We start from the raw sequence: 144,179 nt of genomic DNA, 5'->3' as shown, positions 1-144,179 counted from the left end.
GGAAACCATGCCCCCTGGGAACCCCCCACCCCAACAGCCTACAAGTTTTCTATGTGTACAATTCTTTTTTGGTAATAGTCTGCAAGAATATCAGGTGAGCACAAGACCCAGCACTGGGTCTCTTGCTATTTTTGTTCAGTTTTAAACAACAATTTACAATTCCATTCATAGCTGCTTCACTGAGTGTATCCTGTTATCTGCAAAAATGGTAAAAAGCTGATTATCTGTAAAATAATGGAAATTTGGCTTTGCTGTGCATGATACAGAATTTCATGGTTTAGCCTGACCCAGTTAGATAGGCCAGCTCACAGTTCCACTTTGCGCATGAGCAGCAAAAGGTAATTCGTACCAACAGGCACATTGGTTTTTGATTTCGCTGAGATTTACAAGCATTTGTGATGGAATGATTATTCATGCAATCCTTGTGGTGCTTGCCAGCACATCCACAGCTGCCAGAAAAATTGGTATTTGGCAAATCAATAGAAAGAGATTGTCAGTACATTCAGTGTAAAGTAATGAAATGGATGCTTTTCCAAATGTTATTTGACTGATCATTCTGGCCATTTGGTCTACACAAGATCATTCTTTGTTTAAACAGGATTTATGAATCCCATAAATTGTTACATGTATATTTTAAAGCTCATGCACTGATAATGAGTAAAGTACCCCTTTCCGATTGAGAAAAAAAAGAAAGGTCATTCGCACCAATGTGCCCATGAGCTGACTCTGAACGGGCTTATTGAACCCTCCACATTTTACTGCTATCTTTAAAAGATACAATGTGTCTTCTCTTCCATTGTTGTTTTCTTGGAGCCTCATCTCTGCATATATCTAGACTGTCAATAATGTAAACTTGCTGTTGTATAAATTATAATCAAGAAAAAACTTCAGTGTTGCTTGAGTTGAAATTTTCTCATTCAGGGGGAAAAGCTTGGAACATTTACATATATTCATGTGCCATGCTGGTATTTAGATACAAAAGGTTTTGTTGTATTGCATTGGTATTGCAACGGAAGTCTGCTGTAAAAAACAACAACAACAAATTGATGGAGAGTCTAGTAATCAAGTACAGTTGAAGTGAATCATCTCAACAAAGCAGTCTTACAGTGTAGTCATACTGGATATTAACCTATTTGTAACAATCACTATCAATTATTTAGTCATTGAGAAACGGTAGAAAAAGATTCTGACAATGTCCATGTATTGGATAGTGTAATAATCTACTGATCCAGATTAATGCCATATAAATTTTTTGAACAGTGCATTAGTTCGTGAACTGCATTCAAAGTGGGTCCCGTCATGCTGTCAACGAGTGAACATTCTCAAGGCATACCATACCAGTACATCTATGTCATTTTCCGTGATATTGTATCCCTGATGATATTACAGGATGCTGTCTATAAAAATTAAAACAAACGGTATATAAAGAGATGTACTCTATCAACACAACAGACAGTTTTATGCCATACATTATAGATTATGATTTCATGGGATTTATTACTAGCAGTCAACGACGTGCAAGAAGCCTGACAGGCTGGGGGGGGGGGGGGGGGCAGGGAGGGATTTGTTGTTTGTTGTTTCATTTCAGTCTCAAACAATCATGACTTTCATTCATGTTCAGACATTGCCTGGTAGTAAAAATTTCATGAATATCGTCATTACAAAGACATGCCCTACTTAGTAGTTCACCCCAATGTCGTCCTTGTCCTCTAGTTTTTGTTGGGCTCGAGGAAATATTGTCCTGTGTGACCAGCTTTCATTGCCAGCAACATTTTCATTCCATGCAGTCTCTCATTGGCAAGAGAGAGAAAGAAAGGGAACTGGGATACATACAGGGTTCATGAAAAGTCGCGGTCATTGAAATTGTGATTTATCTGATAAACGTGATTTCTCTGTACTCGAGTGGGAGAAAGACAGGGAATGTTAGGTCCTTTTTACTTTTGAAAGGAAATTTTGCAGCCGTTGAATTTATGACATCTGATTGAATAGTTTTCACTCAGAGAGGGATATGTAAGTCTGCCCTCTCTTATCCATTCTCCCTTGATCAGCATCTCTCCCTCATCCGAGTTTCCCTGATTGTTAAAGAGGTTTCCTGAAGATTTGAATATCTCTTCATGTAGTAACAAGAGACAATTTAATCTACCCCATTTTTCTTTTAGATGATTTTATTTCATCATAGATTGAAGCATGTAAACATACAGTCCTAGGTTACTAAATGTCGGCAGGTATAAGGACATGGAGATACAATACACAAATAACAAAAACGCAAGAATGCACAAATGTTTCTAGTGAGCTTGTAGAGAAAACAAGTAAGGTATATTTCAAAAGCCTCTTAATTGCTGCAATATAGATGTTCTATCTGATTCTTAACTTGGCATCGCATTTTCTCACAATGGAAAATGTTTGTAAATTTGTGATTTTGTTCAGCTTTGCTTTATAGGTTAATCAGTTTCCATTTAATCTCACTCCAATACAAGACATGCAATTGTATTTAAGCCTGCCAATTCTATAATGACAGGATGGTGATTTCTACAATGTTTGGTTAGGGAAGCCCAAAAATATTACTTTAACAGGATTTACATTTGTATGTGCATGTTGCCTCTTAAATTGACTTTCATGTCTGTTTACTGAATACATATAGATATGTGTATGTCGTAAAGTTTGAACGCAGAAGCATCTACAATGTATTGTAGGTGAGACTGCATAGATTGATAGCAGGATGTTGTCAACTGTCGTTTTTCTATTACTATGTGGCCTTCCTGTAAAGGAGACAACAGATTGTTGTTGTTGTTTTTTGCTGCTCTTGTGCAACACTGTATTGAAAAAAGATAATTTGTCATGATCGTAAGATTACATTTAAAGAGATATGCCAATGATTAGGGCAGGGACCATCCAGGTTCTAAGAGCTGGATTGTGAATATAAGTGAAAGTGATAAGACTTCACTTCTTATTTGAGTATTTTTATTTAAAACCCTGATCTCTTTAAAAGAAAAAGAGAAAAAAAGAGTCCATGCAGTATTTTAGGAATTGACTCAAGTTGTTTTAACTGCCTGATTTCTAGTCCCCTACAGCTGATGATCATCATTAGGTAGCCGCTAGTGGAGCCATGCCTGGTGCGGGGAAGGATACTACAAATGGCTCGCCTCCGAGCTGGGCTCCACTGGGAGGAGCCGATGTGAGCGGACTGCCAGAGTGGGAGATGGGCGATGGGGATGAAGCTGGTGGGAGAGGAGACGGGAGGACCGGAAGCAAGTACCGGAAGAGTCTCAAGTTGCTCATCCCTTTTCGGCTCAAGCCCACGTGAGTATCGATCCATTTCATGAATACTACATTTAAGTGGATATTTTCATGTGAGTAATTTTTCGCGCTGGGCCGAGTAAGATGAGTTTTGTATGCTTTTCATTCTGCGAAATCAAGATACTAGTACAGAAACATGGCAAGCGAAAATATTTGCCTGTTTTTATTTTCGCACTAGTTCCTGGTTGTGGGAAATGCATGAAAATTTTAACCCATGGAAATTTTCTACTTTAACAGTATGCACTTCATCTCATACCTGCTCAACTTATTTGTTTTTGCTAGGTTTCTTAGTAAGACAAAGTTTGTGGGGGGTACATTTGATTCAGTCATGTTATGGTGCCACATCATTACATTTCTTAGGTCAGATGTGATAATGTCTAAATTCTCTATGAGTAAAATGACTATCATAGTATTAAGAAAAAAAGAGACTGTTGGGTTTTTGAGGTCAGAAAAGATACCACCAGATTCTGCCTTTACAGCTTGTATGGATTCTATGACACAGTGAATACAATCTTGTGAAACCAGGAACATCTGTGACACAAAACTTGAATTGGAACTGACAGCCTTTTTTACGGCATGAAACTTTCAGAACTTGCCACTGGTATCCAATGTTATAAAGTATATACATGTACAAGACCTTTCAATTTTTCATGTGCATTTTGCTTTCACGAATTCGACTCACGAAATTCACAAAAGTTTTATGCATGCAAAAATGTCTGGTTTTATAATATAAGTAAGAAAGGTCAGATTATTGGAAGAACTGAATCCTTTATCACCAGTTTCTACAAAATAAGAGAACAAATTTTATCTAGCACATCTGCTGTAATGACCATCATATGACATACAGCTGTAAATGTGGTGGTGTAGAATACCAGATTGCTAGCAAAGTATGGAAATATCTTATATCTGTCGAAATTCACCCAGAACTAGTTTTATGATCAAATTGCTCAGCTAATCTTGTGCTCAGGGAGGCGTGGTTCCTTCATTCTTTCTGGTTGACTGACTCATGATGTACGAAATGTAATTTTAGTATCTGCTAGGTTTTCAAAGAGCAATGAAACACTGTCAAATAAGGGCAGTCAGAGTCTGGCAGTGAGACTAGGTGGAGGGGTGAGAAGAAGTGGGGCAGGCCCCGGATGAGGGTAGTTGTACCTACACGTAAATGTAGATGCTGCCTGAAATAAAATCATTAATGTTATAAAAGTTTGTTGGTCATACAATTCTGTGGTGTTGATATCCGACCCGTGTCTAGGATGTCATTGATGATCAAGGGGGTCTATTCAAAGGGGGGGGGGGGGGGGGGATGATGGGAGGCAAGGGAAACGTTTGGGTTCAGTGGGGAGATTGCCAAGTTGACCTTCATGTTTTTCAACCTGTAGTCACATTCGTACTGCTTCTTCAGTTCTGACAATTTTTCTGTGCAATTCTGAAAATTTGTCGTACATTTTTTGTTTTATAATTTTGCTGTGCAGTATGAACTCAGGGTTCAACATCAGCAGTGGCTCGACAGCCCTGATTGATCGATGTCCTGCCACCAAATTTCACGTTCAAAGATTTTAGTTGCCCAAATGGCCTACCAAAGAAAAAAGTTAGTGCCGTTAATTGATGTACAGCTACTTTAATACCACAAGTATGTTATTGGGAAGGGATACAAAATTCAAGAGTAGTCTACATTCAGACTAGACGCTGTATGAAAAGAAGATTGGTCTAATAATAAGACACTTTAAAAGCTAACGTAATTAGCAAAGAGATTGACATTGCAAATTGCAAAAAGATATCTCTGCTTGCTGTTTGGTCATGAGATGTGCATCATGTTTTGTTGTCTGTGTTTGGCTGTTTTGGTCTGAATTTGTCTGATTGTAAAAATTTGTTGTGTTAAAGTTTGGATTCTGCTCATCAAATTATGATTGAGTCTTTTCCCTATTTGCCAATTATAAATTTATGCAGATTGTCATGTGTACATTGTACATGTATGCCTCGAATAGGACTAGTGCCTTCAAAATGCTCTGCACTTTTATGGTCCCTGCTTCCATGGAATAAATGGTGACATAACAGTGTATGATCAGTCGATAAAATCCATTGATGAAGCATGCTTATAGTGCGTAGGCCAGACAAATACTGATAGTAAGTGAGGTACAGATTCCGGTTGTGTTTGTTTGTTTGTTTGTTTGTTTGTTTGTTTGTTTGTTTTATTTAAACACAGGCTAAAAATACTTGCACTCAGCCGTTAGGCTGTTTTTCAGCAAGTCCGTATGATACAGAAAAACATCATGTGGTACAATCAACGTATTATACAAATGATTGTTGTGCATGTTTCACAATTGTAAATACCCCCGAGTGTGCTACATCTCCACTAACGCCACGGAATAATCCTGTGCATCCTTTGTTTTATAAAATGGGTCGAAAACTAACAGTATTTTTCACGTACCTTTGTAAGATGTCGGAAGATGTTCGTCCCAAACATTTACACACGTCGCACTCGGAAATCCCGCACATATAAGTAGTACGCATAAGAGTACACGTACGCCACACGTGTTATGTACACAAGAAAGGCCGGCCGGCAGCCCAAACTAGAAGTTGTTTACAGGATTGACAGCGCGTATAGTAGCGCGCGACGCACTTGTAACAACTGATTGAGTGCGCACTGCTAGTGTAAACATGTGACGTCAGGCCGTGGATGTTAGTGAGAAATTAATGCTCGCACACGTGACTCATTTCAGCGCTTCCAATTAGCTACATTCTTGAACCCATTTTATAAAAGATAATACATGCGCAATAATTATTACAGCAAAACAAGAAGACGAGAGAAAAATTTTTTAAAATGCATAATATACACAACACTCATTGGCAGAATCAAATACAAAAACAGTAAATCACAGAAAGAACAGATGTACGAACATGTCATGAAATGCATACTTGCACATAGAGAAGTGAGGTGTAAAATACAGTGCAGCAGTACAGACTTAAAGGACAAGTTTACCTTCACAGACATGTGGGTTGAGTGGATGCAGCAATTTAGAACACATCATTGAGAGTTTAAGGAAAATCGGACAATCCATTCAAAAGTTATGAATTTTTGAAGTTTCTGCTCACTCAAGGCTGGATGAGAAGACTACTGTACTATAGCTTGTGATGTCACATGAGTACAACGATATAATAAAAGAATTAAGAAAATTCAACATATTTTCACTTTTCTCACATAACAAAAGAACACATGACTTCTCTCTTTCAGAAGGCAGGGGGAATAATATTACCCTTAACTCTTTATGTGCCACGTTCGCACGTCCGGCTCAGTCGACGGCGTGCCAACTTCGCATATTCTGCTCAACAAACAAAGCCGATCAAAGCTGATCATTGACACTTGTTGTGTGGGGCAAAAGGGTTGAGAGCATTTGCATGTGTCGGTCAGATAGGATCTACATTAACTCGTTCCCAAGGGGAACCTGGTGACCTGTATTGGGATTCCAGAATTCAGTATGGAACGGGTTAATGATGAAGGGCCACTGCCTCACTCATGTTGTGATGCATCTGTGTCAGATCAAAACATCTTCTGGTTGTCTGCTTTGGTGTGACCTGTGCATGGGAATCGATGTTGAATAGATATAATAATCTTAATGAGGTAATCTGTCATGTGAGGGGCATCTACAATGTATATAGTGCTTTTAACATACTGCTTTGCTGTATGTTTATCTGGTGCTTTGTTACATCTGAACTGGCCCTGATTCAACAGATGCCAGCTTCAAAATTATATGCAGGGTGTGATGTGTGCAAGTGTGGTGACTGGCAAAATGAAGTACCGGTACCTTCGTCAAGTGGCAGTTTTGGCTTCATATCGGTGGAGTCTATGTTTTCCGCAGAGCTGATAAGGACTCTGCTAATGATGCAAGCTCACCTCTAGCCCTTGTACCGAAGGATTTTTGTTGTTGTTTTTGGTTCTTTTTTATTTAGATTGAGTTTGTGGTATTTTTATTTTCTGTGTGTGTGTTTTGTAGTCGATATCATAGAGAAGTATGTGTGGTTGGGTTGTCTACTATCTTTGTCATGAAAAAAACATTGTTTATGTGTGTATTTTGTGGAGGCATCATACCTCATACCTTTGGGAGAACCTATTTAAGCAGAAAAATCAGTCTTGCATTCTTTGTTGTTTTTCCATTGGTCCCTAATCATCCAAAGCTTTGCCGTCTCTTGAGTACCGGTACAGATGTAGGTTCAAATCAAAGTGAAGCGAAGAAAACAATTTTAAATGTAATTTTTTTTTTTACTGGTTCTCTACCTATTTTTGTATTTTACAGTAGAAGTTCTGCTTCATTGATTTTTTCCTATTAAATTAACCACAGCATTGATGTTTGGATTGCAGTGAATTGTGCAGTGGAAGTGCACCAAGGCACCCAGTTTCAACTGATGAGAAATAATGCGACAGAGGCTGCATTTATGAACTTTCTCGTGTTTGGAACACTTTTTCATTACCTACTCTCACAACGCATTTGCAAAGGCATTTCGTATGGCCCTTCTGAATTTGTTGCATTTATCCATCCTGTCGTGAGTCAATTTGGAGGCCCTGTCACTGTGCAGCTCGCTCCATTGCGCATTTTGACCTGAGGAGCGGAGATGTGTAGTTGGCAGTGGTTGGGCACGGGCAGGTCCAAGAAATGTGTTTTAAAACGACTTTACTTTTATCGACTCACAGAAACACATTTCTGGTTCTAACGGGTTTGTGATGCCACTTTTTTCTGCGTTTCAAAAACCTGCATTTAACCCCATAATCAAATCAACTTTGCAACCGCCAAAAACTCTCTGAAAGTTGTTTGCAAACCTTAATTCTGCACCAGAAGTGAGTTGATAAATGCACCCATAAAGAGACAAACTAGGGATATGTTTTTATGCACATTGATGACCAAAGGTTGCTACAATGTACGTAAGAACTTGCCCAATTGCCCAAGGCAAGTGAAAACTAAAATCGGGCAAGTGTTTTGGAACATTGAGAAAAAGAAATGCTTGCCCAAATTGGACCAGCAAAAAGTTTTAAAGCAACCTCTTTTTACTTTTCCCCCTACAAACCCAGGAAGGTAACCACACTGGGACACAAAGATAATAAACTGTTTTGATGCAATGCTCTTTAAATTCATTTTATAGTGCTCAACTTTCCAACACTTACGTAAAGAAGCCCCAATGCAATACGACACTAACATTTGATCAAACGTAGCTTGTTACTCTATTAAATGCGTTTAAGTGTGCGAAATATTGTGTGCTGTTTATTCAAATGATTATGATTTTCTTTCTGAGGATAGTCATGGACTTTCTTTTCAGGCAACTAAAATTCATGTGGGGGCAAGTGTTCTGCAACAGTATGAAAATCTTCTTGCCAGACCGGGCAAGTGGTGTTTTTTTTTTTTGTTTTTTTTTTTTAAAGTTATGTAGAACCCTGCCATGTGACTAAAGATCACCAGAATATTATGCAGGCAGGGTGATGTAATGCATCTCTGTAGACATGCTGTTTCATGTCTTCATAATGTTCACTCTATCATGAGACTGCCAACCAACCATACACGTAACCAATGACAGTCCTCAGATGTGCTAGGTTGAAAACTTTCACCGACATTTTCATCTGTTTTCTGAGAAATTCTGAAGTCTGTATATTGGACTTTTCACAGGATCCATCAAATTTGTGTAGGAAGTCACTGAAATACCCCTTTGTGTGCTGTAACTGCTGATTGGTGCAGCAAATCCCAAAGCATTGTACACATACTGTAAAAGTGGATATTTTCGCCCAACTAATTTTTCGCGCTCGGCGGGGTAAAAAGAGTTTCGCATCTCTTTAATTCCGCGAAATCAAGGCATCAACCACTGGAACATAATGGGAAATAAAAATATTCGCGTGCTTTTATTTTCGCGCTAGTTTCAGGTTGCGCGAAATGCGCGAAAATTTCAACACCACGAAAATTCCACTTTTACAGGAGTTCAAAGTCCCTGGCACTGGAAGGGTTAATGAGGGTGGAAGAGTGTCACATCGGTATTCAAGAAAGAATAGACATGTCAAGCTGAAATGATGAGGATTTGAATTCTCCTATAATTCATGTGAAAGAAACAATCATTGTTTGTTTGTTTTTATTTCCGTCTTCAGATAAAAAAGAAATCACACACATAAAGTTGCATGTATACATTGCATATATATTGTACGTACAGAAGAAACGGGGGATTGCCCGTTCAGTCATATTTGCAAAATATGACTGTTCTTCCACAGGGTCCCGAAAAATCATTCTTGTTACTGTTCTTCGTGTTAACCCATTCCTTACGGGAACCTGGTTTACCAGGTTCCCGTGGGAGCAACTGATATACGGGAACCTGGTTTACCAGGTTCCCAAAATGAAGACTAGGGTGCCTGCTTCAGTGGCCTAAATTCATGTTTCTTTGTGTTAAAATGCTCAGAAAAGTGGGTTTGATAAAAAGATCAACAGAGTGTGGTTGGAAATGACAAATTCAAGCATTGTCAAGTTTTTCAGAAAACCCTCTGAAATCAAGCTGTTTCACAAATACTTATGACCTTTCATTATAAACCTTTCCAAGACATGAAAATCACTGTTATTGCAGCAAAACTGAAGAAGATATCCAGTTTCCTTCTCACACATTTTATTGCCACTTAAAATTACCTATATATTTTTTTTTTGGCTGTAATTTTAGCAAGTTTATTCTTGGGTTATGGCCACATTACCTCCGAAGCAAAGAGCTTTTGCTGTAATTACAGCCAGAGCTGGCAAACCTTTGGAGCATGAAGAATGTGTGGTGAAGTTGATGTCCATTCCCTGCTTATTTGCAGGTACCAAGGTTTCGCTGTAATTCCAGCTAAATTTTTGGACCACTGCAATTTCACTCAGGGCATATCGTTACGTGTTCATTTACCAACACAGTTTGAACACCTGCATTCTTCCAGTTTGTGATTTGTGTAATGTAATAGTATATCATGTTAAAGTAAACTAAAGGTTTCCCAATTGTAATTTATAAAAAGATTGTCATTCGGCAAAGGTAATCATACATGTATTCCCTTTGCCTCAGCTCTTTCTCTCTCTCACACACTCAAACATGATATTCACACATTATTTTTTGTAATAATATTCCCTAGTGCATTAAAATCAATGGAATTGAATTTAATTTTTTTTCTGTTAATTCACACAGTTTCAATGTGACATGTTTTAAGATGAGAGTTGTTATGGTATTCATAATACACCAATCTGTATAATGTATCTAAGTGTTGGAACATCTACTTGTCACTTTGATAGGCTATGCAAATACTGTAAGTATATAACAAATGAAGAAATGAATATCATTCATCTGTTATCTTTTAATTCTAATAATGAGGACAGTATTTCATGCACTATAAATCAAACATAGCAATCGAAGAGTTGATGATTAAAAACACATTCTGCTCTAACTTTTTCTTCCTTGCTTACCAGCTCTCTGAAATTGAAAAAACAAACAACTTTGTTGTATAATGTGACATAAAATAACAACTTTATTACTGTAACACACTCTGAAACATCACAAATGAACTGAAGGACTGAACCATGATCCATTCTTCACGAATCACCCGTTTGTATCCCAGATGTGTTCAAAGTCACATCTGAACATTAATTCAAAAGGTAAAGGAAGGAATCATAAATGAGAGTATGAAAGACAAAGAATATACACTTCGCAATAATGATGTAAAGATTCTTTCATTTTTGTTACCACGGCACACATACAAAAAGATATGGAAAATCAATGTCATAAAAACATATAAAAAATTTTGACGAAGCTCCACAAATGTACTTTGAAAGAAAAAAAAAATCAGTTATGATACAACAATCTTTCACTATCTCAGCAGGATAACTACAAGCTTGAATTGCGCTTCATAAGAATATATTTCCAACAGTGTTAACCACTGTAAGCCATCACTTGAATTATGTGAATTGAGACACTTATCTGATTATATACATAGTTTAACTGTGTACACTTCAGCCAGAAGTCAAGGCATACAAGTGAATACAAAGCATTGCAACAAAGACCCATGAAATATTCTGGTAAAGCACGCAACAAAATATCATTACTCAGTACTATGGTGTCACTATATGGGCCATACATCACAGACAATTACCAACATTAATAAAAATGGTCATCCAGTTATTATGGGTTGCTAGTGAATAGAAGACTGGCTACCAAATATACAATGACATGGTGCTTACTGTAAGAAACACACTCATAGTTGATTTGCAGTTAATAACGATGTGTCTGCCAGGGGTACATTTCTATGATAGTGGATAACTTGCTACTTACAATACATCCATTTGAAGGAATTTTATTGCCTGTGTCATTGTCACACAGACATATACAACAAGGTAAAATATGATAAGAACACTGATGCAGAAATCTAATACAAGGGATAATATTTGCGGTGTTGGCATATATGCGTAATCTAAGCATTAGAATAGAAGCATTTTAACATGACCTTTCCCCTCATGTTCTGAGAATTCCTAAAAGAAATCAGTCAGTACATGCATACATTCTAAGCATCGTGATGATACCTAGAGCTATTTCCACGATATGGAGAAACTAGAAATGTCGCTATGGCGACTGGTGTATGCCTCCGCAATAATGCATGGTTCTCCTAATAGGTCTATAGTACAATGTCTTGACAATGTGTGATGACAGTTTCACACAATTGCAAAATATTAAAATGACAGGTTTGCCACAAATGTGCTGAATGTTCACTTTCCTAGAACTAGGTTCAATTGGATGAATAAAAACGTCAGAGTGCAGGTATTTGGGGGGACTGATGATTTTTACTTGACTTTTGACCCTTCTATAAGTTTATGCATTGAGTAATTTTCAAGGTATTGAGAAAAAGTATAATTTCAGTATCAAATGGTAAAATAGTATTATCTAAACCTGGCCTTTGATCTTTGACTTCACCGTTCCAAAGAGAATCACTGTTAGGTAGAACATGCATAAATATGTAAGTTTCATGATAATACCTTGAGTTACTTTTGAGATATGGAGGAAGAAGTGCAATTTAGCACTTTCATTGATAAATTGATGAATAGATAACGGACAGAAGAACGGACAGATGGAATGATGGACGGAAGGAGAGACAACCCTAAAACATCCCTCTGGTGACACCTTGTGATGGAGGCATAAAAAAGGCACCACAGTCTGCTACTTATCAAGTCGCATTATCAACCCCTCAACAAGAGCCTTTGGCATGACTTTAGTTACATCCCATCTAATAGTGAACAGGATTTGGTTCTTGTAAACAGAGTCTCTGCCATTTTTGAAAATGCCCAGCCTCCACAAGGAAGTATATGAGCCATGAAAAAATTCGAATTTCACTTTGCGTTTTGAAACACTGAAAACCTGCCCAAGCCAAGGCTCTCCTGACTTATATTGTCTGGATGGCGGTTGAATTACAATGATGTCACCAACATGAATGTCCTCAATGTTTTCATTGATCGAGAAGTCATCTTTGGCTGTAAGAGGGGAGAGAGGAAAAAAAACACCTTACAATATGTTGTGAATTTCTATGATCATTTATGAGATCCTTGAGACAGAGAAGACTATCCTCATACAAAAATTTAATTGGGTGTTTTAATCTACCAGGACAAAGGTTGCAGAAATTTCAATAGAGTGAGTATATCTTAAAGCTGTCTTAAGCATTATCAAGACAATGATGCAAAAAGAGTATTATCTATGATATGAAAAAGATGCAGGAATGTGCATTTTACCACTTTCACAAAAGTAATATGATAGGGGAGATGTCTGAATAACAATGAATTTTATAAGTGGAACATCTTAATTTCTCTTTAAAAATGGCACCACACAGGTGCACACTTACCATCATCATCTTGAAAGTCATATGGGTCACTTGTCATCTCCTTCGCTTTGCCTGTGCATAATACAAAGGTGACAGGTTTCAGAAGACATTTTAAAGTTTATTTTCTAAGACAAAACAATGACCAATTCTCTGCTTATACCTGCCTTCATCACAAAAGTTGAAAACATACATTCATGTTACATATATGCACATAGAATCTGTTTACCCAAAAATGTCCTCTCTTGTATTACACTATACTTGTAATTGTTATCTCCACAAGAGTCAGGAAATATCCCATCATGGAAACTGATTCACTGAGCAAAATAGTTGACTGCTGTGCTTGTACACACTTAATACTGGGAAAAATGGAATAAAACTAAAAATAAATAATGGAAATATACCTTCATCTTCAGCCAATACAGGGGAATCCATGCAGTCCATTTCATCATCACTGACAAGTTGAACAGGGGATATGTCTAGGCTGGCATCTTCTTGTCCATTCATAACATGACCTTGATCACAGAGAAAAGGTAGTCAGTAGGGTGTACATGTATATCATCAAGATGGGTTAAACTTGCGGTATTGATTTTATGACAACAGAAACTAAGCAATAAGTACACATTAGAATATGTAACTTGTCAATCATTTCACATAATTTTAGCAATGGCAAATTGTGGAGGGGTTAAAAAAAAAGTAATGCCATTAAAATGAAAACATAGGCGTGCATGAATTATGATATGCCAGCAGAACTGTCAAATCATTATTGCTCTAAAATGTACACACAAGCATAAGAGTTGTGTGAAATAATACTATAATAACACAATTTCAGTTCGACGGTGACGAAAATGTGAATATTATCCAAAAAGGTTCGTCTTAAGTTCACAATCTCAGAGCTTACCACAACATAATTTTCTTTTTAAAAATTGATAATCAGTATTTGACAATTCGAGCCACAGTAATATGGTGTACATCAACCTTCTGAAATATACAGAGTGAATCACATGTAGCTTGTTTGGAAGACATAATAGCAAGTGCACGATCAATCATCACATTACATTCTACCTTCCCACAATGCTGAGCATTTGGTTAAAGTGGAGAGCTCTTCTGGAATGAAAGTCATGTACTATATGTTATCGCAATTATGTTACACTTTTGATCTCATAACACGCCAAAACCACTCATCATCCTGGTAAATCACTTACAGCCAGCAAAGTTTCTTGCTAGATTCTTTTAGTGTATCGGAAGTAAATTCCAAGTGATGAAAAATTGAATTTTGCCTTTGTTTTTGCTGTCATCATAGAAATGCGTAGAACAGACAAGTACACATTGGTCTTCATACCTGATTTGCTCAGCTCATGAGGATGAATGTCATCATCATCATCATCATCACCTTCTGAACTAACTATAGAAGACTCAAAGCTGGTGTGTATTTCTCCACCGGTGTGGTAGTCTGAAAAGAAAGGAGGAAGATGAATCAACTACATTACTAAAGATAATGATAATTCATTGAATACTGTTGTACAAATACTTTCATAAAAAGAAGTCAGCATTATTTACATTACATATATACAGAAAATGGATACCCACAGATTGTTATATTACTCACTGTGCAGAGCAGTATAGAGTTCCTCTGAAGTCCAGCTGCGTGGATGACCATCTATGCATATGATCATTTCCTGGAGGGTTATGTGGTCTCGTCCAATCCTGACTTCAGCTGTGGTTGGAGTCACCTCGAGGTGCATTGGCTGAGGATCATAGCAATTTAGAAGGGCTACAAAATTAGTTTACAAAACTCTTGCCACTCAGTTGTTTGATATCGGAAAAAATAAATTTTGGATATTCATTGTCAAGATCATACTTCGGTGAAATTGTACGTGAAACTTCGTCATATTTACTTGGAATATTGATCTGATTCAAAAACTTTTTACATAATGTGCACATAAAACAAAATCAAACTACAGAATATTCTTGAAATGTATTCATAGTTAGAAAATTATTAACCTTTTGAAGTTGTGCAGATTTCTCTGAAGACCCTTTGGCTATCTGGCACTCTTCTTCAAATCTGCCATGTCCCTCTGTGGTGAATACTTCAAGACACCTGAAGATTTCCTCTTCTTCTTTAATGCCTTGAAGCTTGTTGAATTTGAAGGCCTTCAGACTGGGAAGGTCCAGCATAAGGGTCTCCACAAGCTGAAAGCATCTGCGCGACAGAGAGGCTAGTTTGATTGCCATACGCTTCGCATCTATTTGACTTTTCTGCATTGATCAAAAATAGAAGTGAATGATAAGACAGTAACTTAAGAAAACTGTTCTATATTAAATTATCTTCTTCTTTTTTTCGGGGGGGGGGTCACAATTAATGGTAGTGAACACTAGTTACTTAAAGCTCTTACTAGTGTAAGCATGATTTAGCAGTCCAAATCAGTTAAGACCACTGTGCTGTAAAACATTTGACATTTAATACATACATGTAGTTTACTGACATTCCTTTGAAAATCACTCTCTTAAGATGCAATGGTAACAATTGCCAAACATCAGTTAATCACCCTGCAGCACTGCCTCTGTGTTGTTAGTTCAAAAACTATGGTAATACACACATACTGTAAACAAACTAAGTCCTGAAGATATTGATTGATACTATTTTTTTCCTTTACTGCACATGGCATTAGTGTACATCATTTGTAAGAATAAATTAGTTGTTCTTTAAGTACTACATTAATAATGAAAATACAGGTCCTGATCATTTTTACCCCTCCTCAAAAGTAGACACCTACATGTAAGTTCTTAATTTGTTCTTTCATCCTTTATGAAGTTTTAAGTCCGATATATTCTAACTGATTTTGCTAGGTAGTTACTGCACATACTGTACTTTAAATGTGATAACAAAAATCATGATCAGTGTCGTACGTGGCAAAGCAATATATCCAAAATACTTTTTGTACAAATTGATTGCCATTGCAACTGAATTTGCTATTATGGTAGGAACTATCTACTTGTGAAAGCGTCTTTACTGACCTTGAAGATTCCAAGGATATTCTTCATCCTGTTGATGTAAGGCGATGTAACAGCTGGAGGCTCATCAGAGAGAGGAGTGTTATTGTAGGAGTACAGTTCTCTCCTGAACAACATGATTTCCTGGAGGCTTGTCATTTTAAGTACGTTACACGTATCAGCATTTCTGGATATCCCCACTGACAAAGCTTGCTCATCACTTAAGCCTGCATACAAAGCTACTAGTCTCTTCTGGAAAACTTCATCCTGTGTCTTCTGTAGAGCAGCCTTTTGTGCCAATACTGAGTGATTCCCATCCAAGATTTCAATGACAGAGTCAGTAAGCATCTCTTCTTTGAAATCGCTGACACTTGGACAAAGCTTTGAATCAATGAGGCCAACTACTGGAGGTGCCGTGTCCATGCACAAGTTGCGCTTCTCCAACATCTTGATGCACAATTTCTGTACGAAATTGTCATCAGGAGTACGTACCATCCTGGGCATGTCCGCTGCAATCATTTGATCAACATGTATCGCAAAGACACCAACAAATCTCTTCTTTATGTTCAGTCGATGGCTATTTAGCATGGCACAATCACCACTGTGCTTTGAGTAGCTGCCTCTCATTTTGGGTCCAGGCTCCCTTCCATTGTTTTGGTTTGCAAGCCACTTTTTTACAAGTTCACCGACAGAAGAGACATTACCAAACACACGACTCGTGAAGGCAGTATATGCCCTAAATTTTGCAAATGGAGCTCGCAGTAACACACCGTCAGAGAGCAAAATCTGAGAGAAAAAAATGAGCAAACAAACAAGCATGCTAAATAGTCATTTGATGATGGTCATATATATGAGGCTCGGTAATTTAGATCCACAGTAACAACAAAGAAAAAAGGTGAAAACACAAACAAAACAAAAAACACTGAAAGCACTATACTGCAGCTCACAGCTATTGGGAAGTATTATGTCTGATATACTATGTAGGCCTACAAGATGTTCATTTACTTTCAAAATTAGGCCCGACCTTTTACCCCTGCACACCAAGGAACTCTTTTCTAATCAATTTCTATTATCTCAGGATTTGTGAGTCGGTAAATTGCTTTTCCTCATCTCGCAGATTCAGCAACCTTTAAGACCGTGCCCTTTGATCATTTATGCATGATTTCATGAAACAAGGCATTGACATTGTAAATTAACAATGAATATGTGGAATAATAAACTAGAAATATCCCTATGGCAGTGCATAAATATGAGGAAAATAGTGAAATTTTTAGGAGCTGACCTTGACCTTTGACCCATGACCCTAAATCCCCTAGATATCTGCCAGTCAGTACATGCATATGTACCAAGTTCCATGAAGATACCTTGAACCATTTGCAAGATATGGAGAAAAAAGTGAAATTTTAACATTTTCACTTGACCTTTGACCTTTGACCTCATGACCTGAAACTCTCTGGAGATTCTTTATTTGGTAGTAGGGCCTACATGTATATACAACGTTTCAAGAAAATACCTATGGGCATTGCATAGATATGGTGGGAAACATGCAGTGAAGTTTTGAGCATTTGACCTTGACATTTGACCTTTGACCTCTTGCCACATTTACTCAAAAAAACTACGTAATCAATTGCCCCATCATACGTCATCCTTGGATCAAGTTTCGTGAAATTTGCCTCATCCAGTCTTGAGTTATCGCGTAAACAGATAGATTTTAGGATTTAACCTTGACCTTTGACCTTTGACCTCTGACCGATTTCACCCCACATTTAATCAAGTAATTATCCTGTCATACTTGATATTCTAGAACCAAGATGGCTAAAATTCCACTCAATATTACTCAGGTTATCGCGTAAGCAAATGTGGACTTACGTACGTACGTACGTACATACGGACATGCGGACAACCCGAAAACATAATGCTCCGGCCCCGGAGGCATAAAAAAGACTGATGGCAAGCACCGTCTCAGCTGCAATTAATATTATTGCAATTTATGAGTATAGCGTTTGTCTATGACGACGTTCGACGGAAATGACACTTGCATGTCTCGTTTCTCCAACAAAGTCACAACAATCTAGAATTAGTTTCCATTGGGATGTGGATTTTCACGGTGTTAGCTTGTTTGGTTGTTTGTTTTTTTTTTCCGGCATACATATTACCGCGGTTCGTAGGGTGGGATTTCACGGAGCACGCGAACGATTTGCGAAGGACGCGAATGGCAAAATCCAGCATTCGTATTTTAGTCGGCAAAACATCGCTAAACGAACGTGAGGGTTCGGAAGCGTCGTCAATTGTTCGCGAATGTCGTTTTTACTTCGGCGAGAATTTCAAAAAAGTTTGAAATTTTTTGCGAACCTTTTCCACACACTTGGTCGTGATTTGCTCGTGAATTGTTCTCGAAAGTGTCTCTAAAGCCTCGTCATATGCGCAAGACCTTCGCAAGACACGCGCGATGTTCGCAAAATGTTCGTGAAACCCCAAACAGACTCCGAAACTTTGGAGAATGTCTCGCGTATGTTACCCGAAATCTGCGAAGTTTTTCCCATCATTTTACGACGTAATCACAAACTGTTAGCGTATATACCTTTTGAGACATTCTCGCGAACGTTTAGCGCACGTTTGGGGAATGTATGACCTACACGTTTTCTACAAATAAAAATCGTAGCACACATCTAAACATCAAACAATTATTAACAACTATAGTAACAAAAGAAATTAAAGACTAGCAAAGAGAAAGAAATGTTTGATATATAAAAAAAATCGCAGAATACACTAAAAATTAATCTAAAGTATGTAAAATTTCACTTGAACTATAGAGATTATGTGTTGGAGGAACTGAAAAAAAAAGGTCAAATGCTTTACTAGTGGAGATAAGTTCTGGGAAAAAAATGTAGGCAAGCACACGATAGAGAAATGAGAGAAAAAGAAAGGAGAAATAGAGGAAAGGAAAAAAAAATCAACTCAAGACAGTTTCCACCTCTCCTTGGGTACATTTTCTCCCATGATTATTGAACATTTTTTGTTTTTCGCATTTCCGTCGCGTGTTCTTCGTGTACGTAACGTGCTGTACTTTAGCAATGATACACACGACATTCGCACATACGTCGTGGAAACTTCGCACAAATTGCGCAAGAATAATTTTCGGCTTCATTGTCGGAAAACATTCGGAGAAAAACTTTTCCGAATGTTGGATTTTTTCATTCGCGTCCTTCGCAAATCGTTCGCGTGCTCCGTGAAATCCCACCCTAAAGCGTTCTTTAAACAACTTGATAAATATGGTAATGAATATCATAAAGCGTAATGCTGTCTCTTCATAAATGACACGGTAAATGGTATAGACAGCTGTCATGCATGTTTGTTTTGTTTTGTTTTTTATTTGAAATGGAGCATGTGTTACCTTCGTACGGCAACACTGTCCGAGGCATAATGCGCTTCTCAACCCATTAATAACGCGAGACACACCTTGTCTCCTACGTGGTTTTTTTTTTTTTCGTGTTCCTGTTTGTTTGTCTGTTTGTTTTTTCCAAGGCCAAATTCGATATAGACAGCAAAAATTCTTATCTACTTTTTGACCGACATCGCGGCCCGCCTGAGAGAGCTTCGCGGCCTGCCGGTTGAGAATCGGAGGTCCGAGGCACTATTATACATGAAACTTTAGAATGAAATGCTATATCATTCCTTGTCTTAGACCAATGAGCTATGACGCTTGGGGATATTTACCTTTACTTGATTATCCTCTGTCGCTGCGATGTCCGTAACTCTGTCACACGAGACACCTGGTATATCAATGAAATATACGGGGGGGGGGGCGGTGAGCATTTTCCGTAAAACACATCAAACGATTTACTTGACATTAATGACCGTCCTGCGATGGGTCCCATTTCATAAAACTTGCTATCATCACACAAGTTAACGATAGTTGTTACATGGTACTGTAGTACTTACATCTGATTAGCTGCGAGACATATTGTCATATAAATATGGCAATTGTTGCTGACAAGTTTTTATGAAGCTGGACCCTGGTCTCGCAGCACTAAACTGTTGCATGCGTTCTCGTTTGAATGAAGTAGGCCTACGCTATTTAAGATAATTACAAGTAACTTTTATATTTGAAGTATATACAGTATAATAACGTTATAGTCATTACATTTGAATCTCATTGTACACAACTATACACGCTATAAACTTTGTATCATTTCATTTAGTTATTCAAGTCAAATTCACTCGCTTGGTGTTCAAGGAACATTTTATCCTCACTCCACTTTTCTTGTCAATAACCACATTCGACGGCCCCGATTCATCTGTGTCCCCCAGCATATTTTATGTGGCCACGAACTGAATTCAAGAAAGCACCAGCTAAGTCTTGATATTTCCAATATTTTGAAAAGAAAGTCTGAATGTTATCATCGTATCGGGCCGCGAAAGTCATCTAAACGGAGCAACGTGGAATTGAGAATTTAATCTTCACGCTCCAGACGCTAGAAAGGACAGACTCGCAACAGAAAAGTTCTGTATACTAAAATACATAACTACGCGGCGATGGTCTATATAATTATGATGACTAGAAAAAAAAAGTAAATTTAAATATATATTTGTTTCACATCTCCTCCTTTTCACTGAATTTGCATATAGTCATAACATTCAAATCCACATCTTCTCTAGAATGTTCTACCGTTCAGGCATATGCGATCAGAGCTAAAGTGGACACAAATGAATTCATCATTGTTATGAAACCTCACAATGCGCTGCATAGATTATTCATTGGTAGAGAATAAGAACGCACACGACAAACATGACGCGAAAATGATATCACAATGAGCAGCGTTAATACTGGAATATCAACACCGCTGATTTGAGGGAAAATTTCCCTCATATTCATACCTATAGGTATAACAACATTATGTCTTCCCTTGTAGCTATAAATAGGCTTATATCAGCTGAAGTATTTCTCCCACTGATACCATCAAGTGCTGCTGGTATTTACAAACATCACTTGCATCAATGCATATAATTTTAGATCAGGAATACATGTAATGTAGACAAATAGATACTTACCACAGTCATATTGTGTCAAGAAATGGGAGATGTCGTTGACAATGATCCGCGGTTTTTCGAAATCATCTGCTTTCATGCTCCACCAGATGACGGCATCTGCCAGAACTAATTTCCGAGTTGTCATCTTGAAGGGAAAGATGCTTCTCACGGAAAAATATAGCGCAATGATAATATCTAATGACTGTGATAAACTTTGTTCATCTGAATTGTGAGTTAACATAGAGTCGAGCGTTCTATAAATCAGAATAGGCCCCTATTCGGTTTTCGTTAGATTTCACATCGAGTGGATAAGAGGAAGTCATGACCGCGGCTAAGTAATGCTAATAACTGAACTGGCCTTTATGAAGGCGTTTTTATGTTATCCACGATTTTGACAAAGTTGCCACCCTATTAAAGTGTTTAAGTAAACAATCTGCCTACGAAATAGTTGTTTGTACAATGAAAAAGAAAGAAAGAGTTCACTGTTTCCGTATTACAAAACGCTCCTGATAAAACGAACTGGACATTCTGCAGAATGTACTCCCCAGCCTTGCCGACAATATTGTCTTCCTAGAAAGGATTACTGCATTGGACTTCAGTCCCGGCGTTGTAATGTTCGTGTTGTTTGGAAACAAAGGGATAATACGTCCTGAGAACGTGAGGTGTTTAATGACAACAAATAAACTGCCCTATAGAGCCTGCAGCAAATCCAGCATCCTTATAGCGTGTAACCTTTTGAACGTGTTTTGCTCCTGGATCTCACAGACCATTTTCCCATTCAAAGGAAGACAAAGTGCTGGAAGAACCCCTTTTGTCGCACCTCATGTTGATATTTTGTGGTTCAAGTAATGCCCCTTGCTTTGCAAGACGCAAGTAGAATAATGTAAAAAACAAAACAAAACAAAACAAAAAAGACTGTGCTTTCGGTTAATGAACGTGCCGCGTCGCTTCTCGCCGAACCATTCATTTATCTTTTTAACGTATATAGCATTGTTAGAAACTTTCCGATAACTCTCAGAATTTACACGCAGCGCACTGATATACCTTTAGTGATACAACGATTCTTATAGTCGTAGTTTGCATCGCTGGATAGGTGAAGAAAAGGTGGAAAGTGAGACATTGTCGTTTCAATGGGAATGTCAGTTGCAGGTCTACTTTTGTCATGGCGCCATTACCAGGTTGAATTATGTGCGTCTTCCGAACTCGCCGGGAAAAGAAAGACAAGCTGTCACAGAATTCTCTAATACCTGCTTTCATTGTATAGCTCATGAAGAACATAGTTTGATACATCTTCTCAGGTATCTGCACAAACACTGACACAGCGGCTGCTCATGCACAAGCCATGCACTATACATGTCCATCCATCCACCCCCCCCCCCCCTCTCTCTCTCTCTACGGCTCTCCAGTCATGTTTCTATTCATAATCATATCATTCGAGTGAGTGGCAATTTTTACTAAATACTCTGGTATGTTGTACTTTTTTTAATTCCCCGTATGCATTGTGTACCTCTACACTCTCACTCATTCTCAGTCACACTACAGATAAATCAAAGGTTGAGATTTATAACCAATATACTTGTTATATTTGGATACAATAATGATAGCGGGTCGTATTTTTAACTTCAGTTTTAAGTTACGCTATGTCTAAAATGTTTCACGTATTACCTCACGGCTAAATGGATATCTCGTGAATGAGATTGAATTCATACTTAAGATAGGGCCTATATATACTTATGCTTTCATTTGGCTAAATTTGCTCAAAATTCCACTTTCTGTGTAGACTATCACTATAAATTTCACATTTTGTTCATTATACCGATAGTGTAGACGGACCAATAAACGCACAAAACGGACAAGCCAGAATTTGTGCATAACATTTGTTTTGCCGTTGGATAATAATATGATTTGATACATTCTGTCTATAATAATTGTACAGTGAAATAATCATGTGGCATGGACTGCTGAGCGAACAAACCGTAGTTGCATAGGAGCTGTATAAAAGGGCAGCTAATACGCGTGGTGCTGCTGCAACCACAACGACGAGCCAAGACCCTTGTGAATAGAACAAACATTGCAAATCCATTAATCTCCCCCCCCCCCCCCCATGATCCAATGCAGTACGTGAATCTCGCCACATACGGGGCCGCCAAACGTTTTTTTCGGGGGTGGGGGAGGAGGTCAAGATCAATGGGCGGAAGCTTTGGGAATTGAAATTCATAGATGCTGTGATTTTTGTTATCGATTTTTTTCCTTTATAACGACCCCCCCCCCCCCAAGAAACCCCCCAAAAAACCCAACAACAACAACAACAAAACAAAAACAAACTGGGGGTGGAGTTGGCTCCTGCAGTCCCAGTGATTGTGTGCGTTTGTATTAAGATAATGCTCCAATGCTCTCAGCGTTTGGAATAACGCAGTTTTTTCCCTCTTCTTCTTCACATCGCGATTGTATGGGATCGAGTTTGGTTTTTGTTTGTTTTTTGTTTTTGTTTTTCAGGTGGCGAATAGGATCGCGATACAAATTTGCCACTTTTCACCCACATGCCTCATCACTTCACCAGCCATCTGTGGGTAGGCTTTCAAATAAACATGGCCTATAATGAACAAAGACAAGCATGCAGTGAGCTATTTAATATAATTCAGGAGGTTTTCGAACTCGAAGTGTGATTTTGCTGTATCTTCTAGGGAACCGTATACATGTATATGCCATTATGTACGAAATCTTCAGTTGCTAAAGGAAAAGCAATCTTGTTTTGCGGTTGTGTATTTCATGTTTTTGTGTGTTTTATGTTTTATTTGATGTGTGTGTGAGAGAGTGAGTGACTGCTTTTTCTTTGGACGATGGGTGCTAAAGCAAATGCCAACCTCCGGGCTCATTGTCACTGTGCATATACGCATACAAAAGTATACAGTATACTGCATGTAAATTGGTGATGTGTATTGCCTATAATTAATACGGGATCAGTTTCAGAGAAAAAAGTCACACTGATGAAGGGAAAATCATTAAAATGGGTTATCAAAATAAGCTGAAAGTGGTATAATAATAGGTGAGGAAGTGGCATTAGAAAAGAAGTAAAGTCGATCTCACGTCGGATGAACTGAACATGCAATCGCTTTTTATATACTGACGTTACATTAAGAGCATATGAGTAGGTCATGGGCGATCTTTTTTTTTTCACATTTACAATTCATAAAGAAATTAAAGGCGTAGGTAGGCGGTTAAAGAGTTACATATAGAAATAAGCTTTATACATGAACTATTTGTGCTCTCAATGAAGTAAATAGTTTTCAGTCGCACTGTTTCACAAACATCATACCACATACATTTTACAAGAAACACCCGCATGTGTCATTCAATGTATTTGTTCATATTTTAAATACAGTAACGCAACCGAGCCTCTTTAACTTCATTGTTGGTCATGGGATGGTATGTCAAATACTGGTAATCGATGGAATTTTTTCATCTCTTTCTACTTTGGAATTTCCATTAGTCACTCTTCGTTACGAGAAGTAACTAAATAGGCTTGAAAAGATCACTCCTTTCTTTGATGGTGCTGTTTTTACTTTAATTTAAAAAATAAGTGCAAGTACATTGAAGGTTCCAGAATTAAAACATTTACATTTTTGCCATTATTTTGAAGCATCGTCATTCCGAAAATGAAATATTTATATTCTCATTATTCCTTATTCCAAAACACACAAATTCCGGAAACGAAGAGGTTCATTAATCACAAATTGAAAAAAAAAAGTTCACTCTTACTCCGAGCATTTGATTTTACTTTTCCCATATTGATATGTGTCCTAAGGTTTTTATTTCCGAAAATAAAATAAGGTTCCTTATACCCACGGTATTTTAAAACGAAATGGAAATAATATACTTTATTCCGAAGGTTCGTTATTCTATAACACACGAACTCAGTAGATTTTGCATGTAGAGGTTCATTAATCTGGAAATGAAAAAGAATTCGTGAATCCGAACATTCATTCCATTATTCTCAAGATATGTCATTATAAAGGCTCGTTAATGTATAGAAGGTGCGTACCCACGAACCTCAGTCGGAATGACGAACCTTCTATTTCATTTTCTTATTTAATGATGAACACTGGAAATAAATTGTTTTCATTTTCGGATTAACGCACCTTCGGAATATCAAATCTTATTTTCTTCTTTTTTTTTCACATGAACCTTTGGAATAATTAACCATCAGAATAACCAACTGTAACCGTTTTCTCTTAAATATTAAATTCGCTAGATCTTGTTTAATCTGATTTGATTTCTCCACTTTTACGAAGTAAATGGCTGAACAATTTTCCGAAGTAATCATACACCTCACTAACAAAGAATGAATGTGTCACCTATTATTCATGTCCCAATCATAATATAGTTGAATTGTAGTCTTACACACAAACAAATTGAAAACGTTCGTTATTCCTTATCTCGTCCTGCAGTGGTGTCAAATCGATTATTCACTCTCCGTCACTGAAGATAATAACTGAAATGAAAATTCAAATATTCGACGCGGTTCTTAGTCCTTTCAAAGATTGTACATCAGAAGTTTTGTGATTTCCTTTATTTTTTTTTGTCAGCAAATGTAGTTTGGTCTTATCAGTTAACGGTATGTTGTAGACATCTGAATGCACAACCGTAATATTATTCAGGGTTTGATCAGCAGACAAGCAAAAAAAAAAATGTTATTAAATAATGATAGCAGTAATAATGATAAACGGCTCCCGTGTATTTTTTCCCGCCACGTCCGGATTTTGTCGGCTGACAATTAGAATATATAATAGGGCTATATAATATATGCTATTAATGGACATAATCCTACGCGTAAATGAAAATACGGCTTGCATCACAGTTTTTTAGTGCCGCTACAATCAAAATTAAAGGGGAGCAGGCGCCCTCTCTCATTTTTTTTTCCATTTTATTTCTTTAATTTTAAGAAAAATCAATTGGAAATCACATGCCCGGTGCGTCCTCCGCCGGATCCGCCACTGACAAAACAATGACGAAACGTCAATGTTTCTGATGTCAAAGTGTAAAATATGTTATTTCCTGGTTAAATAATTCAGAAAGGCCTATAGTTATCAGTTATCTGGTTTGACACTGACGGGGTGTAACTTCATTTGAATGAGCAAAACGGAACAGATATAAATGGCATTTTAATGGTAATGACGATGTGAGCAACCTGGGAGGCATGCAATAAAGATAATATGTTTCCATATCATACCTGCACGCACATTCTTGAATAGGGATAATTCATCACGTAGTCTAACATCTGCATGAAATAATGATAGAATGTAGTGACAGAACGGTGTCGGGTACGTTACTTCACCTGAAGAAATCTCCGTGATACACGGTGTTATGAATTGACAAGAAGTCATAAGGGAGGTAAATAATGATGATAATAATAATGATCTAATAAAGAAGACGGATAAAACAAAAGTACAACACTCGAACATAATATAAACAAGAAGCACTGCAAGTTCATGAACTCTCTAAGGGACGTGAGAACAGCAACGAAACAAGGGGCCATTACGTTTATAAGCCTCCGCTAGGCCTAAAAGTATGACTATCACGTAAACGCTTGTACAGTATTAATTCCATTTTGTCTTTTTCCTACACGAAAAAAAAAAAACCAACCACGGTCTATTTTTTTTTTTTTTTTTGTATTCGAAACTATCTTGTCTATTAATCATGAGAACTGCGTTTCGCAAGTGAACGAAAATGCTTTGTGGTGAAATTTTAATTATTATTTAACTCGATTTGCAGGGATGCCAAGTTCAAAAAATTTTTATGAGTGAGATTTTCATGACTCTGCATCGCTCGGCATCTCGACGCGCGAATGTGCGCGCAAGCGAGGATGTAGGGACCTACTGAGGGGTTTTTCCCCCTGTGGACTCCCTGCCACGGTAGGGAGCTTTTTCAATTTTTAGCCCTTAATGGTGCGATCAGGTGCATAAAATTAACGTAAGTGATCAATTTTTACTTATTTTGAAAGACGTAAGGGAAATATATACCGGCCGGTATACCTTCACTTGCAACTATCACTTTAATCTTTTGAGCTATGCTCCATATTATAGGCTCAAGTTGCAGACTTCGCCAAATGCGTGAGAAAAATGGGTGTCATGCGTGAGATAGTGAGACAGACCCTAAATGCTAGAGTCTCACGCAGAATGCGTCAGACTTGGTAGATCTGGATTTGTGACATTATTCTCGTTACTAGTGTCTTGTTCCTCGACTTTTCTTTTCGTCGATCTCTTTCACTGGCCGTAGGCTCGTAGCATTCACGCGTCAAATGCTGCGCGCGACACATTCATGATACAATCATCAGCCATACACAAGGCCGTTTTGAAAACTTGTTGGGAGTATGCAGCACACAGCAACCTGGCAACGGTGCGATGGGCAGAAAGCACATGGCGCTGCGAAGCACAAGGCGCGGTCCAAGCACTTTGCGCTCACAACTGCCAAGTAGGCCTGTACGTGATTGTACAATACAAATTTGTAGCCATTTTAATTGCATAGTTTAAGAAGAGGGATATGGAATTGTATATCCATGATGGAAAACAATTTGAGATCACACCCATGCGCATTATATAATGAGTCTACATTAAAATGAAGATGTAGCAATATTGGAAGAACACATCAGTGACACTACAGTTAAGGAAAATAGGACAATCCGTTCACACAATATGAATATTAGTTTCTGTTCAGTCATTGCTGGATGATAAGACTACTACAGCCTGTGATGTCACACAGTAGAAGATAAAGGAAATAATTATAAAGAAAATTAAACATTCACTTTTCTAACATAATAAAAGAACATTTTCCTTCTTTCAGAAGGCAGGTGGAAATACGTCAGTGACAAGTCGAGGAAATATGCACTTTAAGAAGTGTGAAATTATCTTAATTTCTTCTTAATAGCCCCTACCGTTCTTCCAAGTTTAGTACACTGTAGTCTATAGTAGTATTCTCAATCAACAATGACGGCGCAAATACTTAAAAAATTCATAACTTTTGAACGGATTGTATGATTATCCCAAAACTTTTGCTGATGTCCTATAGTATACTAATTATTGCTTTCACTCAATCCACATGTATACGAAGACAAAAGGAATGTTTGCACCTTTGATGGATCGAAATTGTAATAACGAAAGATACATGAGACTCATGTCTTCATTGCTCTTGTGCCTGTGTGTTCCAATGCATTTTACTGCAGCGTACTGAATAAGCTCATATACTCTAGTTACTCTACTTGTTCATGAAAGTTACTTCATGGGAGAATTGCTGCAGCGATGACTGCATGTCTACAAGAATTGTTTGTTTTAAAGATTGACCACTCAGCTTTCTTTGCAGTGCAAGGGCGAACGGAAGCAGTTTGTTTACGCCGACAAATTTTAGAGGATTACGTTTTATAGTGTATTTCTGGAGAACCGAAGGTGTAAGGTGACCGAGAAGTGTATAGTAGGATCAGGAAGGTGGGAATCTTCCCAACCTCCCTGGTAGGATAGCCCCTCTATAATACGTAGTCCGTGTACGTCCTAGATTAGGATTTTCATGAATTCCTTTTTCCGGAATGATTCATGTCAACAACGGTACAACAGTAAGGTGTTAGTGCACCACTGACCGTATAACAGTTTTGCCGCAAAGAGGGAGTTTTCGTTCCATAAGGTTTCTGGAGGGATGGAATCGGCAGCATCCAAAAAGCCAGCAAAACATGGTAAGTTGACTCGATGGGTTTTGTTTGTTTTGTTTTTTTAATTTTACCCTGTCTGTATACTTTATATACGTGGTTATATATAATTCACGATTTAGAGCTACCAATGGCGTCATATCACATCAGACTATTATACAAGTTGTAGAGTGGTAGCCATCATTGTAGGATGGTCGCAAGAAATTGCGACCTTTAAATTCATGAGTAATAATAATTCAAGACAACAGACGTGAGCAAAGATGTAGCAGTTTGTGCATCTTAAAATGTGCAATTCGTGTGTAAAGTACGTAGAGCTTGTATTCAGAATGCACTGTAAATACTAAGGAATGTTACTAATGTCATGCGGAATATAGCTTCGTATTACTGTATTTGCAATGACCGTCGTGAAAAAAAAAAAAACAAAAAACGCGACGCCTCGGTGTATATATAGGCCTAGCTTCTGAGAGGCAGGGCGTCGGGACAGGGGTAGCTAGGTGGCCAGTGATCAATGGTTTCACCCCTATCCATCACGCTAAGACGGGAAGAACCTTTATAAATCAAGTAATGGGTGTTTTCCGAATTATCCCTATCCCCTGACTCTTTCCAGATATTTCTTTTGCTTCCGCTACGACTTATTGCCATAAGCATTTTCGGGTTTTCCATCCGTCCATCCGACCGTAATCGATTTCGTAGACCACGCTTTAAACTTAAAAGCGTTTGAGGTTTATAACCCAATGAAACTTGACATTCATTGTGTGTGTACGAAATTGTGCCTGCCAAATTTTGGGTGCACTCGCACAATGACTTTGTAAAGTTTGCAAGATTTGGGCCAAGAGATCAAAAGGTTTGACGATGTTAAAATACCACCATTTTTTTTAGATAAATATGAAATGGAAGAAACATATCAGTCGCTAAAGCGATATTTTCATATTTTTCTATGGAATGTGTTTATATACTGATGTTATTCAATAATCTATTTACCTATTTATTTACTTATTCCTTTTCATTGGCCAAAGAGGTGTGAGGGCTTAGTCCGCCACGGTTCTGCGATCCTTCTGATTGTTATAGGAGATAGAGGATCATTTCGATTCGACTCGCTCCAGTCACAACACATGAAATGTAATTACGTAAAAAAGTATGTTTTAGTGTGTTGATTTTTCTTTCCTTTTGTTTGTTGAAAGCGACGCCTATGACTGAAGCTCACTAACTTGTTTGTTTAACAGGATCCACCACACGCAGGCTTTCATACCTGGAAAGGACGGACGTGCAGAATGATATCCTTACACAGTGTCGGTGTGGTAACAACTGTTTGTCAAACATTGATATAGACCTTGCTCTGCTGTGGCGAACACGTGTTCACAAGTACAAGGAAGGGAGCATCCGACATATGAAAATTATAGAACTGATGCAAAGCATGGCCGCGTCATCAGACTTCAAGAAGTTCATTGTGGATGGGGATCTGATCTGCAGGTGAGCCATGAAAATGACAACGGATTTAGATACATGATTTCATCAAAATACCAATGTTCATTGATACGATTTTGTACCATCGGAAAAAGAAGAATAGTTTCCGGGAAATTGTTTATACCTTCACATATTTATTTTATAATCGTACGGAGCCAAATGTTACTGCTGTCCACTTCTGAAAGAGAAATGAATCATCTGACAATTTTTTTTAGCATCGTATACGGAGCCGAATGTTACTGTTTTTCATTTTAAAACGTCAAGGCAGACATCAGACTTTTACCGTACCATCAAACGCAGCTGAATGTTACTGCTATTCATTTCGAAGTGTAATAGCAAATATCCGACTTTTATTTAATTATCGTACGGAGTTGAATATAATTGTTATTCATTTCCGAACGCCAAAGCAAACATTCGACATTTATTTTAACATCTTCCGGAGGTGAATATTATTGCTACTTACTTCCGAACATAAAAGCAAACATCAGACATTTATTTTATCATCGTTGGGAGTTGAATATTATTGTTATTCATTACCGAACGTCAAAGGGATCATTCGACATTTTTAGCATTTTCCGGAGCTGAATGTTATTGCTATTTACATTCGAACATAAAAGCAAACATCAGACATTTATCGTACGGAGTTCTATATTATTGTTATTCATTTCCGAACGCCAAAACAAACATACGACATTCATTTTAGCATCTTCCGGAGCTGAATACTAATTGCTAGTTACTTTCGAACATATAGTCAAACATCAGACATTTATTTTATCATCGGACGGAGTTGAATATTATTGTTATTCATTTCCAAACGTCAAAGGTGTCATTCGACATTATTTTAGCATCTTCCCCTTCGGCGACTGCCCCCCCCCCCCCCCCCAAAAAAAAAAAAACAAAACAAAAAAAAAAAAAACAAAACTAACTAGTACAGTGAACCTTGCCTAAATCGAACTTGCATAAGTCGAATAATCGCCTAAGTCAAAACTCTTCTCTTTATATTCTATTGTTTTAAAGACAAAATTTCTTTGAATCTACGCTGTTTCTTCAGCCCTATAACAGATTCGGCTTTAATAGGCAAGGTTGAATGTAGTTTTTACAACAGCTCTAAGATGTGTAAATTCCATCGTCAAATGCCAGGAAATCCCGTATGAAGACTCTTTATTTTATTTTTTTAACCTGATAACTCAATGATAAACCTGCATTTGATTGAACTAAAGTTAGCATAGTGATGGTTCCTGTGTAATAATAATAAACAGTCAACATACTACACCAAAATCAAGACTGTGTACAGCTTCATTTCAGGCAGCCAGCAGGAGGCTAGGCTACTGTAACCCTATTGCTCCGTAGATCCTTATTTACCTGTCCCGCTGGCCCCGGGTATACTCTTTGCTAGAAACCCATAGCACTGCTGTTTAGTGCTTAGTAGACAGTTACAACTGCTGCACTGAATGTGCAGTGTTCATCTATTCTACAAATCATTTATGAGGCCGATATTACTGGAACTATACCCCTTCACAGAATTTAAAGATGTTGAAACTCCTATCCTGCATGTTTTCACTTCATATTTTATTATTTTGACTTGGATAAGATTGATGCAAATTGACCCATGTGTACGATCTTTTCATCGCACACGGCTATCTCTATGCAGTCCCACATATACAGATTCGTGTAAGTTCTCCACACAAGAAACCTATGGCAAAAATGTACACAATACATTGCAGTCTGAATGCAAATACTCAGTACACTGTAAATCTTGATAGAGTACGCGTCCGTGTTGGAGGAAACGGACGACGTGCGTACTGGGGGCATTTCATGAAGCATTTTGTCCGATAACTTTATTGGACAAATTTGCTATTAGCCAATCAGATGCAAGGATTTCGGTAGCTTTTAACAATTTGTCAGACAAAATATCTGACAAAACGCTTCATGAAATGCCCTAAATGCCTGTTTGTCCATGTTTGTCCTGTTAAATGTACTGGTACAATATGTTTTTCAAATCATGTCTATGGTCTTTGTCATGAGCCAATGCAAACAATATCTCTTTATTCTGTCACATGAGCCCTGGAATTCGTTTTTTCCGCATAAAATTTAACATATATTTCTCCTCATCTACAGACATGCCTGGTTGCTGATGCTGAAACTCTCAGAGAAAACATTTTACAGGGCCTGGAATTTACTTAAATTCGGACATGTTCATGATCCTTGTGCTGTGGGAAACAATGGAAAGGGCCAGAAAGGTAAGCAGTGTGACCAATTTCTTAAAGTCATACTTAAATGTAACTTAAATCAACTCTATAAGCACAATCGCTATGGACTGGATCAATGTTTTTTAATCTGTATGCCCCTATAACTCACACAAACTGTTTAAACCCATAAAATGCTCAGGATACTTTTAGTATTTCTAGTTTTGGGCAACACAAATATTTTGACAATTATTTAAAAGTACATGTACTATATTTCGAGTGCCTATGTCATGTTACACCTTCTTTTGGAGAGGATAGATTTATCCTTTCGATAAATTTCAAAAATAATTTTCATATTTTATGCCAAAAGTAAATTATCATATTGATAAGTACCATAATTGTAGTTGGAAAAAAATTTCACAATATAGGCCTATTTCAAACTTTCCTGGATTGTGTTCCAAATTTATTACGATAATTATTTTGTACATTGAATATGACTGAGGGAAAAAATAAGGTATTTATCCCTTTTTGCTGCTGAGATATTTGCATCAATTGTGTCATGTCATCAGTGTCTGTGAAGTCCCATATTATGAACCTGGTACTTTCTGCAAAACATATGGCATTCACTTGGTTTTATTTATATTAAACCTTCTTTTCTGCTTTAGCTTGATAAATTAAATGTGTTTGAATGAAATATTATAGATTTTCTCAAAGGTGCTTGTTCTTAATAACAAAAAGATACAAAATGTTTAGATTAGGCCCACTAGTGGCCTTCAGCAGTTTACACATTAAAACTTAAATAGGGCAATTCTCAAGATGAGCGAAACAGTGTACTGTTTAAAGGATGTTATAAAGACTACAGCTGCATGCAAAGCAGGTAGGAACTCCTTATTAAAAATAAGTACACTGTATGATCATATAGATAACATTCTACAATTTATGAAGCTGACACTGGAAGACACAAACTTTAAGCAGAAAAGCACACATTTATCTAGATCAGATTTCTTTTTTTTTTTTTACATCTACAATATTTGTGGTTATATGCCTATTAGTCAGCTGTTGTTAATCTCATTATGTTCATTCCTTATATCTTCTTCATGTGTGCAATCATGTATATTCAGTAGTAAGCTTTTACTTTTACACCAAAGCAAACAAATGAAGGATTAACACCTTTGATGACACCTGTATTAATAGATGTATCTTTGTTTTTTGTTTCTTTGCAGGGCATGGTGCTGTTGGTTACATGGAAACATTTATCCTGAAGATGGGAGATACATGTCCTGAGAGTGGTCGAGTTTATTTACCGTGCTGCACAAGCATCAAAGGCATTTACGAAGAGTATTTGACCTGTCTTACGAAAGAGCATGAACAAATCTCCAAGACTCAATTTTATCAACTGTGGAGAAAACACTTCAGCCATGTATCATTTCCAAAGGTAAGTTTGTCTTTGTGAACCTTTCTATATCAAAAAAGAAAGAGATGTGGTTACACCTAAATAAACACCGAATGTAGCTGAAGAAGTCACGTCTATGCTTAATAGAATTTATACCAGCAAATTAGTTAGCAAGTATGAATTAAGAAAGCCGTTGTTTGCTTGTAATCAGTACATTAATTCTCTTTTCCTGAGATATTTTAAGCAATTCCAATATTGACCTTTTTGGAATGAGACATAGAAATGCACGGTGGCTGATTTCCGCGAAAAGAAAAACACTTGTTGAATTACGGCGTTATAACGCCCTAATATACGGCGTCGATACGCCCTAATTTACGGCGTAATAACGCCCTAATTTACGGCGTTATTACGCCCTGTTATGCCCTAATTACGGCGTTATAACGCCGTAAATAAGGGTGTAATAACGCCGTAAATTAGGGCGTAATTACGCCGTAAATTAGGGCGTAATAACGCCGTAAATTAGGGCGTTATAACGCCGTCATTAGGGCGTTATTACGGCGTTATAACGCCCTATTAATATTAGGGCGTATTTAACGCCGTAATTAGGGCGTTATAACGCCCTAATTAGGGCATTACAACGTCGTAAAATAGGGCGTAATAACGCCGTAAATTGGGGCGTTATAATGCCGTAAATTAGGGAGTAATAACGCCGTAATAGGGCGTTATTACGCCGAAATTATGCGTTATAACGCCGTATATTAGGGGATTATAACGCCGTAATTAGGGCGTTATTACGGCGTTATAACGCCCTATTAATATTAGGGCGTATTTAACGCCGTAATTAGGGCGTTATAACGCCGTAATTAGGGCATTGTAAAGCCGTAAAATAGGGCGTAATAACGCCGTAAATTAGGGCGTTATTACGCCGTAATAAGGCGTTATTACGCCGAAATTATGCGTTATAACGCCGTATATTAGGAGGTTATAACGCCGAAAGTTAGGACGTTTTCTCAATCCTTATGTTTATGAAGGTGAACTTGTCCTTTAACGCCGTAATTAGGGCGTTATAACGCCGTAAAATAGGGCGTAATAACCCCGTAAATTAGTGCGTTGTAACGCCGTATATTAGGGGGTTATAACGCCGAAAATTAGGACGTTATTACGCCGTAATAGGGCGTTATAACGCCCTAATTAATGTTAGGGCGTTATAACGCCGTAATTTAATGGGGCGCAATAACCCCGTAAATTAGGGCGTTATAACGCCGTAAATTAGGGCGTAATAACGCCCTAAATTACGGCGTTATAACGCTGTAAATTAGGGCGTTATTACGCCGAAATTATGCGTTATAACGCCGTATATTAGGGGGTTATAACGCCGTAAATTAGGGCGTTATTACGCCGTATTACGGCGTTACAATGCCCTATTAATATTAGGGCCTAATAACGCCGTAATTAAGGCGTTATAACGCCGTAAACTAGGGCGTTATAACGCCGTAATTAGGGCGTTTTTACGGCGTTATAACGCCCTTTTAATATTAGGGCGTATTTAACGCCGTAATTAGGGCGTTATAACGCCGTAAATTAGGGCGTTATAACGCCGTAAATTAGGGCGTTATAATAACGCCGTAAATTAGGGCGTTATAATAACGCCGTAAATTAGGGCGTTATTACGCCGATATTATGCGTTATAACGCCGTATATTAGGGGGTTATAACGCCGTTAATCAGGGCGTTATTACGTTATAACGCCCTATTAATATTAGGGTGTTATAACGCCGTAAATTAGGGCGTTAAATACGCCGTAATAGGGCATTATTACGCCGTATTATAGGCGTTATAACGCCGTAATTTAAAAAAAAAAAAATGTTTTTCTTTTGGCGGAAATCAGCCAGCGTAGAAATGATAAACATTTCTTTTCATCTTTATTCCAGGTGACGCGAATGACCAAATGCAATTTTTGTGTTCTAGTGAAGGACATCATTCCAAAGACCTCTGACCCCATCACACGAATGAATCTGAAGAAGGAAAGAGATGAGCACTTAAATCGTCAATGGTAAGTTAATTGTAATGATTTTACAATGAATATCTTCAGTATGTACTTTGTGCAGTTTACAGCTTCCCATTTCATTGAGTAATTAACTTTAAGCTGATTCTCCTAATAAGAGTATTTGTGCAAAATGACTTTCATCATCGACACCGAACAAGGTGTGACAACTTTTCTTTCTGAAGGTAGGAGTACGGTTTGTCTTCGTGGTATAGGATGATCTTGTGAATATGATGCCCCCAGCCAGTTTGTGGATGGGACATTCAGTGATAATTATGCACTTTAATTATGCACCTTTTGCATTCTGTGATTGCCAGGCAAGAGAGGAGACACTACTACAAGAGAAAGGCTGAGGCACTCAGTGACAGCAAGGCCAAGATGAGCATTATCCTTGATGGCATGGATCAAGCTAAAACATATCTTCCTCACTTCAGAGGCTGGTCAACTCCCAAGGTAAAACTGCAGTTTATCTGTAATTTCCATCAATGCAGAACACATGCTGTATTAGCATTTTAAATTCCTTGATTTGTTGCTTTTGTTCCACAGAAATGGTACACAACTGTTTTCTCCAATCCTTATAGTCTCATCTAAAAGCCTATTTTTCAGAAAAACTTGATGGGTCCGCTGCAGACTCAATACAGATTCAAGAGTCTCATAGAAATTATAATATTATGTAGGCTTTAAAACACACACACACACACACACAGATGATAGTGTAGGCTGCAGATGCATCAACCTACCTTTGAGTCCAGATAAGGAGTGAACTACCCATCATTGCCTTCTGGTGAAAATCAATAAAACAAAATATACAATTACGTTTATTGAACCTCTGCATACTATTGCAATTTGTATTGAAACAGGACTGTGACAGGTACAGGCTGCAGCCACACATCGAGGGATGCCTTGTGCATGGAAGGACATTCTATACTTTTGTATCACTGGAGGATGGCCAAGACACTAACATGGTGCTAAATTGCTTATTGGATGCTCTCTGCCAGGAGAGTAATGGCAGCATTCTTCCCCCAACACTCTACATCCAGCTCGACAATTGCTACAGGGAGAATAAGAACAGATACTTCATAGGATTCATGGGCTATCTCGTGGCAACGCATATCTTCGATGAGGTATGCTGTTTGTGGCTTTATGAAGTATTACATGATTCTTCAGAGATGCAGTTATGTGGCATTTTAATAGTTTCCTACAATGATAGCTTGAGCAAAATACAATCATGGCCAAAATTTGCTTAGTTCCTTGTGGCTTACATACATTTTGTAACTACTAAAAAAAAAATACAAGTAACTGTGTGCATTAAAATACACCAAACTCATTCCTGCCACCTAAATGATTATCTTCTCCTTTTGTGTGATTGTGTTTGTGTGTGTGTCTAGGTATACTATTATGTTATTTGCCCCAACATTCTTCTGCACACAGATCCTATGAAAAGCTCTATAGTTTGATTAGTTGAATAATTTTGTGCACTCATGCACATTTATCACATTATAAATATTTCAGATTTACATTGGAAAACTGTGTTTATTTCAGGAATTTCTGTTCCTCATTCCTCAGGTTCAGTTGTCTTTCCTGATGGTTGGCCACACTCATGAGGACATAGATCAGCGCTTCAGTTGTGTGTCACGTGCCCTCAAACAAAAATCTGCAAAGACTGTACCTGAGCTGTTGCAAGTGATTGAAGAGTCGATGATGAATCATGTAGTGAAGGCTTCAAGGATGCGAAGAGTCTTTGATATTAAATCCTGGATTGAACCATTCCTTACCACAATAAGTCAACATTCAGCTCAGCATGCTTTCAGGTATGTCTATGCTGTTATGTATGTTTAATGTGGTACACGCCTTATTATACATTTCAGTGAATTATCAGCATTTACCATGTCTTGTTTTCATTGCAATGCATATCCATTTAATCATGGCTTATCATAGGGGAAGTCAATTGTGATAATTGATTTTGCTCATCCTGCACAATATTCAAAATGCTTAATCTGCTTTAGTACAATCAAATTATACTATATGTAGTTAAAGAGAAACAATGATAAATAAAAATAAAGGTGAAGAAATACGAAACAATTTATAACCAAAGATATGAACGAGTTTTCAAAACAATAAGATACATAAGAAACTCAATTTGATGCTGCAATTTTCTCACATTAATTTGTTAGTAATACTGAAGAAAATATTCAGAAAGAATTTATCTCATTTGAAGTTTTATTTATAGGGATTTAGAGATTAAAATTTGATGAAAAAAATGCATGAATTATAATTAGCATGATTAAAAAAAAAATGTTTAAAAAAATCAAATCAATTACTTCTTTCCTGGAAATTAAGAGGGTCCCCCCCCCCCCCCAGTTTTTTAAATTACCCTGGCTATATAGGGTTTATCAAGATCTTTATAAAATAGTGTTGTAATAAATGTAAAGATGCTAGCTAAATGCTCTGACAGTGTCTGAAATTCAAACTTCATACGTATTTTCCTTAATCAACTTCTTCAAAGGTTGACACGGTCTCAAGATGGTCACGTTGTGCTGCACTACAAACAGTGGAGCCAGGATGAGGAGTGGCTGCCCAGGTCCTATGAAGACCCTATCCAAGTCTTTACGCAGAGTGCCAGGCAAGAAATTAATTTGCCTGAAGGATCTCCACACTTGAGAGATGCAACATATGACAGGCAGAATTTGGACATGGTCAAGCGCACCATTTCAGCAGCAGAGCATCATCTCAGTAGTGCAGAGCAGAGGGATTGGTGGGAAAGCTTCTTTGAGAATCCACAACATGACATGCCTCCAGTACATTGGTATCTCCAATCTCTGAAACAGCAGCCAATTGCACCCCAAACTGTTCAGACAAGAAGCGGTGAAGCTCAACCAACTCTCCTTACTCCCTTACTCCACAAAGAGCGTCAGGCTCCGCGGGTAATTCAATTTTCTTATGTCCCTCAGGCACAATTTCTAACCCCATTACACACAATTCCTTACCTCGTATTATGTCCTATACTGGATTTTGAAAGTTACTGGTTTTCAGCCTTCTTACTGTAGTAAACTGCATTACAAATTTGACAATGTACGGAAATGTCACCATGCACTAGGTAATAGTGCACTAACAATATCCGCAGTGTCAATTCACGTACACAACATCTCACAAAAATGTCCATGATATCCTCATTCAGGAAAATATCTGAAAGCAAAAATAACTTACAGTGAACTCTCGCTATAACGAAATCCTTAGGAACTGCAATTTTCTTTCATTGTACTGAAATTTTTGTCATAACCATACAATTACAAAAAAAAAAAACATACAACAGATGACGCCACAGCGTGAATTTTTAAGCTGTTACTGGAATTTTATTATAGTCATGTTCGTTGAAAAGAGAGTGCTTACTGCCATGCTTTTATAATTCTTGTGACATATGTGCTACACTTATTCAAGTCTTGTTGCATACTACGTAGATAATGAGTAATGTAAGAAGTTCTTTTTACATTTATCAATTTTCAGATATCATTGAAAGGAAGAAGACCGAAGGACCACATAGTTGCAGGGAAAATGGTCTTGCTGAGAGACAGCTTGGAGGTTGGGCTCATCAATTCTGTTGACCAGGAAATGCTGAATATTTCTCTCTTCAGTGGGAAAAAAGCAACGATATGGAAGCCACTCCTGCGCCCAAATGGCCAACCAAGGACCAAAGTTGTGCCAAAAACTGAAGTACTACAGGTCTTTGACCTTACTGCAGGGATGAGACTTCCAGGATTTATTCATAATTTTCTGTAGGTAATGTGTTGCAGATGATGTATCACAAGTAGTCCATACAAAGGTGAATATAGTGGAAATAATACAACTTAAAAAGTGATATGTCAGGATGGAAACCAAGGATTTGGTCAACTGTTTGTAAGCTACTGTGGTGGCATATTTCTTACCACATAATTATTCAAAGGTCATTGTGTTTCTTTTTCGGTATATGACGGCATTCCTCAAAACATGGAAGAGAAGATAATAATAATAATAATAATAACTAGAAAAGCACTCTGAGAGCACAGACCTCCGCCAAGCATGCAGCTCATTTCCACCACTGATCATGTTCTTCCACAGAGATCATTGATTTCCACCCATATGTAATTTACTGCATTGTGTGCTGAAAGTCGCCCAATTTTTCAATATAGAAGCCTTTGTCACGTCATAAACCCTCAGCTGCACGGCGCGCCTAGCCCTAGCAGAAACTAGAGCACACACTTGGGTGCATGCATGCAAACCTAAACTAGCGCAGCCTGAACTCCTATTGTAAGTACATTGACCCTACCTGCCAAATTATCAAAAATCCTTTCTAAATTCCCCCAAAATTCTCGGATCACTACCAAAAGTTAATCGTTTGTTACTTGTGTCATTCTCAACCTCTCCTGCAAGTTTCATCCAAATCCGTTCCCTACTTTTCGCGTTATTTTGCACACGGACAAACAAACGAACGAACAAACAAACAAACGGTAACGAAAACATAACCTCCTCCCTTGGTGGAGGTAATAATACTTTACATTTATTAGGCACTTAATACAGATGTTTCTAGTTAAAGGCCCTATGGGAAAAACAGAGACGGCGTGAACGAGTTTTATTTTTTAATTTGCTTTCTGATAATCACACATCGAGTGCAAAGTACTCTCGAAGAGTAAATGACTGGAGAGGCAACTTTTCACAAGCAACTAGGCAATTCACCAAGTTTGGAGAGCATGCATTGGTTCAAAGTCAATTTATATTGTCTACCTATGAATATGGTGAGTTTTTGGAAGAGTATGTGCATAAAGTGATAAATGTCCAGATTTTGAAAGTTGTATATAACATGACATGGTAAATTTTGATTAGTCTCTGATCTCAATATAAAAATTTCTTCATCTAAAGGTTTCCTTTCATCATAATCAAACCATCTTGCACTTTGCCAAAATAGAAACGTTATTGTATGTGCTGAAAGTATAATCACCATCCTTAAGAAAGCAATTGAAATTAGATCTCTCACAACAGAGAAAATTTGATGTTGTGTACTCTTAAATGCTGCATACGTTATTTTTGCAAGGTTTCAATTTTTGCAAATGTGTGTACTGTGAATATAACATGCAAGAATGTCGCCATGCAGTAGAGTAAGTGCAAAAACGATAGCCACCGTGTCAATTCACAAAAACATCTCGCGAAATTGTCTGTGACAATTTGCAGAGTCATTATTAATCATGTGAACTTTGATATTTTTGAATCCCCTATATACCATGTACAATTGAATATACCAATATGAGGAAACTGTGCTCACAATAAATATTATAATCCATAAACTGAACAAAAGTTTAAAAGTGTGGTTTGTATATGTTCTCTCTTTTTTTTTTTTTGAAGCAGGTAAAAAAAACTTTTTTTCCCCTAAAGGAATGCAAGAATGTGTAGTACTCAAAATGGGGACTAAACAGTGTGTCATAATTCATGTTAGCTTGCTCTGTGTTAATGATGGCTTGTTGACTGCGACTACAGTGGACTCCCATAATAAAGAAGTCCTCAGGACTGGCAGGTCTCTTTCGTTATATCAAAATTTTGTTATAACCGATTAAATAAACAATAAAGATACGTAAATGGATAACATTACGGCCCAAATGTTTACTTTGTTAAAACCAGAATAACGGGAGTGCACTGTGGTACTGCACATGCATAGAAAAGCTAATAACGGTGTTTGAGAGAACAAAGGATACAAGACATGTGTTTCGTCATGTGAGGGGCCTCTTTGCTGGTTTTGCTGTAATTACAGCAAAGTGTTGCCTTTAGTAGACGTGTTTGAAGTTCAGTGCAGCATGCAATCACAAAGCTTTACCATGTTAAAAAAAGGGAACCTACATGTATATAACACTCCCTAGGTTCTGCTGTAATTACAGCAACAATTGACCCATAGGTTTGATATGCAAAAGGTTGACAATGAATATTAAATTAATGCCTGCAACTGTCCTCACAAATGCATATTTTGCATAGGACTTTAGGAATATAGATCGAGCTGCAATAGTGTATCTAAGTCTTCTGTCATATTTCGATGAAACAGGGCCTTTTTGGCTGTCTTTTCAAAAAACTTGACAATGCTTGAATTTGTCATTTCCAACCACACTCTGTTGATCAGAGTTTATTCTATCAGGATTTGTTCTCCTGCTGTTTAAAAAAAAGGGGGGGTTTACAGTATTATGTACCTTTTCCTGATTTAGTTTTTTGCTTGTTCTGCTGTAAACTCGTACGAACATGTACATAATGATCAAGGCTGAGATCAGTTAGAAATGCGGGTTCACTGACCCCAGTCACCTCATTCAGGTACCTGGTTTTGTGTAGAACAAAAGATTCTGAGAGCTCATCAGCGCACGCTCTATTCATACCTCGCACCCGATCGATATTTCCATTGTTCACAGGCACAGTCATGTATAGTCCAGGCTAGAAGGCACCCAACCTTGTTTTTTGATATATACAATGTTTTTTGATGGTTTCTTGTCAATTCGAGGGTGCTGATTCCAAATCCGATTGATGCCACTCGCGTAACCTTGAGCATTTTCGGCAAAATGCAAAAATCCAAAATGGCCGCCAGATATGCTAATTCGGCCGTGATAAACACAATAATGTGCATTATATGACCAATTATTCCACCAAACTTTGTACATTTCTGTTCCTAGAGTTACTCCATCTGCATTTGCAATCGAATTTTCATTTCATATAGGTTCATTTAGCATTCAAAGCTCTTTTTTTTAATTCAAAATGGTCGCCATTCCTATGCTTATGTACTATATGAATGGCAAAACATATGCATGGAAATATAGAAGTAATTTACTGTATTTCCAGTCCCGTGCCTACGCTGTCATAAAGTGTTGCATGTGCAATATGTTGGGTGTCACTTACAATATATAGGGGCCTACATAATTAATATGAGCATTTAATATTCATAAACCTTACGATGTTGAACACAATTTCTTATATATTTCATTTTGTCTCAACAAAAGTCTCACAATATAAGTTCACTAAACGTCTTGCAAGGAATCAATATACCATCATATTCTACATGCAGGTTGAATATAAAAAATATAATACTAACACAATATATTAAGGAGCCTAGATACATGGTATTTATCAAATAATGTTGAAAATGGAGGGGAAGCTAGAAAGCAAAGCTTGTAATATGCATTCCCCTAAAACCATATTAACAAAGTACAAAAAAATCCTATACAGTAAGTGCACAGATACATGGTTGCAGACAAAAACACAACTAAAAACCCTTTACATTGTAGATTTTTTTCCAGCAATATGAGTTGGGGGGGGGGGGGGAGGAGGGAGCAGTCCTGAGGGGAGTTCTAAATGGATCATAACCTCCATCACTTTGACATGATTTAATTTAGAAGTGCTGCCTTGATATTATCGAGCAAACCTGATTTTCTTCTAGAGTTAAAACAACAACAAAAACTGTTGAAGGCATAAACGAAACTGTCCTAATGCAATACCGTACAAACTGTTCATTAAACATCAACCAAGGAGCAATGTGAGATACCTTTTTCAAGCACAAGTCCATCTTTATATACATAAGGATTGAGGGAATGCAGCAATATTAGTAGAACACATCAGTGAAAGTTCGAGGAAAATTGACCTATCCGTTCCAAAGTTACGAATATTTTAAGTATCTGCGCAGTCACTGCTGGAAGAGAAAACTACTACAGTGTATGAAAATAAAAAGAGAATTTCACAAAACTTTACTTTTTGAATAAAGTGCATATTTCTTCGACTTGCTACTGACGTATGTTAAGGGAAATATTATTCCCCCTGCCTTCTGAAAGAGAGAAGTCGAGTGTTCTTTTGTTATGGGAGAAAAATGGAAATATGTTGAATGTTCTTTATTCTTTCTTTAAATCGTTGTACTCATGTGACATCACAAGCTATAGTAGTCTTTTCATCCAGCCGTGACTGAGCAGAAACTTCTAAAATTCATAACTTTTTAACGGATTGTCCGATTTTGCTCAAACTCTCACTGATATGTTCTACTAATATTGCTGTATTCACTCAACCCACATGTCTAGGAAGGTGAACTTGTCCTTCCATTCAGTTCTCTCACAGTTCCCAGGTGTTGATAATATACACTTTGACATCATGATCTCATTCAGTCTTGTCTTAAAACTAAAACCGTCATTTTTATTGTCTTTAAAGAACCCTTTAATTGTATGTTTAGCAGCAGGTGACATCAGCCCCAAATTTGCAGAATTCTCAGGCTATGCATATTAGTCCTGCAATTGTTTTAATTGCAATCACATCTGGTGATGTTCAGCACTTCCTCAGGGGTCAGAGGGCGATTATTTGCCATAGAAACAGGATGAAGACATGAAGACTTGCTTGATCACCACCCGTTGAAGCCCTATGGCTTTGTTGCCAGGCCAGAGACAGTGTTGTAGGTAACTTGGGTGGTATCAGAGATGACATCAGACCAGCATCTGCACCAACCTGTTTTGGGGTCAAAGCTTTCAAGTTACAGTAGGGAAATCTAGGCTTGTGGGATTTTAGGCGCATTGATGGCAGGTTGTTCAAGGGGGCATTTCATGAAGTGTTTTGTCAGATCTTTTCTTTTTGACAAACTGTTATAAGCTATTAAATTCCTTGCATGTGATTGGCTGAGAGCAAATTTGTCAGACAAAACGCTTCATGAAATGCCCCCCCCCCCCCCCCCCCAATGCTATCGTGTTTGGAAGGTCAGGGTATGCGTTGACGGCACTGGTGACACTTGCCATCCTTTCCTTCCAGTGTGAGGGAGAGTGATCGAGTGCCAGTGAAGGAGGGTGGACTTCCTTAGCCTATACTTGGAAGGCTTGCCACAGAGGGCTCTACCTTGAACATAGCGTTGGCAAGATGGTTACTAAGATGGAAGACATGGGTCTGATGATAATCTAATAAAGGTTGGGGCAAAGTCTCCAGGAGATGAAGTACTCCACTATTGTCTTCAGATGGGTCAGTACTCGGCTCATGTCATCCAAGGACTTTCTATGAGACGTAAAGGCAAGATCATCTGCAAACTTCCTATACGTGAAGTGAATGTAATGTCACCACATATATGTTAAAAAGACCTCTACTGGAGTTAGTTTACAGCCACCATTAGGAGGCCATCATTCAGAGTCCTTACACAGCTGGTCTGGTTACAGAGAGCAATCCTGAATCTGCAAATGCTGAAGATTAAAGACAAGCAGTGTGAAGTTGTTATAACACTGCTTTCAGAATGAGGCAGCACTGTACAGATCTCAGAGTCTCCCTCGACATCATAGGCCTATACTCAAACACATTCACTCCGAAAAAACGGTGGTAAAATTAAGCTACCATATAATTCATCTGGCTTAACATTAAAAACTTTGGGGCATTGTTTTCATTTCAGAGATTTGATAACAGGAAGTGAGGTGGTCCCTTTTTTCCACTTTCCTCTGCCTCATGTTCTTTCTCGGATGAGGGGACTGAACAGTTTGTATATTATCGCTTTTAGATAATGTAGAACAGGACAGTTAATTGGAAATTTCATTTGTGTCATCATCTGGGATTCAGCCTTTTAATTCAGTAAATCAGAATGAATATTTTGATGTTGACCATCTCAAGGCAAGTAAGTATCAAATGTTCATATCTAATAATTCCTGATAAACGAACTTGATGTTGGCGTCAATTCAAGTTTTGGTGGATTTTTCTAAATACCTAGGGAAAAATTCAGATTGAGGTAGCAAATTTGGATGTTTGCATCAAAAAATAAAACAGCCTTTGTTAGTAACAACCTTCTGATTTATAATCAGCACACAAATTGGTAAACAGTGTACCTGAGTGACAGAAAAAAAAAAGAAAATTTGTTTATTTCACACGCTCTGCCGTTCATATTGTGCAGGGGTATGAGTGGCATCCATTTTGAAGTTTTGTATTAAGAAGAATATAATAAGCGTAAAAACAATAAACTTTCTGTTTGTTTGCTTGTTTGTTTGCTTGTTTTGCTAGTGGCACTCATCAGATTTGCATTGCACATGCAAAATTCGTCTTCTATTTCTATGCATATTTTTTGCCATTCATAATAGTACATGAGTATAGGAGTGGCGGCCATTTTGAATTGAAAATAAGCTTAAAATACTAAATGTACCTCTTCAAATGAAAAATTTCTTGCATGTGCAAGTAGAATTACTCAAGGAACAAAAATTTAAAAAACTTTGATGGAATAATTTTTCATAAAATTGACATAACTGGGATTATCATGGTCAAATTAGCATATCTGGCGGCCATTTTGTATTTTTGCGTTTTGCCGAAAATGCTCAAGGTTACGCGAGTGGCATCAATCAGATTTGGAATCAGCACCCTCGAATTGACAAGGAACCATCAAAAAATATTGTATATATAAAAAAACAAGGTTAGGTGCACTTTCTATGGAGCCTAGCCTGGACTATGTAGTTGACCGTAGAAAGGGGGACACAATGAACCGCTTGACTGCCGTCATACAGCTGGATTACCAACCTGTGTGCCTCTCTGTCGACGGGCGAAAAGAATCTCGTTTGGGGGCATTAAATGTACTCAGAGAATTGCGGAAGGAACGGGTTAACTTTTATACATGTGCACAGCTCAAAGCAGAGAATTGTAATTGTATGCCATGTTGGAATCTCCGTCTCAGTCGGCATCTTGCCAATTTTGCATTTTTTTTCCTCAAATATGCAACCACGCAAACACACCAATCGATAAATCCCAAATGCCACTGTACATTAAAAATGTTGTAGACATAGCTTTGTCATAGAATTACCATCACAGCATAACTTGCAGTTTTCTCTACAACTTTGTCGCACTGCATTTCTAGCACAAACACTTTAAAGGACAAGTTCACCTTCATAAACATAAAGATTGAGAGAATGCAACAATATTAGTAGAACACATCAGTGCAAGTTTGAGGAAAATTGGACAATCGATGCAAAAGTTATGAATTTTTAAAATTTTTGTGTCGGAACCGCTGGATGAGGAGACTACTACAGCTTGTGAGTCATATGCGTACAACAGTATAAAGAAAATGTAAAGAAAATTCAACATATTTTCACTTTTTTCGCATAATAAAAGAGCACTTGACTTGCCTCTTTCTAAAGGCAGGGGGAATAATATTACCCATAACATTTGTCGGTAACAAGTCGGACGAATGTGTACTTTTTTCAAAAGATGAAATTTTGTGAAATTCTCTTTATATTTTCCTTATATTGTTGTACGCATGTGACATCTAAGTTATTCACACACTGCAGTAGTCTTCTCATCCAGCGGTTACTGCACAAAAACTTTTGAACGGATTGTCCGATTTTCCTCAAACTTTCAATGATGTGTTCTACTAATATTGCTACATTCTCTCAATCCTTATGTTTATGAAGGTGAACTTGTCCTTTAAGTTTAACTATGAAAAGTAGCATTGCCTTGAAAAACAGAATGTTTTCTGAAAACACTCATATTTCATGGTCTCAGAATAATGTGGCACACAGGGGTATACCTCTTGGCCTTGGTACCCAAAAAGTTAAATTGAGGTACAAAGGTTAGTTTTCTTTTATAAGTGCCTGTGTAAAAGTTTCCACACAAAGGTCCTGGCAGATGTTCACTGCCATGACGAAGATTAATGTCACATTGAAGATTTGGCTGTTTGTTTTTTTTTCATTCTTTCTATTTGAGGGGTCATATAAAAAGGGCATATAATGTAGCTGTATGCAGTTTTTGTCCCCGCCGAACGAGTTCGAGCAGGGGACTATGAAACGGGCTCCGTACGTGTGTGTGTCCGTGTGTCCGTCCGTCTGTCCGTCCGTCCGTCCGTGTGTCCGTGTGTCCGTGTGTCCGTGTGTGCGTCCGTGTGTGATCAAAATCTTCAATTTGCTACTTCTCTGTCATTTATGAGCCAATTTTGATTCTGTTTGCTTTATATGATAGCACTACATGGGAGCTTTGAAACTTCTACACAGAATTTCAGTTGTGACCTTTGACCTTGACCTTTGACCTATATTGTACATTTTGCTACAAAATGCTACTCCTTCGCCATTTCTAACCCGATTTCGATTCCGTTTGCTTTATGTGATGGCACTAGGTGAGGGCTTCAAAACTTCTACACAGAATTTTGACCTTTGACTTCTTTGACCTTTGACCTTGATTTTTGACCTATATTGTACATTTTGCTACGAAATGCTACTCCTTCGCCATTTTTAACCCGATTTCGATTCCGTTTGCTTTATATGATGGCACTAGTTGAGGGCTTCAAAACTTCTACACAGAATTTTGACCTTTGACTTCTTTGACCTTTGACCTTGATTTTTGACCTATATTGTGCATTTTGCTACAGAATGCTACTCCTGCGCCATTTCTAACCCGATTTCGATTCCGTTTGCTTTATGTGATAGCACTAGGTGAGGGCTTCAAAACTTCTACACAGAATTTTGACCTTTGTCTTCTTTGACCTTTGACCTTGATTTTTGACCTATATTGTACATTGGCTACAAAATAATACTCCTTCGCCATTTCTAACCCAATTTCGATTCCATTTGCTTTATGTGATGGCACTAGGTGAGGGCTTCAAAACTTCTACACAGAATTTTGACCTTTGACTTCTTTGACCTTTGACCTTGATTTTTTACCTATATTGCACATTTTGTTACAAAATGCTACTTCCGGCGGGGACATATGTTACGCACCGCGTAATTTCTACTTTTCCTTGTTGCCACTTTTTTTTGAACTGTTGAGTCCTATAGACACAATATTTCTGTTGTGTGATTTCTCAAATTGGCAAATTTTTGTCCTTTTGTTTCTGATGTTGTGCAGGGTTTAAAAAAAATTGACTGATTCCCACAATTTTTCTCCTAAAAAAGGATGTTGATATAATGCAGTAAAGTTCATTCAGAGGTGCCAATTTAATGTTAAGGAAATAATCAGTTCCACAGCAAGGTTCCAGAGATGGATTACAGCTTCAGCATGATGCTTCCACTTGTATCGCATGTATAGTATGTAGAATTGGTGAAATTCATGATTACGTATGGTTTTATCATGAGATTCAATCCTTTTACATGTTCACAAAACACAAATCATGCTTTCAAAGAACAATGAATTACAGGTAGGCCTACATTGTATTTCTGTCCAAGACCCCCAAGCTACATGTATTCTTTTCTAATAGTCATTTATACTCTTCAGAACTTTTCTGTGCCTACACTGGAAAAAGTGCTTCGGCCTACATATTAAAAAGTTAAATTGCTTTCTCATCCACTCCCCAGCCAGTATAAAATTTTAATTTCAGTGATTTTATGTTTATTCCTGGATAAGAGCCACTAAAGTACAAAGCACATGATTATTCTGTATGTGCATGATGGAAATAATTGCCTTTCCATCTATATGTGCCAAACCAAGATATCAGTTTCAATAATTATTTCCTGTGTAGACATACTGGTTATTGCCCCCAGGATAATTGATCATAAATTTGAATGAATGAATCGTATATCAGACAAGCTTTCTGATAAAAGTCACAAGAATCATTAAATCCATTTTCACTGCATTATTTTGTTTAGAACGAAAAAGGAAAACAAAATCCAACATCTTCCCATTTCTTTTTTCCTCTCATCTTCTGCAGACACATTGTATATCTGAGCTTCTGCTGAATAAAAAAAAAAACAACAACAACAAACAAGCAAACAATCAAAAACATGATTTTTTTTAGGGGGGGGGGAGGGGGTCTGGCCTCTGCCCTTACCATGTACCTACATCTTTGTCTTAGAATGAGTGGAATTCTCCATTGGGCTATTAGCATGAATCAAATTTTAACACACTTTACCCAGCTGTTCTTCTATAAACAGGTCTGCCTTTTAAGAGTGACAGATATTCTCAGATGGGTCGTAAGAAAAAGAAAAAGAAAAATATTCATGGTACCTTATTGGCTCCTTCCCACCCACCACTGTTGAGCAAGAAATAGTAGTCCCCACTGGGTCAAAAGAGCAAATAACTTGAACCCACTTCACCTTCGCCACTATCATGATTACTACCATTTTTCACAGGTTTCACACTTTCAAGCGAACAGGTCTCTAATCATGTTTTTGAGGTGCATGTGAGGCAGTGTGTTTAGAGTTTTGGAGTGTTCAGACCTTGATAAGTACCATAGATAATGCATCAATGAAGTTTGAGGATAATGGGATAATCTGTCCCAGCCTTATGATTTTTTTAAAGTTTCACTACCGCCATTGCTGTAGGCCTATAGGAAACATTTCATGTCACAGAGTAGGACAACAATCCAAAGAAATTATAAAAGAATTCATTATATTTCAATTTGTATATAGCATAATGAAAGATCACTACCGGTACTTTCCTCTTTCAGAAGACAAGTGGACTGATGTTACCCTCAACATACAATGTATCTGTGTTACTGTACAGTACCAAGTGGAAGGAATGTATTAAAAAACATTTGATCGAAAATTGAATTTTATGGATTTTTTGTCATATTTCCTTTATTCACTCAATCCACATAATACACAGTTGTATGTTAGGGTTGCATTTCCCTGTAACTGAAAACAACATTCCATTCAACAAAAAGCTACCATTTGCCAGTATACACTATACAATGTACGCTTACATGTAAAAGTGTTTACTTATGCACGAAACCCTTGTAGTAGATATAAAAGGATTCCAAGACTCAATAGGGTTTTTGAGGTCACACAGTTTAAATTGCAAATGCACTCTGAGAATCAAGCAAAAGTCAACATTGAGAATACTAGGGTGTTCCATGAGGGGTTTCAACCTGTCCTGCGACATGCTCAAATTCTTTATGCAACATCCTCAGCTCTTATGTAACATTCTCAAAAGCAGCAACATGCTATAGAACAAGAATACATTTGCAACAAGCTCAAAGTAAAATGTATTTTGAACATGTGAAAAAAACATGTGCAAAACATAAGAAACATCAAACCACATGTACATGTACCTGGTACTTACAGCATGTAGATACTTGTGTGCAAAACATGAGAACATTGATTGTAAGCAGCAAAAAGAGAGATAAGCTGCGAAATATTGCATACTACGTGCTCATGATGTGCACTCTATGCACATACAATTTCTGCAATGAGAACTCTTATTCTGAGCTTGCAGTGTGCTCAAATTACAAGTTGTGAACCTTCCTGGAATACAGGATCTGTACATCTGCCTCATCAATGACCAAACATGGTATGAGAGGCGCATCATGGAGAAACCAGATTTGATGTTTGCATGCATGCACATGTGGCTCTGTATCACAAGGAGCACTCCTGAATCTCGCCTTGAGAGGTGCCTAACTCCAGGGCACTCCAGGGCACGATTGCCTCTTCATACTTTATAAATTATACCCCTTTCATATTGGCCAAAAAATATGGTAGGCTTATGTCCTCCGGAGGTGCTCTATGTGCATCCCAGACCACTGTCAATATCAGGGGGGGTTGAAGAACTTGATGTGAACACGGCACGAACAGTGGATGAACACGGCATGAAATTTGTGCTAGACCGTCTTGCACGAACACAGAAAGTCCTCCAGAGGACATTGAAATCAGAAATTTATAAGTGAATATAATAAAAGGGTTTTTCTTGCTGCGAATCCATAATACATCAGATAGAAAAAAAGTGTTAAAGAAAGAGTGGGAAAAAATCCAAATTGTTTTGTGATCCTAAGCTTTTGAACTGTAAAGATGAATGATTGCTTTTCAGGGAAAAAAAAAGAATAGCAAGGTTGACCCTAACAATAAAGTCACCACTTCTGAGTCATCGCATAAAATCAGGTCATGCAGCTGTAATGTATTTGTGATGCACGGTCACATGTGTGTTTTTTTTTTTAACCCCACAAGCATGGAACATCCAGTGAAACATACTGCATACACATTAACAAGTTTTTGTCAAGCCCACTAGAGGTGAAGGGAGACTAGGGATTGCCTGCAGCGTCTGTCCGTCCACCGTCCGTCGTCCGTCCGTCCGTAACGCTACAAAAACTTAAACTACTTTGTACTGAGTGCTTCAGTATCAATCAAACTTGGAGTGAAGAGTGTTTACTGTATACAGAAGTTATACATGTTAATACCAAACAGGAAAGTCACCTTATGGTCAAAGGTCATAGGCACGGGTCAACAAACTTTAAGAGACCAATGTTAAGTTTTTGCAGCGCGTTTCGATTATGACTCACAACTTTTGATTGGTATATCCATTTGTGGCCACATTAGGATTTTAGGTGTCTCTTAAGGAGTTGAAGTTCACCACAAGGTCAAAGGTCACAGTATTGGGTCGACAAACTTTTGGGGACCAATGTTAAGTTTTTACGGCACGTTACGATTATGGCTCATAACTTTTGATTGGTATGTCCGTATGTGACCAAACTTTTAATGGTACACACTGTACTGTAGGTGTCCCTTGGGGAGTTGAAGGTCACCACAAGGTCAAAGCTCACAAAGGGGTCAAGGAACTTTTAGGGGCCAATGTTAGTTTTTATGGCGCATTTCGATTATGGCTTCACTTTTGCTCGGTAGGACTGTTTGCGACCAAACTTTAGCGTGGTAGATGTCTCTTGGGGAGTTGAAGGTCACCACATGGTCAAAGGTCACAGACAGGAGTCAACAAACTTTCAGGGGCCAATGTTAAATACAGGTCTAACAGAGTATTTTTTCTCTCCTTTTTTCCGATCATGTTCTTTCTTGAACAATCAAATTGTATGTACACCATTTTTTGTCGACCATATGACATTTTCACATGCATTTGCAAATAATTCTTGTTTTTACAAAACTTGAGTCTTGTTGTACTAACACTTTGCCTTGATTCGTCTTTATAACAATCATTTACAAATGTGTTGTGGTACATTTGAGGGTGAGACACATTTTGGCACTTGCCTTGTTCATAAAGCTTAAAGTCCCCACTCTTTTTTTTTCCACAAGTGAAGAGTATTTTCCACTGGGTTATCAGATACCAATTTCTTTTTAAAACCCATTCATACTCCCTCCACTCTGTCTTTACCTTCTGCATAGAGTGGGAGGATTGATCTTCATTCTCTACTGAAAATTCGAAGAGAAAGGAAAAGATATGATCATCACAATAATCTTAAAGGGGATGGCTAGTAACTGATCAGTGGGAATCAGTAGGAATGCTGAGGGATGATTGTTCCAATCCTTGTGGGATTCATTTAAGAGTACATTATATATCTATTCTTGTGTGAAAATTATTTGCTTCAGAATGGTCTCATATTCAAGTAATTTGCAGTTTAATGCTTCCAGGTAAGCATCCCTGGTCAGTGATGGGGCATTAATCTGCACATTACTTGAATATGAGACCGTTCTGAAGCAAATAATTTTCACACAACAGTAGATATATATAATGTACTCGTAAATGAATCCCACAAGAATTGGAACAATCATCCCCCAGCATTCCCACTGATTCCCACTGATCGGTTACTAGCCATCCCCTTTAACCCTTTTTGTCTCACTTCTGTCTGTCACTCTGCTTCAGGAATGAAGAATATTCTCCTCTGGACCACTGCGGTTTCATGTCCTTTGTCTGGCTGTCATGGATGACACCACTGTTTTACAAGGCATACAAGCGTACCTTGGAGTACTCCGACCTCTGGACAATGTCTGACCTGGACAGGGGCGACTACAATGGAAAGAGGTGAGAGAGAGAATTGTGTTTGTTTGTTTGTTTGTTTGTTTGTTTGTTTGTTTGTTTGTTTGTTATTTTCCATCTGTACAAAGATGGATGGATAGCCCATATTCAGCTCTGCATTATCATAGTGCTGCTGGTCTTCCAAAGGTCTAGCTGTATAAACTATGCTTATACATTGTAGGGTGAACTAATGCACAAGATTATGCTCTCTGTTCTTTCTAATGAATGAATGAAGTAGGATCTTTTATGTGTGTTTGTCATCACTCTTTCACACATGGGACCTCCATTTTGTGTCCTGCCCGAGGGACGTAGTGCTTTGCCTAATACTAGACGGGATGGCATGATAACATGCAACATTTTGCTCAGCAAAACTCACTGGTATTTAGACCTGAGTGTGAACCTGAGCCATAGGATTGAAAGGTAGATAAACTACAGCCTGAGCCACCTTGCCGCATGGGTTTGCAAAAGTAATTAGGTTCACAACTTTTCAAGGTTTATGGCCGCTTTACAGAGTTGTGAAGTCGTGCCGGAGGCTCCATCGATGATATCATTAAACATTATCTCTTCATGTGATTAAGAGAATATGACAACCCCTGTGATTTTGAAATTCTCTTTGCCTGTTGAGATTCATGTAAAACACACAAGTATCTCCCTCACTACCACTTGGACCCCGTTCCCCCCCCCCCCCCCCCCATTTTGAATTGAGAAAACCAGTAAGGTTTGGATTTTCAAAAGTTTACAGGAGATTTTAATCTTACAGCAGCATAATAACATCTAAACGTCAGTGTCTGTATCGTTGTTGCAAACATAAGGTCTACAAATTGCTAAAGTTGTGATATTGTTCACTGGAATCCTCCCCCCCCCCCCCCCCCCCCCCCCCCCCCCCCCCCCCCCCCCATTTTTACAAACATAGGTTTGAGCGTCTATGGCTGAAGGAGCTTGAGAGGAAGGGTGAGAAAGATGCCTCCATGGTACAAGTGGCGATTCGCTTCACTTTGACCCGGACCATCATCAGCATGGTGACACTGGTAGTGTCAACAATGGCCACCTTTATTACTGCGGTAAGCCCAGCCAATCCTGCTCTTCTCATTTCATTAGTGATCCAGCTTTTAGCTGTTGAGATAGGAGATTTTCATCTTTAAAGGGGATGGCTAGTAACTGATCAGTGGGAGTGCTGGGGGATGATTGTTCCAATTCTTGTGAGATTCATTTAAAAGTACATTATATATCTATAGTTGTGTGAAAATTATTTGCTTCAGAGCAGTCTCATATTCAAGTAATGTGCAGTTGAATGCCCCATCACTGTACAGGCAGGCTAACCTGGAAATATTAAACTGCACATTACTTGAATATGAGACCATTCTGAAGCAAATAATTTTCACATAACAATAGATGTATAATGTACTCTTAAATGAATCCCACAAGGATTGGAACAATCATCCCCCGGCATTCCCACTGATTCCCACTGATCAGTTACTAGCCATCCCCTTTAAAGGGTCATGCCTTTTTTATTTTTTTTTTTTAATCCATTGGGGATGAGTCCCAGGTGTACTCAGACAGGGGCCTATGGGAAATGCGTGTTGTAGCAAAGTCAGCCCGTCCTCTACTGGTTAATACATGTAAGTATTTTTTGGTGCAAAGTGTGTAGTGGGCTGTGCGAAATCATTCTGTTTTTGGATATAATATATCCCTTTATGCAAGGCAAGCGAGACAGTTCGGTCAAAGTCAGGTCAAACTCCAAGACATATGCATGTGCAGTTTGGCCTTACGGTACTCAAACCAGTATGATATGAGTCGTGATTTTTCTTCTCAAACCAGTGCAATTCGGATAGCAATTCCTTTCTTACTTGTGTATGTGTGAACCGGAGTGCAAAAAAAAAAATGTGATTTGAAATGTTATTCAATGCTTGCTTTTTAAAATAAATGCATGTGAATAGGTCTATTGTGGGCAAAACAGTTTGTTCAAGGGTGAATGCACCAGACAGGATTAAAACCTACAGTAAGACGTCTTGTCTACAAATCTTTAGCTTTATTCTGTTAACCAATGGTGCTGTCACCCCTTGGTCTAGTCAAGAAGATATCACATAGGTCTACTGTAAAGCAAGATTATTTTTGCGCCATGAAATTTTTAGGAATTGGAGCTGACAGCCTTTTTTGCGTCATGAAATTTTTTGCAAATTGCCACTGGCATTCAATGCACACAGTGTAGACAAGAACTTGTGTGTCCATTTTAGTTTTGGCTCTCGTGAAATTTGCAAGATTAAAATGTACTTTAACATTTCTGGTTTTACAGTACATACTTGTACCTACTTGGTCTATTAAAATGCAGTTATAGAGCACTGTGGTGTGGAAAACATGTTGAAATCATTCACTCGTGTATTCCATAGAACCAGTGTGAATGTCACACACTAAGGAATACTCCAACAGATTGGCAATGATGGTGATGTTTTTTATGTTATATTTTGATATGTTTCAGCATAAAAAATGAAGAGCAAGAGATTTATAGTAGAGGGGAAAAATACAAAGAAATGAAAATAACAAGGTAATGGATAAAAAGTTTTGAAATAAAAGAGAATAAGAAACGCATTACATTTTTGTAATGTTCTGTGAAACATTTTGGGGTGTGGAAAGCCTTGTGCGGCATGAAAACAGGATGAAAAGAATATCCCAGATTATTTTGTTCTTTTCTTTATTTGTTAAATTATTCTATATAAATAGGTGTATCAGTATGGCCTTGATGCAAACTTTAAATCCAGTATGCTGTACAATTTGTAGGTGGTGGCTAGCAGTATGTAATGCTCACTTGCTACCCCAACTGTTAAAGGGACTGTACAGTATTGGTTGAGGTGAGGATTTAGGTTTAACATTCCTAAGTGAGATAATGAGAAACCTCTTATGAAACATCAAAGAGCGTGTAATTTTAAGAAGGATTCAACATTTATTTGGTGAAAATTGGTTTTCAAATGGCTGAGATATCAACAACACAAAATGATAATAATAAAAGACGACAGGCCACAACTTTTATTAGGATCTCTTTGTTTCAACTTGTCTTTGGATATCTCAGCCATTTCAAAACCAGTTTTCATCAAATAAACTTTTGATTTCCCTTAGAATTGCATGCTCTTTGATATCTCATAGAGTGGTTTCTGAATATATCTCGCAAAAAGTTCAAAGCTAAATTATCCTCACCTCAACCAGAACTGTACAGTCCCGAGATTCAAAATATATGCTGAATTCATCCTACAATGTACACCTGCCAAGTGTGAAAATTTACTGTCATGAAAGTCAGTGCTTTTCGAGTGATGCATGAGCTTATCAGTACCTGTACAGCAGATTCACAAGGTGTTTTCACATCAGCCCGATAAAAATCCAAGCTCGAGATATTTTTCGCAGAAAATAGTCAGCAAAATAGCGCGCTATTTCGAAACATCGGGCTGATGTGAAAACGGCTATTGAGCTGCATTGCACACTTCATCATGATGGTAGCGAGATTAAGATTGCATGTCTGAGAGAAATAGGGCAAAGTTGCAGAGAAGAAGTAGGCCTACTGTTAAGCGAGAAGTGTTTACGTGCATTTTAGTTTCACGAATTTCGCGAGTGGCAACATTCACGAATTAAAATGTATGCGAAAGTTCAATGCCTACACAATGTGCATTGGATGCCAGTGGCATTTCGCGAAAATTTCATGCTGCGAGAAAAGGTCGTCGGCTCCAATTCGCAAAATTTTCATGCTGCGAATATATTGTGTTTTACAGTAGGTCAAAACATGTGCATGCTGGCAATTCATTTGTTTGAGTAATGCGTTGGAATTGATGGTGTAGCATCACAACACAACAGTGAAGTACGTAGAGATGGAGTCATTATGTTAAGTACAGCCCAGAGGGAAATAAGTGCCACTGCATGCATGATTTAATAGGTAGCGACTACTGTGCAGGACTACAAACAGAGCAAAACATGTTCTATTGTGTTTGTGACCTTTCCTACTTTATATGCCCTGGAGAGGGTGTTATTATTAAGTGCTGAATAACGCTTGGCAGCTCCCAAATTGTTAAAGATCACCACCCAAACTCCGCAAGACACTTGAGGATTTTCCCTAGCATGGCAAATTATTTGTAGCCTATTCAGTACTGGGAGAACTTTCCTGCAAATATTATCAACTTATAATTGAATTTAATAGCACCTTTAATGAGTTGGAGAAAGATTATACTGTCCTGGGTTAGATTTATTCAATCAGCACAAAATCAGAAAGAAATTGTAAAAAATCTGCAAATATGAGAAAAGACACAGGAGCTTTGATTTCTAAAAATAAGCTATGAAGCTGAAAAAAAAAAACAATTCTGAATTATAAAGCAATTACTGGTAAGAGGGTTTTCTAAGACTCAACAACCAAAGCACACAATATATGAGTAAGTGAAGACTGAAATGATTTTTTTTGTGTGTCTATACACTCCCCTTGAGGAACACTAACAATGGGTGATGAAATTACAATGAAGAAACATGGGCCATGGATGGAAGAGGGAAGGGGGTAAACATTGATCCTTCACCCGCCCCCTGAAAAAAAAAAAAATCTATGGCCACTGAGAATACAGCACCAAACCCTGCTGCTGTGGCTCTATGTTATGGACTTGAAGGGTTAGGGAATTACAAAGAATACCATTCTGAGAGGAATTCAAAGGTTTTATGTTTGGAATGGTTGAGACATCCAAAAACAACATAAAACTAGAGAAGCACTCTGACAGCACAGATGTCTACCAAGCATGCAGCTCATTTCCACCACTGATCTTGTTCTTCCATAGAGATATAGTGATTTCCACTCATACGTACTTTAGCATTGTGTGCTGAAAGTCGCCTGATTTCCCAATATAGAAGCCTTTGTTACGTCATAAACCCTCAGCTGCACGGTGCGCCTCACCCTAGCAGAAACTAGAGCACTCACTTTAGTGCGAGCGTGCAAACCTCAAATACGCGCAGCCTGAACTCCCAAGTTCATCGACCCTACCTGCCAAAATATCAAAAATCCTTCATAAATTCCCCCAAAATTCTTGGATCACGACCAAAATTTAATCATTTGTTACTTGTATCGTTTAAAACCTTTTCTGCAAGTTTCATCCAAATCCGTTTACTGCTTTTTTAGTTATTTTGCACAATAGACAAACTAACTGATAAACGAACACACACAAACCAACTGTAACGAAATATAACCTCCTCTCTTGGCGGAGGTAACAAAGCAATCCTGATTATTAGGACCACCCTGTTTTGGATATCTCAGCCATTTCAAAATCAGTTTTCATCTATGAAATAAATTCCTCTTAGAATTACATACTTTTTCATATTCCGTAAGAGGTTCCATATTATTCACCAAAAAATGTTAAAAACCTGAAGTTCGGACTAAACAACCAAAGCTATCCAATCCCTTTAAAGGACAAGTTCACCTTCATAAACATAAGGATTGAGATAATGTAGCAATATTAGTAGAACACATCATTGAAAGTTTGAGGAAAATCAGACAATCCGTTCAAAAGTTATGAATTTTTGAAGTTTTTGTGCAGTAACCGCTGGATGAGAAGACTACTGCAGTGTATGAATAACTTAGATGTCACATGCGTACAACAATATAAGGAAAATATAAAGAGAATTTCACAAAATTCCATCTTTTGAAAAAAGTACACATTCCCCTGACTCGTTACCAACAAATGTTATGGGAAATATTATTCCCCCTGCTTTTAGAAAGAGGCAAGTCCAATGCTCTTTTATTATGCGAAAAAAGTGAAAATATGTTGAATTTTCTTTTACATTTTCTTTATACTGTTGTACGCATATGACTCACAAGCTGTAGTAGTCTCCTCGTCCAGCGGTTCCAACACAAAAATTTGAAAAATTCATAACTTTTGCATCGATTGTCCAATTTTCCTCAAACTTTCACTGATGTGTTCTACTAATATTGTTGCATTCTCTCAATCCTTATGTTTATGAATGTGAACTTGTCCTTTAACTCTGTCACAGCCCTGTTCCAAAAACAGCTCGCCATATATCAAAAGGGGGTCAAACACACACCATAGACATGTACCATAAGATGAGGAATGAATGAGTGTTGGCTCTTTTTCTAGTCAGAGTTGGCCATCTGGGGCTTGTTTGATTTTGAAGTGGCTATCAATCATGTTCTTTTGCCATAAGTACTGTGGAACTTGGGATCTCCAATGCTCTCTTAAAGGGATGGTATAGTTCTGGTTGAGATGATGGCTTCAGGTTTCCAACTTTCGTGTGAGATAATACGAAGCCTCTTTATGAAATATGAAAAAGCTTATAATTCTAGGAGGAATTCCAAGTTTATCTTATGAAAACCAGTTTTAAAATGGCTGAGATATTGAAAAAACAAGAGGTCGTAATAAAAGGTAAGACCCACCTTTTATGATGACCACTTTGTTTTACTTTGTTTTTGGATAACTCAGCCATTTCAAAACCGATTTCTATCGAAAAACAACTTTGAATAACTCTTAGAATTGTATGTTCTTTTAATGCTTTATAAGTGTTTTCTAGGTATCTTGCAAAAAAAAAAAAAATCTGAATTCTCCATCTCAACCAAAACTACAAGTGTTAGGTGTATATCATCTCTTTAACCTGGGAAGTTGTTGTTAATTTGATTGTTATGAATTTCATTGAGTGAGACCATGCTTTATTTCTAGATTTAATTATCATGCCAGCGGTCTATTATAAAGTAAACATTTTTGAGTTGTCTACAAAAATCTATGTAAGAAGTTTTTGGATTAGTCTTCTTTGAAGAGAGAAAACCATATAATCATTAGCTTTGAAAAGACAGCATTCTATATTGGTGCACTGTAATTGTTTTTCATTCCATGTGCAATGTGAGAAATAGTACATTAACAGTTTCTGGGTAATGAAAAGATTCCTCTTTGTTAAAAAGGATTGAGGCATTATTTGTTATTTATTCATTTTTTCAAAATTCTATTTGCATATGTTGTTTCAATCATTTCTCCTGTAAAAACAGTTGAGAAAGTTTAACTTACCACAGATGAGCACTAGCTTATTTCTGGAATTTTGTTCAAGTTTACCCGTTAACATCGTATTTGGGTTTCAGTGTTGGTAACACCACCCAACACAAAACAAAATTCAATCCATCAGGTTGAGATAAGGCAGCCTTTGGCACATTTTTATGCCAAGATTCTGCCGGTCAGATACCCAAGGGCGTACAAGTTCGTCAAACTGGGTGACCGGGGCACACTTCCGTTGGTGTCAGACTTGACGATAGGAAGGAAGAGTCATGACAAACTCAGAGAGTCTTGACTGGAAGACTCTTCGCTAGATTTTTTTCCTCCCAGGAAACATTTAACAGTTTCTTCCCCGGTTATAGCTCTACCAGAGAAGCATCAACAGTGAAGAGAAAGTTATGTTTGATGAAATGGGCAGATTTCACAGGGCAGATCTGAAGAATGACTCAGCGAACTGTGTACAGTAGACCTATTCTTCTTTTACCGGTGGAAGTGAACTCATTTTGATTGCCAGTAATCTATCTGAAATGGTTTCCTGTAGGATACCTCAAACAGCCCTCTGAGCCATATGACCAGCAACTCACTGTTTTCCAAGCAAATCTGTTGCAAGCTGGAATTCTAATAAACATATGGTTTTCTTGAACCATGTGAAGAAATTACTCTGCTTTTCTTGGAGTTTTGATGAAAATAGTATGTTCTGAGAAGCAAAGTTATATTAATAGTCATGCTAGATGCTCAAAAGAAAGAGATTCATACAAATATTTCAAAATTGTATGTCTAAGATGCTTGAAAACAGCAACATGTCAGAGCATTTGCAGCATTTGATTAATGATTGATCAAAAACAATCATTACATCTTGCAGAGAATCGTTGCAGCTACATACTAGCATAGATCTCCAAAGTGGGATCTGTGTGTGTTGGTGCCACATTTGCCTCTCTGACGGCAGACATGGTCATTTTTTATTTTTTGCTCTTCTGTTCTGTCCTTTATTTAAAACAGCTGAATATTATTGTAGAGTTGGGCATGTTGTGTGCCTGTTTATGTAGTCACTCACAAAACAGTGATGACTTGTGTTCAGGAGCATGCCTGCTTGCCACTGGAGTCATCATCGTACAATGGATTTGACCGTGGTCAAAGTCATAACCTGAGACAGCTAAACTTCCTGTGAGCGTCCATCAACTGACTTGAGTTCAAGCCATTGACACAGTTCTTGATAAGATAGAGCTACGAATAGACTGAGGATGTGCCTACCACTTTCCACAAGGAAATTAGCAGAGGACCATTCCTGCGAGTGAAACCTAGTCTGTAGACCCAGGTATTGAAACAAGGAAATGGAAAACTTTGAAATCAAAATTTCAATTTAATGTCAGGGGCCTGTCTTATAAAGACTTGTGATAGAAATCAATCACAAGTTTTTTGAGAGCTTCAATGCAAGTTGCGATTGATTTGGGGACTTGTGATTGATTTGAAGGCTTTATAAGACGGGGCCCTGATTAGCACCTGAAAATGAGGTGGTGAGATTGAATCATGGCTTGAATAAAGTGTTGAAATGAAGAACACGGAGCTATTTGTATTATCACCATTATAGCTAATTCAAATTTCTAGACACCATGAATTCTGTTGTTAAAAGAGTAACTTTTTTGAAGTAGGTTGAGGGTTATGATCACACTTGCTTTACATGACAGAAATACAGCTGCCAAGTCTTTCAGAATGTGCAGGAGGCTCTCTGATAAAAAAGGATATAAATAACTTTATATTTCTTTGTCCCAACAAAAGAATATGAAGCCTCCTACATTCTAGGAAGTGTTATTGCCTGGAGAGAAATACTCATCAAACCAGAAGTACCTCCCTGGGAGCTGTAAAGATCCTTCCTGAACTCATGTGGGGGGAAAAGTTAGTAGCCCTGTCTGAATGCCTTGGCGAGCGGTACATTGTAGGTGCATTCACATTTTGAAGTATGCAGTGGTATTTATACTATACCATTAGCCCTACTATGTATTCATATGTTGACCGTCTTCTTTTTCTTTTCCTTCTTCTTTTCCTCCTTCTTCTTCTTCTTCTTCTCCTCCTTCTTCTTCTTCTTCTTCTTCTTCTTCTTCTTCTTCTCCTTCTTCTTCTTCTCTTCTTCTTCTGGTTATAAAGTCTGCTTCCTTCAATTAGCTGAAAATTCTTGCTGACTTTGTATATTCACCGTAATTCACACTCATTCAAGTGTTACTTCCATTTAATGTTTAGACAGTTTATTTAGAAATATTTACAAGCACATACAAAAAAAAAACCAAACAAACAAACAAATGTAGCAAATGTGAAGAACATTGCAAAATACCATGGTGATACTGAATAGCTAACTGCAGTAGTTCATTTGGTACTGTTCTCATTCAAGAAAGAAATATGCCATGGTATTTCTGACCAAAAAAATACACCTCGCCTTGATTTAAGCATCGGGCACACCCTGTGGATGTTATACTTATATTTCGTATTAGAAAGAAAGCAAGAAGTGTGTCTGGTCATGTGAAAAATACACTACCGTACAATTAGTGTTATTTCTGTATACATGATTTCACACTCAAATATCTTGCATGCACAATTTAGTGCAAAGTTTGAATTACCTTGCAAAATACAACAGTATTTCTTTCTTTTTTTCATATGAGTGCACATAAATTGATTGCTTATCTTTATTATTATGATTGTTGTTATTTCTATTTTTTACCAAGAGAATGGTAAAAAAGTAGGTGCAGGCCACTGATTTTTTTTCAGTGAAATTTTGTCATGTCTTGCAAATGTGGTTTTGCCAACTAACATAATAGTTTCAGTCAGGCTTGTCTGACACCCCCCCCCCCCATAATTTCAAGATAGCAGCATGGACTCCAAACCATATAAATCTACCTTTAAAGGACAAGTCCACCTTCATATACATAAGGATTGAGAGAATGCAGCAATATTAGTAGAACACATCAGTGAAAGTTTGAGGAAAGTTGGACAATCCGTTCAAAAGTTACGAATATTTTAAGTATCTGCACAGTCACTGCTGGAAGAGAAGACTACTACAGTGTATGATGTCACATGCGTACAACTATATAAGGAAAATAAAAAGAGAATTTCACAAAACTTTACTTTTTGAATAAAGTGTAAATTTCTTTGACTTGCTACTGATGTATGTTAAGGGTAATATTATTCCCCCTGCCTTCTGAAAGAGAGAAGTCGAGTGTTCTTTTGTTATGCGAGAAAAATGGAAATATGTTGAATTTTCTTTATTCTTTCTTTATATCGTTGTACTCATGTGACATCACAAGTTAAAGTAGTCTTTTCATCCAGCCGTGACTGAGCAGAAACTTCAAAAATTCATAACTTTTGAACGGATTGTCCGATTTCGCTCCAACTCTCACTGATGTGTTCTACTAATATTGCTGCATTTACTCAACCCCCATGTCTACGAAGGTGAACTTGTCCTTTAAGCATAAAAAAGTTTCTATCTGATGATAAACCAAAATATTTTCTCCCACTTACAACCCTAGATCTGGCAAGTTTCCAACTTGCATTGATAACTTTTGAATTGACAAGAAATTTCACAGACATGTTGGTAAATGCGCTGCCCTGGGAAGGAGGACTTGTGCCTCTTAATCGTAGCACATTCAGTAGATAAACATTATTAAAGTTGCAAAGAGCTTCATAATGATCATTGAATTGTGACCATGCATCGCAGTGAAAAAAAAAAGTCTGGTGCACTGATTTTACCTGAGGATTCAAAATGAGTGGAATGGGTCAACCTTCATTGCAGTTGATATTTTTGTCCTTCTGAAAGAACAATTCTTGTACATAATTATCAGAATTATCAAATTGGAAACAATTTGATGTGAAATTGTGATTTTTAAAGCACCCTTTTTATAAAGAATTGTGTGATTATGTTTTTGAGGCCCCTTTAAATTTCCTGAAAGCCCTTGGCATGCTCTTTGCCTTCAACTCTAATAACCTTTGAAAGGATGATGCTACTGATGAATGTACAGGTGTAGTCCCTAAATTTCAAAGTCTTTTTCTTGAGTAAACACTTTTCAAGAGTTTGTACATTATTTCTCTCCAATATTGATAAATGTGGGTTAGGACAGTGCATATTGAGTAAATATATCATTTTAAAGCATAGTATCTGTTCTTTCTGAATCTTTCCTGAATTGAAGATTCATGTCTGGTGACTTATTCATGGTTTTGTGATGGGAGGTCACAATATTTATACTTTGAGAAGTGTTTTGATGCCCTTACAATGTCCTGTCCTAATTGAGGACATTTCTGATGATCATCATTCCCAGGAGACATTTCCATATTGACTGAAGATGACTTGATGCGTGGGAGTTGGCTGGCAGGAAAAATTGCTGTGCATAGCTTTTCTTCCGTAGCTCAACAAAGGTTTAACAATTCCTGTGAGAATAATGATTTTAACAGGGTTGTTGTTGATGTTTCTTTTTATATAAAGCAACTGCAGAGAAATTTTGTTTTTGTTTTTTTCTGATTGAACCACACATTCATTCCCATACACTGAGCCATTGCTAGGCATGCTATGCCACCAATGTCTGTGTTAAGATTTCACTCTGACATCTAATTTCCCTACACAAATTCTCATGGCTTTGTAACATTGCCATTAATAAACAGAGGTGCCACATTTTATTTCTTTGCAGTATTGCATGTACTGGTATGCACTGGTTTTGTCAGAAATACTCGAGGTATCATGGAAAACACTGTTGCCCCCAGTGTTGCATTACGACATGTTTATTTCAGGAATAGTAAAAATACTGTTTTTCCACATTAAGTATGCCTTTTCAACTATCAGAATACTACAATGCCATATACATGGTTGGGAAACGGTGCTTTCGTATAATTGCCTCTGGGTACAGTGGGCACCATGCAAGGAGGTAAAACATAATCCCTATTCATCGACAGTCGGTGCCAGGATGTACTGCTCTTTCACAAATGTGACCATGCATCACAAAACGAACAAAAAAGTCGCACACACTGATTTTGTGTGAGGACTGAAAATAGGTGAAATTGGTCAGCCCAGCCGATCTTGACTTTTTCATATTTTCTGAAAGAGCAAGTCTTCTTCTACATTATACAAAAATTTGGGATCATAAAATGGGGAGGAGAGTGTGTTTTTTAGCAGTTTATCTCGAACATTTTTGGTAGAATAGTGTGATTAGGTGTGTCTTTAGAGTCCACTTTTCATTTCTTGAAAACCTTGTACACACTCTTCACTTCCAACCCTAATAACTTTTGAAAGGATGATGCTACTGCTTTAAAAGTATGGACAGAATGTGTTAATAATAATTAATAATGAATGCTTAATTTCAGTTTAATCTGATAATCCCTTCATTGTTGTCACTCCAGCGGTTTACATCCTGTTTTTTGTCCTATTCATTGCACAGCCAGCACGGCTTGGTGAAGATTAAGCGCTTGAATAGACACTATGTGACCCGCTACAACAAAAAGGTCCTAAAGTCGCGCACTGTCGAAGCCGTGAAAATCAAGTTTGAAGTCAGAGCATTAAAATTGGTCAAAACTTACGATTTTCTGATTTTGATATGTTATTGGAGTCTAACATGTCTTCTATCATCTGTCGAAATTTGGAAGCAAAATGATCAAAGGAAAGATTTTAAAAATAGCGTTTTTCTGAGCCATGTTTTTTGGCGTTTCAATGAAGCAGAGACTGGTTCGAAAATTTGGATTGAGCGCCTCAGATAGGTTCCGCCCCTAACAACGACCAGAGTGATCTCATTGGTCAGTTTGCTGCTTGCTGCTAACCGAAGCGTGAAGCTCGCACACTGCCCAGTCGACTGGTGCATGTGCGGGCAGGGTGCGCTATGCTCAGCCGCTTCTCACATCCTGGTCACTGATTGGTTGGTGAGGAGACCGCCGACGCTGATGTGCTTGAATGAACTCTTCGGGGGTTGCTGGGGCTTACCTTCTATTGTCCAGAGGTGAAAACTGACTTTGCGTGTCCCTTGATCGTGATTGCGTCGAAAGGAAGACTTTTAGGGCGCTTTTCTCGAAACAGTGCTTTTCCAGACATCTCAACATGCTCTCTCTCAAACATCGATATCTCCGCAGCCGATTGTTTTTATAAAATGTGTTATATATCAATTAAAAGCAAAAAGATTAGGGGATTATATCATGCAATTTTCAAATAATCGACCTCGCCCGACTTTAGGATCATTTTGTTGTAGCTGGTCACCTATACTTCAGAGCCTCTTTTCTCAGTTCACACTTTTCCTGAGTGTGTGCTTTCTTTCCGATATTTAAATAGGTTAGGAGAGTCCATTTAATTTGAGTTATACATCATTTTAAAGCTTAGAGTCTGCTCTTTCAGAATATGCTCTTTAACTAAAATTTCATGTCTGGCGACTTTTTGTGTGTTCTGTGGTGCAGGGTCACAAATGATGTAAGGAGTAAACATAAAGGCCGAGTGAGAATTAGTGTAAAGAAAATCAAGGTGACTGTTGGGAAATCGGAGTTTACATAACAAGTGATTCATCCTCTTTTATTCTATGTTTTCAACGATGGTTCCTACAGGCTGTTGTCGTGGAGAAACTCTTGGAATACACCGAGTCGGAGGAGGTCAACGTCTGGTATGGGATCGGCCTCGTCATAGCAACCTTCGTCCTGAACATCGTCCGGATATGCAGCGACGTCTTCTACTGGGTCTTCAGCTGTCGAACGTCCACCCAACTGCGCAGCGGGGTCCTGTGCCTGGCTTTCCGGCGGCTGGCCTACCTGCGCAGTCTCAAAAGCCATAGTGTAGGAGAGGTGAGACATTGACTCAAAGAATTGTTCTAGGTTTCGGTTTGAAAAAGCCATTCTAGGCCTATTCTATTTCAATTCAAGGCCCACATGCTGTTGATGGCATAGACGATTGCAAGTGAAATGATCCGAAGCCAATGCAGTGCCACAAAGACCTTTGGAGAGCTGAGAATGCATTTATATTTTTGTGAGCTTGGAGAAAGAGGTTAACTAGTTGAAAATTGCCTCAGCGCACTCTCCACACTGTGAGACTCTTTTCCCAGACTTCACATAATCTACCATTTTGTCATGGTGCAGCCCATTTTGTTAATAGCCTGTCTAGATGTTTTATCACCACTCTTTTTCTTGTTTATTGACATGGGTAAAGAATCAGGAGGAAGACAGGGTGGAAGAGGAGAAGGAATATGTTGAGGAGGAGGAAAGAGGAGAAGGAGTAGATTAAAGAGGAAAAGAAGTAGATGGAAGAGCAGGAGGAGGAAGAAAAAGAAAAGGAGAAGGGATGGAAAAAGAGGAGAAAGGGGAGTGGGGGAGGAGTAAGAAGAAAAGGAAAAGGAGGAGGAGGAAAAGGACTATGTGGAGGAGGAAGACAAGGTAGAGGAAGAGTAGATCGAAGAGACCAGAAGAGAAGGAGGAAATGGAGGATAAAGAAGAAGAGGAGGATAATGAAAAAGAGAAAGAGGAGGAGGTGGATAAGGGAAAGGAGGATGAGGTAGATTAGACAGAGAAAGAGGAGGAGGAGCAGATTGAGGAGGGAGAGGGAGAAGAGGAGGAGGAGGGGAGGAGGAAGAGGAGAGGGAATAGGTTAAGTAGAAAGAAAGAGGAGAATGGATAGGTTGAAGGGGAAAAGGAGGAAGAGGAGTAGGTCTACCAGAGTAGGGAAGAGGATTGGAAGAGGAGGAGAAAGGGAAGTGCGTGGAGGAGTAAGAAGAAAAGGAAGAGGAGGAGGAAGAGGAGGAGAGGTAGGTGGAGGAAGAAGACAAGGTAAAGGAGAAGTAGATAGAGGAGACAGAGGAAGAAGAGGAGGAAATGGAGGATGAGGAAAAAGAGGATAAGGGAGAGAAGGAGGAGGATAAGGAACAGGAGGATGAGGTAGATTAGAGAAAGAGGAAAAGGAGCAGATTGAGGAGAAAGAGGGAGAGGAGGAGAAGGAAGAGGAGAAGGAAGAGGGAGAGGAGGAGTAGATGGAGGATTAGTAGATAGAGAGATTGAGAATGTAGGGAAGAGGAGTCAAAGTAGAAGGAGGAAGCCAGAGGAGGAAGAGAATGAGTGTGCAGAGAAGAAGGAGAGGTGGGGTTGAAGGGGTGGAGGAGAGGGAGGATGTTGCATAAGATTGCATAGATCATGAAGACGAGGAGAATGAGGTGATGGAGGAAGAGGAGGAGAAATTGTCCTAGGAAACGAGAGAGGATGACCAGGATTATGGATAGTAAAGAGGTCATAAAGGGAAATAGGAAAAGGGGGATATGAAAAAGGAGAATGAGGAGGAGAAGGATACGAAAATGGAAACAAACCAGAAGAAGGATGAAGTAGTGATAGAAGTTCCTGGAATGGAATTAGAAATAGGAGGAGGAGGAGAAGAGGTATTCATAGATCTGGTGATTCAAACTTCAATCACATTCTCTTCCCTTCAGATCGTCAACATCTGCACAAACGATAGCCACCGCATCTTTCAGGCCTGCCTCATCGGCTACTATCTCATCTCATCTGTTGTCATGCTGGTGGCGGCCACCATAGCAACCCAGCTGATTGTCGGACCGGGCGCCCTCATTGGCACTGTCGTCACCTTTGCTCTCTTCTTTCCCCTTCAGGTATCTTGCAGTTTAAATGTCATCCACTCTTTCTAGAGCCTCCCTTGAAGAGATGAGTTTGTATCTCTATGACATTATCTCCTGATTATAATAAGTGTATTGCCCTACAATCTCATTATTGGCACTTGTGATTTTTACAAGTGGATTTAAAATATTGAAGCATGAAATGTCACCACTGAAAACAACAAAAAAAGGAAAACTCATCATAATGAAGAACTTAAAATGATTTGACATATGTACAGTCTTCATTGAACTTCATACAATATCTGTTGTCTTTTTTATATTGAACAGAAAGTTGTAAGTGCTGCAAACTTGGCCTAGGAATCTCAACAAATGGCCAGGGCAATGAAAAGAATACTGTTCACATCGCGACTTTTTGCCTATCATTTACTCTTTGTTTCCCTTTCACTTTCGTTTCGCCTAGTTTTGAGCTAACTACTGTAAAAGTGGTTTCTTTCGCGGTGGTTTTATTTTCGTTTGAGGTTGAACCGCGAATTTAACATCACGCAAAAATGTTTTGAACTCATGGCTTGTTACAATGCTATCATTACCGACCGCAAATTTAAACACACACGAAAAAGTCGGCACCGATGGAAACCGCAAAAATTTCTGTGCGCGAAAGAAACCACTTTTACAGTATCATATTCCCAGTTGCAGCATCTCATGAGAATATATGTGACCCGCTACAACAAAAGAATCCGAAAGTCGAGGGAGGTCAATATATTCTGAAACTGACATGACATTATTCCCTTACTCTTCCACTTCAATTTCATATATAACACAACTCGTAAAAGCACTCTGTTGCGGAGATATTGATGATTTTATGAGACCATACTGAGTGGTTTAGGAAATAAGCATTTCAAGAAAACCACCATCAAAGTTTTCTTTCCGACACAATCGTGATCAAGGGGGGTCAACTAAAGACAGTTCTCACCTCTTGACAATAGAAGGTCTGCTCATCGCAACCTCTGCGATGTTCATTCAAACTTAGCTGGTTACCAATGAGTAACCAGGATGCCACGCACTGACCAATAAGATCACTCCCTCATTGATAGGGTTGGAGTCTATCTCCGGGGCTAAATCCATATCTTCGGACACTTATCTGTTCCGTTTATCATGTAGCTTCGAAATTTTGGCATACGATAGACAAAACATTAGACTGTAATTTTATGCCAACAGCAGAACTTTAATAATTTAGACTAATTTTGATGATCTGACTTCAAACTCGATTTTCTCGGCTCAGCCATTAACGACTTTTGGATCCTTTAGTTGAGGTGGGTCACATATATGTGTGTGTGTGTTTGCTCTTCATGTTTTTCATTTGTTGCTTGACAAATCACATAACAACCATTTTGATTGTCTGACTTTTCCTGTCCTCACTTTCTGGGAAAACAAACAAACAAACAAACAAACAAACAAACAAACACAAAATAAACCTCAAACAATCCCCCCCCCCCCCCCAAATGAAGCTGCTCTTTGGGCAACTCACGTCGGTGATCCGCATTAGATGCGTTCCTGTCGTGGATCAGAGGATACAGAAGATGAACGAGATTCTTACCTACGTCAAACTGATCAAGATGTACGCCTGGGAGAAGCCTTTTGCAAGGACCATAGGAGGTAAAGGATGGATGGTTGATGTACTTTTGCAGCGTGTAGGGTAAAAAGTTGTCACAGCCTAAAGTGCAATTCCACACCCATGTTCAACTAGTTCCCATTTGACTGCAAAGTGAATGACAGTAATGCTGTGATTACAGGGCCCTGTTTCATAAAGCTGTTCGTAAAGTTACGAACAACTTACGAGCGACTGGTGATCAGCTCTTGTGCTTAATTATGGAAATTCTGATAAGTATAGCACATCAAAACTGATCACCAGTCGCTCGTAAGTTGTTCGTAACTTTACGAACAGCTTTATGAAACACCCCCCAGGATTTCAGTTGGGTAACAATGAAAATGGGAAATATAACATGGAAAGATATGCTAGAAGTATTGCAATTTCATTGCTTCTCTATCATTAGTAGTAATAGTATTAGTATTAGTACTATCATTATCATTATTATTATTACTACTACTACTACTACTACTACTACTACTACTACTACTACTACTATTATTATTATTATTATTATTATTATTATCATTATTATTATTATTATTATTATTATTATTATTATTATTATTATTATTATCATTATTATTATTATTATTATTATTATTATTACTACTACTACTACTACTACTACTACTACTACTACTACTACGGGTACTACTACTACTATCATCATCATCATCACCATCATCATTTGCACAGTACTCTTCTATCATGATAATGGCTCAGCTGATTCAAGAGCTTTGTAGAGGATGGGAGAAAAGGGGCTTAGGGCCTCTTTAGGGGCTTTATTTGTAGTATGCACTCTTGAGATTTTATATTTCATTTGAGAATTTTTTTTTTTTTTTTTAAATGTATCTTTTTTACTTTATATATGAACGAGCATTCTCTATCTGTTTGTATATATTTGCCGAAACATCCAGCTATTCGCTCCAGGGAAAAGAAACTGTTGGAAAAATCCAGCTTGATCCAGAGTTACAGCGTCAGCATCATTCCTGTTGTGCCAAGCTTGGCATCTGTCGCCGCCATCCTCATCCACGTTGCCATGGGAAACTCACTGACCGCATCAGAAGTGAGTTCAAGCTTGGATTTTGATAGATGATAACAATAGCAGCAGAAGCAGTAGTAAAAGTAGCAGTAATATGAGTAGTAGTGGTAGTAGTGGTGGTAGTAAATGTAGTAAATGTAGTAGTAGTAGTAGTAGTAGTGGTAGTAAATGTAGTAAATGTAGTAGTAATAGATTGAAGTACATTGTCGTATAAGTTGTGGTAATTCGTAGAAGTAGTTTTGTAATGATTATAATTTTAGTGTTATTATTGTTATTGATGATAATAATCTTTCTCATAATAACAAAGACAATGATGATAAAAATGATAATACCCTGTTATCATTATTATTATTATTATTATTATTATTATTATTATTATTATTATTATTATTATTGTTATTACTACTATTACTATTACTATTACTATTACTATTACTATTACTATTACTATTACTATAATTACAACATTATTATGGGAATAGTAATTGTGCTGCTTTTCAAAGTGCACAGGTCCCTTTCTGACATTCATGGCACTTTCATAGGAATAATCAACTACACAGAACAAGATATACAGGAACAGAAGAACAAGAGAGGCATGTGTGGTTAAAGGGTGATTTAATGTGTATCAATTGTCACTTGAATTTGTCTGTTGCGGAAATTTGATGAAGAGTTGTGCTGAGTTTGTTCTACAGCAAACTAATGGAGGCTCAATTTTACTCCCCCCCCCCCCCCCCCAGCTGCTGTTGAGTTTGCTTCCTTGTGTAACACTAATTTCAAAAGAGAGCATACTAATGCATGATGGAAATGCAGTATGTTTTGGAGAGGACATAATTTTCACTGTGTGTGCAGGTTTTTCATCTGGAAAAGAAGTCCTAAAGTGTAAATATGTTATTGAAATTATTATTTTTTTTTTTAATCCCCAGGCCTTTACCCTAGTTGCCTTACTTAATGTGCTGCGTGTCGTTGTTGGACCAACACCATTTGTTATGCGCATGCTGGCTGAGGCGGTGGTGGCGCTAAAGAGACTCAGGGTAAGAGCGAAGAGATAAGGTGCTGTCGAGCACTCTCCTCAAGCAAACTGAACAGTACCGTACCTGCGCCAGAGGAGCACTCGAACACTCCTAAAGTTTACCGTACTAAACCAAACTGAGCCAAAAGTGGACTATCTCCCAATGTATGTCAAAAGTGGTCCAAAAGTGTACCAAAACTTTGCATGTGGAGAATGCACGTAGCATGCACATTACATTCCTCATAATGCAAAGAGTTAAGTCTCTTTGTTTGGGACATCTGCGAGTAGATTAAGCATGCATAGTCTCTCCTCTTCGCCTTATCCATAAAATAAAGATCAAATTTCGAACAGGTACTGTAAAAGTGGATATTTTCCCGCGACTTATTTTTCGCGCTTGGCCGGGTCAGAAGAGTTTTGAGTGTTTTTAATTCCGCGGAATCAAGACATCATGCACAGGAACGTATGGCAGGCAAAAATATTCGCGTGCTTCTATTTTCGCGCTAGTTTCTGGTTGCGCGAAATGCGCAAAAATTTCAACACCACGAAAATTTCCACTTTTACAGTAAGTTCTCATTTAATCTTTCTAATATATGTCCATAATGTTTTTAAAATAGAAAATATAAAGTGTTTAATTATTAAGTTGAGTCAGCAGAAGGAATATAAGTAGGCGTGGCCAGACTGGCCGAAGATTGAGAAGTTTAAGATTGCGATCTTCAACCCGTTGAGGATGGTTTGATTTTCCTTCAACACGCATTTCCCATAGACACTTGCCCAAGTATACTCAGGACTCGTCCTCAATGGGTTAAGATCTCGAAGTTTTGCCACTGTGACAGCAAACTTCCCACAAAACTTCACACGTACTTCTTGCAAAAACTTCTCCCTCCAACTAGAGATATTTCTCCCTATGCCACCCCAGCCAAACTTCGTGATCTTTTACCAGTGTGACCGGACAACAAAAGATCACAAGACTTTGTGATCTTAATGAAACATCTCAATATTTTGTCAGTCTGACTGCGCCTCTTGTGTCTTTGAACCTCACTCTTAAATAGGGAATCATCACCCTGGACAAGGTGGAACCAAACCCAAAGCTGAAGGACACCAGTGAATACATGGTGGAGATGACCAATGGCACGTTTGGGTGGGATGCAGTCACCTCAGAGAAGGACAGAGCAGACAAGAAGAAAGGAAACAATGCTGCTGACCACACAAAACAGAAGGAAAGGAGCAGTACAGACAACTATGAGAGAGGTACATTCTATTAAAGTAGTAGCTAGATATTTCAAATTGTATTTCAAAATATTCTATACTGTACATACATGTATGATATTTACATACCGTTATGTACAATAATATGTTTCTAATTTTTATCATATTTGTATATTATATGATAATGACAGATAGATATGTAGATAGAAATATACATAGATTAATTGGTTGATATGATATAGCTTGCTGAGGGCATTAGGGCTGTTGGAAGATCAATTTAATGGAACAAGGAAGTCTTCTAAAGGGGCATTAGATCATGGAATGTACTGTAAAAGTGGAATTTTTTTCGGTGTTGACATTTTTTAGTTTTTCGCGCAACCAGAAGCTGGCGCGAAAATAAAAGCATGAGAAGATTCTTACTTGACATAATGTTCTAGCAGTTGATGTATTGATTCCGCGGAGTTAAAAACACGCAAAATTTTTCTTTCGCGGCTGAGCGTGAAAACTTAGTCACACAAAAATATCCACTTTTACAGTAAACTCACATACCTTGGCATCAACTAAATGCAATTTAAATGGTACATTAGTGTATTAATGAAGCAACAAAATGTTACTCCATCTTCTCTGAAATGCCATTCACTTTTCAGTAGCAAACGAGGGCAATGACGAAAGGGCAGATGGCGTAACAAGTGACAGTCCTCTAACTGCTCCATCAGAAGGTGCTAAGATGGCATTACTTCCAAGTGGGACCTCTTATGATTCAAGCAAATTCGCGCCCGCCCTCTTTGAGGTAGATTTCAAGCTGAAAAGGGTGAGTTTCTCGAAGCCCTGTTCATTTTCTTTCAAACTGTTAACCTGAAACGTGTTATGTCTGTATGTCTTTATGTGCCACGTTCGCACGCCCGACTCAGTTGATGGCGTGCCAACTTCGCATATTCCGCTCAAACTCACAAACCCACCCAAACCGATTGATAAATCATCAAATGCCACAGTACAATGAAAACGTTTCTCGCAAATCCATTCCTCTCATATATAGTGTGCATTTGTTTGTGGTGATTGACTATCAAACGGCGTTTCCGACTGGATTTGGATGTAAATTCTAAGTTTCTGTCACTGTTTTGTCTGCAAAAGTCATACCTTTACAGTAATGTAGCTACTGGGCATTTGAAAGAAAAGTAGTGATAGATTTGTCGTACAATTCACATCAATGTAAAGCTTGGCATTATTTTTCTCTACAACTTTGCTCAGTTTATAAAAGTTACACAGATTTGAAAAACAGAATGGTTTCTCAAAGCATGAAACATTGCTGTCTCAGAATGGTGTGGCACACAGGGGGTTTCCACCATGGCACATAAAGAGTTAATCCCAGTTGTTTGTGGAGTTAAAGGACAAGTTCACCTTCATAGACATGTGGGTTGAGTGAATGCAGCAATATTAGTAGAATACATCAATGAGAGTTTGAGGAAAATCAGACAATCCGTTCAAAAGTTATGAATTTTTGAAGCGGATATCTGCTCAGTCACGGATGGATGAGAAGACTACTATAGCTTGTGATGTCACATGAGTACAACTATGTAAAGAAAGTATAAAGAAAATTCAAGATATTCTCACTTTTCTCACATAATAAAAGAACACTCGACTTGTCTCTTTCAGAAATCAGGGGAAATAATATTACCCCTAACATACAGTTGTAAGTCAGTAACATGTCAAAGAAATGTGCACTTTATTCAAAAAGTCAAGTTTAATGAAATTCTCTTTTTATTTTCCTTATATTGTTGTACGCATGTGACATCATGCACTGTAGTAGTCTTCTCCTCCAGCAGTGATTGCACAGATACTTTAAAAATTCATAACTTTTGAACGGATTGTCGGAATTTCCCCAAACTTTCACTGATGTGTTCTACTAATATTGTTGCCCTCACTCAATCCACATGTATATGAAGGTGAACTTGTCCTTTAAATTGATGAGGAGGAATGTTAAACACACGTATGAGTCATTTCTGACATTCTCTTAATTAAATACACCTATCCTCGTGTCACTCGATTACATTCCATAAATGTATACCCCTGTATGTATGTTACATGACATTGTACTGTATATCGCAATTGTATGGCCAAATAAATAAATCATAATAATAATAATGATAATAATAACAGTAAAAATGATAATAATTACAGTAAAAATGATAATAATTATAATAATTACAATAATAATAATATCTAGTCAAGTCAATGAAATCGATTTCTCATCAAAGTTGCATGTGAATATGCTTTCTTCATCATTTTTTTTTCATTTATTATTGTTGATTATCTTGCTCAGTGGAATTGGTGTTTTATGATTTTTTCTGTTATTTAGAATATCATTGTTGCAGAATATCTCATGTAAAATTGTAAACGTGTAAAATTAGAAATATTAAGTTCTTAAAACCTCAAGAGCTGTATGCAGGGGGAGCGATGTTTGCTTTTAGAGTTCTTGTGCTTAATATCTGTTACTGTTTTACTCTTACATGATTATGTTTATTATCAGCAGACTTGGTCATTGACTTGCATGGGGCACGGCACAATTGACTTTAATCTCCTAACCTGCTGGTATTATAAAGATTAGTTTAGATGTCGCATTGAAATGAGAGACATTTAGTCATAACTCTGCTGGTGCTCGTAATTGGGCCGGGTCATGGCAGATTCTAGCTCTTATACTGTAAAACAAGGAATTTTCGCGTGCATTTTAATTTCGCGAAATTCGCGAGCGCCAAAATTCACGAAATTAAAGTGCACGCGAAAGCTTTTGTCTACACTACATGCGTTGAATGCCAGTAGCAATTCGTGAAAATTTCATGCCACGAAAAAGGCTGTCGGCTCCAATTCGCGAAAATTTCATGCCGCAAATATATCATGTTTTACAGTAAGCAACATTCAAAGTTTAACTTGCACCTGTTGATGTTACATTGAGAAACTAAAGATGCATGTGCACATTTTTTTCTATACTTTACGAACCTCAACTCAATATCAACTTTTATTTCAAAGAGAGGAAGGTTTCAACCTTCTTTAATGTGATGCTTAACCCAACTGTGAAGTTTCATAAATTTGACAAACTGACAATATTCTTGTATTCTTTTATCCGACCTTAAAAGTATTCGTAAGAACCGTGTGACCTCCATATTTATGGACATTTTCAAACAACTTTTCTTCCATTTGATACATTGTAGGTGTATTTGAAGGTCCAATACTTTTGAGCTCTTTTATTTTTTTACTGCAAATTCTCATGCATAACACTTTGTGTACAAGCTCTAGTAATCTATTCTTTGTGCTGCAGGAGTGCCTGTTTACTAATTCTTGATGTGCAAGCAGCTGTCATGTATGTTGGGAAATACTGTATTATCTCATTTTTTGCCTTGCGGAGATTAAAAAAAAAAGAATTATAACAAATTTTCAGCACTGTTAAGCAAGATATATTCATGACATGAAATTTCTAATAATTGGAGTCAACAGTCTTTTCCATAGCATGGAATTTTACCAAATGGCTATTGGTATTCAATGCATAGTGTAGTCAAGAACGTTTGTGTGCATTTAAACTTGGCTCTTTTAAATCTTAGCCCTTGCAAAATTGTTAGACAAGTGGAATAATGAGCAATGCAAATGGGATTCCATCAGGATTGATTTTAAAATGGCAGAGTTATCAAAAAACAGTATGAAAATGAAGTGATCTTCAGGAAAGTTGGATCCTGATGGAATCCCATTTTCTTTGCTTATTTTTCCACTAATGAATTACATTCACTTCTGGTATGCTTCCCTTTGTTTGTGTCTCTTACAAATATAGCGAAATTAGCCCGTTGAGGACGGTTTGATTTCGCTACAACACATATGCCCATAGACCCTTGCCTGAGTATACTCAAGACTTGTCCTCAACTGGTTGAAATGCATGCAAACGTTCCTCATGTTACACCAGATTTATGATGCCAGACAGTTAAATGCACATTCACTCTATGCCATCAGCGAAAACTAACTGGAGTCTGCGGAATTGTCGGGAGCGGGAAGACCTCCCTCATCTCCGCCATCCTTGGCCAGATGCACGCACTAGAGGGCGTGTGTCGCGTTGGCGGGCAGTTTGCCTACGTCGCGCAGGAGGCGTGGATCTTCAATGCCAGCGTGCAGGAGAACATCCTCTTTGGCCTGGAGATGGACGAGGAGCGTTACGCCTCCGTCATCTCGGTGTGCTGCCTCCAGCAAGACCTAAACGTCCTCAGTGACGGAGACAAGACAGAGGTGAGTGCCTGTCTCCTTTCTCGCTCAGTGTCATCTGGTTTAGATTGGTGATGATGCATTCTACTTCATGTCTCTGTCTTCTCTTTAAAGGACAAGTCCACCTTCATATACATAAGGATTGAGAGAATGTAGCAATATTAGTAGAACACATCAGTGAAAGTCTGAGGAAAATTGGACAATCCGTTCAAAGGTTACAAGTATTTTAAGTATCTGCGCAGTCACTGCTGGAAGAGAAGACTACTACAGTGTATGATGTCACATGCGTACAACTATATAAGGAAAATAAAAAGAGAATTTCACAAAACTTTACTTTTTTGATAGAGTGCACAGTTCTTGCTACTTGCTACTGACGTATGTTAAGGGTAATATTATTCCCCCTGCCTTCTGAAAGAGAGAAGTCGAGTGTTCTTTTTGTTATGCAAGAAAAATGGAAATATGTTGAATTTTCTTTATTCTTTCTATTGTTGTACTCATGTAACATCACAAGTTATAGTAGTCTTTTCATCCAGCCGTGACTGAGCTGAAACTTCAAAAATTCATAACTTTTTAAGGGATTGTTCGATTTTGCTCAAACTCTCACTGATGTGTTCTACTAATATTTCTGCATTCACTCAACCCACATGTCTATGAAGGTGAACTTGTCCTTTAAGTTTATAGGGGTGATGATATATTCTGCCTAATATCTTCCGTTTTAGTTTATAGAATTGATGATGTATTCTGCTCAGTGACTTCTGTTTTAGTTGTATAGAGGTGATAATGTATTCTGCTCACTGAATGGATGAATCCAAGTGAGAACGATTTACATTTCTATGCCCAATAGGCTTTTGCATGATTTTCTCCTTTAACTCACATATATATGTCTGTAAATATTTTGAATGTGATTTTATGAAATGAATAAATTGAATTGAATTGCAATTGAACTGAAATTTCCATGTTAACAGGCATACTTAAAACATGAATGTTAACTAAGCTCTTTTATTTCAAATTATATGAATTGCCAAACTCAGTAGCTTCTCTTTGATTTGTGCACATCCTATCATAATTATATCATTAATTGCATTTTTGCTCCTGTGCATCCATACAGAGAAGTGTATTTTCTTCGTACAATTCATGAAGATTTGCATGTTCTTTCCTTCAATACACAAAGCAAAATGGAGTATCATACAAGAGTGAGCAAAGCATGTGCATCTGAATCTGAAATTGCATTAAGGTTTGTTATTTCAAAGATTCAATAAGTCAAAAATTAAAAAAAAAAATATGGTTTTCTAAAGGTTCCTTATTTCGAAAATGAGGAAAGGTTTGTTATTCCGGAGGTTCATAGCAAAGGAAATGAAATATGGTTCAATTATCCAAAAGTGAAAAAAGTGCGTACTTACAAACCTGTGGAATTATATAAGCTTTATTTCATTTTGTGATTAACGAACTATGGAATATTGAATACACCTTTCATTGTTGGAATAGTGAATCTCCAAAATGATGCACTTAATCTCATTTTTTGGAATTATCAACTTCCAAAATAATGAACCGTTGAAATAACGACTTCTAACCCCTTTTACAATGTTTGGTCGATTCCAGATAGGTGAGAGGGGCATCAACCTCAGTGGAGGGCAGAAGCAGAGGATCAGCCTAGCGAGGGCGGTATACGCCAACCAGGACGTCTACCTTTTGGACAACCCGCTCAGCGCTGTGGATGCCCATGTCGGACAGCACATCTTCAAGGAATGTATCAGGGGTGTCCTCCGGGAGAAGACAGTTCTCTTTGTCACTCATCAGCTGCAGGCAAGAATTTACAAACCCAGGAGTAAAATTAACTGAAGTCACTAAACTTTAAAAGTTAGCTGAGAAAAAACATACAACTGTGCGAACAGATCAAAATTTTCATTGTTAGTCACTATCAGACTGTGGAATAAAATCAGATATAGCGGAAGAAAGAGAACAAAAATAAACAAGAGAAAAAAAATACCGTCAGAGTTTTGATGGGTTAATATGGACTTCTCGTCAGGGTTTCAAATTTCAAATGACATTATTTTGTAAGATTTCTCAAGAAATAATTCATATTTCATGATGATATGATTGCAAGAATAATTAGAAAGAAATGAATTGCACATTCCCTTGAGCTCTGAGAGCTTCTGATAAGAGTTCCCATAAACATAAGATTTAGTAAAGGGAAATTTGATGAACATGCAGAAAGACAAAGTGCCACAAGTAGTACTGCTTTGTAAGAGCAAACCTTCAATGGACACATCAACGCCATTAAAAGAACATTGTTCGGGGATGGATAACCAGTCACAATAGTTAAGGTTTAAGCAAACTTTATTATGCTCACGCAACACAAACTGCCGGCCGAAAGGGGCGAAGATTGTACAACAACAATTTAACATACTTCTCAAACACTGCCCGTAAGAGGGCAGTATAACACACTGGCGCAATCACTTTCTTCTTTCTGTCTTCTTCTACATATCAGAAAGGAAAACACTTGGCATTCGAATAATCACGCACATTCACTATGCCAGGAATATGTGTGGAATTAAGCCAATCAAACTTCCGACTAAATGCGTGGATAGGTAGACCACATTACGAACACTCCGTGATGTGATAACATTAACAAAAGCGTGTATGAACTGACTAACAACTAACTAATATAAAACATTAACTTTACATTAGCTGTAATCATCACTGCTATACAGTACATACATGTATACCCACTCATTGGAGCAACAGTCAGAATCCTGTGCATACAAGCGTAACGATAATCTACGCTTGACATGTGCCTTCATATGCATTCTACCAATTATAAAAAGTAACACTAAATACAACTGCAAAATCAACTACCTTACGCTGTAAAAACCGGAAAACATTTCACAATATCAACTATCAAACACATACCTAACTCACTCACATTCTACCCTTTTCTCACAACATGAAACATTACTATTGTACATAAGTACCATGATCTCCACATTCTCATTCACTCTTTTGTTACAACACTATCAAACACTGTACATGAATAACATACAGCTGTAATCACTTTTCTTCTGATGAAATGTGAAACAACAGTACATAAACACCACACCATAGCTGTCTTTCCTTTACAGTCCCCCAAAGAAACACAATTAATGCTGTCAGAACCAAATAGATGACCAACTATAGGCCCCAAAAGGACAAAAACAAAAATCCCTAGATAAATCAAATTAAAGCATAAACACATTACAGGTTAAGTAAACAGTATATGGGTAGCATGGAAACAACAATGGTGTGTATTCATTATAATACATGTCGTACCTGATACTCGTATTCGAATCGGTATGAGTAAGACACACATGTACATGAAAACCGCTGAGAATAATCACCCACCTGATGTAACAATATCAAAACCTTAATGTCATCATCAACTTATCATGTGAGTTATGACTACAAAATGTACAACCCTTTGGCATATACCAAACAAAACAACTGAAAACGATACGTTCAGTAAAAAAATGTTGCATATGAAAACAAACTATCAGAAATAAACAGAGATCAAATACACCTGTATTTATACTTTTGCAAACATACTCCAACTTCCGAACCATATTTTGTCCTTAAAGTGTATCACTATATGAACTGCTTGGTACACATGCATCAAAAACAGAATCCTACATCAACGTCACTCCATACAGTATGACCCGACACATGATTCGTACATATCAAAAAAAGGGGAAAGATGAGCTACATGAGGTACATCAAAACTATGTGATATGTACAATGTGTTATCATACATATCATGTAGGCTTCATATAATTACAAATTATCTTTTCTTTATCAAAAAACCTGTTACTGATATGCTACCCTTGCATGTGAAAAAAAAAAATCAAACGAACATCATACATTTATACGTATAACAAAAACTCACCTCTCCTACATGTGTGCAATACGTATTTGACATAAGACACAGAAAATGACTCTAAGAATCATACACATTGGACAAAATGAATGGCAAAAACACAAACATAAAAATGCTGACTTAAACTTACTGAGTTACCATCAAAACTATCATGTGTATGCTACATACAAATAAAAAGATAAACATGTAATTCGAATTTGCACAACTTGCTATGTGCAAGTCACCTGGCTGCTTACGTGATGTATGCTACAACAACATGGACTTGCATCCAATAACAATATATATGTACTGTTTCTGTACATTACATTGAATCAGAATCAATGCAAAACACTTAAAACCATAACAGGAATACCAGTACACTGTATTATCAAGTTTGTAATATCCTTGAAAAATAATAATAATAATAATACATGCATAGATTCATTCCATACAATCACGAAAAAAAAAATAAACACGAATTTTAAATCGCAGAGTGCCGTAAATATCAAGAGATGCAGAACTACACAATTCACACACAACTTCACTCGTTATCAAAAAAAAATTCAAATGTAATTAACATAATTTGTCAACTAAAATTTACAATATTACCTTGGGCATAAAACATAATAAATCACAAACTTATACATCGCAAGTTTGTTTCTCACTTCGAAACACTAATTACACGTACGTTATACATTGTGGTAAAAAAATATTCCATAAACTTAAAAATCCTTTGGTATTTCAATGAAAACAGTCCGTTCATCCTAGTACATACACAAATATATAAATTTAACAAAACTTATAAAGGTGAAGTACACTGTAGTATACAACAAATAATTCAAGTCACAAATCAGAGTCCAGAAACATCCGGTAGCCGAGGTCACAAGTGGAGGTTAGCACCTTCTGGATAAACAGTCAATGTCTGGAGGACGGCCAGGAGGGGGTCCTACATGCAAGCACGTGTAGTGACCTGGTTGAGGGTGAGGAGCAATGTCTGAGGTTGGAGACATCACAGGTGTGTTAAGATGAAGACGACGTGCAGGAATCTTCTCGCCCATTGGAAAGCGAGATGTACCACTAGGAGTGGAGGCATTGGTGAAGGCACGGGGTCCACTTGAGGCATCTGGGGGGCGCCCAGGAGGGTCGTTGATCTCGATAATGCGAGGATGGTCTGGGGGGCCACCATGTCGATGAGGAGTGGTAGTGCTACCGACACTGATGTTTAGAACATCCACAGGAAGCTCATCAGGGGGTGAGGTGTCCAAGGAACACTGGTTGACATCTGAAGATGGCTGACATGCTGGCCAGCCACAGAGATGACGAGGTGTGGCTAGGGCATCACAGGAATCATCATCAGTGACATCGGGGACGGTGCCATTCATCGCAGGGGTGCAAATGATGGCTAGCTCAGACTGAGCTAGACACCGATGTGCAGGTTCAGCATCCTGGGAACAGGGGCGTAGGCCTATGCCTTGGTGGTGACCGTTGCGGGCTGGTGAAGGTTCGGTCACATCATCAGGGATGGATGAAGGTGGGTTGTAACGGGGAAGGCTGAGAGACATTGGAGGCGTACGGGACAGCCGAATATCTGCCTCTGGTGTAGGATCAGGACCATAGGTGTACGAAGGTCCATCACCAATTGTGATGCGGCGCTTCGCGGGACGGATGGTAATGTCGTGTAACACTATGAACGGAATGCCTGCCTCAACTAAAACATCCGGAGAGTCAACAACAAACCCTTCAAAGAGAAATGCCTTTCCATCTCTTGTGAGTGTAAGGCACGTCCCTCCAATGATTGCATACGGTGAAGAACGGTCAACTGGATAAGCCTTGGAAGAGTCCGTTAAAACACCTCCAAGACTCTTAAACACTGAATAGCCAATCAAGTTCTGTGGAGAACCGCTGACAAGAGTAACCCGGACACTCTGTTGGCCATGGTCAAGATCAATGTAGGGAGACATACAGGCCTTTTCAGGCACCACTGAGGGACTAGCTACTGGAAACTGTGGCGACTGATCAACCCGGAAGTGGAACTCATCCGACTCCGATGAGCCACGATCATAGCAGTAAGAATTGTCTTGAAACCGTATTGACCTGGCTAAATCTGACATATCCTTTGCATCTCCAAGACTAGTACTGACTGAATCAGCAACACATACCCTAGCAGACAAGCAAACTATATCTGTAGACAAAGCACTGTCATGAAGATCATCGAAACATTCATCAACTTCTGAGAAATCACATTCTGACTCTAGCTCATCATAATCATCCAGATAATTGTCATATGGACACAGGGAATCAGAGTAGCCAAGGACGGACGCCGCTTGGCGAGCACATGTAATGATATCTCTTTCATGCTCTGGTAGGAATGAGCAATCACTGATGTGATGCTGGTTCGGGCGATTGGCCACAAGACATATTGGGCAACTGTGAACCTTATGTCTAACATTGGAACGACTGGACTCACTAACACTGAGACTACTCATACACATAGGGACAGAACGAGGAGTAATGCTACATGAACTTGGATTGACAGCATCATACCGAGTAGCATGCAATACTCTATCCTCATGGGGACGAGGTTGGTTAGGGTCCCCGAAGGGCTCATCACAACTGTCATATTCACTTTCATCATCATAATCGTCACAGAAATCATCATAATCAAGACTGACATAATCATCCTCAGTCATCCATTCATTGCTTTCATTTCTTTTGATTTGAATTGACTCAGAATCGTAAACACTGTAAGGTACCTGGTACATTGTACTTCTGGTTAGGATACTGGTAGGGGCGGCCTCTCTCTCGGGCCTGGGTGCGAGGTCGTTGCCTCAATAGGGGACAGGGAACAGCCATTCAGGGGCTATGTATGGGACTACAGCAGATGCGAGCAAACCATAACTACCTATCACGACACGTTTTGCCGACCAACTGGCTGCCATATCATGCATGAAATCCATCGGTAATGAGGGAAGAGCAGGGTACTTTATCCCATGTAGCTGCCACCACGCCATTAAAAGAACATTGTTCGGGGATGGATAACCAGTCACAATAGTTAAGGTTTAAGCAAACTTTATTATGCTCACGCAACACAAACTGCCGGCCGAAAGGGGCGAAGATTGTACAACAACAATTTAACATACTTCTCAAACACTGCCCGTAAGAGGGCAGTATAACACACTGGCGCAAAACATTAATAAACAAAGTCAAACTCTTGCAGACCTGAACAAAGTTTGATAAATAGACTAGAAATATCCAGATCTACACAAACCGCCTCGAGTTGTCTAATGATAGTAGTTACTGTGCAGTTGTTGTTGTTTTTTTTCAGTGAAAACTTGCATGAATTTTTACCTATTTTGTACTGCTGATTTGCTATGCCTAATTTTTCTCTGCAGTTTAAACATCTGATATGTGTAAACCTCAAAACGTCCTTTGTCAGTAGGTACTGACAAAGAATAGGTAGAAACAAAATAGGTAGAATTCTGGTACATTTTTTTTTTTCGGTGGAACCTACCCTGGTATTAATATACTTGCACATAACATTTTTCAGTGAAACCTTTATGTGCATTTGTCCATAGAATAATTCATTTTGTATGCATGATTTGCAATGCCAAAATTCTCCGTGCAGTACCTCCAAGACTGTGACACCGTCGTCGTGATGGCTGGAGGCCGCATCGTCGAGAGAGGCGGGCATGAAGAGCTGATGGAGCTCAACGGGGAGTATGCTGGTCTCATTTCTGCCCACTACTTCCAGGATAAGGAGGAGGAGGAGGCAGAGGAGGAGGATGAGACCGCCAAAGAAGATGTTGCTAAGGGGTGAGTGAGGCCAACCATGGCAAGCGAGAACTGCCAGTATGCAAGTGACACACGGGTCCAGGTACATCGGTAGGAATTTTGTGTATAGGGTTATACTACGAAATTGTTGAATTCACAAGGTGCAGCCTAGTGGGTTTAGACTAGATCCCATAGTACCACGTGCACTCTATTCTTACTGACACACGATAAGAGATGTGCATCATCTGTTTTATAGAACAGGGAACAAACTTGTGCCAATTTTTTTTTTCCAATCATATAGCAAATGTTATACTGGATGCATGGTTAGCCATCTCTTGCTAAGTGAGCAAACTCTTCCTACAAGTGCACAATAGCTGTGATTGTAATGATTATTTCATATCAGATGTTGGGCAAGTAAAAATCAATGCACAGCTTTTGACCAATAAGATTTTAGGCATTTCTGGACCTGTACCATAACAATCGATGATGTTAGCATTACCTTTATGTCTTTTTCTCTCTTTATATACAATATATACAATAATATAAAGATATACAAAAATACAAAAATATACAATCACACCATGTGGTTCTCTCATAGATACTATTTCAAGTTCAAGTTCAAGTTCAGGTATTTGTCTACAGATACGTAATGGTAGCAATATCAATTGCTGTGTCATGATGTTGATGCAGTATTGTAAACTTTGCATGTACAATGTAGATGGTAAAGCATGAAGGAAAATGGAATTACCACAGTCATCTTTGTTCATCTGTTGCAGGCAGCTTGGGAGACAGGCATCACTTGCTTCAAGTGCAGGAACTGATACAGACACCCAGAGTACCAGTTCACATCAAGAAGGTATCGTTCTGTTGTTGTTGTTGTTGTTTTTCATCTTTGCTGTTTTTTACTTCCGCCAAGGGGCGGGGGTTATGTTTTCGTTACCGTTGGTTTGTTAGTTAGTTCGTTAGTTAGTTCGTTCGTTTGTCCGTGCGCAAAATAAGTAAAAAAGTAGTTTATAACGGATTGGGATGAAACTTGCAGGAAAGGTTGAAAATGCCACAAGTACCAAACGATTATTACTTTTGGTAGTGATCCGATAATTTTGGGGGAATTTATGAAGGATTTTTGATATTTTAGCAGGTAGGGTCAATGAACTTGCGAGTTCAGGCTGCGCGCATTTGAGGTTTGCATGCGCGCACTAAAGTGCGTGCTCTAGTTTCTGTTAGGGCGAGGCGCGCCGTGCAGCTGAGGGTTTATGACGTAACAAAGGCTTCTACTTGTATATTGGGATTCGGGCGACTCTGCACACAATGCAGTACGTATGGGTGGAAATAATAGAAGAACAAGATCAGTGGTGGAAATGAGCTGCATGCTTGGCGGAGGTCTGCGCTCTCAGAGTGCTTTTCTAGTTTTCTGTGTTTTTCTTTTTTTTTTCCAGTACATCCATACCTCATCTTTCTTGACTTGCAACTCACTGTTTTCTCTGTTTAATTTATTTCACCCTTTGTCGCTTTCTTCTCCTTGCCCCATCTCTGTTTATCTTCTCTCAAAGTCCTCATCAATTGTTATCTTTTTCTCTTTTCCTTCTCACCATTCCTCTTCCTCTTTGTAATCTCTTGTTTTTTCCTCATTCTGCTTTCTCTTCTACTCTTTATTCTTTATCTATCCACATTCACCTCTCTCTTTTCTTTTCCTCCTTTTCTTCTTTTTCTCCTTTCCTTTCTCCTCCCTCTTCTCCTTTTCTGCTGCTCCTGTTTATCTCCCTTCTTTGTCTCCCCATCTCCTCTTTCTTCTGTCCTTCTCTCTTCATCTTCTCCTCTTCATCCTCCTCCATCTCTTCCTCACAAACTCCTTGCTCCATCCCTCACTCCTCTTCTTTTCCTCCCCTCCTCCTCGTCCCTCTTTGTTATTTTATGCATCCGTCCTCGTTTCAATATCTCTCTCATATTCTCATCCTTACCTTGTATTTCTTTGTCTCCCCTTTTTACATTATTTCATATTTATGCTACATTTCTTTGTCCTCTTCTTGAGATAAATCTCTTCACCTGTGTGCAATCTTTTTCATTTATCCTTTGTTTGCGTTGCTTACCATATGTGACCCTGCACCTCAAAACAAACAAAAAGTCGCCAGACAGGAATTTTAAGTTAGACCATATTCTGAAAGAGCAGACTTTAAGCTTTAAAATGATGTATAACTCAAATCAAATGGACTATCCTAACCTATCTAAATATTGGAAAGAAAGCACAAACTCAGGAAAAGTGTGAACCGAGAAATGAGGCTCTGAAGTACAGTGTCTATTCAAGCGCTTAATCTTTACCAAACCGTGCTGGCTGTGCGATGAATAGGACAAAAAACAGGAAGTAAACCACCAGAGTAACAACAATGAAGGGATTATCAGATTAAACTGAAATTAAGCATGCCTCATTAACACATTCTGTCCATAATTAATGGCAACTTTCAAAGCAGTAGCACTATCCTTTCAAAAGTTATTAGAGTCGAAGGTGAAGAGTGTGGACAAGGTTTTTCAGAAATAAAAAGGGATTCTAAAGACACACCTAATCACACTATTCTACAAAAAATGTTCGAGATAAACTGCTAAAAAAACACACTTTCCTGCCCGTTTTATGATCCCAAATTTTAGCATAATGTAAAAGAAGACCCGCTCTTTCAGAAAATATGAAAAAGTCAAGTTCGGCTAGGTTGACCCATTTCACTTATTTTAAGTCCTCACGCAAAATCAGTGTGTGCGACTTTATGTTCGTTTTGAGGTGCATGGTCACATATTACATTATAAAAGTGAAGTCAGAGATAAGTACAGCACTTGCTGTAATGGTTCAGTAGCAGTTGGCCATTTCACTGATATTTAAAGGTCCAGTTTACCTTTGGGAGCAGTGATTCAAAAAATGTTCAAGATATTACTTTTGATGCATATGTGTAGGTCTGTAGTATCACAAAACATCCTACCATATAAAATTTTTGCAATAAAGCCTAACTGTAGATTATTTAATCAGAAAACATTTTTATTATTATTATTGTTCACATTTTGTCTATTTAACAACATTTAACATTGATTATACAGATTCAAAGTTTTACAGTGGTTGTTTCTATCCCTAACTCACATCTCGGAACTGTTTTAAAGCACTAATGCCTGGATTTTGTTTCATCTGCAAATGGTAAATTATGCCTTTAAGTATAGTAAGAAAAATTACCCTAAAGATCAAGTAACTACCAATTCAGTTTGCCTGTATCATGCAAGTGCATTGAAATACAAAAAAAAAAATACTTAAAGTCCAGTTTGCATGCATTTGTTAGTGCTATGCCAGGAAAATCTCCAGTGATTATCATTTGTAACATTTTGTTCCTCAGACTCCTGTATCAAGGTGGAAGACAGTAATAAAATTGCTCTGTTAGTAGATGTTGCAATTGATAAATACCTAATAATGTTATCTTCCATACTATTTGTGGTTTGTGTTTGTTAGATGGTCAGCTGACTACCCTTGAAGAGCGGACCGGGGGCGCCCTCTCTCTGCAGACCTACCACGGCTACATCCAGGCCATGGGAGGCTACTTCTTTGCCTTCTGCCTCCTGCTGTCATTCATTGTTCTGGTGGGTATCCTCACATTCAACACCTGGTGGCTTGGGTACTGGATTGAGACCAGTGGCAACAGAAATGTAAGTAACATGCTTTTGTGGATTTGCCTGATGTTTGCTCCCACCCTTTAAGTCTGGAGGGGGGGGAGAATATTTTGCAGAAATTATCATTTTGTCATGCTTAAACTGGAAACTCTGAATTCCACCACATATGTCACATTTGGAGAAAGATTAGAGATGGACTGGTTTATTCAATAACTCTGCACACGTCAAAAAGACATTTTCAGACTTTTACCTATCTGAGACAGAAACAGGAACTTTGATCTTTTTAAAGGTGTTGCCAATTTGAGAATCATTTAACCCGTTGAGGGCGGTTTGGTTTTGCTACAACACGCATGTCCCATAGACACATGCCCGATTATACTCGGGACCTCGTCAGGACTTGTCCTCGACTGGTTGATATAAAATTAGAAAATAAGAGGCTTTTCAAACTTCTGCAGTCACAGAAACAATATATACATGAACAGCAAGGGAGTAGAGATGAAAGTTAATTTTATACTTTAACTTAGAAATGCTGAATAGAAAAAAACACTGAATAGGAAACATTTTGGAGAAAACATATATCTCGCAGTAAATCACAGAATGTGGTCTTAAAAATTTGATAGGTCAATCTTTCCCCAATCCAGTTCATCCATCCTTTGAAAAAGAAAAGGAAAGCTACAAAATATGCCTTGTAATGATATTTCAATCAATGTTACTTGTTTTATAGAATGTTTATTTAGTTTGTGGCATTCTGTGCCCTGTATCTTCACCCATGTTAGGAAACCGTCGTCATCGTGGAGGGAGATGAGGTGCGAACGGAAGAACCAACCCTGCTCAACGACCCCGACCTGGGATTCTACATGATGATCTACGGTCTGTCATTGGTCGTCGTCTTCATCGTGGCAGCCATCAAGAGTCTAGTGTACATGAAGGTATCAATTTAATTACACCAATGGTGGAATGGTCATTCCTTCATAGAATTCTGTATACACAAAATATTTAGCGAGTCTGAGTTTTCGCGAATCGGGACTTCCCGTCAATTTTGCGAGTGGTTAAATTTGCGATTGTGAAGTACAGTTCTGAAAGGAGAAATGTATGCATGCATGTCACGTTCCTGTCGGGACCAGTATTGATATTTTCATGTCTTTTTTAATTCGCAAGTATGCACCCAATTTGCGAAATTCACAAAAATATAAACCTCATGAAATATTCCACGTATACAGTATAATGTGAATTATAACATGGAGCATACTGAATATCAAGTTATTTACAAAATAAACCAGTACTTGTTTGTATCTTTAATTTAGTGTTAGAATCTATATTCAAATAATCGTACATTCTAGTATATTAATTGAATGAAATCAAGTGAATTACAGTAAAGTTAAAAAAGTACCCCTGAGCTATTCAAAGGGAGACATGTTCATCTATTTTTGCAGTAAAAACACTTAGCAATGAAATGCGTGACACAGAGTGCCGACCCCGTAAAACCTTGCACAGTCATTGTCCTTATTAGAGATAAAAGAATATTGAAATTATATTGGATATGATGTAGTTGTGATTGTGTATTTTTGAGTGGGGCATCTGTCATGTAGCAGAAATGATGTTCTTGCTCAGTGGTATTGTACCCTTCCCCTTTCCATCCCAGTGTTTGTGACACAGTCGTCTCTCGTCACTTTCGTGGAAGTTCTCTTTCACCATTTCCATCTTTATCTTCCATATTTCAGTTGACCCTGAAGTCTTCCAACACGCTCCACAACAACATGTACCACAAGGTGATGAGGAGCCCCATGAGTTTCTTTGACACCACACCCACCGGTAGAATCCTCAACAGATTCTCCAAGGACATGGATGAGTGTGAGTAATCCTTGTGGCTCCCCCCCCCCCCCCCACCCCCATCTAAAATTTAGCCTCACTTTGTCTGCAAAGGAGTGCCATTTATTAATTGACAATCTTCCTTCATTTTTCTCTTTTTTTTTATTGACACTCAAATCAATCACAGCTGTTTGTGACAGGATTCAAGTCAAATCTAAAATAACTCATGCTTCATATTTACTTTTATTGGTGCCATCTCTCCGTCATGTCGGAAAATGGTATACACCTGCGTAAGATCACCATTTAAATCAGATGAATTCTTGCTGTAGCATTTCCTGCTCTGACGTGATAGGTTAAGTCTGGAACAGCAGTTTTCTTTATTTTAATTAAGGTACACCTCAAATGAAATTTATATGGATATGATTTAGATTAAAGTGATTTGCAATATTGGTGTCGTGTAAAGATTACCTGAGTATTCAAGCCATTTTCTCTAGGATCATTTGTTGTGTGTCCTAACATCAGTAAACTTCATGAAGTCACATGGGCTTATTGATTTCTACCATCAGTGGATGTCTTACTCCCAGTCAACGTCGACATCGCCCTCATGAATGGCTTTATCATCATAGCTTCCTTCATCAGCATCACAGCGATCTTCTACTACTTCGCCATCGTCATCATCCCCTTGATCATCGTCGCCTACGTCATCTTTATCTTCTATCGCCGCGGCGTCAACGACATGAAGCAGCTGGAGAATGTCACACGGTCGCCGTGGTTCTCGCACATCGGTTCAACCGCCATGGGGCTGTCCACCATCCACGCTTATGGCAAGACGGAAGAAGTTATTGCCAAGTGAGTACAGCCTTCCGAGGACATTCCACTCAATATTTCAGAAATGATCCTGCCTTTGCACCTGGCAGTTTAGCCATGCATTCTGCCATTGTTTTGTGCAACATCGTGATGGACATGATTTCTGATATGATTTTGACCTAAAATATGCGTTTAATTGGCATTTATTCAAATTCATGAAATTCTTCCGTCAAGATGTTTTCCTGCCCGAGTATGTACGCCCTTGATTTTTTATCATGGCTACTACTAAAAACACTGATCAATTCAGTGTTTATTTATGTCGATGTAGGGCAATTTGTTAGTCAGTTGCAATAATTGGCATTCATTGTCAATATAACGTTGATGAGAATGATAAGGATGTTAACGTGCCTCAAACAGTATGGCTTTAGTGGCAACTCAACGCCCTTATCATTCTCAGCCGACGATACAATGTTTCCATGAAGAAGCAGCAGGTGGGAGTGTAATAATTTCATGCTGGTTTATGGGATTTGCAACAGATAACTGGTCATATCATCGATTTAATCAAGCTAAATTGGCAGATGAATGACCCAACTTTGCCAGCTAAGACTGATAACCATTACTTCTTAAAACATTCAAGTAATTTGTGTTAAGTGCTGGTTACATAAACTTGTGTCCCTATGTATGATATGGCTATCTATCAGAGTGTTGGACGTCTGACACCAAAAAAAAAAAAAGAAGGGAAAAAACGAACTAAAAAAAACGACCCTAAAAATACCCCCAATCCTGTGTTGTTGTTTTTTTGCTATCGATATCAAGTATCTTGTTGATTGCGATCGTGATCGCAAAAACCCAGAAGTGTTTCGGACAGAATCTGCTGCACGCTGCACTATGTTGTACGTACATGTAGCTAGCTCGCTGCATCTGTGTGTGTGTACGAAACGGCTCTGTACGAGGGAGAGATCTAGTACCTCGCTCGATCAGTACGTCGTCTGTTTCCAACATGGACGCATACTCTATCAAGACTTATAATATGCAAGTTTGATTTAGGCAAGGTTCACTGTACTAGTTTTTTGTTTTTTCGGGGGGGACGGTCGCCAACAAAAAGGGGGGTTACTCGAGTTGGGGGGGGGGAATTTTTTTTTTTTTTTTTTTATCCCTACCTACATGTGTACCTACCCTATTTTTTAGTGACCCTTTACTTCAATGCAGCATTTCTTTTCTTTTTTGGCCTAAGCATGGGATCATGTTTTTATAACAGGACATCTTTTTTATGCTGTCAATGATACTATTCTTATCAAAGTAATGATGTCATTGGTATGTACCTGTCACCATGCAGGTTTATTGACCTCCTGGATGTAAACGCCTACCCAATGATGCTGTTCACCATGGCAATAAGATGGGCGGGGGCCAGGATGGAGCTCATTGTCCTGGCTGTCATCACCATCACCAACCTCTTTGTGGTCTTCATGCATGGGAAGGTGGCCCCCGCCCTAGCTGGTCTGGCTGTGTCTTACGCCATGCAGGTCAGACAGTGCACATTTCATACCTCCATCACATGCTCCCCTTTAATGTCCAGTTTACCTTTGGGAGCAGTGATTTAGAAAATGTCCAAGATATCACATTTGATGCATATGTTAAGATCAGTTTTATCACAAAACATCCTACCATATAAATTTTTCGCAATAAAACCTAGAATGTATCAAAGGAGATATTAGTATTTTTCTCAATAAACCACAACTGTAGACAGTTTAGCCTGGAAACGTTTTCATTGTAACTTTCGTTCACATTTTGTATCGATTATATGGATTCAAATTTTTACAATGGTTATTTCTATTCCTAACTCACATTTTAACTATTTTAAAGTACTGTACTAATGCTGGGTTTCTGTTTTATCTTCAAATAGTAAATTATGCCTTTAACCCGTTGAGGACGGACTGATATTGCATGAACACGGATTCCCATCAACACCTGCCCGAGTATACTCGGGACTCGTCCTCAACAGGTTGAAGCTTTCAAGAACAGTTATAATCTTCTGTTAAGAATCTGGGAAAACAAAACCAGAACATAGAACATTCTGTTTACTACTGGAGAAGCATTCCGTAGAGATCAATGTGTATGTTTATCTGTGTGTGTGTGTGCATACAAAGTATGTATGTGGGTTTTGTTATGTTTTGGTTTTTTTTTTTTGCTTGTTGTCACTGAACAACATAATATTGGTTTGGAAACAGCTAAATCAGATGTTCTGTTCAACTTGGGACTTCTTCTATAAAACCCTTTGGTGACTTTGTCAAGTGCTGTACAATGACAATGTGCTTTTGTTACATGAATCTTATCTGTTGATTGATATAAAGAAGGGATGTGCATAACATAAAGATCACAGCAAACTATTTCTGAAGTGTTGCAGCTTAGAATGAGGGGGAAATTATTATATGAATGTCACATTTATAAGTAGTGTGCTTGATGTAGACAAGGTGCAGTGTTCTCCATACTCTGAAGTTACGTAAAATATCTTACGTGATTTATATGTAGTTGAACTTACTGTTTGATCATAAGCTTACACTCCTTCAGTTTAAAATGACTTTACATTGTATCCATATTCCAAGTATGTACTTATTTACAGGGTATATTTAGTTATGACCACTTTCTCGGAGAAAACGAGAACAAAGATTGGGTTAACAATGATGTCAGTCAGGTTTGCTGTACATTCACCGTTGTGTGCTTGGAGTGCTGATTGGCAGAGAATACCCCATAGCATGGTATGCACTGTCAAAAGTTCCTGGCACAGAAGGGGTTAAATCCATGTTCTTTCCTTCTTCTTCCTGACACAGTGTACGGGGCTGTTCCTTTTCACCATGAGTATGATGGCCGACGCAGAAGCAAGATTCTTCTCGGCCGAAAGGATACTGCAGTACAACAACGTGAGTGTGTAGACTGCATAAAAATGTACATCCATGGCCAAGTCTTACTCATATGGGCCATAGTAACTTTTCAAGGTTCCCATATATTAGACACTTGTGTCTGTTATTACCTGATAAATGCAAACTCATCATTGCAGCTCATTTTTGCAGAATTTCACCTGGTAGAATAGCAAACAGTGTGACACTTCTCTCTTTTTTTTTTCACTGCTTTTTTAACGCAATGTGTATTTGATTTTTTCACATACTTCTCCAACTTTTGACTCTAGAAACTTGTGTCTGAGGCTCCAGAGGAGATCCCCGAGAAAGAGCCAGAAAAGAGCTGGCCCGCCTGTGGAGCCATCGAGTTCAAGAACTACAAGATGCGTTACCGTGACAACCTGCCCCTGGTGCTGAAAGGCATCAGCTGCAACATCCAGGCCGGAGAGAAGATCGGGATAGTCGGGCGGACAGGATCAGGTAAGAGATTGGAGAGGAGCTGATAATGCAAACTGTAAAATACACAACACTTTGCTTCACAAGATTTCTGGTGTGCTCTATTATATTTCTGGTAAAGGCATGCTGTGTTGAAATAGGACTGATTGTTATGTTGCATGTGAAATTTTTATGTACCAGATTTGTATGATTGTTTAGTTGGCATGCATATCTTTCACATTTCGTCATAGAAAGTATTTTAAATTTCCTGTAGAGAAATGTATGATGTATGCATGTTGGGATGAGACTTTCACCTCCACCTGCATTAGCAGCTGTACATTTTTCTCTGGATTTTCTTGTTTCAAAAACTTTTTGTCAGTTCAAATTATATGCTCTCCTTGAGGTATGAGTATCATGAATGTAGTATAATGAAGAGAGCAAAATGTTATGATAGAGTGTTTCATTGTTTCTATGTATTCTTCTATCCACAATATGTGCCACACCATTGGATTGTTCTCCTTTCTGCCTTGGTTTTCATCTAAGTGAGATGTGAATGAACTGAAGTGAATGAGAATACTGCAAGCTCTCCCTGTCTCTTTGTCTTTCTTCCTCTTTCTCATCTCTTCCTGAATCTCCCTCTCTTTCTCTCTCAATCTGTCGTCCAGTGTCTGTCTGTCTGTCTGTCTGTCTGTCTGTCTGTCTATCTATGTATGTATCAGTCTGTCTATTTATCCATCTATCTATATATCTATCTATCTATCTGTCTATTTATTTATTTATTTATCTATCTATCTATCTATCTGTCTACCCATCAATCTTTGTTCATATCAACTATCTATAATATCTATGATATCCATATTTCTAATTGTGTATGTATAAATCCGTCTATCAGTTCATCTTGCTGTCTAGACATCCATCTTTCTATCCATCTGTCTATCTTTTCATCTAACTATCCATCCATTTATTCATCTCTCTAATTATCTAATTGTCAGGTGATCTGGTGATCTACAATGTACCTCTGTCTAGAAGTATCCTCTATCCATGTGTTTTTGAAATCTTTTTATGTGCTTGTTCATCTATCCATCTAAAAAATCTTTATGTCTGTTTTTTATCTGATTATTTTCTATCTATCTATCTATCTATCTATCTATCTATCTGTCTATCTATTTATCTACCTATTTGTCTCTTTTGGTATTGTTATATATCTATATATCTCTATCTCTCTCTCCCTCTGTCCAGGGAAATCCTCACTGAGTGTGGCACTCCTGCGTCTGGTCGAAGCCAACCAGGGGCAGATCGTCGTTGATGGCGTCAACATCGCCGACATCGGTCTGTCAGACCTTCGATCCCGGCTCTTCATCATCCCTCAGGATCCCGTCCTGTTCATCGGCAGCGTCAGGTGAGCAACCTGGGATTATCAGCACAAATTCTAAGTCAGGAACGATTTGTTTAAAATTAATTCTATTAATTTCTTGTCAAGCATGACGAGTCTTCTTTAGTCATGCTACTCTTGAAGAGTCTTTAAAGGGATGGTACAGTATTGGTGGAGAATAGAATTGGGCTTTTCACTTTTTGCGAGATACCAAGAAAACACTTATGATATAGCACAGAGCATACCATTTTAAGAGGAATTCAAAGTTTATTTGATGAAAATCGGTTTGGAATAACTGAAACATCCAAAAACAAAGTAAAACAAAGCGATCGTAATAAAGTGTGGGTCCCACACTTTATTAGAATCGCTCTTTTTTGGATATCTCAGCCATTTCAAAACCAATTTTCATCAAATAAACGTTGAATTCCTCATAGAATTACATGCTCTTTCATATTTTCAGAAGAGGTTTCTCATTATCTCACCAAAAAATGTTAGAAGCTTGAAAATTAGGTCTCAACCAAAACTATACGATCCCTTTAAAGCATACTTGGCAGCATCTTGCATAAATGGGACAAACATTGTGCAAGACTTTTGTGAATCTGTTCTAGAAACTTTGAATGCTATGCGATACCCTGGCTATCTACACACACACACACCATGTGATCCATACTTTGTTTCAAAAGAGGAAACACATAAAGACAGCCATTTCTCTTGTTATGGGTACCATGTTATTCTTTTAATATCGAATCACATTTACTGTGATATTTTGTGGGATAGGTTAAGTTAATCAAGAATCAGGCAGACAGTGTACAGTAGATGAAGTAAAGAGAGTGCAGTGAGTGTATAATCTGATAATGTGTCAGCTGCACACACTTGTAAATTCTTAGAGGCTCTGGATTCTCTCTTTTTCCGGTATATTCACTTAACTCCCAACAGTGAAAGTTCTCTACATAATCATATTTACCAAGATTTTTTTTAAATCATCAGTCTCACAGATTGGTATTTATATAACGTGCATTTCTGTTTTGTAGCTGTGTCTGGATTTCATTTGATTTCTCTTGTATTATTTATGTTTGTTTGGGTTTCTTCAAGCTATTATCAACTCATCAAGTCTCTGAACTTTCTGTCTGGTTTGATGCCGTATCAATTAATTCATTAATTTATTAAAACTTTTACCACTTACTGTCAGTGTCCCACAAAGAAGAGTCTTAACAACATCTCCCCAAAAAAGTTTTCATTCATTTGAAGTTTGTGTTGTTCTTCTTTTTTTTTTTTGAGAATTTTCAAAATCTATCACAAGGTGTTAAATTGGCGTCACATTATATTTAGAAGATTAATGGTCCTGTCTGGCTCACAAATAGGTAAATTGTATTATTTTTGTTGACTCGATAAATTCTTGAGATTTCTGCTTTTATTACCCCATTGTAGGATACACAGTAAAAGATAGAGTTACTGATTTTAATATGAGGACAAGATGATGATTTTTTTGCGGCAGAATAATCCAAGAAATTTCTGAATTAGATTGCCAAGAAGTGATATCATTCATGTTTTTCTTTTAATTTCATTCTTGCAGATACAATGTGGATCCCTTTAATGAACACACAGATGACAAACTGTGGGAGGCACTGGAAAAGGCTTACATGAAAAAGAAGGTGAGACGAATCTATCACCTTTTCTTACGCTCACATCCAGGAGTGTCAACCTTGCAAACAGCATTGCAGCAATTCTAAGGGCTGAAAAGGCATATTTGTTGTTCAACAACAGATCTCCTTACCTTTGCTGCAAAAGACATATGTAGGCCTACATATTGGAAAGGAGCATATTCTCCTCTAAAGATGCAATATTTTTGGCCAAACAAAAAAAATTGCAAATTACTACAAAGAGTAACAGCCATCATCTCTGCACAACAGGTACTCAATTATGATGTTGTCATCGTAGGTTGAAGACATGACTAGTTGATTTGTCTTTTTCTTTAAGTTACATCACACACAAAACATTAGCATGCACAAGGAGAAAACAATCTAGCCATCACTCTATCAGCAATGTCAGGTTTTTTTTTCTCTCACTTTTACATACTTTTTCCAAAGGTTTTTATTCTTTTGTAGCAATCTGGAATATTGAGCCTTTAATTTTTGTTCCTGTATCAGTAAATTACTTAGACTGTATAATGTACTGGCCATATAAGTAGACTACTTTCCTTCCTTGGTGGCAAGTGGGCAGGCATACAAGTAATGTGTGACATGAATATCTTGTATATGCTATGATTTCACCTTCAAATAGATTTTCTGACGATTCTTTTTGGTAGATCAGTTCACTGGACCATGGGCTGGACTCTCAAGTGGCTGAGGGAGGAGATAACTTTTCAGTGGGAGAGAGGCAACTCTTGTGTATGGCGAGAGCTCTTCTTAGGAGTAGCAAGGTAGTGACCCTATTCACACCCAAAACATGAGCATGCAAAAAAGAGAGAACTATCAATATCCAACACCCGATAAGCCATGTGATTTCTATTTCACTATTCCGTACATTTCTTCAGTATTCTATTCTTGTGTAGCAACATCCAGTAGGTCAGAAGCAATGGCACTGTTAGTTCACATTCACTTTTAAAGGAAATCTGCAGTGTAAATACATGATGATTTACATTGATTCATTACACCATGATCATCATTTATGTGGCCAAAAGAAAATCTAAATATGTCATGTTTTATAATGATATTTCTACTACTTTCCTTCAGATTACTTCTTGCAAGGATACACTTTCTTCTGGCTTATTTATTCAGCTCTTCTGTGTTTAAAATGTCTCTTTATTCCATAATAATGGTCTCTTAAGATCCTGTTCCTGGACGAGGCAACTGCAGCTATCGATACGGAAACCGATAGTTTCATACAGCAGACGATCCGATCGGCCTTCAGCGATTGCACGACGCTCACTATCGCCCACCGACTCAACACAGTCCTGGATTCAGACAAGATCCTCGTTATGGACGATGGGAAGGTACTGTTGCCGTTTCAGAACCTAGCATGGGGAAAATTATGGAAAAACTTATCATTAGTGTCCCCTCTGATTGTCTGAATGAAATGCTGAAAAGAATTCTGCTACGTCCCCATGAGTTTCATGGCGACAATAAATTTGTTTTCAATTAACGGCCTAAAGAGAGGTTAGTCTCAGTGGAAGTAGCTTATACTTCATTTTTCTCTAGAGCTAGACGTAGCTCATAGGCACATGTATAGCGCTTAGTGTGTCATTGTGTGTTGATAATGTGTGTGTGGTGCTGGTGCGGTTTGTACACGGCATAATGCGTCTACTTGTACCAGTGATATGGCAAATCAATTGTACTACACCGTTAAAACATCAGCCCAAGCTCTCACACAGTTTCGCACCTCACAGGTTCTTCAAAATTGATATTTACATAAATGCTTAACCCATTGCGAATGGTTTGATTTTGCTACAACAGGCATTTCCCATAGACACCTGCCTGAGTATATTCGGGACTCGTCCTCAACGGGTTAAGGCTTTCTGTGGGGAAACTATGGAAATACATTGTAGATCAAGTTAATCTTGAAAATTCCTACCTTTTGTTAATCCCGAATGCCTACTGTTTTTCAGTATTTGAGTTGATTAAGCGGAATACCTGATTAATTAACCCTATTTTAACTGGGTTATTTGAGACCAAGTTTTTACTGGGGGGTCAATTTGACCCCCCCCCCCAGATCTCGGCCGCCGATCGCATGATCGCTGCAAAATTTTGCCTGAACATAGAACCAGATGTCAACTACAAGATTACATGGTCATACAATAAAAAAAATGTTGACTTTATATTTTTTTGATAAATTAATTATGCAAATTTATGCATGAAATCATATTTTCACTTACATGTATAACTCCATCAAAAAGAATGATGGATTGCTAAATTTTTGTGTCAGAGTTCCTCAAGACACATCAAACAGTTTTCTTGGAAAAAAAAAACACAATCAAAATCAGTTTCTTTTGTTTGTTATTTCATTTCTTATGTATTTTATTGTTTTTCGACCTTTTGTTTTCTTTCTTTTTTTGCCAAAATTTGTTGCAGGCACTTTTTCAAGCTTATCTACATTAGAATTGATTAATTTCAATGTTCAAAAGTTGAAATAATCTAATTTATATCAATTAAACAAAAAAAACACTATTTGCATTGGATTTGCACACGAAATCATGAATTTGAGCTGTTTTGGGGTTGACATGCATATGCAAAACATTGCATAACTTCAGAACGGTGTACCCGGACATTGCAAATTTGGTCTCAAAATATGCAGGAGACTTCAATGAAAAAAGTCATGAAACGACGCGGCAAAATCTTCGCGCAATGCGGAATCGTGGCGCGAAATGTCGAGGGGGGGTCAATTTTACCCTCCCCCCCCCCCAGTTAAAATAGGGTTAAGCAGTACCTGATTAGGTAGAGACTGTTGTATCACTTCTGCTGGAAACATTACCCGTCACACTCACACTCACACATACACACAGCTTAAGAATATTTTTCTAATTTATCAGTAGGCCTACTTTAATGTCAGGCACTGGGAGAATGTTGACAAAGCAACTTTAAACAGGATGCCAGACCGACATAATTAATTCCTGTGCCTTTACTTTGTCTTTCCCTGTCATCCTCAGATCGCCGAGTTCGACTCCCCCGCCGCGCTCCGCAACACGCCTAACTCCTTGTTCGCCCAGATGCTGGCGGCAGCGGAAACACAGAAGAGCAACAATGGTCTCGGTTGACGTGACAGAAAACTCGAGGTTTCAAACTGCCTGGCATCCTGAGAAAGCTACAGGAGCAAAGTAGCACCATCGATAGAAAAGAATAAAGTTTGAAGTGTTTTAGAGGTGAAGCAGTTGAGAATAGATACCGCCTGTGTGTAGGTGTAGCAATCTTTCAGTACTGATGAACGAGTAATAATGAGCAAAGAAATTGTCTTTCTATCCCCTGTTGATGAACATGTGTGTAATATTGCTGTGCGTTAGGTTTTGTCGTTGTTAGGTTGGTAGCTTTTGTTGTTGTTGTTCCTATTTTTATTCTATCTATTACTGTATGTTGTCTGCTTTCTCATCCAAGGGTAGGAAAAGAATGTCCACTCTGATTCCAAATAGAAACCAATGTGTTCTGTCCTATTATCGTGGCTTGGCTGGTGGCTTTCACCCTTCATAGGTTTGTTCTTTAACCTGTCGAGGACGGACTAATTTCGCTACTACACGCATTTCCCATAGATCCCTGCCCGAGTATACTCAGGACTCGTCCTCAACAGGTTAATGTTTATTGGCAGTGACATACATGTTGAACAAGTCCTGATTAGAGCTTGACGTCTGATAGAGAAGGGAGACGGTACAACTGCCAGATCAGCTCTCTTGGAGGAAAGATTTTTCAGGTTGCTTGTGCTACTTTTTAGTTTATTCCCAGTACAAATGTTTTGGATTCATCCAGGACTTTGAATTGCCTTCTGTTTATATGTTTGTTTTGGTTTTCATTTACATGTTCCAAATGATGTCAGATGTCAGTCATGTTTAATTCAGAAATCAAAAAGGAAAAGCAAAGCATATCTTTAGAGCAAGGCTTTGCCGATGTGAAAGATTTTTAGCTCTGTAGAAAGTTGACCAAAGAAAAAAAATCCAGTGGGAAGAGCTTTTTTGTTTATACCATTGGAATCCATATGCAAATACAGGTATATATCGTCGGTTGAGAATGATAAGGGCGTTAAGTTGTCACTAAACCCATAGTGTTCAACATGTATATATGTGACTGTGCATCACAAATCTAACAAAAAGACACGCTCACTGATTTTGTGTTAGGACTAAAAATAGGTGAAATGTGTCAACCAAGCCGATCTTCAGTTTTACATATTTTCTGAGATAGCAAGTCTTCTACAGAATACTAAAATGTGGGATCATAAAACACACAGGAACTTGTGTTTTTAGCAGTTTCAGTCCATTTGAATTGAGCTATACATCATTTTAAAGCTTGAAGTCTGCACTTTCAAAATCTGCCCTTAACAAAAAATCACTGTCTGGCGACTTTTTGTTTGTTGTGTGATGTGGGGTCACATTTATATACAGTATGTTCCTAGCAGATAGATGATAACTTTGCAAGATTGATGGCTATAAAGTCTGATTCTTTTCCTTCCTTTGAAGTAACAAGGAGTGAGTGATGGGTGAAATGTGTGTGTTGTATGATGATAATTGCAAAGTATTATGCAAATGTGGGGAAACAGATGCATTAAATTTCCCTCCCACAGTGAAATACCAAAGCCATTTATAAAGGAAAGCTGAACCAATGATAATTCATTGTGAAAGAAAGTTGTGAAAATTAATGCTATTGATATGAAGAATTGCACTATTATTAATGCCGAACGGTATTGAGATTCAATTCTCGCTAGTAGTGAAGAAGCCAAAGTGGTCATGTGACCTTGGACAGTCACATGACTAAAAGAAGACCACCTGATATTCAGGACATTCCTATACAAGCCAAATGTTACACATTCTATACATAATTTTTGTAAGAATACACTGCCTCATTATGTATGCTTTTAATCCCTTTTATGCAAGTCAATAATTCCATATTTAATTCAATATATGGGTCTACTGGACAACTTGATTTGTAGAATATGTGAGTATGCTTGTTTGAATATGTTTATGTTGAAAGTTAAATACATGTAGCCATTTCACTGTTTGTGTCTTTTCACTTCTACTCTTTTTGTTTTTAACCTAAGCTTCAGCTTTTTTCCTTGCACATCACTTGGTATGTCAATTAATCTGTCTTTCTGTCTTAATAAAGGTCTACGATATGCAAGAAGCGTGTAATAATCAAGAAATAGCCATCCGTTTTCATTGGTGTAACTTAAATTAATATTAAATGCATGTACCAAAATATAGGTATATTTCCTCCAGTATAATTCTTCACAGATTGCAGAACTTAAGATCATTTTTATTGTTGAACAGAGATCATGTTCTTGGCTGTTTTGTGCGAATAGATAAATTGAAGATGATTTCCTTTGGCAGAGTGCTTAGAAATGATAAGGGTTAAAGGAGGGGCAGTTTATACAATGTATGTGATTGCATATGATTTCCCTCAAAAGAATTTCTCTCCTATTGTAACAAGTTTCATAGGGGACTAGTGCTGTTTGTACAAAAGCTGTTCAGTTTGTATTTATCGTACAAGTGTATTGTATGTCTTTTTATTTTATTTTTTCTTTGTGACATTGTGGATGCACCTTTTGGTTGCAAAACACACTTTATCTCTGAATGGAGATTCATCTTCTTGGTAGTTTAAATAATGTGAATAATTCATTTTGTCAGAACCAGAGTAAGATGGAAAAGAATTTCTTCTAGAGACTTTCGCGACTATCCTGAATGCTTATTCAGTTGAATGATGTGATGATTCAACATCCTTAGACTTGCGCACAGCGTGGGATTCATGTGGGGAAGCGTCTAGCCTAGCCGCAAAAAACACATTCAATCTCTTTTTATTTTCCTTGTCTGCTGTCATTATTGTCTTGTGTAAACTTTAGTGCAATGCAACGAAAGGCTGGAATCTTCTGCTGAGGTATTATTTATGCATAGCATTATTTTTGTCTCTTACTTTTCTTGATACTGGGTAGTATCTATACCTGCGATGTGCTGCTAAATATTCTACTACATGTAGTTTAGAGTGCTGCTCTTCTGTTCAATATTATGATGTCAGTATTCATGTTATTTATCTAGTGGTGATGCATTTATATGTTCCTTAGTGCTATTTTTTCCCCTTCTTGCCTGTCATTTTTTGCTATGCAAGTGCCATCCACATTATTGTGTCAAACACTCACTCTGATATTCTACACTGGAACCTTGTGATGTGGTAGTTTCTTTTCCTGAAATATATGTTGTCATTTGTTCTGTTATTGTACTGAAAGGGAAGACTGTTGTTGTACAGCTAGCATCTCAATTTATGTTTATGTCTTTCATATATATACAGTAGTTGTCGTTGCATTATGTCATATCACGTGTTTCTTTCTTTCTGTCCTGAGGATGAGGTTGTTGTGTTTTCATGTTTCATATTCCTGTCATTGTTTTATTTCTCACTCCACTTCCCTACCACGACAGTGAATAAATTTGTTTGTCTGTTTATTTATTCCCCCCCTTTTTTTTGGGGGGGGGGGGGGGGGGGAGGGGGAGGGGAAGGAGATGTTGTTGTGCAGATATAAAATCTATTAGAAGGCTTTATATATATCCTACAAATGACCCTTTGATTTTGGAGCTAGCAGGCATTCTTGAAAGTTTTTCAGGAAGAAACGAAAGTCAGCGTTACCAATACAAACTTCTATCGTGCATGGTAACGGAAGTAACAGAACGTTCAAAAATTTGTTTGTTCATGGATATTTTAAGAATCAAAGAAAGCATGGAAGTTACAGCATGATTTTTATAAAAATTTTGTGCACTTTGTTTCCTTGGAACATCAACACACAGGTTAGTTAGCAAAGTTTGACTTTTTTTTTTTTTTTAACTTGAACCACAATCAATGTAACATGATATAGTGTCTGTTTATTGCAGGCAGAGACATAGAAAAGTGGTTGCCGCTCTCTGTAATATATTGACCTGACTTTTATAGACCACTGGTATTAGATGTCGGCCAGTGGTTACTATTGAGACTGCGCTTTTGCAGAATACTGAAGATGATGGTGTATACAATCCAAATACATATAGTGGTAAAACACCTGTTCTAGATCTTAAATGGGTCATCTTTAGATAATGGTGCACGTGTCATATGTGTGAACTGTTTTATTTGTGATTTTGACTTTTAATGTCATTTTTTATGGTCTTTTGACATCCATATGGGGAGCACCTTGATGAGCTGCATGAAAATTATGTCTTTCTTCGCATTGACCCGACCGATATTTGTATAGGTCCAAGTACACTGTAGTTGTTTGAAATAGAGAACCATAATGTTTCACGTTTGTCGAATAGTTGTTTGCTGAAATAGAATTTATTGTGCAGTATCAACGTAGAATGACACAATTAATGTATGGAATATGACATTTATTGATTTCTGATATTATGCAGTATTAGCGAACCCATTAAAATTATGATGCCAGATAGATAGTCATCTCATGTAAAACATGGACGGATGTGGGGCTGAAAAGGGAGGGAGTTAATGGTGGATATGGCCAGAAAAAAAAAAGAAAAAAATGTGTTATGGGGTATATACCAACACCTCAATTTGGCGAGTCGGCTGTAGGAGGTATGCCCATTGTGATGGGTTAACGTGTCCCTTTGAACTCTTTGGAGAATACCTTCATAAAATATGAGTTATGGGTTCTGAGAGATAAGATTCACCTCATGGACCTGCCTCAATCAGGCAAAACAAATAAACCTCATTTTGTTTTCATGTATTTGTTAGCTTTATGATGTTGCTTTTTATCTTTTGTTTTCATATGTACTATTTTTGGTTTATTTGTTTTTGCCGTGTTTCTGTCTGTATTGATTTAGGGGCTTGCTCGAAGTCTGTAATTCCTTCTGTTTAATCAATGATAGTTTATTCAATATCATCATTCCAAGATCAACTGTTTTTGAAATATTGCAACGTATGTAATACATGATTTTGTATACAAATCCCAGTCTATGAAATGTTTTATGCGATAAACTGAATGATAGAGCTTTGCAAAAGGATAATTATATACCACAATACGGCTCTGTGTATATTGAGGTTTGTGGTGTGCGTTACGCCTTCAGTTTACTGTACAGATTCAAACCTTCTTTGTTTCCTAATGTTTGTTTGGTTCCCTTTAAAAAGGCAGAGTACATGAACAGGAATATCAGAATGCAAGATGATCGCATGATGCAGTTTATCTTAGATTTAGATACAGAATACGTAGGAACAGCTGTTCAGATGGAATCTAGTTCTAGAGCAGGTTTTGCTATGAGATTTTAAGTTAACATCATTCTGAAGTGTCCTAGTGATTCGGCATTTGTCTTTTGAAAAGGTGAATTCTGCAGTCATGATACACAAAGATAATTATATGACCAAAATAGGGGAAAAATGAAGGAGGTGTTTTCGTTCTGCGTTATGAATTACCAGCAATAATGAACATTAGCAATTATTGAAATGAATACAGCTCCATAGCAAGCAATAGAAATATGGTTTCTGGGGATTCATGTTTTGATTATGCAAATTTCCATTGCGTAATGTGCTTGACACGCTAGCACGCATACTTTAATAGTACCAACAGACATCCCTCATTATAAAGTGCGATGACATGCGCATGCGCAGTGTACGCCCATTTTGTTTAAAGAATAGTCTATGAAATATATTTACACCATTGCTTTTATTGAAGCATTTCTGAATTCGGTCCTGAATGTGTCGGGATATGTTTGTGATTGTATACAGACATTATACATATCAAAGAAAACAATGATTCCTAGTTATTACTCCAATGTTTTACAATATCATGCTTACTTATCCATATTCTGTAAAGCCAAAAGTTCAATGTCGTTTTTCGTTGTTGTTGATATTTTTTCCAAGAAAATATGCCAGATAAACAGGTGGTAGACCGTGTATTCATACATTCTTTGAACAAAACTGTTCACACGTTTTATATTAAAATTGCTTTGACAAGCAGCACGGCATCGTCCAGCTATGAAGTTTTCTTGTGTCTGGTGTGTAGTATGCTCGCTTCATCATCAGGTCTTCTTTGAATCTCTCAGTCATTAATACCTTGCCTTTCCCCACGTCATTACAATTATTAGCAGTGCTTTACAACGTAATAACGGCAAAATATATGTATATGTATATATATATATATATATATATATATATATATATATATATATATATATATAATATATATATGTATGATATATATATGTAATATATATATATACATATATATATTATATACATGTATATATATGATATATATATTATATATATATATATATATAATATTACATATATATATATATATAATATACATATATATATATATATATATATATATATATATATACATACTTGGTGATTCTATCCTTCTATGAAGAGTGCTCGATATCCTCAAAGGAAGAGCTTTAGACAGAAGTATTGGAACAAGTTCACTCGGTTGACAGCAGGTTCATCCGTATTTTATTGCTACTCGGAGTTTCATGCCACCTTCATTTAGGGGCAATCATCAGGCATCATTGCCTGATGATTGCCCCTAAATGAAGGTGGCATGAAACTCCGAGTAGCAATAAAATACGGATGAACCTGCTGTCAACCGAGTGAACTTGTTCCAATACTTCTGTCTATAATATACATATATATATATGTGTGTGTGTGTGTGTGTGTGTGTATGTATTTATACATAAATTATAAATACGTGTATGTGTGCTTGTGTGAGAGAGAAAGATGAAAAGGGAGCTGGAAAATGCGTAAAATTCAATATAATGCCATATGCACTGTAAATATTTAATCTGTAGCAGTACTGCATGTAGACAAACATAATATTCCTGCCCATATTCATTTCTAAAACCACGACAATATTTGAACTTACACCAGAACAGAAGTAAATACTCCAGTCTCTGGTCAGCCGATGGAGGGGGACGTAGTCTCAGCTGAACAGCCGCTAGAGGCAGGAACTTTTTTTTTTCCTTTTTTTCCCCTTCCACAGGGTTCCTTTATTGAATAATATCATACACACAAATATATACAAAAAGAGATGTGTATGTACATGCAGATTTAACACATGATATTCTTGGCCATTCTAAATACAATAAGAACAGCGAACAGTTACAAAAATCAATTATAAATTGCAAATTCTTTTCAAAGTGTCAGAAAATTACCTGACAAATCATTTCATAAGAAAATACAATCAGAAACATTTAGTAAAATGTAACCACTTTTTCATGAATTTCTTTTCTTTCAGATTTGTTTTACATATATACTTTTCCATATCATAATAACTTTTTATCGCTGACATGATTTGTTCAAAAACTGGCAAAAATTTTTGAATTTGGCTGTAAAAATTTCTTTCTTTACTATAATCATAATGCAATTGAGGGCACTGTTATTACGTCCATAAAAACCAAATAATTTATTTTGATTTGTAAGCTTAATATGAATAGCATTACGGGACAGCCAAAGCTCAAGTTTTGACCATATCTCGTTTGAATATATACAAGAACAAAATATATGCATAATTGTTTATTCGCTGTTATTACAAAAAGTACATAAGTTATCTGTTACTAATTTAAATCTCAATAAAGCGTCTTTCATATAAAGAATTCTATTTAGCATCTTGAACTGAAACCATCTCATGTTTACATCGACAGTTGAATAAAAGGGAATTTGGTAATAAAAACTCCAAATGATATTGTCAAAATCAAACTCCTGTTTCCATTTTATAAGACTTTTACATTCCTTTGTCTTATGTTTCAAGAAAGCCTGGTAGATATGTGCACAACCTTTTTTCACTTTCAGTATTAAAAACAATGTTTCAGGGATAATACATGTAGGTTCCATAATCTTAGGTATGACATTTTTATTATAACCAAATCGAATCGAGGCAGGAACTTGGTAACCATCTGGTTGGGTTTTAGGGTTAAGACTTGACCCACGTGACTCCTTTGAAAGTCGGAAGCGTTGTGAAGTGAAAAGGAGATAAGCGCACGTTGCAAATCACGTGCGATTCGAAAAGGAGTGTGTTTACCAAATCCTTCACTGAATAACAGCAAAACAGACACTGTAGACATCGACGTCACTTGAGTCCATGTTCTTGTGCAAAAAAAAAATTGTTTTGTACATTAATTTTGTGATTTCTTGTGTTACTTACATCGACTTGAAAACTGAAAACACCTTTTAAATAGTCATTATATTATTTGAAATTACGGTAATTTGGTAGACATTTATAATATTGATTACGTCATTATAGGTACAATATTTATCGGTCAAATGTATCGATATCTTATATATACAATTATAGATATAATATCGATATATCGATCGAATGCTATGAAAACCTAAAATTGCATTAAAACGTTCCATCCTGTTAGGGAAGCGCATGTTTTATGAAACCAAGGGCAAGTATAAATCGCATTATCATGCCTTTGTATGCATCTTTATTATACCTGTCAGCACCGGTTAGTTACTCTGAAGTCGTGATACACTGCTCTGTTAAAACTAGCAGTGACACACACAGAAAAAAAAGGGGGCTGTACATTGGAGTGCTGTTCGTTATTCCGAAGGTTCGTTATTATAACGGTTCGTTATTCCGAAGGTTCGTTAATCCGAAACACACAAATTTCCTATTCCTAGAGGTTCGTTAATCCGAAAATGAAAAAGGGTTCGTTAATCCGAACATTTGTGGCGTTATTCCGAAGGTTCGTCATTCCGAAGGTTCGTTAATCCGAAAATGAAATAGGATTCGCTATTCCGAAGGCTCGTTTATCCTAAAATAAAATAAGGTTCGTTATTCCGAAGGTTTGTTAATTCGAAAATGAAATAATGAAAATGAAATATCCAAAACGCGCCTGATGCAGTCAAAAGAGGATTGACCATGTAAAAAAACAAAAAAAAACAAAAAAAAACAAAAAAAAACTAAGATACTGGGAATTTTGCTTGCTACTTTCCTGCCTACATATCATGTATGATATAATATTTTCAGGCAAAAAAGTTTCAGAGGCCTGTCATTCGCCCGTCAACCATAGCAGCCTAACCCCACACCCATCTAAGAAAGGTAAGCCCTTGTTAAAGGGGCGCAAATATTGCGCTTGAGTCAACATTGATTCAACGTGAATTTGAATTGCACCAAGAATTTAAAGTATGGCAGATCATGGAGAGCAAACAAGTTCAAAAGAGATGTTTTGTGTGGGGTTTTTTTCTCTCTCTCACCCTCTGTCTTTCCATTCGACCTACAAGTTTTATTCTTTCACGCGTAAACGCTTGCTTATGAAAGGTCGAGGTATTTCAGTTCGTTGATTTCCAGGCATATTCTCTCTATTTTTTTTTCTTTATCTCCCCCCCTTTATCTATCTATCTATCTATCTATCTATCTATCTATCTATCTATCATCTGTCTGTCTGTCTGTCTGTCTCTCTGTCTGCCTATCTATCTGTAAATCTATCTATTGTGATCTCTCTCTCTCTCTCGTACTCTCTTCTTCCTTCGGTGTTGTATACTCCTCCCTCCCCCCCCCCCCCCCCAATTTTATGTAACCTTGCCATCCAATGAGTAAGCATTTTATTCTCAAAGCTCTATTAACGCTTCGTTCCGTATAGGTCTTGCTTCTCACTTATTCTTTAAGAGTTTATTAGTTTTTGTATTAGTTTGTTTGATTGTTCGTTCGTTTGTTTGTTTGTTTGATTGATTGATTGCTTGTTTGTTTGTTTGTTTGTTTGTTTGTTTGTTTGTTTGTTAGCTTACTTCAAAGTCTATAATTTGAGATTCTTTGTGCTTCAACGGTTCATATGCTGGCGTCAAAACTCGGTTATATACTCACCGATATTTTATGGTTGTACAGATGAAACAGAAAATTATACAGGATGACCTATAAAGTCACGTCACATTATATTATTACTCAGTTTTTCTTTTCTCTACTTATTTTCCTTCTTTTTTGGGGGGGGGTGGGGGGGTTGCTGAAATAAAGGTAGCCCTACTGTATACGCTGAATTATACTACGAGGATTTTAAACGGGTCTCATTCATTGTTGAATATGATTACAGCATGAAATTATGATATTATGTGCTGGAATATTATGATTATGATAACTATGACAGGTTTTGATGTTAATGATAAAGAACCCAAGGAGACTTATAGCATCTGAGAAACATTTATGTAAACATGAACTCGATGGAACGAATGGCACGGATCAGTGAAAATAAACAAAAGAAAAATAAAATGGCATGACCGTAAAATGTCATGTCTATTGAGAACCTATTAATAGTAGCTGGAATGCTGACGAATGGGTACCCCATGTTTGGTTGTCTACTAGCGTGAAAAAGTCATATAACTATTCCATTCTTCTCTATTCCTTCGAAGCCTTCTCACAACCGTTTCCAATCAATCTTGCTCTCAAAGAGGATGAAGAGGAAACACCAGAACAAGAATCAATTGCGTGTGGGTATGAAACAAGTTTACTGTGGAAGTTAACGCACCTCCGTCAGCGGAGAGAACGTCATATCACTTGAGCGCGTCTCCACGGTTCTCGCCGGAAGCGGTGGTATGTGCCATAATTATGCACAATGTACCGCGTGCGGCGCTGAGGCCGAGTTCTAGTGGTGTTTCATTACAACTGCACTTGGCACTGAAGCAACCATGAGAATAACCGCATGATTCAGCGATAATAGCTCAAGCACCGTATGACTCTCCCCTAGTAACAGACGAGTATAATAGCCTTGACGCACAGGGAGGATGAACAGTGGCTCTCGCATCCCATACACGGGGGACCAAGAGATGTAGATAGTCCTGCGCCGAGTTGATATGCTTTCATTTGTTTATAGTCGTTGGATTTAAAGGAATACAGACATCCTATTATCTCCGACAACTCCTTTGTTGCGTGGTAAGTCATGGTTATAGTTCTCTCTCATCCGATTTAATGATGAAGATCGAGTTCTCACTATTGAGTAATCATATAGCGTCCGGGAGCTGAACTTCACATTCTGCCATCACTTTATGATCGACATTCAACCTTGGCAACTTTCAACTCAAAAGTTTATGGTTTCCAAGGAAAATAAAAAGTAAACTGTGGCTGGGAAGGTTCAACAACATGACTGGTGGCGGGCAAATACTATTCACCAAGCTTCAATTCCGCTTAAGGTTCATTAGAGAGTATTAGAAGAACAATAGATTATGGTCGTTGCAGTTGGGGATATAACAATATTCATGCTTGCTTGATTTTCGGTCAAGTGCCGTCAGTTATATGTTTCGGCGCGCAGACTTAAGATACTGGTTATATCAGGGGAGCCACCTCCCTGGTTATATTAAGCATTGTTGATCATAATACGTAGCGAGGCTGGCGAAAGTTGTGCGTTTAGATCTGAGTAAAATAGTTATTTCTTTTTTTTTTGGGGGGGGGGGGGTTAGCCGTCCAATTCTTTTATTACTAACTCAGACTGTAGAATGATTTAAGACGGAAAATTGAGACAGAGAGGGTGTATATCATCCTGTAAGCAAGTATAAATTGTCTGTCAGAAAATGAGTACAGTCTTATTGCCAGTGCCTTCCCGTGTTTTCTCTTATCATGACAGTGATTCGAGATCATTTTTGTTTTTACATTTTTGTTTTGTGTGTGCGTGTGCTTTTTGTTATTTTTGTTAAGTAAGTTGTCGTTTTCTTGGAATAAGTCCATGATAAAATTGACTGTTGATAGTAATTCTGTGGTTCTGCAGCGCGTGTATTGATTGCTGATGGAAAGCCGCTGTGAAACATGAGTTGAAGCGGAAAGCAGTCTGAGCTGGTGTATCGATGCACGGCTGGGGTTGTAAACATAAGTGGGAGGAGAACGCATAGCGGTGTGTCGGTGAACGCTAGCTGTATGGATATCAATTATGATTTCCGAGCAAGCCGTCTTCCACTTTAGTACACTAAAGCGTTGGCAATTAGTGGGCATGAGTTGCATTGGCCACAGTCCATTCATACATTACTTTTTAATGTTTATATCGTACAAATATATCCAGGTCTAATGCTTGCATGCGGCTTGGTATGGTGCAGTCTGTAGAGGCGGTCTTGATCTCACACTCTATGATGTGTTCTTGCATCATCTTATGTGTAGAAGGCCTATACAGTGATGTAGCACAAACATATAGGAACGGCTTCACCCCATATAGCACCTCCAGGGTTCCACTACGTGTACATGTATAGGCCTAATACTCTACCTTTACAGGCGTATAGCCTATGATATAAGAATACCGGTAGTATTACGCAAAGTAAGGACAAAATCGGAGATTACCATTACGCTACTAAACCAAGCGCCAAAAAGTCGTTTCCTCACATTATTAGGGTGTGTATCATAATTTTACCACTACAGCCATTCGGTCCACTTCGACATTTTGCCTTTATTTGCATGACTTGAATCAATAATTTGTTCGTTTCCCAGTAAAACTCAGCTAGTCTCAGTGTGTTTAATAGGGTGTGTGTGTGTGTCTGTGTGTCTGTGTGCGTGTGTGTGTGTGTGTGTGTGTGTGTGCATTTTGTATATGATCAAACCATCCGTTTTTAGGTATCAAAGCCCATGATGAATAAACACCCGACTATTAAACTTAGCACACAGGTGCACGTCCTTTTATTAATTGATCGATTTGATTGATTAGTTAATTACTTTATTGTCCGCAGTGGAATTCTTCGTAAATCGGAAATTACAAGGAAATGATCATTACAAACACACATTCATCCCAGTGCTGCCATACACAACACATACCCCCAACACACACACACACACACACACACACACACACACACACACACCTGAACATGAACATGTGTATGCCATGCATAGATATGTGTGAAATGAATTCCTGATTCCTCAAAACTCTTTGTCTGTTTATATCAAAGCATGACGGATATCTGCAATCAAAGTTGAATATATTCTTTGTCATATATCAAATTGGACTACAGGCAAATGAAATAAAACAGGGGCTGGAAAGAGTTTCTGTGATAAAATGCGTCATCACATACTATTGGAAAACATAACATTCTTTTCCACGTGTATTCCATGTATTGACTGTTCGTGACAATGCTTGCTAAAGCAAGGGCAAGAACACACTGGAGTCATAACATGATAGCACAGCTATCACTGAGCCCAAGGAAGAATATTTCCTTTTTTTAGAGACAAGTAGTTCCTAGACTTTTGCGTCCCTTCTGTGAGGCTTCTGAGTGATTATTCAAAGTCAGATTCTCTTTCTGCGATGTAATGTCGAATCAGGAAATCCTTATAATTCTTATACTTCTTGAGCCTACTACCGTACGTACGTGTGAACGCGGAAGTTAAAAAAACAACAACAACAAAACGCTGTACAAGGGTTAATCGAATCGAAGTTTCAGCTCAAGTACTGCATGCGAAGTTTTGAGAGCAAGAGTTTTACGGAGAAATTGACGAAACCATGAGGTTTAGGTTTTCATTCCGCCCCACTCAAGGAATTCATTTGAGATTAATTTTGCTGGGGGAGGGGCAGACAGAATGAGGAAATTAGTGGCATCAACTAAAGCCGATTTTCTCGTTTTTGCACGCTTTCGAATCACGAGTAATCCGCAGTCATGAATCTTTGTTCTAAGGCTACAGGTGACCTGCAAACTGTACATCATTCTAATACTGAAGATATACGGTGTACAGTATTGTTTTCTTGCCTCGAATTTGTAATCGAAAGTTTCACAAATCAGAGAAAGATTATGGCGCAATAGTAAGGGAAAGAGTGGTTTTAATAGTTTCCGGGATTTTTATACCTATAGATTCCATTTAAGACAGAGGTCACTTCGTTCTGATAGACTAATGACACGTACAGTTATATTGTCTTTTTATTACCACTTTAAATGACTGTCGCAGTTACATTGTGATGACAGTTTTTATTGTGCCTTGATAGCCACTTTGGCACTTTGACTGTCACAGATACATGGATTCATTGCATGGATAAAGAAAAAAAATAAATCTTGTAGCCAGCTCTCAGCGTAATGGTGGTACATATTAGTATACTCAGTATAGCGGTAACACATAATACTCAGTAACGGTAACATATAGGAGGGTGCATGATATCTAGTATATTGTAGGAGGTACTCTTCGTAGATACAGCCATCCATTTATGCACAGCCAGTGGCAACATCGCGGTACATAGGTGAAAATGTCCTTACATGCAACTGTACCAAACGCCACCCGAAATATCGTCAGAAAAACTCAGAGTAATACCGCATTCTAGATTCAATTCTTCGTCTACATCATAACCCTCTTGAATAGCGACTCGCACAATCATGAATAAGTTTCTGTTTGCTTGTTTGTTTGTGGGTTAGTTAGTTTGTTTGTTTGTTTTTATGATCGGATACGGTATTTCTTGGGTTTTTCTTATATTCCATGGCAAAAAAGCACGATAAGTTTACATATCCATTTCGTATTGCAGTCTCTGTTCCCCACCCAAGCCCCAAAATATAAAACTCAACAAACACGATCACATATCACAGATTATATTGTATAGGAAGACAGCGATTATTAGTCAATCTAAGAGCCGAGAACACATGGATTGACATAAAGTAAAACAAAACGTGCGATAAATGCAAGACAGGGAAGCTATATGGTATGCTCGTTGCCCTTTTGCTCTTCGGTGTAACCATGACATTGTCACACTATTCATATTTTTTACATTTTCCACACTTTTACAAAGTCGGTAGAATACAATGGACGAATATCATATAAACGAAATTCAGATGCAACGTTTGTTGAAATTGCAAATCATATCCTTTCTTGGGGGAAAAATAGGAAACCAAGTTCCGTCGTTTACAGTGATGGGACAAAGCCAAATAGGCCGAATGCCCACCTCCGCACGAACTGCTTCCGATTACATTGGATTAAGGTCTCGATCGTGTATCCCAGTATCAGAAAAGTCGAGGAAATGGGGGTGGGGGCAGGGGCAGGGGCAGGGGGAAAGCAGTCGATTTGATTTTCATTTCACAATTCCCCCCCCCCCCCATTTCTTGATAGTCAATAATATGATCTGATAACACGTTAATGGCATACTTTAAATGATAGAGCAAACTTGTGTGACGAACGGATGTAGAATAAAATTTATTTCAATTTCACTTCGATTCCAATCGAACACATGTGATTACAGTGTGATGGAATAGATTACCGGCGTGTGAAATAATGCGTCGGTGAATTCATATGCAAAGCATATACGTTTATAAACGTAATCCTGTACAGATGAAAGCGATTGGAAGTACAAATATGTGCCAAAGGGATACACTCTACGAGTCTTGTCGTAATAGGTGAATACATTGTAACAAAAGTAAGAAAACGGAATGTGACTATGGAAACAATACAACTAATGATATTAGTTGTACGATTTATTATACAATAAAATTATCGATATGCATATTATAAATATTGAGACATTAAGTAGACAATCAAAACAGAGTTGCAATTCAGGTATAAAATTATTTTTAATATCCATATATGGAATGAAACCATGAAATGAAAAATGAAAGATGTTCTTTAATCTTGAAGGCTTGAAGCAATTATAAGCTCTAAAGTCCCTTGATTCGAATGTTTATCACGTGATCACTTGACCTTGGGCTTCTGCTCCCTAATAGGACTATTTCCGATCATGTAAACGGCTCCCGGATATCAGAGGAAATCTAGTGGAACATCTTGTGCGTGATTGTGCAGAACCGAAGCGCTTGCCTATCGACGCCCATTCCAGCGATGTATATTTTGGTTGGGATAAGAATATACAACATATCTGCAGCCAGATTGTCATGAGAGGTAATTTAAAAAATGTACGATATATTACATTTGATGCATATTTGTAGGTCAGTTGTATCATATAACATCCGACCACATGAAAATAAAAAGAATGAAATAGAACTTAAAATATAAGGAGATATCACTATGTTTTTCGATAAACAGTAACTGTATAGAACGGTTTAGTCTGGAACATTTTTATTATAATCGTTGTTCACATTTTGTGTATTTAACAATACTTAATATTGATTATACTATTTCAAATACATTGATTGTTTCTATCCCTAACTCACAGTTTAGAACTATTTTGAATCATTAATGCATGGGTTTTTATTTCATCTGCAAATGGTAAATTATGCCTTTAAAATGTAACTCGCTCTTACAAGCCATCCTGCAAACCATCACGACATACTTTGTTTGTTTTGTTTTTGTTCTACACTCACACTTTAATGTCTTTGTTTTTGACCAGCTTTAGGATATCATGTATGAAACTTTAGCTCAAACTATGTAAACTGTAAGTAGAAGAGGAAAGATGTGTAAGACATTTTACAATTTCCGTCGATTGTCGATGATCTTCTGCTGTTGCTGCTGCTGCTATGTTGTTCGACAATCTATATGCCAGTTGCAATGTTTTGGAATATAGCTAACTCAAATTGCCCCCATGACCTGGGAACGCAACCCTTGCAGATTGTCCTCCCACGAGCCAGGCACCTACGGGTCATACGGCCCAGGAGCTCCTTAGGTAAATAAATGAGTCCGACAGTATGCAAATACGGCCCATGAGTCCAACACCAGGCCCAAACAAAAAAAAAAGGCACATCAGTCCGACACTATAGGCAAACAAGGCCCTTGAGAGAGACATTTTTTTTTCGCCAAGTGACGGACCCGTGGGCCTTCTTTGCGTAGTGTCGAGCTCGAAAGCTGTATGATTCGTGAGTCTCGGTCTCGTGACGTGCACTCGTGAATATTGCCATTGATTGTCATTCGTATTGTCGAATGCTATCATACATAATAAAGGTCTATATCATTTATCTTTTATTGTGAAGTCGGAGAAATTAATTTTGCACAGAATTGCACACATTTGGAAAGAAAGGCATAATATGTTATGCATATGAATACTTCTCTCAGTGATTATTGCAGATTGCTGCATTGGTTGTTTATATAAAAATGAAAGCAGCTTCCAATATCAAAACCATAGATTTTATAAGACAGGGGAGTCATTTCCTTTTGCGCTCACACAGTCATGATTGATAATATTGCGAAAGAAAGAAAAAAATCAGCTGTAGCAGGTCGACTGCAGGACAGGCTATTATAGTATTATTACAAAGTGTATCCGGCCATTACACGATCAGCACGTGTCCTTAGGTCCCAACTTGTTTTGTCTTCTATAGTTCATCAAGGGAAGGTTCACCGGTCGTCACGTGAGAGACTCGCTGGATCGATCCGTCATCGCTACGGAATAATAACTCTGTATACAGTCATTTTTGTTGAAAGTGTGCAAAGAGCCCTCCGATTCTTTTAATGATACTAGTAGTAATTCAGGGGCGGATCCAGGAATTCTGTAAAGGGGGGGGGGGGGGGGCTTGACTAATATTTCTGGTGCCACTTCCGGGTTTCATTTCATTTTTTTTCTTTTTATTTTCTTTGTTTTTAACGAAAATTAAAGGGGGGGGGCGTGCGCCGGTTGCGCCCCCCTCTGGATCCGCCACTGGAATGGTAATAATGGTAATACTGATGATGATGATAATGATGATGGTATTAATAATAATAGTGATAATAATAATAATAATAATAATAATAATTCAATTCAATTCAATCAAAGTTTATTTCATTTTTCGACAAAACATATAAGTTACACTTCTTTTGACAACAGAGAATAAGGTAAACAGAACACTATGTATCAAAAAGAATGTACAACAATTGAGAACCTTATAGTAATTATACATTGTAGTAAAAAAGAAACAGAAGTGATCGAAATGAAGTACATGTATAACTTTGCTTAAAGTGCGAAATAATAGTGATAATAGTGATAATAATGATGATGATAATGATAATTATTATTATTATCATCATAGTGATTATTATTGTCATTATCATTATCATTGTCATCATCATTAATACGAATAAAAATACCAATAAAATGATACATTTTATGGTATTCTCTAAAAAGGTTCTGCTCTACCAGAGGGCCCTGTTATGTTTATCACCGTAGCGTTGCCAGATACCCAGTTATACACCTGGGCCGAGAGCAAATTTTGGGTAAAAATCTATTCACATTTTTGAAATCTGCCATTTTACGTGATCGTATGATTGCTCCTATTACTCTTGTCATTTAATTGATGAGAAAGTGAAAAACGCAGCACACGATTCACACAATGAAAAATCATTGGTCCCCATTTGGAAGACCATGCAGCACTTTAATGGTGTAGCTGAAATTGGGGTTAACCAACCATTATGATAGTCTTGTACAGATGAAAAATGAAAAGGAAAGAGTTAAGCTGCAACGAAACGACAGGAACATCCGGGGACACGTGGTTGTACGTTGGGTAGCAAGAATGTTGAGGGTTGTACTTTCGACTGCGAATAAAACAGATTCTTGTGATCCATTATACTATATAGATGTATTTTTCTTGCCTTTATATTAGGTAATGAACGCTGTCGGAAACTTAAAATGGTTGACGAACGTTGAATTCCTCTAGACGTAGGCCTCCTTAGTCAAGAAATTCGCTGTTCATACACCTCTTTGAAGAACCACAAGCAAGACATCCCATGCAAATTTAGCGAGAAAGGTTATTTTTGTGAAGACATTGAATCTTGGCCAAAATCCACGATCCAAGGGAGAAAACGCCGAATAAACCTAGCAGGAAAAAAAAGAATGAAACTGATAGAAGTTTACAGTTTCATTTACTACTTGTTTTACTAGATGTCTTAGGACGTACCGGGTCGTATAATTACATGCCTGACACAGTTTCAGAACAATTTCTTTCTCTTTTTGCCGGCCTAGGCAACAGGGTCACTGGATGAGTATTGTGCCATAGAACTGTCCTGGATCTGGATCATAACCATCAAAACCTAATCATCGACTCCTTTGGCCATCAACAAACGGCATGTAATGTACACCTAGAACATTCATCAAATACGTGCATTATTTTCGGGTAATAGAGCTGAAAGAGCTGAAAATAGAGGTAATAATAGGTAATAGGTAATAGAGCTGAAAATAAAGTTGAACATTGAACATTGAACAAAGTAAACCAAACAGACCAAACAAAACAAAACAAAAAATGCTAGCAAAGCAATTAGTCCTTATCAGCGGAGGTAACCGAATTGGTAAGCCTGGAACTACTAGTACCTGGTCTGATGGTTTATCGGTATGTTTTAGTAAGATCCAAAATGTCTTTATACAGACGATATTGCTTTAAATATCAATGTCTCAGAGTTTTCAACAAATTCACCAGACTATGATTATAATAATGATAGCAATAATGATAATGTTATTATCTATTCATTTATCAATCTATTAATCTGTGTATTCCCATGAACATCTAAATACATAGGGAAAGTAACCTGATTATTCATCCCAGTCATTTATTTCACGGTGTGATGTACGTCAGAAAGCGTAGCGGGCTGTATGTTTTGTTTTATTTTCTAATTTAAGGAGTGCCATGTCAATGTTTGCAGCGATATCACGTGATCCGTGAAGAGCAAGAGTGAGTGTTTGCTGATGGGCATGGTCCATACTCGCTGCTTCCCTATGGAATTTACAGCCTTTGTTTGGGTTTTTTATTTTCTTGAACATAGCTCTTTTAAAGTGCAGATTCGATTTAGCTTTATCGTTTCAGGGAAAGTTTACAATCGGAGTTGTAAAGGTTTCATTAATCTATAGGAACAAAATATAAAAGTGCGGGGATTTTAAGTTTCGCAGTAATGTTCTATCATAAGAGTTATATTACTTTAACCATAAGCAAGTAAGATCGATGATTTCGTCAGCTCAAGACTCGTTAACCTACATGTAAGTATGAACGATATACATTGCTTTTTTTTCACACAGAACAAAAGATAAAGACCTACTATTCATTGAATATTTGAATGTAAGAAAGACTCAAGTGCATTAGCGAGAATTAAATTAATGTTAAATAAAAAGAGCAAATGAAATAGTATTACAAGTATTTTTGGTGTTTCGGTTATTTGAATGCTATATGAATATGAGTTGAAATATTAAAAAGTTATTTGACTGATTGGATAGCTATATTTTCAATACTTTGCAAGGGGTCTCAAAAGATGATAGCCAAATTTGGACTTTGGCCGTTCGTATTCAGTTGTTTCCTAAACATCCTTTTTTTTTTTAATTATGTGACCAATAATCTAGCAATGGTGGCTTTTAAGTGGAGAAAAGGTTATACAATAGTAGTTGCAAAAATAACAGAAATTTTATGAATTCTTTGTGCGCAGACGTTTTGTTGAAGCGCCATGAGCACCGAAAGGTGGACCTATAAGCTATATAAGTAGTCACTATTATTATTATTATTATTATTATTATTATTATTATTATTATTATTATCATTATTATTATTATCATTATTATAATTATTATTATCATCATCATCATCATCACCATCATCATCATCATCATTATCAACAATTTGTGAGGAGACTGTAAATTTCAAGCTCTACTTTTTAGCAGTTCCTTTCATTTCCATCGATTTTGATATTATAAGCGATATATTGATATATTATAAGTATTACTTTGTCATAAAAATCACAATGTCTATAATATTATTGTATTTTAGTTCACAGTACTTTCCTTGATTACAAGTGTCGTTTTGTGTAATTACGTGTAATCAAATTGTATTTTGTGTAATTACGTGTAATCAAATTGTATTTTAGTTCACAGTACTTTCCTTGATTACAAGTGTCGTTTTGTGTAATTACGTGTAATAAAATGTTTACTTGGACTCGCATTTTTGTAACAAATTATAAATAAATGAAAATGAAATAGACTTTACCCTATTCACAAGCGTCAACTTGAGCCTTTAAAGGGGATGGCTAGTAACTGATCAGTGGGAAACAGTGGGAATGCTGGGGGATGATTGTTCCCATTCTTGTGGGATTCATTTAAAAGTACATTATATATCTATTGTTGTGAGAAAATTATTTGCTTCAGAATGGTCTCATATTCAAGTAATGTGCAGTTTAATGCCCCGTCACTGACCAGGCACGCTAACCTGGAAACATTAAACTGCACATTACTTGAATATGAGACCATTAACTCTGAATCAAACAATTTTCACGCAACAATAGACATATAATATACTCTTAAATGAATCCCACAAGGATTGGAACAATCATCCCCCAGCATTCCAACTGTTTCCCACTGATCAGTTACTAGCCATCGCCTTTAAACATGAGCCGGGGATGATCGGAGATCAAAGATCACATCACCCAACTACAACAAACGGAGCTGACCTATTCATCATCTCACGTTCATTCTAGACAGCTAAACAAAGGAGACGCTATATAGGTACACGTAAAGTGTTGTACAGTCTTTTCACTTCACTATGTTCTATTTACCTCATTCCCTGTTACCAAAAGAAGTGAAACATATGTTTTGTCGAAAAATGAAATAAACTTTGAATTGAATTGAATTGAATAAAACGAATGAATAGGCAGTCTACACAAATGTCATTATTAGAGGACAACCAGAATTACGAAGCACTTCGTTTCCTAAAATCCTTTTAGTTTATATTGCGAGCTAAGATGTTATTTCGTTACATGACGATAATAAAGATTTTGCTGTCACCTCATTATCAGCTCATTATCAACTAATCACAGCTGAATAAAGGCTCAATTGAATAATTATAATTTATTTTCCTACTATTTCTTATAGGTAAAACCCTGTGGAATCAATTTATGTAAAAGTATTGTAAAAAAAAATCATTATCACCCATATCAGACATCTGAGCTGTGGTTCTACGAATTTGTATTCACCTCGTTTTTACTCACTAGAATTGTATTTCCCTCGTCTTCGACTCGGGCAATACAATATTCTAATTCAGGCAATAAATGTCGTATCCCCATCAAGACCAGTTCATATTATACCAATATATCATTACTGTAGCAGCAGTAGAAGTAGTAGTCGTAGTGCAAGAAGTAGAAATAGACGTACGTACTAGTAATGGTATAGTTAAAAATATTGTCAACATTATTATCATCTTGATCATATGATGTAATCATAATCATACAGATGTGCAATCACAGTTATGTTAATACTGCATTGCCACAGAAATGAAGACGGAGTTATACACAGCTATTCCACTGGTCATAATATCATAATATAACGAGCCCATATCCAGTGCTGCTGGTATACCACACACACGTGTGACTGCTAGCTCACCAATGACATCTTTGTTTCAGGGTGCATTTTAAGCGTACGGTACCAGTAAGGTTTGATCAAGGGGAATATCACATTTCATGGCGGCCATGACTACGTTGATTATGATGTCATAATCGCTGTTCGGTGACGTGGGTAACACTAATATTCTTTCATTCTATGCGTCATCTATACCTTTAGTGAGAATTGGAATTGCCTCTTATTAAAATCTTCTTTGTTGTGCGTATGCATGATCTCGATTCTCGAATCTCGAATCTTTCCTTTCATAAAACTACATGTACATGTATCTACCTTTTCTTTTTCTCTTCTTCAGCTTTCTGCTTTTTGCGGGTATAGTGTTTTCAGCTTATCAATAATAGCCTTTAATCCAGACTGTTCGTTGACACTCGTCCTCACTGGAAGCACTGTTCCCCTGTGAGCATTTTTGAGATTTACACAAACACCAGTGACTTGAAAATATAGGAACCTCCAGTTGGGAGTACAAAAGAGTATAGGGCTACTTGAGAGTGTCTTGGTCAAAGGACGTAGTAATATAATGATTTCTGTATTCTGTTCCATTATTTTGTTTGAAGAATCGAATCGAATTGATTTCTAGTATTACCGAATTACACGACGGATTTTTGCATGAACAGGGGGATCCTTAAAAATTCATTGTTTCCTATGGGAAGCACTATATGCTCAGAATTACTTTCAATGACTTTATTAAAGGCAATGAAATTTATTTACCAAACAACAAACAATCATATCAATAACAAACATGAAATAGACAAAAGTTAAAGAACATTGTAGTTTGTAGAAGAGAACCAGCACTAGCAAGCAGACTTCTGTCGAGGTCAGTCCTCTCAACAATACAAATTATATGAATTATTTGCGATATTCACAGAAGTGATGTTAAGTTAATATATGATTATATCTTACGGGTTTTTATTGGGGAACACTTAGATATCATTCTATAAGAAGAGATATGTTCCTAATGACTTGCGAAGAGAGTCTTGTATCATAACCATGCCATGCTCAACTTTTAAATAATAATCAGACACATCGTGCTGCAAATTATGACTGATTAGGTCAAACATTACAGATCCAATTTCAAATTGGTATAATCTATAAATATGTAGGATTTGTAAATAATGAAATCAAGGGCCAATATACTCTCTCGGTCCTTTGAAAGCAAATTGCACGCACTTACCTTCTTTTGCAACAGGAATACAGATAGTATATAAATGAATGGTATGTATACCATCCCCAAAACTTCTAGTCCGTAAGTCATATTAAGGAGTGTCTCCCCAAATTTTTTTTTCAACTACAATGTATATCAAAATTAATCACATTCAATCGGTCATTAACTGCTGACATCGCTAATCCACACAACATGTGGCTTTTCCGACCCCTAACCTGCACTAGAGAAGAATTTGCTATATAACTGTATAATTGTACTTTTTTATTTTGTTTTTCTCTTATGTTCCGGTCATTGTTGTACCCGTGCTCCCCTTCTCAATCTTAAACTCGTTTTTAACTGGGACCTACGCTCAACAAGCTCGCTTTTAAGTAGGTTCCTTCAAATTTCTTTAGCATTCATTCACAGATTCCAAACTTAACAGATCGACCACTATTATGTTTTATATATTTGTAATATTCTATGTGTGTCATGTATTTCATTTAATTTTGTTATATTTGATGTATTTTTTCATCGAGAAATATGAAAATAAATTGAAATTGAAATTGAAATTGAAAAGTCACCCTAAAGCTGGATCCAGAGTAATGACTGCAATCATCATATTGAATTTTCGTTTTGAAGTATTTGATTGACTTAATTGTGCAAAGGTTATATCTCAGAAGAATTATGTTATGATTAAATCATATAATATTGCACTTATCACATCATCATGGCATATTATGCCATCTTGACAATTATTATTGTAATGTGTTCTTTTGGTAGATCCTGATGACGGCCATGATAGACCGGAAGCTTGATTAAAGGGAAATGTAGAGAGCTCAAACTTAATTTCTTCAACACTGTTGGTTAGTTTGTTTATCGTGCGTTACTTTACTCTTCCATTTCATTCCTAGGAGTGTTTACTCCGCTAAAACCCCACGCTTAGGCCATAAAAAACTCATTTCACTACACGTCAATCGTCTTCTACATTGTTTATGTTAATCCATACCGCTTGCATGCCACGAATATAATGATGTAGTGTGTTTGCTTCAGGAATTGTCATTTTCAGGTTGATCCTATGACCTTAACGTGACCTTTAACCCTGTTTAACCTTTTAACCCTCACCCGCTGCTAGACAGAGCCTCGCCCTTGATGGCTTCTACCTGTAAGAATTATTCACGATCTCAATCATTACAAACAAAAGATGGGTGTTGCCCCCTTGCTGTCATGTTAATGAGCTCTGACAAAAAAAAAACAACAACTATTTTCACCCCTCCCCCCCAAAAAAAAAAAATAAAATAAAATAAAATAAAAATAGCAAAAACAGTCAGGAGTTGTTTTGCTCTCCTAAAAACACGCCTGAATAACACGAAAAGAACTGGTACCCACATTTTGGAAAGGAATATAATGGTTTTCCCTAACTGCGAGGCAAATTATGACATCAAGACCAAGGATGAAGATTAGGAGACGGGTTTATAGAGAGATCTATATCCGGCGAAATAATCTAGTTGGTATATACAGTAGCTCTAATAGTTGATACCTTTCACGCCTAGTACACAAAATTTGATTATGATTGATATATCTTCTTCTCCCTCTCTCCCTCTCTTTCGCACACACTCACAAGCACACGCACGCGCACACACAAACACTCACATACACACACACACACACACACACACTCACATACACACACACACACACACACCCGCTCTCCCTTTTTTATCTATCACCAGTATCAGCGACTCCCTCCCCCCCCCCAAAAAAAAGTCTTATTCTGTGATACAACCCGTATCTTTGCCAATTCGAGTACTCTCCAGATATTCTAAAGCACGGCGCCCATGCATAATCGGATAGTTCGCTCTTAACCGGGTGTAAGGTCAAATGATATGAGACAGATACCCAGCCATATGTTAGTTGCACTCTTGCCGATAACACCGCATGGGCAGTCGAGCATTTAATACACTGGATGGACATTTGTACCTCTGCATCTGCATCAAAGCCAGATTATCTCTCTCTCTCTCCTCTGATTGATGAGGCAAACGGATAGGTGCACGAGTTAATTGTCTAACGATCAGTTCGATCCACAACTTCTTGTTCTCATCCCATCTCCTCTATGGCCCTGTTGAGTAGTTTGTAACTGGTAAGTAGCCTAGATACGCGAGCTATCATTTCGACTTTTACGTTCGCTTACGGACGTGCCTGTATGACCTCCAATTCATCAGCTAGTGAAACTGATTACTAATTAGTAGCTGAACTCCGGTTACATTCCATCTACAAAGTGTTGAGTGCGGGTATAAAGAGTAAGTCGAGTCGGTCTGGTATTACAAACCTCCGGCTGTTACATCATAAGCAAATGAGTGCTGACAGTTGCTTTGTATACACGAATTAGTGTATTCAGGTTCCCTTTCCACACTGGTGACTGGAAGTGAACAAAACTCCGGGTGGAGCTTGTACGACTTCTCGAGCTTGTATGAATTCCGAGTCGCACTCCGAGAAAGTGTTTTGTCTGTGGCGTTCAATTGACATCTTCAGTAGGAGATTGTTACAGTTGTTTCGAGTTCATGTAGTGTCTCTTCACGTTTGCGCTCAAAATATTTGGAAAGTGGAGGTCATCGGTGTCTATTACGCATCATCAGTATAATGTAGCCATGACATACGTGTATATATCAACAAAATGTGTTCATGTTTACCATCTCTGTAACGAACGTCGCGGATGTCAACAATTATTGGTCTTTTCTCTGCGATCAAGCATTGCTGTTTTGTTTGGCTTGGTTTGGTTCTATTTTTTTTTAGAGAAGAAGCTTTAAGGTGCATTCTTTAATATGGCTTCTCAACTGCTTATGTAATACGTGTGGAGCTTGCTTGCATAATTTTAGGCCTACATTTGATTTTCCTCACCCTTTCTCATGGACTGCGCGAAAATAATTCTACCTTCCCTAAGACCTTGGCAGACAATCATTTGTTCCCCTCGCATATATTCTGTATCCCGTCGTATGTATCACCCCATTGTTCATCTATGGATCGACCAAGACCCTAAATATCTACCGCAGAATATAAAGACAAGATGATTGTTAAGTACCAACAGCTAATCAGTCACTTCTCTACTCTCAGTCTGACCAGGGAGCTAGGTGGAAGAGACTCTTCCACCTCCCTGGTCTGACCTGCTGTGCTGATCTAACCAGGGAGGTTTTCTCTCACCTCCCTGATCTAACGCAGATCGTTGCTGTGTAGCATCCGTGTGTGTGGTGGATGGATGGATGGACGAAATGCTTGACACAGCCTTTAATTGTAAAAGCGTCCAGAGCTAGCGCGGATGTTTACATTAAAGCCGGTAAATTTACGTTCTTCTTCCCTCCTCACTTCTCCCTCGTTGCTCTTGATTAGGCACGACAAGATGGCGGATAGACCGGACGACCGTGATAATAAGGAGCGCGATGGCGAAGTGGCGCTTGTGAACACGAGGAGGCCTGACGCAGACGATAAAAACCATGAAACCGACAAGCAACCTGGTAAGAACGTCTTGGACATCAATCATGTTAGAAATTCCATACACCAGAAGGGATTGTTGTGTATTTTGTTGAATAGCTTGTGTGCAGATATAGATATCATAAATCAATTGTTGTTCTTTTGTTCCTGTAATTTCTAGTACCGTCTTTCTGCCCCGATGACGTAGTCTTTTGGCCTTATCTCCTTCAAAAACTCTAAACACCAGTAGTGCTTTTGAGTGTGACGAGTATTACCTGTTTCTTCTATAAAATTTGTATAGTTGCACCACGGAGCTACAACGCGCTTGGTTATTATTTCGCTAGACATGATTTTTGTCTGAAAATTGGTAATAGATATGGAGGGGTATTTGGTGTTTTTAAAATTTAGTAACCTCCACAAAACCGAAACGGACAACAGTATAGTTCAAGTGGATGATGGATTTTTATTCAACTTTTATGAAGTGCTAGAGCAATGAACACTAAAATTTACAATTGACAGATACACCGTCAAAACAACAGATATGCGGTCTGTGAGACCTGATTGGTTAAAAGCCACACAAGACCTCTCAAGTTTGAGATGTACAGCAACTCATATGCAGCTGTTGTGTTGCTAGGAAACTGAGTCTGCCGTCTCCACCTCCGTGTAAAAGGCGGGAACAGTCTCCCGCCGCAGCACATACAACCGCGATGACAGCTGGCTCGACTGTGGTACTTATCATGTTCCATGACGTGCTTGCTGATGAGCTCCGAAAGAGCCAAATACAGTGTACCTTATGTTCCCCTCCCCCCCCCCCCCCCGAAAAAAAAAATACAACGGGACCCTCCGTAATGATAACTTTAAAAACAGTGAATCAATCCAAATACAATTTCAGGGTATGAAACTATAACTGATTGCCCACATCTTACAGAAAACCCCATCCGATTTGCTTCAGTGGCCGAAGAGAAATGAGGAGTTTTGTGGAGCATGTCTGGAATCCCTTCCCTCCGAACTCTGTCCATTGCGTTCACAAGAGCATCCAAGTGCTGAAGAATCAGACCCATGACATGCTTTACAACAATCCACATTTCTCTGTGAACATTTAACCAAAATGAATGGGGTTTTCTGCAAAATGCAGCAAAGATATTATATTCTAAGACCTTGAAGTAGTATTTGGACAGTTTAAACATATTGGGAGTTATCAATGCGAAAATCCGATTTTTTTTTGTGGGGGGGGGGGGGGGACATACTGTACTGTATTATTTGCACGATAGCGCATACCATACAGTATACGCAACTTGCTAGCGTAGTAACAGTCCCCATTTAAAAAGGAAAACAATTATATTGCCTCTTGTGTCACCTTTGATGTATGATTAAATACCAGTATATCATTTGTCACTTAGTATCATCCAGAAGCTATTGAGTAGTTCGTGAACAATGGGCACTTGATTTACGAAACTAATTGTCAGTGGATTTCTTATATAATACTTACATGTAGCGGTTACTGTGTCAGGAAAACTGCAGTCATTATTGGCACGTCAGACCATACGGTTTAGAATTGATCATCCCATTAATTGCTAGGTGATGACATCGTAAATCAGCCGAATGTAAACTCAGTGTTTAACAGAAAAACACACAAAAAGAATGCTTTCACCTAACCAATTCCGTTTGTTGTTGTTTTTTTTTTTCCTTGCAGCTGACTCGGCGAATGTTGAGCTAATCGGTATGAGGAGAGTAGATTCTGCAGAGAATCTCTCGAAGCATAAGCAAGGTAAATTTGAAAAGGAATATATTCTTGGATATAGGGAACAATCGCAACCATAATGGTACTATTTGTCACTTTGTATCGCTGTCGATACTATATATACTGAATTTACAAATATGTTACTTTTCAGTGATCTCTGGATGTATGTTACAAATACAACACTGTATGATTTGTGTGGAAACTGAAAAAAAAAATGAAATCAATGAAATTAAATGAAATGAAATGATACACAACCCTTCTTCGCGATCGAGAAATCATACAGACATGTTTTCTACCCGTTTGTCGTAGCGCCTCTCATGTGTTAAACAGTTACCATAAATGTGTCCCATTAATTTTCTGCTGAGTGTCCCCTCGTGGCGTGAACCATACTGTCACAAGGGTTAATCATTAGCAAAGAGTACTGGCGCGCACACGGACGACCTAGCTCAAGTGCTGTATTTAGCACCATGTGAGTGTTCCGTCCTTCGTTTTCAAACCATGGATAGCAGAGTTATGTTTTCCTCTACCAAACATCCTTTTTATATCATATTCTAACAAGGCCGAGATGCTCCTTGAAGGCAAAACATGGACTAAAATATCTAAAAACAGGAGAAAAAATAGGGGACGAGCAAGAAGACAAGACAGTTTTCTTTTGCACCACTTACTCAACCATTTCGTAAAACCTTATTATGGGTGGCAGTCATAGTAATGATGAGATGATGATAATGATATACCTAGACCCTGTTGCATAAGAAGATGATGTCAAACATAAAGTCTGGTATCAGCCAATCAGAACTGAGTATTCAGAAACCTATGTTTGATATTCTGACTTATGTTTGATCTGAACATATTTGCAACAGGACCCAGGCATCATATGTTGCCAATTTGAAATCTTGCCAATTTTTTTTTTTAAAGATATCCAGTTGCAAGGAGCAAAAGCTGTCAGAGGTTAAAAAATCTCCCAAAAAAAAGTCAGAAGTGCAAAGCACAGCGATATATTTTGCTACATTCTGTTGAAAGAAGTGAAAATAAAACCTTTGAATTGAATTAATAAGAATCTTACGTAATATCAGATCAAATATTGTGATTCTATGTGATATTTCGTTACCTCTGACATTTTCACTTTCGATATGACACCAACCCATAGTAGACACTATGACAGAAAGAAGGTTGATCACATCGAAAGAGAAAATTAGCTGATCAATTACACCCATTACCAAACACATAAAGCTGATTCATAGTAGGGCGCATCAAATTTCTACCGAACCCAGTAAATTAATTTGATCAGTGTAGATACGAGCTGACTGCATACAATTAGCTCTCAACCAATCACATTGCAGATATTTCTTCGTTCTTTGAATAATTACCTATAGTGAAACTGATAATTGCTGGTGATGATAAAAGGGATGAAATGCTTGCTGTTGACGTTATCTTTGTATTTTTTTCGGGGGTGGGGGGAGAAGGGGAATAGGAAAGCACAGATTCTTTCCACTTTCTATATCTCAAATTAGTCTCAAGCTTGCATATCATGATTTCTTCTGATTAGATCCTGATGTCCAGCTCGTGGGAATGAGAAGACTAGATTCAACAGATCACATCCCGACCACAGAAGAGCAAGCAGGTAAACCAGATACACAATTTTGGCGTCACTATGGTGATAAACACAGCGATACTAGTCACAGTAGACTTTGAATAAATTTTGCCGTATACAGGCGACTCCCGGTAGTCTTCGGGACCGGCAGTTTTCTTCCATTACATCGAACTTTCGTTATGTCGGAACAGTAATTTATATAAAGAAATATATAGGTGATACTTCTGGGGCATTCATTTTCTTTTCTCTTTTACTTCGTTGTAACGAAAATTTCGTTATAAATGTGTTCGTTTTAACGGGGTGCACTGAATTTAGTTCTGTTGCAATGACAGTTTACATACATTTTGCTTTTATATTTTATTTTTGTGTATTTACCTACATGTACATTACAATGAAATCTAAGATTAACGTTTAACATTTATTTACTCCATGGTCTGTACTAAGTGTGACAGACACGGTAAGAAAACAAAACAGTGAGTTATTACAGAGACAGAAAAAAGGGTGTAATGAGGGGACGCGAGTAGCTGTATAGGTAATATATATAGTGGGTTCTCTCTCTCTCTCTCTTTCTTTCTATCTCTCTCTCCCTCTCTCCCTGCCTTCCTCCCTCTCCCGCCGTCTCTCTGCCCCCCCCCCCCCCTCTTTCCCATCCCCTTTCTCTCTCTTTTTTCTCATATTTTATTCTACTGGAGAAGAAAGTCAATTTTCACCACCTGTTACCATTATACCTGCGCCTTTACTACCAGGAATTTTCTCTGTCCGGTTTTACACTGACGTCACGGAATTTCTTTGAATAGATTCTGCCAACTCATTAGCCGGGTTCACACGTACAAAATAGCGGGATGACGATCGCGATGCAAATCTCGAGATTTGTATCCCGCTAATTGGTGTACGTGTGAACCCGGCTATTGCTTTTGACGTTCTCCTGAAGATGATGCAAAATTGAATACCTTAATGTCCAACTCAATTCAATATTCAATTCAATTCAATTCAGTTCAAATTCAATGTAAGAAATACCTAAGTCTATGTGAGTAAATTTTGAGAAAATAAAATACTAATATATTCTACTTTCGGTTATGAGAATGACATGAATACTAATTGAAATGTTAAATAGTCATTTTAAATGGATATATATATATATATATATATATATATATATGCATTGATACTTCGCTAGAGATATCCAAGGATGAAAGCCCAATTTAGACCTGGTGCATTGATATAATCAGGTATTCAATTTTTTAAACGATATTGTAACCAAAGAAACAGACGAAAAGAAAGTGTTTCACTGTTGTACAATACCAAAGTAAGGAGGTATACCTCCTTGCTATAGTCAAAGAGATTTGATACTTCATTGCCAGAGCCTCTAAGGGCAGAGTTTGTAGACAAGAGGGTGATTTAGAAGGACTGTAACTTGCTGTTTGTGGGTATACCAGGCATTGAGTTTGCTGAGAATTACTGTATGCTTCGGAGACAACCTGTTAAGATGACACGCTCGCGATTGTTCTACCGTAACACTCATAACAACACTGACATTAAATTTCCAAGATGATTTGCTTTTAGGGCAGATTTTCACGAATATTGTGAGTCACTGACAACTTTTCTATGGCAGTGAAATCCTTGCATCTGACTGGGTGACAGCAAATTTGTCAGTGAAAATCACTTTAAGTGCTAGGTTGTAATTCGGGTAGTTCAGTAGGTATGATTGCGACAAGATGATTTTTTTTATCTTCCCTTCTCAACATTTTTTTTTTCAGCGATATTGGGTTTCAGGATCCTGACTGGATTTTAGCATATATTATAAAACAATCAACTCGTCAGGAGATCTCGTGCTGATGTCAATACCTACCAGCTAATCCCTAAAATTACTCATATTTCGCCTAATTGACTGTTGTGTTTTCTTCCGCCTGTCTGCCACGCTTAGCGCAGAAGACCGAGTAAATTCAAGTTTATAGACGCAAGCCTTAACTTTGACTGTGATTTATATCCTTATTTTTTTGGGGAGGATGATAAATATGAAAAGACAAAATGTAAAATCAAAATGTCATGCACAGTGACATTGTAACCACATTACGCAATCAAGTGAAACGACTTCATAGCAAAGTACTTTTATTCTATACCATAACAACTCAGATCTTCTTGCCAACAAAAGAAAAAAAAATAGCAACTGACAAAGAATAAGAAATGGAGTTCACTGGTGCGGTGGCTTTAAATAACGATGTAAGATCAGAAACATCTTAATGGAAGAGTGAAAGAAGACAAATAGTTAATTAGTATGTCTGCTTCTAGTTTGCGCACGTGAGTGTGTGTTGCGTGTGTATCTTTAAGTATATTGGCTCTACTTTCAAATATTTTGCAATATGTAAGTGAACAATGTATTTTTGTTGTTTGCATCTTGTTGAGACTAGATAGATTGTCGGTTACCATTATTTTTGTCATCAGCATCAATGATAGATCTTTTGTTTGTCGCCAAAGTGTTCACAGACAAAGAGAATGTATTCCCAGAAACACTGATAGATAGATCGATAGATAAGTAGGTAAATGAATAGATAAATAGAATTAGAGATAAATTGTAAAGATAAATGATAGATACAGATTGAGGGATGGATAACTCGATAGGTATGTAGGCAGGTAGATAGATAGATAGATAGATAGATAGATAGATAGATAGATAGATAGATAGATAGATAGACAGACAGATAGATAGAGGTAGATAGATAGATGGATAGATAGATAGATAGATAGATAGATAGATAGGTAAATAGATAGATAGATAAATATAAGTATAATATACATAGAGAGATAGCGAGAGATATACAGATTTACGATGGTGAGAGATGTGTATTTGTTTGTGAGTTTGTTCTCCTCACGCGTATTGTTACGACTGTTTAAGATAGTCAAGATGCCTTTCTAAACACCCTTACCATAATATGAAACGCTCCTTTATAGAAAAACTCCATTTCCCCATCTCCCCACCCCTCCCTCACCCCTTCTCCCTGTCCCTCCTTATCTTTTATTCTACATTTTGATGTAATTTTGTGATCTATTTATTCAATATCTGTAAGATGTCTGTTTCTGCTGGAAATTGAAAATTAATGAATTTAAATATACGGATTGTATTAATACGGAAATAAAAAAACAGCAAAAACTCTCTCTTTCTCTGCTCTGAACCCCGTCAGCTCTGGGGAACTCGACAGCTGCCGTGACATTCGCTGCGATGGGCGAGCCGACGGTGCTCGGGGCGAGATCTCGGTACGGCGAGGAGGACGACGATCAGGACGACCATAAAGACTACCTCAAGTACGGCTCGAGCTCGGGCTTCAAGTATGGACCGAGCATGAAACTCTTCATTCCAGTCAGACTAAAACCAACGTAAGTCAGAGATTAATGATCAATGTAAAAGTGGAAATACCATTTAATGTCCAAGTTGACTTAAAGAGGCATCGCGATACAATCATTGTTGAAATCTCAATCATTTTTGGGAGTATGAATTATGCTTGTATAATATCATATATATTGAAAATTGTATTTATTCATATGTGTATACTGTATGTACATGAATATATGTATGTATGTATGTATGTATGTAGATATTCCTATGTGTATATACCAACAACAACAAAAAATCCTGTATGGACAATAAATGAATCTGAATCACGATCATGTTCCGATGCGGATGTTTAAACATTGTCTGCCTAGATAATCTATGCCACGGCCAGTAAAAAACAAAACAAAAAGAAATACATGTAGCTCTTATCGCCCTGAAGAACACTTTCCGTGAGGAAAACATAATAATAAAATAAAGTGTGCATGCAAGTGTGTACCAACACCACGCCAGCAAAAGTCTGTTTGTTGTGGTTTTTGTTTTGCTTTTGTTTTTGTTTTTTCATTATCCGGTGAGGATGATTGAGAGGTCATGCTCCGGTCATATTGTTTGGGCATGTGCAGTTCCGAGGTATAAAATGTGTCGCTTGCTTCCGAATGAGGATTTTTGCGGATGTTTAAAGAGAATCACATTTTTGCATTGCAAACACTGATACTTTTGTGTGAAGAGGTTTTCTGTCCAGGCTATACATCTGATATCAGGTCTAGACGACAATCGCAAAGTCGTCTTTTTTATAACAACCACAAACCCAAAATATCTCGTTACTTTGTTATCATTTCTGTACTTCCTCCTCCACCATAACCTAATGCTGTTTATACAATGGATATTGGCACAGTCTAAACATGATAAGCTCACTTGTGAACTTGAATCCGTGGAGTGATGTTGGTCTTTGACCCTTACATAGAGAGTACAACAACAACAGCATCATCAACAACAAAATATGATAACTTATACCCCTGAATCTGTGGCATTCACAATCTTGACACGATGTGATATAATTGCGAATTCAGCGTTCTTTATAGTCTAACACCCATTATGACATGGCAATATGTTTTGTGATCTCATTCTCATTAAGAATTCATATAGTGTAATAATTTGTGTCATGTTCCTTTCTTGATCATACCTTCTCTCCTACCAAAATGGTATTTTTCTCATTGTGCTTAATTACTATGTTTTTTACATATTTCTGTCACAATTTTCAACGGGAGTACACATCATTTTACACAGAATATTAGTGCGCTATGTGCCGAATTTATCTTACCCTGTGTCACATTATGGAAAGGTGTTTCCCCAAACGTTTAAGCACAAACAAGTGTCACAAAAGTCAACGATGCCGTGGCTTTGGTGATTTGTTTTCGCAATGTTATGTCTTTTCATTTAAATGTAAGATGTGCTCTATGTGAATTGACTTTGTTGTTACAATATTCGTAAAATGTCGAGTTCCCCGCCTGTCTTTTCTGCCTACTTACAAAGAACGTCCACCCTTCCCCCTGTTGCGATTTGTGTCTTTTCAATTTTGTTTGTTCTTTGTTTTTTGTTTCTTTGTTGAGGGTCTACTTTGCCACTGAGAAGTCAATGTGTCAGCTTATTTCCTTATCCATATCTTCAAGAACTTTTCCCTTCAAGATAACCGCTCTGAATATATTCCATTTGTATAATTATATTTCTCTTTCTCAATACATTTGTTCTGTGATTTTTAAGCGAGATAGATTGGAAATCATTAATCATGCTAATTCTCCACCGATAACCGTTTGTGTCGTGATTGTCTTAGAAAGGAGCAATACTCTCCGTTGGACCACACGGGGCTGATCTCATTCGTCTGGTTGTCATGGCTCTCACCGCTCTTCTATAAGGCGAGGAAGAGGGCGTTGGAATACGTCGACCTCTGGACGATGTCGGATTACGACAGAGGCGATTACAACGGGGACCGGTGAGACTACGAAAACGATGATGACGACGAGATGATGAGTAGGATGACGATGATAATGAGTGGGATAAGGATGATGATGACGATGATGACGATGAAGACGATGATGACGATGATGACGATGATGACGATGATGACGATGACGATGATGACGATGATGATGATGATGATGATGATGATGAAGATCATGATGATGATGGTGATGATGATGATAATGAGGAGGATGGTGACAACAAAAACAGCTATGAATATGCTCGCTGATAATGACACCGAGTTCAATTATGATAAACATGATGATACTGATGGTGATGAAAAAATAACCGTTTTGATATCACGATGGTCACGACGCTGCAATAATAATGATCTGGGATATCGTCCATGGTGAAGCCCGAAATATACGTTATTAGTCACTAAAAAAGTTATATTATATTGATCATTGCTTTTGCACACGTTAAAAAAAAAATGAAAATCTCTTCCTAGTTGTATTGGAAATGTGACAAATGTTTCGAGACTGAACACTTGGCTGATGTCGATGCAAAGTTAGCATATATCAGAACATATCAGAGTATATCGGAAGCTTTTGCGGCGCAGAAGAAATAGATTTTGAGCTTTGTATATTGATATCATTATTATTGTTGTTGTTATTATTATATTAAGTCGGAATTTCCGGATAATCATTGCTTAAAATTTACCCTTCTCAATTGGCGTCAATTGCAGTTGAATATGTACGGCCTATTCATAATTCTGATGTGATTTTCTGCTCGGTTCAACTACACGATAGCTGTACATGCCATAAACTTGACGAGGTGTGTCTTTATTGCAGATTCGAGAAATTCTGGCAGGAAGAAGTGGACAAGAAGGGCGAAGAGGGCGCTTCTCTAGCCAGTGTCGCCTTCCGGTTCGTCCGGACGCGACAGATTTTCTCCATCTTCGTCCTCGTCCTCGCAACCATGAGTTCCTTCGTGATCTCGGTAAGTGCGTTGACCCGTCGAGACGGAGGCGACCCTTTGTTGTTGTTGCCGCGTGCCAGTCTGTTATCAAACAGGGGAATTCCCTTTTGTATCCCACGTGACTTCGTTAAGTGGAGTAAAACTGAAACTATCAGAAGGGTGAATTTTCTGGTAGGGTTATCATGTATATAGCGTAGTAGATTCAGTTTGAAAGTCTGGTTATCTAGAAGGGTAACTTTCTTTAAGATACCAATACTGAAAAATGCTCAGAAAACGACTTTTCGACTTTTTCATGGCAACCAATGCCGTAAAAATGAACAAAGAAAAATAAACTGGACAAAATAAAGAAGATATAAATTCGCGATAGAGGGAAGAAGTGGAAGCCATTTTTTTTTAACCAACCGAAGGGGCAGAGAAACTCGAAATTTTAGCAATACCTTACCAACTACAAAAACAAATTTACAGTTTGAAGTCACAATTGTGTGGGGGTAGGGCTTGGAAAAGTAAGCGAACAAACAAATTGAATAACAGTTAGCTACACAATGTATGATATCTCGTCAGATTGTGTGCATGCCTTTACAGCAAATAATGTTCTTTACAACCATAGGGCTTGTCCTAGGCTGCGTGTGTACAAACTGGACCAAAAGTATCGGTATTGCAATGTATCGTAAGAACAAGACATTTTGAGTGGATTTAGTAGTTCGTCACCAGATCTACAGGGAAAACATATACGTAAATTCATACACATCAATGAGTAGAAATGATCTTTTGAAGATATTTATGTAAGTCCGATAATATTATTATCATCTGCACGACACGGTCTACGATCACGAGCGCTCTGTATGCTTCGATTTCAGGCCGTGCTCGTTCAGAGGTTACTTCGCTACGTGGAGCGGGAAGACGACGACCTCGTCGAGGGACTCCTACTCGTTCTCGGCATCTTTCTGCTCAGTATGATCAGGATCAGCGGCGATGTCTTCTTCTGGGCGTACTGCTGCCGGACAGCCACACGGCTGCGGAGCGGGACGCTCACCCTTGCGTTCCGTAGGCTGGCTAATCTCCGCAGTCTAAAGGATCACAGTGTTGGAGAGGTAAATATTAGGATTACTTGAGCAACCTGGTCACAATTTGCAGAAACATTCATTATATTTTTCTTTCTGCCGTAAAATTATCATTATCACCATGCAACGTGGGGAAACCATGTGATAGGAAATTGGCTCGACTCAACAGAAATATTGGAAATCCGCGATATGAATTGTGTAAAGCTTTTCAATATTTTAATTTCAATTTTTATTTTCGTATACTCTAATCCTTATAATTATGTAGGCATACACACGCACACAGCCGAAAATCCCGAGTGGAGTCGAACGTTGCCGTTGAGCGTACGCTTCGATGTACATTTTCGCTGACATGCAATCCTATTCTAACAGGCCTGCGCTAGACGTGGTTTTCGACTGTTCCTTAGTGAGCAGCAAATGAAGATCGATTCAATCGAGCCAACCTTGTCTCCCCACGCCACCGGGTCTTATATTGACCGTGATTGTAAACGATAATAGTAACAATGCTTACAACGAATATCGTGATAATTGATATGATTATTTTGTCACTTTAATTACAGTCACTTTAATCAATGATTTGAGCATCATTAATAAACAGAAATGTAATTCCTTGAACCCTTTACGAGCATTTGCAGTAGTAATAGGAGTAGAAGCAGTAGTAGTAGAAGTGGTGATAGTTGTAGAATTGAAGCAGAAAAACTTGTTTCCATAGTGGCTGTTGGCATTTTTTTAATGTCAAGTTTGATATTTGATTCTTCAAGATGCCCTCGAGATGCCTAGAGACTAATGCGTTACATGTTTAAGCCCACTCTGGCATTGTAAGCGTGGAAGGAGGTTATAAACACACAAAGGCCTCAGGAATCAATCAGGTTTGTGAGTTGCTGGAACGATTTGAGGATGTCTAGCAAAAAATGCGTAGCCATTAAATCATTCCACTGCTCTCCCGCTCTCTCTCTCTCTCTCTCTCCTCCCCATTTCAATCTATCTATCTATCTATCTATCTGTCTATCAACCTATCTATCTACCTACCTATCAATCTATCTTTCTATCAATCTTTCTATCTATCTATCTATGTATATCCATCTACCTATCAATCTACTTATCCATCTACCCATCAATCTACCTATCAATCTACCTATCAATCTATTTATCTATCCGTCTATCTATCTATCTTTCTATCTATCTATCAATATTTCTTTCTTTCTTTCGTTCTTTCTATTTATCTATCTATCTCTGTGCAGATCGTCAACGTGTGCGCCAATGACAGTCAACGTCTCTATGACGTCTGCCTGATGGGAAACTTCATCATCTCCTCCGCCGTCGTCCTGGTTGCCGCTCTGGTCGCCGTCCAGCTCATTATCGGAGTTGGAGCTCTCATCGGCGTCATCATCACCTATCTCATCTTCGTTCCGCTCACGGTTAGTCCATCTTCACTCTATGCGAGCTGTTCCATGTCGGCGTACAAACAGCGTGCGCCATTAACCATATTCATTTATACCCGTAATAGTGCGATTAATGATCGCATTCCACACGGTTACAGAAAGTGCTTTGTAGTCGCTACCAAAGCCAGTGAATATTGCTTCGTAAAAGGCTCGTCAGGTTGATTTGTTAATCATTTCAAGTATTTTGTGTATTAGAAACAGACCACGTTGATTAACAAATATAAAGAAAAAGGTGCCTTTAAGTCCATCTTTCTACCCAGTTAGCTCCAGAAACATTGAATGAGCAAAATAACTTCTTTAGTTTCGTTCCGTGTCCCAGATTTGCTAATGACAAGCTGAGGGCTTATTTCCGCCGTATATATGAATGCATTTAGCTTTTTTTTTCATGCCGTAAAGTCTTTTCTAAATGCATATGTAATAGACTCCCTGTGTTTCCACACAGTAACCTTTAATGGCATATAAATATACTTAGTGTGGTGCCACCGAAAAAAAAGAAAACAAAATTGATTGATATTATATTACTTTGTGTTACTTGGTGCCGCGTTGCCAATTTGCAGACTCTTACTGGAAGGTTAATCTCTATCGTCCGAATGAAGTGCATATGGATTGTTGACCTCAGAGTGCAGAAGATGAATGAGATTCTGACCTTTATCAAACTCATCAAGATGTATGCCTGGGAGAAGCCATTCGGAAAAGCAATTGCCGGTAAGATGGAACCAGCTTTATACTTTTTTTTTTCTCTTATTTCAAGACCAGTTGTTAACCCTCAAATGCTCTGGAACGTCGATTAATACTGAGACTCAATGCTAATCGGGACCGACACGTTGATTGTTAGAAAGTACCATTCGAGAAAATCCTTTGTATCACAGTTGATTTCCAAGGGTAGGATTTAGCACAGTTCATACGTCCATCTTTTGCTACGGCATTCGACACCAGATGAAAGAATACAAGTCCCCAGGGTACAACATGCGGATGGAAGAGACGTCTCGTTCATTTTCCATCAATTTTTATTTTAAATCTCCAGAAGGTGATGCGAAGAATATTTTATCTAATTCACGGTATTTTCTTCATTATTGCTTTGTATTGATATTGTGTTATCATAATGTTTGGTTTTGTTGGAAATGAAACGAAATGAAATGAAAATGAAATGGACTGAAATTAAATGAATGAGACGCTGTGAATCTATTAAGTGGATTTCCGCTTGTTAGAAGGATGTTCACCATAGAGTCTTTTAGAATATCTAAAAATCATTACCATGAGATTTGACATTCCATCAACATACACAACTGTCGAATTCGTTAGAAGGCAAGCCTCAGCGCTTTTCTCTCCCTTTTTTTTTCTCTCTCTTTCTCTCTCTCCTACCTACTATCTATCTATCTATGTATCTATGTATCTATTCATTTGTCTTTCTAATATCTATTTATCTATATATCCATATATTTCTATCTATCCATCTATATGTATATCTATCTATCTCCATATCTGTTTATCTCTATCTATGTACTATATATATTTTTATCTATCTATCTATCTATCCATCTATTTGTATATCTATCTATATCTCTATCTATCTATCTATCTATCTATCTAAATATCTGTTCATCTATCCATTTGTCTATCTCTCCACCACATAGCCGTACGAGAGAGGGAGTGTGGGTTTCTGGAGAGGGCGGGCATCCTCCAGAGTTTTAGCATCTCCATCATCCCCGTGGTTCCAAGCCTGGCCGCAGTGGTCTCTATCATCATCCACGTTGCCATGGGCAACTCGCTCTCAGCTACAGAGGTACGTTGCTGGTTGACTTTGATATGATCACATCTCAAGTCAATCGCAAATCTAACTTCAGATTCAAATGTAAATTCAAATTTTCATGGAATTCAAATTGCATCTTTATATTCAAATTCAGTTTTGAAAATCATCTGTAAATCTAATTCTGGTTTATTCTTAACCGAAAATTCAAATTCATTCCATTCAAATCCGAATACAATTTTGATTTCGGCGTCTTTTATGTTCAACAAAACAAAAGTGGACATAAAACAGATGGTAGAAAATGAACTAATCATATCAAAGTGAAAGCAGAACCACAAAATCTTCTTGCCTTTTAACAAACGATAATAACAGACCCCCACATTAAAAAAAAAATGATAACAAGACTTCGTAATAGCTATCTGATTAGTACTTTAACTACTTATTCTTAACTAAAATTCTCAGTAGATTATTGATTCAATCATAGTTTCTACCCATTACCGTTCAACTTCTTTGAACGAGTTATGATGAAATTATTCAAAACTTTCGATGTGACAGACCAAATGATTTCAGATACGGTTTCATAATCGTTTGTAAATGTTTGTGATCGATTAATTTGCCTTAAAGAATTGAAACAAATATACTTCATATCTACATCGAAGTAAATGTAGCTTGGCTTAGTGCCAGAAGAACGTCGACATACTAACTCGTGCACTAGACAAGTCATATGGCGGAGTTCCTGTGAGTACAACAACGTATTGAGCAATACTCGAGGGTTTCGTATCGAAAGTGTTTGCGATTTATCCGCTTTGTAGGATAGCACCAAAAAAAAAAATGAAAAGAAAAAATATATACATATTGATGATGTCCTTTTCTTCTACCAAGAAGTAAGGTCAAATAAAACCGGGTTGTTGTTGTTTTTTTTTAATCAAAATATTTGATTCTATTTCGATTCGTTCGTGACTGAAGCCGGGTGACCGGCGGCACTCCTCCAAAGTCAACACAGCTCCGGCGTTGAAAAACAATTTTCGGCTTATTTATATTTGCTGTTGAAGTGTGATCAAAGGTCATGAGTAGACTTTGCTGGAAAGTTGTCCCATTGACTTGCAATGCAGAGGTTGTTTTTTTTTTCTTTATTGTTATTATAACTGTATTTTCGTCTTTCTTTTATTGTACTTCTCAGGATTATTTTGCTCTGAAATAATCTGATTCTTGTGTATTTAAAATGTTTTCTGCAAAGAGCCTCTCAATGTATCAACAACAAACATGCGCTATTGGAAATAAAATTGCATTTGAATTGAATTGAATTGAATGCTACACACAATTATGAATATTTCACAATCTAATGTTTCCACTTGAAAGGTTGTCTTGTGCTTCATATCATGTTGTATTTTGCTATAACAAATTGTTATTTGTGCTATAAAAGTCACAAAATAACCAGAGCTTGTATTGAAGCCTTACCATATTTAAAAGCCATTTGTTCGCACGCAATTAATATGAATGTAATGCAGCTCTAGCATTTTACCCAGTAATCAAATTAAACCTGACTACTGATATCTAATAATTCATACCACAAGCATAGTTCCAAGATGTACCAATATTACATAGCTTCAAGTTCAAGCTGTATTATTTCATCTCCAACAAATCGGTAACACACCGTGTACGATGAAATATTTGAGTAATTGAGTACATAATGACACCAAAAAAAGTACAAAAATGTAATAAACATAAATGTGATGTATGAATAAAAAAATAAATGTACGTAACGTTGTGACAACAATGTGCTATACAAATTTTATATGTGACGTCAAGACTTTAAAATATGATCAAAACGCAACATTTTTTACTTAGATTCGATTCATATGCTTCTAGAATGTATCCCATCCCGAACCCATTACTATGTTTCGTTTCAGTGAATAGGGAGCGTTAGATTTTAGACGCGCGGATGTTCAGAGGGAAAAAAAAAACATGTTCTGAGCGTGCGCAGAAGCGTGCGTCAACTTGACCCGCGCTTCTGCGCACGCTCAG

At 37.8% G+C, this 144,179-nt stretch overlaps 3 protein-coding genes across 3 annotated transcripts in view; all 3 read left to right on the top strand.

The window, feature by feature from the left end:
• The first annotated feature begins 29,952 nt into the window (after window positions 1–29,952).
• Window positions 29,953–38,600, top strand: LOC139740405 (uncharacterized). Its single transcript, XM_071650997.1, has 8 exons — window positions 29,953–30,323; window positions 32,436–32,557; window positions 33,727–33,938; window positions 35,827–35,948; window positions 36,257–36,392; window positions 36,800–37,063; window positions 37,506–37,750; window positions 38,492–38,600. The coding sequence occupies exons 1-8, from the start codon at window positions 30,241–30,243 to the stop codon at window positions 38,598–38,600; spliced, it is 1,293 nt and encodes a 430-aa protein (XP_071507098.1). The 5' UTR covers window positions 29,953–30,240.
• A 12,553-nt stretch (window positions 38,601–51,153) lies between these two features.
• LOC139740403 (ATP-binding cassette sub-family C member 5-like) lies at window positions 51,154–101,742 on the top strand. The gene is made up of 26 exons (XM_071650996.1): window positions 51,154–51,236; window positions 53,430–53,588; window positions 54,496–54,643; window positions 67,145–67,378; window positions 69,004–69,180; window positions 70,650–70,797; window positions 71,710–71,858; window positions 72,758–72,865; window positions 73,893–74,091; window positions 74,727–74,860; window positions 78,043–78,312; window positions 79,888–80,091; window positions 85,800–85,987; window positions 86,722–86,801; window positions 89,424–89,617; window positions 90,358–90,510; window positions 91,303–91,432; window positions 91,957–92,239; window positions 93,534–93,720; window positions 95,026–95,115; window positions 95,382–95,571; window positions 96,766–96,925; window positions 98,472–98,550; window positions 99,204–99,317; window positions 99,726–99,890; window positions 101,541–101,742. The coding sequence occupies exons 1-26, from the start codon at window positions 51,154–51,156 to the stop codon at window positions 101,646–101,648; spliced, it is 4,134 nt and encodes a 1,377-aa protein (XP_071507097.1). The 3' UTR covers window positions 101,649–101,742.
• Window positions 101,743–112,105: 10,363 nt separating this feature from the next.
• LOC139740395 (ATP-binding cassette sub-family C member 5-like) overlaps window positions 112,106–144,179 on the top strand; it is a 50,054-nt gene continuing 17,980 nt past the window's right edge. The window contains exons 1-11 of the mRNA XM_071650987.1: window positions 112,106–112,423; window positions 128,233–128,357; window positions 130,007–130,081; window positions 131,601–131,675; window positions 134,825–135,017; window positions 136,802–136,960; window positions 137,781–137,928; window positions 138,765–138,998; window positions 140,207–140,383; window positions 140,965–141,112; window positions 142,042–142,190. Of these exons, the coding sequence (XP_071507088.1) occupies window positions 128,243–128,357; window positions 130,007–130,081; window positions 131,601–131,675; window positions 134,825–135,017; window positions 136,802–136,960; window positions 137,781–137,928; window positions 138,765–138,998; window positions 140,207–140,383; window positions 140,965–141,112; window positions 142,042–142,190 (1,473 nt within the window). The 5' untranslated portion in view covers window positions 112,106–112,423; window positions 128,233–128,242. The remainder of the gene's footprint in view (window positions 112,424–128,232; window positions 128,358–130,006; window positions 130,082–131,600; window positions 131,676–134,824; window positions 135,018–136,801; window positions 136,961–137,780; window positions 137,929–138,764; window positions 138,999–140,206; window positions 140,384–140,964; window positions 141,113–142,041; window positions 142,191–144,179) is intronic.

The sequence above is a fragment of the Diadema antillarum genome, unplaced genomic scaffold, assembly GCF_040938485.1.
Source record: "Diadema antillarum isolate AM-2024a unplaced genomic scaffold, OU_Dant_1.0 seq00000853_RagTag, whole genome shotgun sequence".
NCBI lineage: Eukaryota > Metazoa > Echinodermata > Echinoidea > Diadematoida > Diadematidae > Diadema > Diadema antillarum.
The sequence above is the reverse complement of the archived record's forward strand: the minus strand, read 5'-3'. Positions and strand labels throughout refer to the sequence as shown.

Coding starts and splice junctions, on each gene's coding strand:
- LOC139740405 (XM_071650997.1), top strand. CDS start 30,241: ATGAAAATTATAGAACTGATGCAAAGCATGGCCGCGTCATCAGACTTC. Junction 30,324..32,435: donor GATGGGGATCTGATCTGCAG/GTGAGCCATGAA, acceptor CCTCATCTACAG/ACATGCCTGGTTGCTGATGC. Junction 36,393..36,799: donor GAGGCTGGTCAACTCCCAAG/GTAAAACTGCAG, acceptor GTATTGAAACAG/GACTGTGACAGGTACAGGCT.
- LOC139740403 (XM_071650996.1), top strand. CDS start 51,154: ATGGAGAAACCAGATTTGATGTTTGCATGCATGCACATGTGGCTCTGT. Junction 74,861..78,042: donor TAGATTTCAAGCTGAAAAGG/GTGAGTTTCTCG, acceptor CTATGCCATCAG/CGAAAACTAACTGGAGTCTG. Junction 85,988..86,721: donor AAAGAAGATGTTGCTAAGGG/GTGAGTGAGGCC, acceptor CATCTGTTGCAG/GCAGCTTGGGAGACAGGCAT.